This window comes from Pyrgilauda ruficollis, unplaced genomic scaffold (genome assembly GCF_017590135.1).
Source record: "Pyrgilauda ruficollis isolate IOZ18807 unplaced genomic scaffold, ASM1759013v1 scaffold10, whole genome shotgun sequence".
Classification (NCBI taxonomy): domain Eukaryota; kingdom Metazoa; phylum Chordata; class Aves; order Passeriformes; family Passeridae; genus Pyrgilauda; species Pyrgilauda ruficollis.
In genome coordinates, this window is record NW_024508101.1 from 1,774,071 (window position 1) to 1,918,249 (window position 144,179).

A 144,179-nucleotide genomic window follows, 5' to 3' on the forward strand; every position below is an offset into this window, starting at 1 on the left:
TATAATTAATGTAGCTCATTAATATAACGCTGGCGCCTCCAATGTCTCTCCTGCATGTGCTTTTAATGGATTTGAGAGACCCAACTTTAACACTCTGAAATCAGAAATTCATTAGTAAAATCCTAAAAATGAGACTAAAGAGAATTTACTTATTGGAATGTATTTTATATCATGCCTTTAAATTGGTTAATAAATAAGGTTTCTGCATATAACTCCATTCCCATTAATGGCAAGCTATTGCAGAGGTGAATGCAATGTATTTAAATACATTTTGCATGTCAGGTCCTTGGTATTTCCAGGATGAGTCCTCTTGGGGACATGAGCTGGATGGCTTGGAGAGCCAGCAGCCACACTTCTACTCACACTGGTAAATAAATCCAACCTGGTGTAAGGCAGGAGTAGCAGCACTTCCCCAGCCAGGCTGCAGGTCCAGCCCACTCACCTTTAGTGATGTCACATCCTGGAGAACCAAGGATACAGGATGAGGACAATTCCTGGCCGAGCTCCTCCTCATGATCATGATACCTGGAGAGAAATCTTCATTCCAGGCAACATGGGTGGGAAAATGGAATTTGTCCAGGATCCCAGGCCACACCCAGGGCTGTGTCAGGTTTTGGCACCACCATCTCAGATCTCCAGCCCCCAACCCCCACTGCACAGAAGTATTAATTTATCTTTTTTTTCCCCTTCAAACCCAGCTCCCAACCCCCTCACTGCTCCTGCTGCCTCCAGGACAGCACCCCTAGGAGCTGCTCTTTGCCTTCCTCTGAAAACCACAATTTTACTTTTAAAACCAGAAATTGTGCTACAGGGCCGGTTTATTGTTCTGCTTCATTGTGAGGTGTGTTGCAGCGTGGGCAGGTGGCAGGGAGCTGCAGCCTTCCTGAAACACCCCCATGAGGAGAGAGCCCCACCAAGCTGACAGCAAACACCACACCCAGCAGCAGCTGCTCTCTGAGACAGCTGGTTATTTAAATCTAAATCTGTACGGATTTCCAGGGGAAGTTTATACCACGAACACACTTGAAGAGTCCAGGGACAAAAATAGAGAAAAGTCCAGGGCCCAGGATTATATACTGCTACAAAGGGGTGGAGCTAACAGCAACAACCAATCACCTGAAGCTGTGGGCGGGAAAATTATTAAATTGACCAATAGGAAAACAGAAAGGCAAACAGACAGGGGTACAGACCAATGACAGTACAAACAACAGAGAAACTGCTAGAACCATGACCATATATGGTTAACAGGGTTGGCCAGCCAATGGGCCAACAGGGGGCGTGGCTCTGGGGTTGATTGACAGCATGTCACAGGAGTCCATGGCAGAGGCTGCAGGGCCCTGGCAGACCCACAGGCCTCCACAGAAGTGCAGCGGTGCTTCTTTGGAATGCAGAGAGCACCGTTCAACTCCTGCCCTGAAAGGACTGGAAATGTGGCTTGGTGGATTTAGTGGTTTCAAGCCATGCTCCCAAAATCCTCAGGAATCCCCGGGATAGGCAGAGGCAGTGCCTGGAAGGGCTTTGCTCCAGCCACAGGGTCAGAGATGCTCCATCCCCATGAGCTTGGACAGCTCACAGCTCTACAAAACACGCCAAAAATGCACCTGCTCATGTTTTTTGGACAGTTTTGGGAGCAGAATTAGACCAGAGGTGTATAAATAGATTTTTTTTTGTGCCTGGAAGGGCTTTGCTCCAGCCACAGGGTCAGAGATGCTCCATCCCCATGAGCTTGGACAGCTCACAGCTCTACAAAACACGCCAAAAATGCACCTGCTCATGTTTTTTGGACAGTTTTGGGAGCAGAATTAGACCAGAGGTGTATAAATAGATTTTTTTTTCTGCCTTCACAAAGTTTTGATTTAAACCAACTCTTGTATCTTCACATCAGTGACAGTGTCAGCAGGCTCTGAGGGGAAATTTCTCACTAGGCAGAACAAAAAGTGGAGGAAAAAGGCTCCTGGAAGACAAGTATCTTTACAAATGACAGAATATTTATTACCAATACCTTTAAAAAAAGATTACATCTGCTAGATCACTGATAAATATCATTTACACCGGGGAGAAAACTACAGAAGCTTTTTTTTTTTTTTTAATTTCATTTTTTTTTTGTTTTGTGGATTTTTTTTAAAGTTTTACTTATTTTATTTTTTTTTACATAGAAGTAACCATATCAAACTAAGAAAGGAACACAGCTTGAAATACTGACAATATTTCTCTGGTCAACAACCCTGACTTTTACACAAGTGGAATCCTGATTATGAGTTACTGAATAAATATATTTAGAAGGTCTAAAAGTTAACTGTATTATTTTGTAAGCAAAAGAGACAAGTTACAGGCAAATTCAAGCTATCAGGAGAAAAAAAAAAATACCACTGCAGCGCATTGAAAGTTGAAAATTGTATAGAAAATTCCATTGCCTTTTCCAGCGTTATCCCGTCTGAACTTACAAAATTCCCCGTAGTAACAAACAGTCCTTCTCTTGAGAAGAATTATTCCAGTGTGGATATTGTTGTTTTCTGGTGTGACTCTGTTCTGCCTCCAGGCATCTGGGAAGAGTTTGTAAGGAAAGGCAAACTTCCAGCGGGGATCTCGGGGAGATTCCCACTTTTCATGGATAACCCAGAGCTGGGGCAGCGCCGCTCCCGCTCCGGGCCAGGTTCCCAAGCGTTGTCTGGAGAGTGGAGTTACCAAGGATGAGCAGTTGTGTCCCAAAGAACGAGCCCAGAGCAGCTTTCTGTCTCAGAGTGGCCGTGTTCTGATTTCCTTGGAATTAATCCCCAAATGTGAGGAATTTCCTTGGAATTAGATCTCCAAAGGCTGGGTGTGTACCCAACACGAGGCCGGTGGCCGTCCCGTTGTGTCACCGCAGGCAGAGGTCACGGCTCTGCAGGATCTTCATTTCCCCACCCAATCTGATGCTAGTTAAGATCAAGGCAAAGCAATTTCACAGCCCCTCCTCGCTGCACGATGCTGGAATATTGGCTACCTCTCCTGTAGTCCACAACCAACCAAAACCCACGTGGGTTTCCAAAATTCTGCTCTTCTGAGTGTTTCGAGTTTGTCCTGCTCAGAGCTCTGGGGGCCAACAGGGGGCGTGGCTCTGGGGTTGATTGACAGCATGTCACAGGAGTCCATGGCAGAGGCTGCAGGGCCCTGGCAGACCCACAGGCCTCCACAGAAGTGCAGCGGTGCTTCTTTGGAATGCAGAGAGCACCGTTCAACTCCTGCCCTGAAAGGACTGGAAATGTGGCTTGGTGGATTTAGTGGTTTCAAGCCATGCTCCCAAAATCCTCAGGAATCCCCGGGATAGGCAGAGGCAGTGCCTGGAAGGGCTTTGCTCCAGCCACAGGGTCAGAGATGCTCCATCCCCATGAGCTTGGACAGCTCACAGCTCTACAAAACACGCCAAAAATGCACCTGCTCATGTTTTTTGGACAGTTTTGGGAGCAGAATTAGACCAGAGGTGTATAAATAGATTTTTTTTCTGCCTTCACAAAGTTTTGATTTAAACCAACTCTTGTATCTTCACATCAGTGACAGTGTCAGCAGGCTCTGAGGGGAAATTTCTCACTAGGCAGAACAAAAAGTGGAGGAAAAAGGCTCCTGGAAGACAAGTATCTTTACAAATGACAGAATATTTATTACCAATACCTTTAAAAAAAGATTACATCTGCTAGATCACTGATAAATATCATTTACACCGGGGAGAAAACTACAGAAGCTTTTTTTTTTTTTTTTAATTTCATTTTTTTTTTGTTTTGTGGATTTTTTTTAAAGTTTTACTTATTTTATTTTTTTTTACATAGAAGTAACCATATCAAACTAAGAAAGGAACACAGCTTGAAATACTGACAATATTTCTCTGGTCAACAACCCTGACTTTTACACAAGTGGAATCCTGATTATGAGTTACTGAATAAATATATTTAGAAGGTCTAAAAGTTAACTGTATTATTTTGTAAGCAAAAGAGACAAGTTACAGGCAAATTCAAGCTATCAGGAGAAAAAAAAAAATACCACTGCAGCGCATTGAAAGTTGAAAATTGTATAGAAAATTCCATTGCCTTTTCCAGCGTTATCCCGTCTGAACTTACAAAATTCCCCGTAGTAACAAACAGTCCTTCTCTTGAGAAGAATTATTCCAGTGTGGATATTGTTGTTTTCTGGTGTGACTCTGTTCTGCCTCCAGGCATCTGGGAAGAGTTTGTAAGGAAAGGCAAACTTCCAGTGGGGATCTCGGGGAGATTCCCACTTTTCATGGATAACCCAGAGCTGGGGCAGCGCCGCTCCCGCTCCGGGCCAGGTTCCCAAGCGTTGTCTGGAGAGTGGAGTTACCAAGGATGAGCAGTTGTGTCCCAAAGAACGAGCCCAGAGCAGCTTTCTGTCTCAGAGTGGCCGTGTTCTGATTTCCTTGGAATTAATCCCCAAATGTGAGGAATTTCCTTGGAATTAGATCTCCAAAGGCTGGGTGTGTACCCAACACGAGGCCGGTGGCCGTCCCGTTGTGTCACCGCAGGCAGAGGTCACGGCTCTGCAGGATCTTCATTTCCCCACCCAATCTGATGCTAGTTAAGATCAAGGCAAAGCAATTTCACAGCCCCTCCTCACTGCACGATGCTGGAATATTGGCTACCTCTCCTGTAGTCCACAACCAACCAAAACCCACATGGGTTTCCAAAATTCTGCTCTTCTGAGTGTTTCGAGTTTGTCCTGCTCAGAGCTCTGGATGAAAGGTGTGTTAGAAGCCCTGGGTTCAACACAGGAGTCGCTGGAACTGCCAGTGAAACTCAGCCTGTTACAATCCGGGTCTGGATCAGTCCTGCCCTGTAAAACTGTACAGTCAACTCCAGCCAGTTTGCCGAGAACAACTTAGAGCTCTCCGTCGTAAAGGAAAAAATCCCAAACAATATTTTCGTGATAATGTCGTCCGTAGCGTTTTATAGCAGAGGAAAAAAATTAATATCTACATCATATGTTAACTTTAAAAAATTCTATAAAACACTAAATATATAATAAAAAATATGCATATAAGGACATATGTAAACTGCTTTGGTAACATCGTATTACAGATGTTTTCAGTGCATTGCAGAGTTTCCAAGGAAACTTCAGACAAAGCTATATTTGCTTTGAGGAAGTACTGTATAATGCCATTCCTAAAGAAGCATAAACATTTTTTTTTTCCAGTAGTAAGATGTACTCAAACCACAATATTACTTAGTACTGGGTGTCTCCAAAACAACTAGCTAAATGTTGCTTATATTATAAAGAAGAAGTCCTCGATGTCATTGTTGTCATAAACTGGAGCGGGCTGTGAGGGAGATCATGATTGTGCTGAGGGCTGACAGCGTGCAGGCGCTGGAGGTCGACGAGCCCGAGCCTCTGGCGTAGGCATCTGAGAGGTGAGAGGGGAAGAAGGAGCCAGAGGTGAGCAGGGAACAATCCCAGAACTCTTCCTTAACCCACCTCCCCCAAGGTTTAAATTCCCTTTGCTGGGATAAAGCACAGCCCCCTCCTCCTCTTCGCGGTCACCTTTCCAACTGAATTTTGGTTTCTTTTCAATTCCTGCCCCCGTTGTGTTGAGGCTTCTCTCACAGTTCTAATATTTCACACTCTGCCTGCTTATCATTATTTGGTATTTTTTCACAATTGCACCATATTCCAACTGTTCCTTGTGCCTCCCATCCCGGAGGAGCCGTGTACCTGCTCCGTGACCCCTGGCCTGGAGCAAATGGGAGCTGGCGTGTTCCAGCTCCCCTTCCCTCTGCTGTGCTGCTGATTAAATTCCTCTGCATGGTTTACACAGCCACGCTGGGGAGAACTCTGCTCTCACCCAGGGTTTTTTTACATCACTGTGATTTTAATGCCATATTCCTGCATTGCAGAGGCTCCTGATTTAATGCAGCTTATAAACTGGGACATTATTAATGGAAGAAGGGACACGGAGATTTTGCAAAAGCCATGTTGTGTAATAAAATACTCTTTGTGTTTGTTCTTCTACACCATCTCATTTCTCTAAATAAATATTTATGCATCCAGCACACAATGGGATATGGTTGCACAGTAGCCTTATAGATTTAGAAGCCTCTGCACGCTGCATTTGGTTATAGTGAATTGCAGTGAAACAATACATTTAACACATGGGACTGAGAGGGGAAAGTGTCTGGAAACCTTAAACACAAATAGAACTACTTAAGATGGCATTTCTTACGGCTGAATCTTGCTTTTGGGATGAAATCAGAATTAGGGACTGGAATATCTGCTGGTGGGGCCCTGTGGCACAGAGCCCAATCCCCCCATCCTTACTGGATATCTTTGGGATTCGGATTTGCTCGCTGCTGCTGCCGTCGCCGCCGTCGCTGAAGGGTTTGATCTCGATGATGTAATCCTCATCAAAGGGCAGGGACAGCTCCACTGAGGTTTTATTTGTTTCTATGACAGACGTGCTGCTCTCCCTGTTCCACCTGTACAAAACCTGCGGCCAAGGGAGAGAGAACAGGAGGCAGAAAGGGCAGAGCTGCCCGCTGTGCTCAGGGCTGCCCACCTCAGGGTGCCCAGAGGTGATACTGCTCTTTTCCTGCCCCTCATGCTCAGGAGTGGTCTGGTGACACAGGGGACGTGGGATTTGCTGGGGACACCAGCACAGAGGTGGCAGTGCCTGGGCAGGGGGTGACACTGGCAGGAGGATGATGCTGATCAGCAGCACTAACACAGCACTGGCACCTGGTGGAGCTCCTCAGAGAAACCCTTGCCTAGGTCAAACTAAAATAAACCCCTATAAAAGTAAAAACTTCTTTATAGAGGTCAGAAACTCCTTATTATGCTGCTTCTGGAAACCGAGTTGGGATATTTGATACGGTGCCACCAATGGTTTCCCAGAATAAATGACTTTTGTGAACGACCTTCTGAGCTGTGGGAGTTGTACTAATTTATATCATAAATTGTGTCATAAAATACAACATTTCTAGGCAAAAAGAAGAAAAATAGGCAATGTTTTGCTGTGATTCAGGAAATAAATCCATGTGGTTGTGCTATCCTTACAGTAAGTTAAAGGAGAATGTTTTAGAAGCTCTCTAGCTGCTTTTCCAGGGTGATGAGTCTCTCTCTCCCTCTTCCAACTGACTCCTTAATTTGCATTTCAAACCTAAAATATGTAGTGAAAAGCTGGTCCAGATTGCTGAGGTTCATCTGAGGTTTGGACTAAAACCCCTGAGGAATTACTTATTTTTGATGAGCCCATACAGAGCACCAAAGACACTTAAAAGTTGGTGCAGGAATTGAGGGGAGCTGGCACAGGCTCGCCAAGCTGCTGGCATCCAGACTGGGAATAAAACATGGAGCATGGCCAGGTCCTTCACTGGCTCAGGCTCTGGTGGGAAATGTTTGCACAACTCCAACCCCAGGACAGCGTCTTTTTGGGCTAAATGAAACCCTTGTGGAAGGTGGTGGAGCTGAATTCTTCCCAAGGCTTCTCTCTAGTTAAATTATGTCCTATTAAAACTGCTTCTAATGAGGATTCTCTGTCTTTTCCTCTTGGCTTGGCTTTCTGAAGGAAATGGGAGCTATTAAAAAAGCATTTTATTTATCTGCAATTAAGGAGCCAACTACAGCCTTTGGGAAGTTTCCACAGAAGGCAGGAGAGAAGTTCTGCAGGTGGGAGCTGCAGGAAAAATATGCTTACATACACAGGCACGGCTCTGGTTTTGGAGGAATGCCCCAGATGTGACCTGGGAAATCATGAATGTACCATGGAGATACTCACTTTGTAGCCTCTCACTTCTGACTCGTTGTCCAAGGCTTTCACCTGGTCCCAGTTCAGGATGATCTTGGAGTCGGATGAATTCCACACGATGTTCCCGGGGGGCTGACTTGGTGCTACACCAAAAAATAGACAGCACCACGTTATTGAGGAGAATCAATTCCCAGCTGGATCCCTTCCAGTGCCAGTGGGGCTCCCAGCAGCACAGCTGAGCCTGCCCAGAGCCCTGTCCCTCTGGAAAGCTAACGAGCTGCTCCACTGATCTGTGTCCTCAAGGTCACGGGAGGTGTGACACGACACGGGGCTTTAAACGAAAAAGGGATTCAGTCAGTTGCTCAACATGCTTTAGACCAGAGGAAAAAAGCCCTCTTGAACACGGAGATAAATATTTAATTTGCCTGCACAGCTGTGATTTCAGTTTTGCATGCTCTGCTTACTTAACACTGGGAAGAACCTCATGAAAAATAGGAAATAAAAAAGCTGAGCCTGGTAAATCTGCACAAAAACCTGGCAAGGAGAAGTCTGACAGCTCCTTCAGACTCAAGAGAGCTGGGAAATGAGAGAGGGGAGCAGTGGCTGGACCCTGCCAGGGCATCCCTGCCAACACTCACGTGGCTTTTTGGTGGTGACGTTGACAGCAGCGCTGGAGGGGCCGGTGCCAGCCGTGTTGTAGGCCCTGACTGCCAGGTGGTAGAGGGCATTGCCCCTCAGGTTGCTGACTTTTGTGGATGTTTGGTTCCCGACCGTCCGGATCCTTTTGGCGTTTTCCTCCTTCTCGTCGTGCCGCCAGCAGCGCACCTGGGAGGCAGAGCAGGGCTGTGGCAGTGCCCGGCCCCGGAGGGGCTGGCAGCACCCCCTTGTTCCTGTCACCACCCCAGATCTGCTCCCAGGGACAGCTCCTGCTCCCTGCCACCATCCCTGGCCCTGCTGGGGACCAGCCCGGCTCCAGAGCTCCCTCCCCAAGCCTGGCACCCCAAGGTGGCAGCACCTTCAGGGAGGGCTGCATTTCCAGCCAGATCCCACGCAGAAAGGTGGAATTTTTAACCTTGTGAGAGAACGGTGGAGTTTTTAACCATGTCAGAGAACGGTGAAGTTTTTAACCTTGTGAGAGAACAGTGAAACTTTTAACCTTGTGAGAGAAATCTCTGTGCACCAGAGGCAAAGAGAAGCAAATCCACTTTAGGAACACACCCATGGCAGGAGGAGCAGGACGAGGACATTGCTGCGTCCTCTCAAAGCTGGCTGCTGAAAGGATCCTGCATTGTTTCCCATACCTCATATCCCTGTATTCTTCCTTTGTGCTGGTTCTCCCACGGGGGAGCCCAGGAAACTTCGACGTCTGAGGCAGAAATGCTTCTGGCCAAAACAGTGGTTGGGGCTCTCGTTGGCTCTGGGCAGTTAAAAATAGAAGTACGACTTTTCAATTCGATGTTCAATTAGTCCCAAACATCAGGGGATTTATTTTCCTCATTGCACAAGGAAGGAAGCAAACAAATGTCCATGTTTCAAACCGATGGCCTGTCAGGCTGTGCTCCCTCAGAAATAATAAGATGTCATTACTAAACTCAACCCAGGATACCATGTACTGTAATTAGGACAAGTGGGAACATTTTCTAATCAGTGGACATTAATTCATACTAAATCTCCACAGAATTCTTCCCAGATTACATATTACTTTTCCATTAATATCAAAAGATTTCATTATGATTAATGTTATTTTAATGACTATTGAAAAGAATCACAGTTCGCCATTTATTATAAATCAGAGCAAGGCTGAGGTATCAAAGGATGTGTCAAGGTGGAAACCAAACCCTTTCAGACCCTGTTACATACAGGTAAAGATGTTATTAAAGAAAGGCCTTATAAAATTGTGATTTAGGCCTGCTGCTTCAGCTAGGTGCAGTTATCCTGCTAGTTCCCAGAAGAAAGAATTAAAGGAATGAGAAGCAGTTAATAGAAAAACCTATTTTAGTAAGAGAACTGTTTTCAACTGCATAAACAATAAACCTGTCCCATAAGAATCAGTGAAAAAATACATAAACTAACCAAAAATAAAGAAGTTTGATAGATATGCAAAATACCATTTACTGACCAATGACCTGAGTGTCAATGTATTGTCAGCCAATTGTTAGGTCTAACACGGTGCCTTCTGATAATCCCATAAAAATATGAACTATGCAATAAAGATTTGGCTTTCCTGCATGAAGAAACTGAGTCCCATCTGCTTTACTCAAACAAGACCCTGCAGCATGGGTGTGAGAAATGGATTTGTAAAGAATTTTTAAAACTTGATAGAAAGCTTACACAGTCTTGTACATCTGTATGCAAACACTGAGGTAAGGTGTGCTGAGTTAGGAAGACCACAGAATAGAGATAACATTGTTGAGAGAGAGATTAAATTAAAAACAAGTTTCGACAAGTTTCAAAATATGGCCTTGCAAAGAGATCAAATATTTTAGAGAATTAGAACTGTGAAAGATGCATTATAGCAAGACCACGTGGAGTAGAAATATAGGTGATTCGTATTAGAAGTAATAGCAGCATTGTGTGGCAAAAGTCAACGGGCTGAAAAGCATTTATAAAGTATTGTAACCCAGAGATAGGTTAGCTTCTAACAGAACAGCGTAAAGTTTTCCATCTCTTATGTCTCACCCTTATCAAGACTGGTAATAAAACAAAATCTTTTAAAACGCCTCTCAATTCCGCATCTCTGTAAAAACTGAGAAAACCAACACATGGAGGGGAGGGAGAAGATTTAGGGAGGGCTCATCTCTACCTTCCTCTGCCGAGTAGACGACGGTGACGGGGCTGAAGGAGCCTTCCCCCTTGTTGTTGTAGACGCCCACCTTGACCTCGTAGGGCGAGAAGGGCGGCAGGCTCTCGTTGCGGAACACGTAGCGGGCGGCGTCCGGCGAGGCCACCACCGTCTGCATCCAGCTGACCGTGCCCAGGGGCCGGAAGGCCACCACGTAGCCAAAGCCACCCCCGTTCTGCAGCTCCTCGGGCACCGTCTGTGGGCAGGGACAAACGGCGGCTTCAGCGCACACTGACCTTCCTGGCGGAACCCCGCGGATTCCTCTTGGTCCTCTTCAGTCCTAGGTTGCACTTGGTGATCTCAGAGGTGTTTTCCAAACTAGTTAATTCTGGGATTGTGTGATTCTGGGAATCTGGGATTGTGTTATTCTGGGATTCTGGGATTTGTGGATTCTGTAATTCTGGGATTCAGTAATTCTGGGATTCTGTAATTCTGTGATTCTTGGATTCTGTAATTCTGGGATTCTGTAATTCTGGGATTCTGGCATTCTGTACACAGCACTGGAGATGGAGGTGCAGGAGGTCCTACATCACATCCAACCTGAATTCACCCCATCCTGCCTGTACCTGAGCCTTTCTGCTCCATGAAACAGGAAGCAGCACCCCCAGAAGACCCTTCTCCTAAAGCTAATTTCCCTTCTCTCTCTGCCTAGATGGGGCCTCCATTGCTGATGTAATTTTAGGCTTTGTGAAGAGCCTGAGGTTTGCTGGGGTGAAGCAAGGACACAGTTCCTGCTTTCCCAACACACGTGCAGCTGCTCTCACGCCTTTGGGATCACACACGAAGCCCCAAAGAACACACCCTGGACACATTGACACTTCCTACTCTGAGGCTGGCAGCTCCCTAAAAAGCTGCACTAAACCCAAAGGTTCCAGTATTAAAACAATCCATAATTATGGGCCACCCTCCCTGAGATGTCCATGGAGCTTGAGCACGGGTTACTGGTGACTGCACCCTGCTCTGTATTGGAAGGCTCACATAAAGAAAAGGCTTCTGGACATTTAAAAGAGTAAAACCACTCTTCTATCAAAACACAAATGATATTTTGTGCAAATTACATCTCAAACCAATGGCTGATGTTCTGGCCATGTGTGTTTTTGAAACATATTGCAGTATCTTTAGGAGACACGGCGTAACTAATTAGTCCAACAGAGGAGGAAATTTAGCACATTGAGCTGTGTGGTGAGGACAAAAACCCATTTATAGGTTTTTAATAACCTCAGAAATATCTCTGACGATTCATCCTGCCAGCTTGGTCAGAAATAGTGCTAAATGGAAGCGTTAACATGTCTAGTGGAGTTCATTATTAGGAGAAATATGCCAGCTGCATCGCATCACAACACGAAAATATGAGCAGACAAATGACTAAAGTTCTAACCCTGTCTGCCTTAAGGAATATTAAACATTTCTCTTCTCTGCATCTCCTCTTGCTGGCTGCCATCAGCAGCAATGAAAGCCAGCATGCCTTGTGCTGGCTCTGAGCTGTTTGCTGCCTTATATCCCAGGGAGGAGGAGGGAGGAAGCTGGGAGCCAGCACAGCAATTCCCCACCAGGTCAGGATGTTCCAAGCCTGTTATCTCTTGGGTGGCTCCTGGCCATCCACATTTTGCCATGTGGATGTGCTGGGGGTCATGGGGAGCTGAGCTGGTGGCAAATCCTGCTCCCCATGGTGCCTGCTCCCCACTTCCCTGGGGCTGGGGTTGGCCCATCCTTTAGCTCCACCTGACCAGCTGGGCTGATTTTATCACACAATCTGGGCTTTTTTACTGACAAACCTTTGAAATCCCCAGAAGGCTCAGGGCGGGCTGGAGTGAGACTCACCTCCCAGGTAATGACCAGCTCAGACTTGCTGCCTCCACCTCCACTGACATTAGCTGGGGTCACCTCAGGGACTGCAAAAAGATAAATGCAGAAGATGGATGTGACAGCTTTGGAACCCAGAACCCACATGGAGATGGAGCAGAGCTGTGCAGCAACAGGACACTGCTGGCCTTCCCCTGCTGGGGCCAGGAGCTGTTAACATGACTAATTTGCCATGGCAAACAGCACATTAAAAGTATGTCAATAATAGTATATTAAAAGTACGTCAATTAACTTGTGTATTCAGTCTCTAATTGTTCAGTTTAAACATTTGTCCTCCATTGAAAAAGGTCTTTTATTTATTTTCTCAAGCTACTTCAGGGAAGGTATAGGTTGGATATTAGGAAAGAATGGATAAAGTATTGGAATACTCCTCCCAGGGAGGTGGTAGAATCACCATCTCTGGATGTGTTTAAAAACAGACTGGACATGGCACTTGGTGCTATAGTCTGGTTGAGGTGTTAGGGCACAGGTTGGATTTGACAATCTTAGAGGTCTCTTCCAACCTCGTTATTCTGTGATTCTGTGATTTTCCTGTTTCACATTTGGTTCTTCTGTGGAACAGCGGAGCCACCTGCCAGGGCTTCCCCACAGCTGGGGCATCTCTTGGCATTTATTCCACCAAGATTTCACCCTCAGCCCCCCTGCCCAGCAGCACTTACGAGCCTCCTCAGTTCTTCTCTTCTCGGAGGGCCTGCTGGGCTCCCCGATGCCGATGAGGTTGGCAGCCACCACTCTGAACTCGTACTCCACCCAGGGGTTCAGCCCCACCACCGTGGCCGTGAACGTCCTGCCGTCGATGACCTCTGGGACTGGGGTGCAAGGAAATTAAATGTAGATATTAAAATACTGCTGGGCAAAAGGCACGGGGAAATCTCTTTTCCTTAGAGGTGAGGGCTTAACGTAAGTACCAAGAAGGATTGATAAATTTTCTCGCATCTTTCTAGCATTTTGCCAACTGCAAAGAAGTGAAAGAGGCAGCATTAAACCCCAGTGCTTTTAGCCCAGAAATTCCTGCCATTAAAGAGTTTCTCCAAAATTGCCACAGTGTGGAAACAAAGTGTCAAGGCAACAGGTTTTGAGGGTCTTTATTTTTCTCTTTTTGAAACACACTGTTGTCTCTGTTTAACCGTTACTGGAACAAAATTAACCTCTGACGGAATGAGCAATTACATCATGGGATTTTTCCCTCTATCAGGAAAATAATTCTCCTTAAAGACAGACTGGATGACACGGTCTGTCCCTGAGGGATGTCTTTATAGACCACAATTACTGTTGTATATCTCCAGCATGGCAACAAGAGATAGGAATTCATTCTGTTTTCCCTTAAACATTCATGAGAAAAATGGGTGAGTAATGGCACTGACTGCACCCTAAATCTTTGGGTTGCCAAACCTGAAACTACTTAATAAAAGCAGTGCTCTGCAGCCAGGGAAATTGCTTTTCACATCAGGGGCCAGAGCTGGCCAAAGGAGCCCTGGGTGGGTGCTGAGGTGTTACACATAGGTAAAAATCTTATAAAAGAAAGGCCTTGTAAAATCAGGCCTTGTTACTTTGGCTGAGCTAATAGCTAGCCTGATAAGTTCCTGTGAGAAACCTATCAGCTTTCATAAGAATAGAATCCTGTAACAGTGAAAATCTACTTATTCCCTTAAGAAAAAAATTATAAAAATGAAAATCAGTTTACATAACAATCTATTCTTATGAAAGAATAGAAAGAAATAGAAATAGAAAGAAACAAAAAAAGAGAAAAAATAGAAATAGAAAGAAAAAGTCTATTCTTATGAAATTTATACCTATAAAAGTCTATCCTGTGAAAATCTGTGGAAAAAAAAAATATAAACTGTCTAAAAGGGAAAAGTTTGATAAGCTTGCACCCTAACCATTACCAACCAATAAACTGAGTCTCGAGAGACCATTAGCCAATCAGAGTCAAACACAACACCTACAATGAACTGAATAAATAAAAACCCAGCTGTCCTGCACCAAGCAGCAGTGTGCTGTCCGTCTCTGCAGTCCCTGAGGGTGGGTTTGCCCCCCTGGAGCTGCCTTACTCTCAGGTTTTCTGCTGTCAGGATGACCCGAGAGTCCCTTTTTCCCAGCCCGATGGCCGAAGAAAGAGTTGGGATTCTTCAGCTCGTGTTCACAAGGTCGTTTATTATCTATTATCTAAAATATCTTCTCTCAGACCCACAGAGGTCTGCTCTGCAGGTCTGTCAAGGGCACACTGCCCTGCCCTGAGGTGGTGCTATCTTTTTATACTAAAAACTACATGTGCTTTATTTACAGTTATTTTCCAGTACCTATCGTCTGTGTTAGACTGTCTACTTCTACTTTAGGCCAATCTAAATGTGCCAGCACCACCAAGAAGATGGAGGCTAGGAAGAAGAAGGAGGAAAGACAGGACAATGCCCAAGTCCCTCCATCTTGCCTCCCAGACCCCTATGGTAAAAATCCCAAAATTCCACTTTTCACCCTGTGACAACTACTGTTACGCTACTTAAACTTGTAATTCTTCATACAAGGTTGGTAATTTGCTCCATGGGTTAAGATCGAAATCCCAAGTGTCTTTGCCTTCCTGCCAGGATCTCCGAGCCCCTGGCAGGGGTCACAAGCCAGCCAGGGCACCCAGAGGGATGTTCTGGGTTCTGACACCTTACCTGTGCTCACTGCCTGCCAGCCCACCGAGAAGGGCGTGCGCGCCTGCACCGCGTACATGGTGATGGGGCTGTGGTTGTCTGCCCCCGGCCTCCAGGACAGCTGGGCCGTGCTGTCTGTCACCTCCTCGATGGTCACGGCCTCGGGGGGGCCCGGGGGACCTGGGGGGTTGCAGGAGAATCGGGTGACTGGAGGAGGAAGCGCTGGGGTCACCTTCCCTTCCTAGGGATGGGGGGGGAACAGAGCAGCTGGGGCAGCTCCAGCTCTGCTCACCTGGCTGGGCTGGGAGGGATGAACCATGGGGGACACACCAGGGTGCTGTGTCCACTGCTGGGCTGGGAGGGATGAGCCATGGGGGCCACACCAGGGTGTTGTGCCTCACTGCTGGGCTGGGAGGGATGAGCCATGGGGGCCACACCAGGGTGTTGTGCCTCACTGCTGGGCTGGGAGGGATGAGCCATGGGGGACACACCAGGGTGTTGTGTCCACTGCTGGGCTGGGAGGGATGAGCCATGGGGGACACACCAGGGTGTTGTGTCCACTGCTGGGCTGGGAGGGATGAGCCATGGGGGACACACCAGGGTGCTGTGTCCACTGCTGGGCTGGGAGGGATGAGCCATGGGGGACACACCAGGGTGCTGTGTCCGATGACCCGAGAGTCCCTTTTTCCCAGCCCGATGGCCGAAGAAAGAGTTGGGATTCTTCAGCTCGTGTTCACAAGGTCGTTTATTATCTATTATCTAAAATATCTTCTCTCAGACCCACAGAGGTCTGCTCTGCAGGTCTGTCAAGGGCACACTGCCCTGCCCTGAGGCGGTGCTATCTTTTTATACTAAAAACTACATGTGCTTTATTTACAGTTATTTTCCAGTACCTATCGTCTGTGTTAGACTATCTACTTCTACTGTAGGCCAATCTAAATGTGCCAGCACCACCAAGAAGATGGAGGCTAGGAAGAAGAAGGAGGAAAGACAGGACAATGCCCAAGTCCCTCCATCTTGCCTCCCAGACCCCTATGGTAAAAATCCCAAAATTCCACTTTTCACCCTGTGACAACTACTGTTACGCTACTTAAACTTGTAATTCTTCATACAAGGTTGGTAATTTGCTCCAGGGGTTAAGACCGAAATCCCAAGTGTCTTTGCCTTCCTGCCAGGATCTCCGAGCCCCTGGCAGGGGTCACAAGCCAGCCAGGGCACCCAGAGGGATGTCCTGGGTTCTGACACCTTACCTGTGCTCACTGCCTGCCAGCCCACCGAGAAGGGCGTGCGCGCCTGCACCGCGTACATGGTGATGGGGCTGTGGTTGTCTGCCCCCGGCCTCCAGGACAGCTGGGCCGTGCTGTCTGTCACCTCCTCGATGGTCACGGCCTCGGGGGGGCCCGGGGGACCTGGGGGGTTGCAGGAGAATCGGGTGACTGGAGGAGGAAGCGCTGGGTTCACCTTCCCTTCCTAGGGATGGGGGGACAGAGCAGCTGGGGCAGCTCCAGCTCTGCTCACCTGGCTGGGCTGGGAGGGATGAACCATGGGGGACACACCAGGGTGCTGTGTCCACTGCTGGGCTGGGAGGGATGAGCCATGGGGGACACACCAGGGTGTTGTGTCCACTGCTGGGGTGGGAGGGATGAGCCATGGGGGACACACCAGGGTGTTGTGTCCACTGCTGGGGTGGTTTTAAGCTGTGAAGCTCTCCTGGGAACAGCAGGTGGGGAGAGACCCCTCTGCTCCATCCCATGGCCATTGCTGCCCGGGTGGTGCATGAGGCTCAGTCTGTGCCCATCTCAGAGAGTCACAGAATGGACCTTAAATCCCATCCTGTCCCACCCCTGCCATGGCAGGGACACCTTCCACTGGCCCAGGCTGCTCCAAGCCCCATCCAGCCTGGCCCTGGGCACTGCCAGGGATCCAGAGGCAGGCACAGCTGCTCTGGGCACCCTGTGCTGATCTTGTCACTCCCTAAAAACACCAGGAGTTTTTAGGGAGTGACAAGATCCCTGGTGTTTTTAGGGAGTGACAAGATCAGTACTTTTATCACCATCAAGGGTCATTTCCCTGTGAGAACTTAATATTCCTCCTGTTTATGAGAACCAAGGGTAGCAGGGACAGAGCAGCACCCAAGTTTGCCTTCCCCAAAGTTAACAAGCAGGAAAATATAAATCATATTTCCATAAGGGCACAGACTCAGGGTAATTAATTACAGCTCTGTTAAAGTCAAACTTACGCATCACCTGTGCACGGTAATGAAGAGATCTCAATATATCAGTGAAGTCACTAAATCATGTTTATTCTATCAAAGAATAACGTAGCTTGGCAGAAATGCTGCCAGTAGCTGGATGCTGCTCCTGCTGCACAGGTCATGGCACAAAGGAGCTCAGGGGGAGCAGGGCTGGCATTCAGGACACAGACAGGTACCTGGCTCTGTTCTGGGAGCATCTGAAACACTTCCCATGCTCTGGTTGATGCTGTGAACCCCAGAGCTTTTTTTTTCTCAGATTAATTACAAGATGCTGGGCTGTCTCTGAGCCCAGGGATTGCAGAAGGCAGGGAAAAAAAAATTCTACAACACCACCAACAACAGTAGCAAAATGCAAATACCTCTTACAATCAGGTCTGCAGCAGCTGAGAGCTTGTCCACACTTGTTTGCACCATGCAGACGTATTTCCCTGCGTGCTTCAGCTGGATGCTCCTGATCATCAAATCACCCGCTGAATCCTGCTGATAAAGTAGGGAAAAGTGGTTACAATTACTTTTTAATGAACCCTAAACATCATTATCACATGAAGGACACTGTGACTAATGGATTAACTTTATGCTGGCTGATGAAAACATCAGCAAAGGAGCCACGGCCTGTTGAAATGGTGGGAGTCTGTCTGGAAGGTAGGAGAGGGAGCATCCCTAAAATTCTGGCTCCTCCAACGAGCAGGGCTGGGGGCTGTTGAGCACTTTCCCCATTAAAACAACGTGACAATGCAGGACAGGTTCACTCTGATTGCTCCTTTTTCTCTCTGGATATCCAGTTTTTACCCTCTCTGCCATCCAGAGGCCCAGGTTGTGTCTCCATCTCTCCCGCAAGGGAAGCCCAGCCCAAATTTGGAGATATCAGCAGTAGTTCCACGGCTTTGTGTCCCAGCCAGCATTTTGATTGCCCAGCACTTTTGTGCTGAAGATCACGAGAACTGCACTCTCTGAGGAAATCTTGCATCACACACCAGCAGTAATTTGTTTTCCAAACGCCAAGTGCATGTCTGATTAACAGTTGAATAGAACTAATTAGGTTTCTGGATGTAGTGGTTGCTGAGAACCTCTCTCAGTTTCTCTGCAGACACAAAGCATTTGATACATTGGAAATCTCAGGGAAGCCTCATGGTTGTGGCTTTTGGACTGAAGAATATTAATAAGGTTTGTAATTTTAGCTCTGTGGGCCACAACAGCAGCAGTCACCCCAAAAAGCCATGGCTGCTGCTGTGAGCCCTGTGCATTAATCTGTGAGTTCACCTTTTCATGATTTTTTTTTAAGGGATAAGAGCAAGGCTTGGAAATTGCATCTCCTTTTCCTTTCAGCATTAAATTTCACTCCTGACAAATGCAAACATGAGCTGTCACCATGCCTGAGACCTGTTGCTCTCTAAAACCTCCCTCAGAGCAACATGCAAAACCCTTCCCAGTTTTCTACCTCTGCTGAAAATTTTCCATTTCTTTCCTCCTTTTCCTTGCTGCCTTCATCCAATTCCTTCTGTTAGCAACCTTTTCTGCATGACCCACCTTGCCAGATTTAATACTTACCCCTCCAACCCTTTCAAAGTGGTCCCCATCTTTCTCAAAGTCTATCAGGTGCCCGTTGAATGACCAGGTGAACACGATGTCCAGGGAGTGGTCGTGGGACACCTGGCAAGGCAGGACAATGCTTTCTCCAACTGTGACATCCATGCTGAAAGGGGACACCATGACCCGGGTTGGATCTACAAACAACAAAGAAAGGGGGAAAAAAAAAAAAAGGATTTTTCTTGTTCTCCTGAGGAGCAGAGACATTGTAGGGCTGAGAGAGATCCTAAGCAGTGATCCCTTAGGAAGGTCCTTAAATCAACAAGTGAATTATTCCATCTTTGGGTTTATCCTTTCTCTAGAACACTTAATAAACACTTAATAAACCCTCCAGAATCCCCTTCCAGCCACCATCCTGATAAAGAAGGAGGAAAGAAAAGTCTGGAAAAGAGTGCAGCAGATCTGAAAGGCTTGATTAAAACTTTTTATCCGAGATTCTCTTATTTGAATCTTCTCACTTCAAGGAGCGTTTCACACATACATTGCTTACCATGGTTATTAAAAAGCTTTTCTGTTGTTCCTAAATTAAATGTAAAATCACCAAAACTGGAATAAAAAGTTTGTATTAAAACCAGAAGTTTTTAATCTGGCCATACCTGGGAAGGCAAAGATCAGGCTGAGATTATTGTTATATTTAATGAGAACTGGCCACGCTCGGATGGATGCCTTCACATCTCACATCCTTTCCTCGGGCAAGGAGAGCCCCACAAAGAATGAAGATAAATGCTGAGTGATACCAGCAGGACCTCCCACAGCACACAACCCAAACCCTTGATGTGCTGAGCATTCCAGGGAGCCGAAGCAGAAGGGAGGCTCCAAACCAGGACGCTTCCAAAGGGAAGCCCAGACCTGGATGTGTGACGTGGCAGGGTCCGTGTCAAACACAGGCAGCAGCTCCTCCCTCGCTCAGGACTAATCCCCTTCTCTCAGCTGGAGCTCCACAGCTCCTCCACCACTGCTTTAATTGTCTATTTTTCACCTCAGTGTGGGCAGAGTGGTGGCACAGAAAGATGAGCCACGACACATTATGCAGACTCCAGCTCCTCGTCTGTGCCCGTGAATTCCCTCTGCCTCTAAAGTTAACATTTCTCTTCCATTCCTGTTGACAAAAGTGCAGCAATTTTTTTTCTACAGGGCCTCAGAGGGAATGAAAAAGAGAAAAAAATATTGCTTAACAATGAGACCAAAAGTCTGGAAATCATACAGAGATAGATATTTTTGCTTATTCCAAAAATCTACTCTGCACAGCTGTCATGCTAAAATAATACCAGTATTAGTCAATCTCTGGTACATGACACCAAAATCTTAACAACTTTTCCTGAGCCTGTTGTCCAACTGCTTAATTCTCTGCTGAAATAATAAAGATACAGCAGCACAGATATGGACTGGGCAGAACTGCTCACAGAAATCAGGGGATGCAAAGCTGTTCCTGGATTTTCAGCCTTATCAAAAGTCTGCAGGAGGTGGTGAGAAAGATTTTGTTGCTGTCTATAGAGATTTCAGATCAAGTCCTCAGGGACCTGGCTGTATTATCTTGGACCAGTTTAATTCCTCTGTATTTTGTGTTCACTTCTGACCAAGCAGAGGAACTCTTAGAACAACTGTTATGACACTTAATTAATCAATGAATTAATACATGAAATATTTCTCAGGTGTTTATAAACATGAAAGGAGTGAAAAATATAAAGGCTATAAATATATAGTTATATAATGTATACAATATATAATTTATATATAATTTTTATATTTATATATAATATATAAATATAGATAGAAGATATAATTGTATAGAATTTTAGACTATAGAACAGATTATAGAATACAGAATTCTGGTATGTAATTTGTGTTCCAGAATTCTATACAATTACATTTGTAGAATATATTAGATCTATAATATAAAATATTCTTTATGGACTACTTATATTCTAGAACATAGTTAGAATATTATAGGTTTATATAGTTAGAACATTATAGGTTTATATAAACCTGTATAGAGAGTATTAAATAAAAACCTTTTCAATAAAAACCTATTAAATAAAAAACATTATAGGTTTATATAAACCTGTATAGAGAGTATTAAATATAGAATTCTAATTTCCCCTTAAAAATATAGGTCAGAGCAGCTTTGGAATGAGGTGGGGAGAGCCGGACACGACATCACCGATTCTGTGCCAGAACTGCCACAGCAGAATTCCCACTGACCAGGGCGGGTTTCCCAGAGCAGGTGGACTCAGAATCCCATTCCCAGTTCAGCTCAACCCCGGGGCTGTGTGAACCTCTCCAGGGGATGGATCCAGCAGGGCCCTGCAGGTGAGGATATCTGATTACAGGTGAGGATATCCGAGTGCAGGTGAGGATATCCAGGTGCAGGTGAGGATATCTGATTACAGGTGAGGATATCTGAGTGCAGGTGAGGATATCTGATTACAGGTGAGGATATCCGAGTGCAGGTGAAGATATCTGATTACAGGTGAGGATATCTGATTACAGGTGAGGATATCCGAGTGCAGGTGAGGATATCTGATTACAGGTGAGGATATCTGATTACAGGTGAGGATATCTGAGTGCAGGTGAGGATATCTGATTACAGGTGAGGATATCCGAGTGCAGGTGAGGATATCTGATTACAGGTGAGGATATCTGATTACAGGTGAGGATATCAAGTGCAGGTGAGGATACCTGATTACAGGTGAGGATATCTGAGTGCAGGTGAGGATATCTGATTACAGGTGAGGATATCCAGGTGCAGGTGAGGATATCTGATTACAGGTGAAGATATCTGATTACAGGTGAGGATATCCGAGTGCAGGTAAGGATATCCAGGTGCAGGTGAGAATATCCAATAACAGATAAGGATATTCAAAGTCAGGTGAGGCTATCCAATGGCAGGTGAGGATATCCTCTGTCAGATAAGGATATCCAGCTGCAGGTGAGGATATTTGAGTGCAGGTAAGCATATCCAATAGTAGGTAAAGATATCCAGTTGCAGTTGAGGATATCCAATAACAGGTGGGGATATCCAAGTGCTCAGCAGACAGTGGGACCTGTGGTGCCAGCCCTGGCTGCTGGAGAAGCACAGAGTGTCAGACTCCAATAAAAGCTGAGCTGGAACATGCTCAGGAGATGCAGCTCCTGTTGTTAAATTGGTGCAATTGAGCATTCAGAGGCAGATTAAACAGAGAAGGGATAATGTCAGCATTTCCAAGGCTGGCTGCAGCTAATACCTAAATGCTTATTTAGACATCTATCCCAGCACACAGGAGGAGGTTGAAGGAGAAGGAACAGAAGAGAATACTTGGGTTTTGACATATTTATCCAGAATAAAAACTGTGAAGAAATCAAAACTCCCCTCCACAGCCCCCAAATTAGCAGTTCTCTCAGACTGTGATACTTCTAAGGGAAATTTTCCAAAGATTTACTCCTTCCTTGCTTCTTCCAGCCTTGCCTTCATTCCAGTTTGCAATTCCATGCTGCTGGGAAGTGAATGGGAATGTTGTACAAGATCCCACAGAATCGTGGAATAATTAAGGTTGTAAAAGACTCCAAGATCATGAAAGTGATCATAATCCAAACTTCAGCCTATCTGAGGTCTGCAGTACCTGCCCCTCTCCCATTCCCTCTTTTGCCTGAGTAGGGAAGGTCTGTTGGAAATACTCCTCACTGCTGATATTCCTTATGAGGACCTGGGCAGATGAGCAACAAATTTCAGTTTGATTAACCAGCTAATTACCTAATTCTCTCAGATTAGTGTTACAGTGTTAAAGATCCAGATATATTTCTCCTTGTCTGCATAAACCATTTCCTGTACAAGATTTTAATATGTGTTTTTCTTGTAGATGAACTCTAACTTGAGCATTTGGGACTCATTTTCCTTTTTTTTTTTTTTTTTTTTTGAATACCAGCATGTTCACCAATTCCATTTTGGCTTTTATCAGTGGGAGTTAATAAATGCATCTCAGATCAATGTCCTCTATTTGCAATGACATTTTACATTATTGTATTGATCCCAAGGCAAATAATGTCTGGAGATAATAAAAATCAATCCTGGAGGATGTGGTTTCTATGAGCAACCAAAGAATCAAAGTCCAATACATGAAAATACTCAAATGTGCTCTTTTTTTTCCTTTCTGTTTATGAATGAAATAGTTATCCAGGACCATAAGCCAAAAGCCTCTGAGACTTGACTGGTGAAACTTCTGGGAGCTTTGAGTGCTCTGTCATCAGAGAGAGGAAAGAGGAAAAGAGCGCAGGAGAGAGGAACATACAACTCTGAATTAAAGAGATTAAAACCCAATGAAGGACTGAACACATAGAGGAATTAGCAGAGCAAATTACAGCTGAATGGACTGAGTACTTCATGGGGCATGGCCAAAATTGAGATGAAAAAGAAATGGGGAAAAGGTTAAGTATTTACAGTATTTGGCCTGTAAAATATCCCACCTGTGAGCTGTGATGAGTCACACAGATGCTTTCAGGAACAGGCACTTGGCTTTTATGCCAATTTATCCCTTTTTTTCCCTGCAATCAGCTATTACACACATTCCTGACAGAAGATTCTGCAGCATTTCCACCCTCTGGTGTGTACTACAGCAGCTCAGCCTAATAAAATATAATCCTATTAAAAGGAGACACTATCAGTTTTGAAAAGGGACTTTAGGCCTGGGACTAAAGTCACTTAGCTCTGATTTTAGAAATATTTGTGATTAGTGATTAGAGCTTTCCTTGCCATCAGGCAGCACTGATCTCTGCAGTGAGCCATGGCCCTGCATTCAGCAGGGATTAGGGAAGGGAGGGATGGAACATCTGACCTTTCCTGGCAGAGCACAGACTCAATTCAGCAGCACACTGGGCTGAGCTGGGCCTTGAGGACGTGCTAAAATTGCTGTGCTGAAGGAGGATCCTTATCTTGTTTGGCTGAAATCTCCCCCCAGCAGTGTGGGCACATGGGATTACTTTTAGCTGGGAGCCTGAGCCCCTTTGTCAGGAATTTTCTGTGAGGATGGGAAAGTTGTTGTAAGAGGAGACTTTGGCTGCTGCTCCGTGTGATCCGTCCCTTCCAAGAGCAGCAGTTTCCTCCTCAGCTCCACTGAAGAGCTTCCCACAGATGGAAAACTCTCCAAGGCTGGTGGCAGAGTCTCCCTGGCAGGACTGAATGCCCCCAGTGCCCAGAAGGGATTGGGCAGCCAGTCAGGGATTGCATTCTGCACACCCCATCTGCATTTTTGGGTGGCTGAATGATGAATGAAGGTTATTTAAATCTGAAAACACATTAAGAATGGAACTGCACGGGGGGGATGCTGGGGAGGGGTGTGCCATTAGAGCAAATTCAAAGACAAAACATCTGAAAATGCATCCACTCCAGTGGGAGTGCAGGGAGAGAGGAAAGGACCCAGTACTCCACTTTAACCTCCATTTTACCCAGTGCAATGCAATCTGATCAAATCAAGCTCTCTCCATACAATTGTCACAAAGCAAATCACATGTAATGGGCTCTGGAGATGACAATCAAATCTGTCACTCAGGGAAATTTGTTCTTGCTCTTTGCAGCAGGATGCAACAGAGCCTGATTACACCAGGAACCTCAAACACCCTCCTCCAGCTCTGCAGACTAAAATAAAACCCACTTCGCTCCAGAGCTGCCTCAAGTGAGATCTGTGTGTTTGACAAACGATCCAGGAGTTGGTGACAACCTTTGTGGATAACCTGGGGAATTCAAGGTGTCACCTTTTGTGGGCTATCGCTTGTGACGAGCTGCTATCTGTCTTTTCAAGCATGGAATCATCTACTGTCATTGCAGAAATGATGGCCAGCTCGCAGAGAAGGTTAATCAGACACAGCAGAAATCATCTCTAATCTGAGATAAACTGCAAGTCACTCAGGGATCAGTCACTGCTCTCCTTGTGCCACCAGCCAGGGGAATTGGCAGATGTAATTCCACGGAGCCCAGGGACACGGTGCCCAACAACGTTTTGCCCCTTGGACCAGCTCACCCTCTGGAGTTGGTTCTTTTGTGGTGTTTTTACAGGTTTTTGATGGTGATGATCATAAATCAAACATTTCAGGAGGCAGCAGAGCAGCAAAAATACAACATCCAGGCACTCAAACTGCAAAATCAAGGAGTGACTGCCACAGCCTTAGAGTTCTTAAGGCACAAGTGTGTGTTTTAGGCCTTTTCCACATGAATTCTGTGCCTGTTATCCACCCTCCTCATCAGCACCAAGATGTTTGGAATTAGCTGCCTTGCCAGAATAAATCCCAAATTAAGAGTCATTAGGAGCAGATGCCTCTTGAGCTGTCAAACTTAGGGAGCAGCCAGAAAATCCTTGGCTGGACTTTCCAGCTTCTCAGTGAATGATCCCCAGCTTAACCATCCTTAATGTCACACAGATCAAGGCTTGGCTGTGTCATCCCTGCCTTGGGATAAGCCAGGCTTGGTGGCCAGGACATTTATCAAGCCCAAGACATTCATCTTCCCACCTGCCATTGTGTAAATGGAGCTGGAGGGGAGCACCTAAAAACAGGACAAGTTTTACTATTTTTCTACTTTTTTTTTGATATTGCTTTTTAACTCGTGGCAAATACACATTATCAAAAAGTACCTACAAGTTAAAGTCAAACAAAGCACAACAGCTGCAATCCTCAGGATGTTCCGAGGAGCTGAGCCAGGCCCAGGGAGGCACAGAAAGCAAAAGGGTGATTTTAGGGGTGATTTTAGCTCTGTCCCACAGGGAGTGTGTCCCAGCTGGGACCCAGCCCCTCCAACACCAGTCTGAACACTGGGACTCGGAGCCACTGCCAGATGGGAACAATAAAGCTCAACAATTCCATCAAAAAGAGGAGTAGATAAGCAAAAGAGGAGGAGGAGTGCCAAATGAAGAGGAAGGTTGCTGCAGTGAGGGCACAGGCTTGGAGTAATTGGGAATAAAATGAGCTTTCCTCCTCACTTTCTGTCTGACCTTGAGCAAGTCATTAAAAGTCTCTGCTGCCTCACTTGCCCAGCCTATAAAATGGACCAGGCCTTCATTACAAACTGTTTTGTCTCCCTGCACCACAGAGCACGGCAGATATTTTTATTTAAGATGAACTTTTACTTGCTCCCAGCAGCGCGAGCAAGCCTGACGCCCAAACGCCGATTACAGAACAAAGCCCGCGACAGGGGGAGCAGAACCAACCAAACAAACACTGCAACAAAACTCCCTGGGCCAAACAGGTCTCATTTGTTCCCTGGTGAAGATGAGATTGGCTCGCCATGCCCTGTGCTTCCTCCTAAGGAAGGGACTCACTCTAATTAGTGGCACAGAGAGAAGACAAACCTCCCTTTCTGGGGGCTGCGCTCCTGCTTTGCTGCCTGCTGCTGATGGCAGGGGCAGGGTGGAGGCAGGATCGCAGGTGAAATGAAAATAACAACCCCCAAGACCAGTCCTCATTAGAACTGGCTCAAAAATCCTCAGCACCTCCTCTGCTGAATAAATCTTCCCCGCAGAGCATCATTAAAAAATGTCCCTGACATTTCTGCTGTTCTGTGGCATTTTGCCTCAAATTAGCCAGGAGTTTTTCTTATGTAAATAATTCCAAAGCCAGGATTAAGATCCAGCCTGCAAAGACACACACGGGGAAGTGGAGGAGCAGCAGCTCCACCTCTCCTCTCAGCCTGGGTTCAGTGCTGGGCTCAGCCGTGGTCTGGAGTTTTCTCCCAGACATTTCCACTCGTGGCTCTCTCCTGCAGGGAATGGTTTCATTGTCAACTGCTCAGTTTAGCTCCCAGGACTAATGGATTTTTACAGAGATTTTACTTTGCCCCTAGCACGGGAACTGAAATTTTCACTGCTGAAATACTGCTGATTTCCTAAATAAACTCTGTATTCACATGTATTCACAACAAACCTGGAAGAAAACACAGTGCTAAACCCTACAAACTGGATTGGTTCTTCATGGCCCACTTAAAACCTTCAAATTAAAGCAAAATTCATATTCCAAGTGTGTGTGTGACTGACAGAGACAGAGACAACCAACCCAAGCCATGGCAAGTCAGTTCAGTGATGAAATTCCATGCATTTCAGAGTGCACCTGCTTCTGAGTCAGGAACATTTGTATTTTGGGATAAAGAAAAGAGACTCCTGTCTCCATGTGATCTCTGATGGGATTGCTCATAAATCTTGCACTAAAAAAAAAGGAAAATCAGGTGGCAGGAGTCCCTAATGTTGAAGCACCTCCTCCTCCTCCTTCCCTGATCTGTCCCAGGCTTTGTCTGGCTTTTATTATCTGATAATAACTCTGGGGAGCCTGTTGGCAGTCCAGGCTCAGGGAGAACAACTCCCATCAGCTCAAGTCCTCGGTGTTTGGCTCTGCTAAGCTGCTTCCAAGAGTGCTCCTGAGAAAATGCCCAGCAGGACTGGGATTTCCCCAAACACTGTCCCAGATTCTTGCCTGCAACACTCTCACACCTCCTCCTTCCACAGCAAATGTGCTCTCTAAACACTTCCTCTTTGATGTTGAAAACATCACCCAGGGGCCAGTCTGCTGTGAGTCACTGATTTCAAGGATATGAAGTTCATTTTCTTTATTCTCCCACACTGCTTCCTCCATCCCCACCTGAAGCAGAGATCTCCAGTGATGTTTAGATCACCATCTCCCCCATCCCATCCCACTGAACTCCTGACAGCTCTGGGGACACCCTCCCCAGTGCCACTGCAGCTACAACAGCCTCAGCTTTCTGTTTTACTGCTTCTCCTTTTGGTATCACCCTGGTTCACCCAGGACTTGTGGAATCCCCATGGAAATCCTGCCTGGAAATTCATCCCACTGCATGCTTGGAGAGAAGGACAAGCTCTCTGTGCCCTCCTCCGGGATAAAGACCAAATTCATGCCTTGGTGCAGGCTCAGAAGCCAGGATCTCCTCCAGCAAGGAGGAGAACACGAAGCACAGATTAAAATATTCAGTGCAACTGTCGTGTTCCATTCTCTGCCAGCCAGAGGAGCTCCACGGAAATAAAAGCTCGAGGAGACAGACCTGGAATTCCTGGTGACTGCCCTGCAGAGGCACACAGAGCTGCAGGAACTGAGATATGGCCCCTGATCTCTCAAATACCAGGTTGGGCATAAGAGAGAATGTCCTGAGTTGGAAGGGATCACCTTCCACTGTCCCACTTTGTTCCCAGCCCTGTCCAACCTGGCCTTGATCTTGTCCAGCACAGTGATTCAAATTATTTCTTATAAAATAATAAGATAATTAATAATTATTAATAGCAATTATTATAAATAATAATAATATAAAATAATAATATATTTCTTATACAATAATAACATTTTTCATTCCCAGCCTATTCCTCTGTGTGAACACTGAAGTGCTGCATTGCAGTTAAAATTGATTAAATACTGTAAATTCTGGCCAAAAAAAAAAAAAAAAAAAAAATTAAAAAAATTGTAAAATGTAAATTCTGGCAAAATCAATCCATTTCCAGGGATGGAGCATCCACAGCTTCTCTGGGCACCCTGTGCCAGGGCCTCAGTGCAGAATAATTTGTTAATTATGATTTATGTCCAATCACACACATAAACTCACTCACACACACTGCATTTACTCAGATTTAAATGTGATCTGTGGCTTTGTTTCAGCCACGCTGGGCTTTCATTTGTATTCAAAAACTGACAAATATTTTAACCTTTCTGAAATGCAGTGTGTTAAAATAAATTGAAGTGAGTTGATGAAAACTGTTAATTAACCTGCTTTTGTCTCATTAAGGGTCTGTGTTTAACCCATAGGTCGTCTCCTCTCCCAGCTGATGTATGGATCTGATCTTCAGTGATGAGCCAAACAACCCAGTCTTGTATTGACCAAGGAGAGCTCCTGAACCTCCTGCTTTTTTTGGGAGAGGTCACAAAATTTCCTGAAACAAAAGTGCTGAGCTTTTAAAGGCATTACTCTTACTTTTCCTTTTTTTTTTTTTTCCTGTTGTGGGAGAGGTTGCAATAATGCTGACCCTGCAATACATTGTGGGTTTAAGGTAAAAACACAGAACAAAATTACTGGGTTTTTTTTTCCCTCTACAGGTTACTCAGACATAATAGTTGAACTTTTCTAAAAATATAAATTTTTCCCCCTTTATGTGCTGAATCAGGTGTATCTATAAGCACCAGCACTTGCTGTAGTGTTGATTCCATTATTTACCTGAGCAATTTTCAGTTTTAGGAGCCTTGATGTGCCTGAAGGTTGGCTGGGGCTTGGAGGGAGAAAGGAGAAGGTGCTGAGAGGGAAGAATCTGTGGCATTTCCCAAATCCAGAGGCAACATTTCAACCAGCTGCATCCCCTCCACCCCAGGCACCCAGTACCTGGAGAAGCTGCTCCGTGGGACTCGATCCGTTTGAATTTCTGCTTTGAAAAATATCACTCCAATAAGGCTGGAGATTAGTCCAAAACTGGCACCAGAGCAAGGCAGGAGATCTATGCTTTTTAATATCAAGCTCTTCACCAAGATGACTTTTATCATGTTAATGGCTGAATCACACTGATTGTGAAGGAGCCAAAATGAGGCAATTAGTAAGAGCTGTGACAGCCCCAGCAAACGGCACACGAGGTTTGCAGTGGGAGCCAGATGGATATCTTCAATATATTTCTTATTGTCTGCTTGTGGTAATATGTTCAATTAAACTAAATCAGTACTACAGAAGAACCTCTGAATTGCCTGAAAAAAAAAATTAATTGTCTGCTGCAAATTTAATGAAGCTTAACACTTGTGTTATGTTTACAAGTTTTATTTGTTCTGAGCAGTAAGTGCTTACAAGAGAAAAAGAAACTCTGAACTGACTTCATTCAGGCAGCCCTAAGAGCAACCCACTGGTGTTTGATTTTATTCCTGGATTTGATTTCATTTACATCTCTCTCTCTGCCATTCACTGGTTTTGTCCTTGGCAGCTGACTGGGTTTTTCATTTCCCAGGAAGAATCTGAGAGCTCTCACTGTGCTGTTCATTCACAGTTCAGTGTTTGGCCACAAACCTGTGATAGGACATGTCCCCTAAGGGGTCGTGGCTGCTCACTCTGACCCTCAGCATCATCATCATCCTCAGGGTGTCACCTACCCTTTCTGCTCACAGATCTCAGCAGGTGTGCAGTCACAGAACCCTGGAACACCCTGAGCTGAAGGGAGCACCATCATCCTCAGGGTGTCAGTGCCCCTGCCCTGCTCACAGATCTCATCAGGTGTGCAGTCACAGAACCCTGGAACACCCTGAGCTGAAGGGAGCACCCAGCCCAGCCCCTGACCTGCACAGACACCCCAAATCCCACTCTGGGCATCCCTGGGAGGGTTTTCCAAACCCACCTGGAACTCTGGGGCTGTGCCCATTCCCTGGGGAGCCTGGGCAGTGCCAGCACCCTCTGGAGGAAGAACCTCTCCCAAAAATCCAACCTAACCCCCCCCGACACAGCTCCAGGGTCCCCTCCCTGGGTCCTGTCCCTGTCCCAGCTGTGTTTGACAAGTTCACATTCAGAAAATCAGAAGCCAGACTTGCCTCTGAGCAGCCCAGGGAGGGGAGGCTTTGGGGAAAGCTCAGCAGCACACGAAGCATCTGCTTCTCATTTTGCCACTTCTGTCACCTCAGAATAATCACAACCTTTTTGCCTCAATTAACTATCAGAAAAACAGGGATGCTGACAGGATTCGCAACAATTTCATCTTCCTTGGGGTGCTCTGGGGCTGCCCTGATTGTTCTGATGGCCTCAGCTCCTCACCTGAACAGGGCTGGGAGGAAAACCAGACTTCACCTGTCCCAGGTGTAACAATCTGGGGGGGGGGGGATGCACCTGCCAGTGCTGAAACTCAACCTGAGCCCCTCAGACCTGCCCAGGGAGATGTGGGTCAGCACCACACAGCAACCTTGGCTGCCTGGCAGCTGGGATGAGCAGGGAAGTTGCCTGAAAAGTCCAAAATCCTTGACAAAACCTTGTGTTCCAAGTGCCATATGGAGAAGAGCTCTTGCAGGCTGCAAGGACCCTGAGGTAGCTGCTGGATTCCAGCCCCAGCCTCAGCTCCTGCTGCAGGATTTCCCACCCAGGGAAGAAGAAATTAAGAAGAAGAAGTTAAGGAGAGGCAGCAAAGTGCAGCTCAAGCACTGGGGCTGCCAGGGTTGAGGGAGGGAGGGGCAGGCGTGCTGGAGGCACAGCTCCCTCATTTATAATCCTGCCTTTCACGCAGTGCTCTGGGTCATAATTTTACTTAAACCCAGCAAAAGTGCCTTAATTGTGTCCTAGAAATAATTGGTGTCAGTGGAAATAGCCCAATTAGAGAGGAATATTTTCCTTTGCAATTTCACGGCCAAAGATTACGGCTTTCCTTGTCAGTTGAGGAAATCAAGCCTTCGCTGCTGGTTGTGACTCAGGAGTCAAGAAAGGTTCCTCCTAACTCAGAAATAAGTTTTATTTCTTAAAATGAGAATACATAACATGTTCTCATGAATAAATCAGAGCCTGCATAACTCCATGGCACTGCCTGAGCTTTTTTTTGCCTGCAAATCCCTGATTTAGAGATTCTGGAGTACAAGTTCACACTCTAAATTGACTTTTCCTCCATGAAATTTAAAAAAAAATATTAGACCTGATAAGAAATATTCATTCATGGCTGAACTACATATAAAAATTGTGTTCAGCAAATGCTAAAATAAAATTTAAGAATAAGGAAACTCCTTTTGATGGTTTCAGAGTTGAGTCTTTATCTTGGTTGTGACACCAGCTGAACACAAACCTGGTGTGCTATCCAGGAAAATTACAAAAAGCCCAGAAAATATGGACAACCCTCCGGTGCTGCTCCTGGATTATTCCTTCAAACTCTGCCTCTCTTTTAAAATTATATTTTGTGCTTTCAACAGCAGGTGTCATTTAACCAGGTCCCTTTTTTAAGGTCTGAGGCATAACCAACATGAATTTAAGATGATGTTGAACGATGAGGAGAGAAAAATAAAGAATTTGCATGACCTTAAACACTGCAGGAAGAAGCAGAGGGGCCACTTGTGCTGCAAAATGAGCACACAGCAAACCCAGAACATGGATGGGTGGGATGGAAAATGCCTGCAGCAGCTTCCTGGGACAACTTTTCCATGGGAGCAAAGCAGCAGCAAAGGGGGAAGATCAGGGAGGTCTGGAGAGGGCTCCTGGGAATGTGGACAGGGCTGAAACAGGTCAGTAGATTTCAGTAGCTGCTGTAAATGTCCCTTGGTTCATGTTACAAAAACCCCTCAACATCTTCATGTGTGGTTTATTCTTCCTCTTGGGGAAAAAGTTAAAGCCCCGCTCCAAGGAATTGATATCCCAGTTACTCCAAAGTCCCTTCAAACTCAACAGAGCTGAGAACAGCTGGTAAAATTCACAGTTACTGAAATTCACTGATTAAAAACCCCCAAAACCTAAAAAACCCCATGGACATGAGGCAAGCACAACACAAATTCCAAACAATGGAGTCTCAATTCTGATCAAGTGATGTTGAAACAGGGACAGCCATGGGTGGCAAGAGGGGACCACCACATCCCACTGCCACTTTCTGCAGAAGGCAGATGCTGTGTCCTAAAGGACTGCAAGAAACACAGCAAGAATCCCAGGTTTAAAGGCAGCAACATCTGAAGTCTCTGAAAAGTTACTCGATAATGGGCCAGAATTTACAGAATTTAATCAATTTTAACTGCAATGCAGCACTTCAGTGTTCACACAGAGGAATAGGCTGGGAATGAAAAATGTGCTATTTTATAAGAAATAATTTGAATCACTGTGCTGGACAAAATCAAGACTATCAGTCTATTCAAGCGTGAGGAAAAAATAACCTCCTGACATTATCTTTGTGTTCTTTTCCTGCTGAAGTGATACAGATTCTAGCCAGCAAAAGTTCTCCTGCTTTTACTGCCTTGAGCCCTCCCGTGACAGCCCAAATGAGAGGAGCTCAGAGCAGCAGGAAAATGTTAAAGGTGCATCATAATTAAACAGGCAAATAAAGCCATTGGAAGCTGCCCTTGTCAGGGATGCACCAACGTGACTGGAATTGCTGCACTCCCCAGGGGGAGCAGGCAGGCACCAACTCTACCTGGCATTCAGAGATCAATTTCAGTTGAAATGTATTTAAATCTATGTCTTTCGATACAGAGATGGATTTCCAGCTGAGCCCACAAAAAGCAGATGTTTGGGAATGGGTGCCAGCACTGGGACCACGATCCACTCACCTCCAGTGTCCCCAGAGCAAGGCTGATCCCAGCTGGAATAAAAGCCATTTAAAGTGTCTGCTGGGAGCACATCCTGCACGCCAAGGACCCTCTCACCCCATGAGAGGAGCAGTGTCATCCTGTTCTTTTGAGTTCTTCTAAGCTTTCTGATGTTTACATCCTTGTAATGAACTTTCTCACGCGCTTTTCTGTAAATACTTATTATTTCAAATTATTTTCTGGAGGAGGAGAAATTTGATAGACTGTTGGTTTGTCCAGTGTCATTGGAGAGGTGGCACTGTCACCCTCCAATCCACTGTCACTTTTGGGAATCTATAAATGTTAGAGTCAGAAATGAAACACTCACTTTTTTGCCTTGGAAAATCTAATATCCGCTTCTTTCTGTTCCGTGTCCTAGGGTGGCAGAGCAGTGCTGGCACACAAGGCTCAGCTGATCCCTCACCAGCTGCTTTGGGATGGGGCTCCCACCCCCCCTCAGGTGGGATATCAGCACAGGAGCCTCTCCTGCTGCTCCCACATCCACAGCTTTTATTGCCCCAGCTCCTGGACCAGCCTGTTGATCTCGCTGCATTAAACACAAATGAACTCATTTTGTGCAGGCTGTGCCTGTTTGCTCTGTTTGTCATTTAATCCCCTGGTACTCAGACAGCCTCTAATCTTTCTGTGTGTTGCAAGAATTGAACGTTTAGCCTCAAGTACAGGAAAAATTGAGGGAACAAGATGGAAAATTAATATTTCTATAATACATGGAAACGCACACCATGTTTTACAGAGCTCTGAACGCTGCCTTAGAAGGAGCTGCTTCTCCAGCCTTACAAACTCAATCCTGCTTTTTAATTTAAAGGTCAAACTGTACAAGCAAGTTTCTAAGATTTCAGGTCTTGGAGGCCAAGAGGTTCTCATTTAGCACCAGCCAACAGAACAAACCCAAAGCACAACTGGTTCAGAAAACCACTGGGGCTCACCCAGCCTGACAACAGAATGTTAATACCCAGCCCTATGGGCACCTGTCAGGATTTGATATTTTTTAAACTGTCTACTCAAGCATAAAATGAATATTTATTCATCCCTCTCTGGTTGTTTGCCAGGGAGTTATTTTAAGCTCCTTGCTTCTGGTGTAACATATTCCCCTCCCACTCCCATCCTTGCCTACACTGTCTCTGACACTGTAGACATCTCTCCCTGAGAAAGGAAATTAAAATAAAAATAAGGATAGCCTGCAATATTAATGGAAGAACACAGGAAGGTTAGAAAAAATGTCTTTACCTTCACAGTTTTTTACTCAATGACATAAGAGTAGTTAGAAAAGAATGCAAGCATATCTTAAGGTCAAAAACCACATCAGCTGTTAAATTAGTCTTTTTGTACACCACAAACCTGAGTTAAAATAAGGCATTCACTCATATGTCTGTCCAAACTCACACGTGTTTTACTTAGGGCAGAGAGACTCAAGCATTTCACTCCATAATACAACATTTTACACAGTTCATTTGGAGTTCAGGATAGTTTCTGCTCTTTTATACTTTTTATGGGCCAGACTTCGAAATTGCATTTCTCAGTTTGCTGTTAATATCCACATCTCGGGCTTAAGAGTTTATTCTGTGCTTCGTGCACATGTGTCACTGCCATTAATGCAAATGGAATGGAGTCAAAACAGAGCACTGAGGGGGGGAAAGCCCTCACTAATCCTTTATAACCTCAGTGTGAAGAAAAGTGATTTGTGGAGCACAGGAAGGCAGAGATCAGGTCCAATAATGCTGAGATTTTCCTGGGAACATCCTGCAGGATATTCCTTGTGCACTGGGAGGGAGGGAGGATAAGCCAGGAGCTGCAAAACCATGATTCTGGAATCACAGAACCCAGTCATTTCTGCCTCCAGCAACTGGCTTTTCTATGGTGGGAGAAGCAGTCCCTGAACTGCAGCTCCTGATTCTCCCCCTGGGCTCTTGCAGCAGGTGGAAAACCAGGACAGCCCCAGATGTGGGAAAGCTGGAGCTGACAGCTGGAACTCCACCCTGATGTTGTCCCTGGCAAAGGGATTGGGGCTGGAACCCCACCCTGCTGCTGTCCCCAGGGAAGGGGCTGGGGCTGGATTTGCCATCTTGCTCCCCAGTTTGCTCTGGGATGACAGAGGTTGATCACAGGCTGCCCAGGGAATGCCCCATGATCCCTGGAAGTGTTCAAGGACAGGTTGGATGGGGCTTGGAGGAGCCTGGGATATTGGAAGGTGTCTCTGCCATGGCAGGGGGTGGAACTGGATGGGTTTTAAGGTCCCTTCCATAAATTTAATAATGGATAAAGTCTTTTATGTTCGTGTTCCCTGAGTAGCCCTTTCCTGGCTGTTTGCTGCAGGTGCCTCTTAGGACAACCCAGATTAGGAAAAAAGAGAATCAGCTCCTACAGAGACCTAACTCTGGTCCTCACTTGTCTCTGTTCTTGTTTTCAGGGACCAACGTGGGCAAATGCCACACAAAGGACTCAAAACAACCCCAAACTTGAAGAATTGTTGTGGTCCACATGCTTCACTACACGGTTCAGAAAATCCCAGACTGATTGGGACGTCTGGATATGTTCCAGCTATAAAAAAACATGGACTAAAACCCACATTGAAACATTGAAAGTATTTTCTGTATCCCACAGACACAGCTGACAAGGAGAGCCTCTGAGTACGATCCATCACTGCAAATGTGTGGGAGAATTAAAACTGACAGCATTAGAGCTTTTTGATTGATTTATCACTTTGTAATCAATGTTTCTTGATTTGCTATCCAATATAGATTTTTCCCCAAGTAAGAAGGAGATAGAGGGTGAGTGTAAGGGTAATAATCTGTATGTTCATGGCCTATAATAATTAATCAGACACTGCACTATTCATCAGCAGGGCAAAAATTATTTCAACACATTTGTCAGTTCCTCTCATTGTTTATCAAATTATTCCTTTAAATAACTTTGTCAGATTATTCCTTTAAATATCTTGGTCAAATCACAGCTTTTACTTTTGAAAACAACATTTGACAGAAGACGAATAAACACTCGGAGTTCCTGAAATGCTGAAATTCGGCCCTGGATGAGGAATAAAGAAAATAAACAGGAGTTTGTGCCCCAGCCAGCCACAATAAGAATGGTTTTAGTCACCTTTCACCACCAGGCTGCCCGTGCTGCTCGCTGTCCCAAAGTGGTTGGTGGCCACACAGGTGTAACTCCCCGCGTCCGATTTGGTGACGTTGACGATCCGCAGGCTCCCGTCATCCAAAACAGTGATTCTGCAAAGACAGCAGGCACAGGAGCTATATTTCCCTTTTTTTTTTTTAAGCCTCCACAGAACCCTTTTGAGTGTGCACCGATTGTGGAGGTGCAGCAGCAGCCAGCCCTGCCCTGCCCGGGGAGCCGAGCCGCCGCGAGTCTCTGCGGACGCGCTCCATAAATGCAGAACGCATCATTTACACGAGCTCCCCGTGCCTTCACTCGAGGGCAGCTTTCATTTACACACCAGCAGCTCGTGTAGGTGTTCCAGTCGGTGCTTTGATGCTCAGCCCTCTCTCCATGACAGCCCCTGCAGCTCAGTGGAGCGCTGGCTCCGCGCGCTCGCTGCCTCGCCGTGCAGGGCAGGCGTGCTGGAGCAGCTGCTCCCTTCCCCAGCTTTTCCAGCAGGATGGTGGCTTTTCACTGAGGGCACCAGCTCATTCCCCACCTCTGTACCTGTATCAGGTATCCTCAGGGGTTTGTCTGCAGGTTACAATGTCCTGTTGCACCCCCATGCTCTGCTCACCTGCACGTCCTCACCTGAACAGGGGGGTTTTCTGCAGTCTCTCCAGGGCAGCAGGCAGGTGAGGATGGAATGTTAATTCCTGGGTGATCCCCACCCCCTCCTACAGCACAGGAGCACTTCAGGCTCCCCCTGTTCTCTCAATGAGCTTTACTCCCTGTTATGGTTTTTATTTTTTTCTGAATACAGAAAACCTGATTTTGCCCAGTAAATCCCACTGGAACGTGAATGACTTGTGCCCTATGGAGGCATCACCTAAGGAGACTCCAGAAAAACCTTTATCCCACCCTAAGATCACCTCTTTTCACAACATTTTTGCCTCCTCAGAATCACATCCTGCAGCACAATCTGCTTTCTCACCTTCATCCACTTGCAGAGCTGCATGGAAAATCCTGTATTAATTCCTGCCTTGTCCTGCTCAATTATTTCCCCATTTCACTAAAACGAAGAAGCCTTCCTGCATCCTTAATGCCAACAGAGCTCTGCACAAGTGGACTGAGAAATCAGGAGGAAGGAACCTCAGCAGCAGCAGTGGCACTGCTGCAGGAGGGCTCAGGGGGCACGTCCCTCCTGAGGAGGCTTTAGGGAATCACCTGGAGCTCTGGGACAGCCCTGGGACAGCAGAACAAAGGCACAAACTCAAGCACCAAAGGCACCTTGGGGCTCCCTGGCTCCTGCCAGCTGCAGCCACGGGGCTGGGCAAGGTCTCCAGTGACACTCAGGAGCCCTCAGCTCACCCAGGGAGCTGCTGGGGGTGCCCTTGGCCATTCCCCAGGCTCTTGGTGGGCACACACGAGCTACAGAGCCCCCATCCACAGCCCTGCTCCCACAAATGGCCCAGTCTGGGCGGCTGTGCCAAGTGAGGAGGAGGAGGAAGGTGGCACAGGATGCTCTGGGAGCAGTCACCCATCTCTGCCCTGGCTCACCTCTGCCTGACCTGCCCCTGCAGCAGCCCAAAAGCCACAGGCCAGCTGGCAGAGAGCAGGGACAGAGGTGATTTTTCACCCATCAGCAGCAGTGATATTAATAGGAGCTTCTCAGCTGGCTCATGGTCCCCAAATTGTTGCAGTCAGTAACGCTCACTGCTGTCATTTATTTCTGAGGGACTCCAGTGCCACGGATTTGCTGCTGTGGCAGTGGCTGCAGCTCAGTAATTGGAAGGGAGCAGTGGAGAGAGGCTTCTGTCACCTCCAGCCCTCCGTGGGCACAGATCAGTGCTGCTGCTGCATCAAACCCAGGCTGGAATGGCCATGCTGGCCTCCAGCAGGAGCTGGGCAGCACCAGCAGCTCCCCAGGAATTATATTTGCTGCTCTCATCAATTCCAGGTCTTCAGGAACAACAGGGCCTTTCTGAAAGCTGAAGGTGCCCTTGGCAAGCATTAAAATTCCAATCAATGTAAAGCAGGACAAGCTCAGCATTGTGCTCAGCTCAAGGAGAACCACGGTGCTCCAGCACTGCCCCACCAGGCTCTGCTCTCCTTCCCTCCCTCCACACTTCTGCCACCCCAGGAAACCCAGAAAAAGTGGGGTTTTAGATTATTTCTGTACAGTTGAGGTTTTATTTTTAGTTATTTATGCTTTATTTTCAGCCATATGGCTGAAAGCTATTTACTGGCTAATCTCTTCCATGGATCATTTTAATTGTGTGTGTTGATGAGGTCGGATTTAATTTCAAATTCTAATGCCTTTTCTGTCTGTCTTTCTCCTGCTATCAGTTTCCTTCTCAGCTGTCTTTATTCCCAGTGTCAGACTGGTTTTTAGGTGATGAGGACTGGAGAGCCCTGGGGACACCTTTGGATCAGGACAGACAATCCAGCTTTGGCACATCTCAGCGTGTGCTGTCTTCATTTCCTTCCCTTCCTAAGCTGAGACTGTGCTCCCAGGCTTTACAGCCTGAGCCCACGGACAGCCTTTAACCCCAGGAAGGTTTGCAAAGAGCTCAGGGGGGACCTGCCCTGAGTTCTGCAAACCCTTCCCCAGAGAGCCCCCAGGAATGTTTAATTCTCATCTGGTCTCTCAGAAACTCCCTCCACACTCCTGGAAACGAGCAGCATTAAAAGTGACAGATAACTGTACAAGTTAACTGATTTTTTCCAAATAAATCAGACCATTAAAACCTCTCTGTGACTCATTGATTAGGAGGCCTTATGGTTATGTGGCTCTTTTTGCTGAAGCTGCTTTTCTACAATGAATGTTTTGTCCTCTAATCTGAATCCAACGTGCTAAAAGTTAACAAATAATTATTTGAACACTTGGAAATTTGTTACAGTTAGTTGACAAGAGAGGAAGGCCTCTCACTGATATTGCTAATTCCCAAATTTTCTTTGCAGACCTATCTGCATTAAACGAGATGAGAGGCTCATTTCAGGCCACTGAGGTTCTCAAACTGCTAATTGCCTCGAAAGGAAACAGCCCTTCAGCCACAACTTTCAGCAGTTTGGGTGAAAAAGTTCTTCCAAGACACAAAGTTCAAAGTGACTGAAGCACTGCTCAGTGTGCTCTCTCCTCTGAAATGCACCCTCAAAATGTTTTCTAACCAGATGCCTGGGAAGACATAAAACCAAACCACATTTCCCATAAACACACACATCAAACAAAGTGCTGGCTGCTGAGTGTGCACCTCTTTAAACCACGACAAACTCAGCAAAGGAGCTACTGACTTGCTATTAAATGTTCTGGGTTCCCTGACTCTACTAACAGCAGTGGTAACTATAAATAAAAATATAAATCTCTTCTTGCACAGGTTAATGAACTGTTCTGCTGCTAACATCACTGCTAATCAGAGAAAAATCAAAGAAGATAAAAATATCCATTTGGGAAAAAAAAAAGACAATTCAAGGTAGTTTAGCATCCTTATAGGAAGAAAGGTCATCTATTTTAAACACAGCATTTGTAAGAGAATCTGGGGGTCTGTGTTGTCAGCTGGAGATTTCAGGTCTGAAATGAGGAGATGAAAGCATTGCTTGTTTCCTAAACTGAAACATTGGGTTCTACTGCACCAAGAGCTGACCGTGTCAGTGTTTGGATCCAAACTCTTCTGGGGACAAAGGACCTTTGGAAACGCAGCAAACAAAATCCCTCCCCAGCCTTCCTCAGCCACTTCCATTCTGCCCCTGCAGCAGCAAATGGGAGAAATCTCTGAACACTTTGCAGCATCCTAAAGGAGCTCCCAGAGCAGCTCCTGTGGCAAGGGCAGGCACAGGGGGACAGGGGGAAGGCTCCCAGTGCCAGAGGGCAGGGCTGGCTGGGATATCCATCCCAGGGGGATCACAGCCCCCTGGCTCTGTACAGCCCTGAGCCTCCAGGAGCAGCTGGAGATGGATGGGAGAGCTCAGGCAGAGCTGGAGCAGTGTCAGGAGGAAGAGCAGGGCAGAATCCCTGGGCTCTGAGCTGTGGTGCTTGTTCCCAGCCCATGATCCCCTGCCAGGTCTGTGAACCCCCAGCAGCAGGTGTGTGAGCTCCTGGATAGAGCAGGGCAGGTGATTCCTGGAGCCCACTGCAGCACTCCCAGGAGCAGGTAAATATTCCTCAGGCAGGAACATTTGCATTTAGAGACAGAAATTGTCCTGTCGAGCTCAGGAAGAGTTTTATCACCGACTTTGTGAAAATGAGATCAAGCCCTTGGAATAGAAAGGAGAGAGGAAATCTGCCCAAATCCCAGAGCACATCACAAACCTGAGTGTCAGTAAGCACCTCCATGGAAATCTCACCTCTGGGTGCTTGGCTGCATCACCTGCATCTCCCAAAACGTGCCTGCTGCTCAGCTTGGCCTCCTGCTTTGATAGAATATTCCCTTAAAATCCCAGGCTTAGAGCATCCACGGGATGCTCTGGAGTTTAACAGAGAAATCCTCAGTGGCTCCAGGAGGAAGCAGCCTGCAGAGCCAGGGGTGTTGGAGCTCGCTGACCTTGCAGGTGGAAGCCTGAGCAGGGTGAGGAGCAGGGCCAGGCCCTGACCTTCCCAGCAGGAATGATTCCTGATCCCACAGCGCTGCTCAGCCAGATGGCACAGCAGGCATCCCTCAATGTATTCCTCACAGCTTGCCCTCTATTTTTCTGTGCAGCAGGTGGAAACATGCAGGATATGAATGGAATATGAATGGGGTACAAATGCAGTGCATATGGCAGCCTGGGTGTGCCTCCCCTTCCCGAGGGACCCAGCACAGCCCCGGCACTGCAGATCACAGCTCCGGGCTCCTTCAGAGCAAAAGTGCTCAGAATTACAAAGTGACTTTTTTCTTTTTTTTTCCCCCCCTCTCAATGGTTTCATTAGCACTGCTGCAATGGAGTAAGGTATTTTGTTTTCTTATCTAATCATTTTAGCATTTTAATTTATGAAATACAAGCATAACTACCCTTGCTTTCACTCTTGATTAAACACACGCAGCTGAAATATTTCATGCTTAGCCAAGTGAATATTTTAAATATTTTTCCCCCAACGAAACAATGCTTAGGATGTCCGATCCTTTTTCTATTACAGGGAGAAAAGATGTCTTAGAGCAAGCATTTAAATGAATGTCAGCTGGAAGAAACACACACTGAGTGCAATTTGAGATAAAACTACCATTGATCCCTTCATGTACAGCCTTTGTGGCAGTGGTGACGTGGCTATTGAAAAGAGACACTGGTGCCAGAGTTCTTCTAAGAGATAATCCGTCTTCTGAGAGAGGATTTAGGTTAAATGTACCTGTGAAAAACAGTGTATTTCAGCTGACATGATGAATGGCCTATTGTTACCCTCGCTGCTGTGCCTGGGCTGGGGGCTGGAAGCAGAGAAGAAAGCAGAAGCACCAGGCAGCCCTGACTGCAGTCTCAGCAGTGTATTTGTTCCCTCTTCTCCCAGAGCTCCTTGGCAGGAATATCTGGAGCAATTTTTAGCCTAAGAGCAACTTTGCCTCATGCCACAACTCCGGGCAGTTGCATTATTTATCAAATTATTTCTATTTCCATCAGACGTCTTTGTATCTGCTTATCACCTTTTAAATAATGCTTGCCATGCAGTGGGGGTTATGAAAATGATCTCATGGATGTGGTACTGGCCATTAGGCTATTTTGGGTAAGCAGTGAAGTTTATAAATCCTCACAGGTTTTAATGCTCAGAGCACAGCCCCCCAAAATCAGGGACACAGCTCACGAGTACCTGCTCATCACTTGAAGAATGGGCTGGCTCAGGGTATAGCCCACAGGGAATAACTCCTGTGGCCCTGGGATGTTTTCCCCAGGTGTGACCCCAACCTTTGTGTTGCATAAATAACTCACAGCCAGGTCAGAGCTTTCTGCTTTCTGTTTCATCTCCATTGAAACACCTGAGGTCAGAGCCAGGCTCGTGGGGCTCACAGCTCTGATGGTGCAGGGCGAGAGAGCCCTGACCCTAAACCACACCCAGCACCCTGTCATGCCACTGGAACTTCCCACCCTTCACCAACACCAGCCCCAACCCTCAGCACCCCCCTCAGCAGGCAGGGCTCTCCAGGCTGGGGCTTCATCCTGAAACATCACTCCAGGTGTTTCTGAACAGAGGGAGAAAGGGACACCACCACCAGGGTGGGACATCAACACAGCCTGAGGGCTCACACCACCAACCTGAGCAAGGACAAGCTGGCTCTGCTCTACAGCTGCCAGGGTGAACCCAAGGGGAAGGCAGGATGATCCCCTGTGCTGCAGCACCACGAGTTTTCCACTTGATTTCCATCCAAACTCCCAGCTGGGTGGACTCTCCTACACACCTGCACCTTCCTGCCCTGCTCACTGTGCCTCACCCAAGCCCCCAGAGCTGCTGCAGTGTTTATTTGTCTGTGAGGACCTGTCTTTTCATGGTTCACAGAAGAGCCTGAGATAATTTAGAGCCTCCGTCAAAGCCCATTTAATTTAGTGCACGTCTCTCTCTCAGTGAAGGCAGCAGTAGATAACTCCTGCCTTATCCGTGACAACTGACAGGCCTCTGAACAGCAACACCCCTATAATTAATTTTCAGGTAGGAACTGTATTTGTTCTAAATAAACTGAGGTAAAATCCTGTTGCATCGAGTTCAGTAGAACATCTCCCACTTCCCAATGTGGGAAGCCATTCCCCCTTGTCCTGGCACTGTCTGTCCATGGAAAAAGTCACTCTTCCTCTTTTAGTACTGACTTATCATAAACACCTGTCAATAATATTCTGAAGAGAAAGAAAAAACAGAGTATCTTTTGCTCAGATAACTAGTTTTGATATTATAGTAGTGGCCCCTTTGGACACCACCACTGAATCCAGCATCAGCTTAAACCAGCCATGGAGCTGGCATCCTACATTTGCCCACTTTTTCCCTTTCCCACCAATTTTTTATCTACAGTGACGGAGCAGTCCAAAGCAATAATGCTGCATCCAGCCATTATTAATATCTGTAAACACAAAAGCTGTGGTTTGTCATCATTTCCCTTTGGTCTGTACATTTTAAAGACGAGTCTGAAGTGACAGAACCTCATCCTGATGCAGCAGGGAGGCAGGAGGAAAGGAAGGGAGCATTTACAGCTATTAGAGACTTCATGTAGATTGTTCAGAGATGCCTGGAGTTATAATTCAAATACAAAAATATCCCTAGGTTATCTAAGAAGAACAGTTCTCTGGAAAATATCTTTCTTAAAGGATACTGATAACAGAAGGAAACAAATGAAAACCAAACACAAGAAATGTGAGGGACCCTGAAGGGAGTGAGGGGGCTGTGGAGAATTTCAAATAATAGAAACCTTTTTGCCTTCTCTCTTCAAGCACTCTTTTTTTTTTTACTACACACAAAATTAAAATAAATACAGTCAGAAAGCCCATGCCATCAAAATAAATATTTGAGCAAGCAGATTTGGGTAAAGCAAAGGAAAGCTTTGTTTTTACAACACTTTCATTCCTGAGACGTGAGGCAGTGACAATTTGATACGGGAAGATTCTGCAAGTCCAGAAGGGTCTGATGGTGCAATGAGCCAATTTTCCATTGATTTTGGTGGGAAATGAAGACCATCTCCAGGGAAATGGCCCCTTGGACACAGCCCCTCCAGCTGGCAGTTTATTTTGCAGACAAAGCTGACTGATAAACCACGAACGCTGTGATGGCACCATGAGGGACAGGCGTGCTCCACTCTCCAAAAAAAAGGCTCAGGACCTGGACCAGCTCTTCTGGTGGCAGTGGAGGGGCAAAGCACTGAAAAGCCCTTCATGAAAAGCTGAGCCCTCTCTTTCTGCACAATTAGCCAGCACAGACACAGCTCTCCACTCGCCTCCTCCTGCGCTCGCAAGCGAGGAAAATCCTGTCTGGGCAGCAGCAGGTGCTGCAAAGCCACTCCTGCTTTCACTCCATCTAATGTTCAGTGAAATATTTGCTGTGCTCATTCTTCCAGGGCACTGGCTATAGCCCAAGGCATGGGAATTAAAACTTCTAGTCCACGGAGAGGGACAGTGGAAATCCAAGGAATCGTGTTTGGAGTGCAGCATCCGGCCACCTACGCCAACAACGCCTTCCTGAAAAGGACAAGCCACCACCCTCTACCTACAGCAAACACTGTGGAGGTTTGTGGAGCATAACAATCAAAGAGGACTCCACTGGAGCTCCTAAAAATTATTCTCTTATGAGAAAAAAAAATCCATGCAAGATTTTCAGTGCATCAGCTGCTGACACAAAGCGTTTCTGGGAGTGTTCGTGAGATCGCAGCAGAGGCAGCAAATGCATTCTCAGCTTATTTGTTCCAGCTGATACCACCCGAATTCAAGCCCAAAGGCACAGTCTTTCAAAGATAACACATCTTTCCCTCTGGTTCCAACAAAAAATGCCCAAAGTACAAAGAGAAATTACGCACTCAGCTTGTAATGGACATTAACAGGTTTGTGAGATCCAACAAGACATTTACATCACTTCAAAATGATGTTTGAATAGCCATCAGAAATATCACCAAGTCTGAAATGTTCATTAGGAATCCTTCTTCCCCTTTAGACATGTAATGATTTCCTTGGATTCTAAAAGTACATCTCAAAGTATGGCCCTAACTGTAAAATCATTGCCTGCTTGCTCTTCAGCATAAAAACACCCAAGAGAAGAAACATCTGATAATAACTTTTTCCTTCAAAATGCTACAGACTTACTAAAATCATTATCAGCTGGAGGACCAGGAGAAAGCTACACACCAACCCCAAACTGCACTCAGGGGGCTGATGACAGGCATTTCTTTGGGAAGCAGAGGCTCTGGGGTGTGCTCACCATGGAGCAAACCCCATCCTGCTCCCTCCTCCTGTGGGGAGGGACCGGCTCCTTCCTGGAGCAGCTTTACACAGAGGGAGGAACAACTTGTAGCTGTGTGTTCAGCACCCAGAGATGGATTTAATAATCATAAAACCTTGAGAGACCTCAAGCAGGAGCAGCAGCAAGTGACACATTTCTTTTAAGGATGTCAGCACGGGACATGTCTGGCTGCAATCCAGAGCTTGGATGCCTCAGGGACACAGCTCTGGATCCTTCATCCCCTCCACCTCTGCAGGCAGAATTCTGCTTTTAAAATTCATCCACAAGCACCAAGGTAAAAGCCTGATGAGTTCTCTTGACCCCTTGTGACAGGTTTCTCTTAAGGATATCTTCATCCTGTTTTTAAGGATGTCAGCACAGGACACGTCTGGCTGCGCTCCACAGGTCAGATGCCTCTGGGACAGAGCTCTGGATCCTTCACCCTCTCCACCTCTGTAGGCAGAGCTCTGCTTTTAAAATTAACACAAAAGCACTGAGGTGAAAGCCTGCTGATTTCTCTTGGCCCCCTGTGACACATTTCTCCTAAGGATATCTTCATCCTGCTTTTAACAGGACACATCTTGCTGTGCTCTGGAGGTCGGATGCCTCTGGGACAGAGCTCTGGATCCTTCACCCTCTCCACCTCTGCAAGCAGAGCTCTTAAAATTTTAAGGAGCTTTTAAAATTAACACACAAGCACCAGGTGAAAGCCCTTTGCCTTCTCTTGAGCCCTTGGGGCACAGCAGCCCTGCAGGTTTGGCCACAGCTGCGTTCTGAGCCAGCAGCACAGGCAGCAGTGATGTCCTACACGTGTTTCACGGAGCGCTGCAACAACACCACGCTGCAAATAATCTGCTGGGGAAACAGGAACAGATTGCTGATGTTACAGGAGGCTGGGGCACGGCATGAGGGACAGGCTCATTCCAGGACTGCCAGCTGAAACTTGGCAGAGGCTGGGGCTGCACTCGTCAGAGCATTCGGCAACGGTTTGTGGCTGCAAACAGGAAACCATTCCTGCTTCTACAGGAGCAGATGGGAGAAATGGAAATTTTAGGGATCAGCCTAATTATTGATGCATACAAACTAAACCAGCACCAAACCTGGATTCTACACAAGTCTCTAATCCTTCTCTGGTAATCGTTAGCTGGAAACATTTATAGAATGATAAAATCATTTTTAGGTAATGCCCTCTAAGAACATTGAGTCCAACTGTTAACCCAGCACTGCCAAGGCCACCAGTGACCCCTGTCCCCAAGTGCCACATCCTTTTAATCCTCCAGGGATGGGGACTCCACCAGTGCCCTGGGCTGGACAGCTAAAACATGGTGTGACAGAGAATCAGCATGGTTTGGGTTGGGAGAGACCCTAAAGCTCATCCCATGCCACCCCCTACCATGGGCAGGGACACCTTCCATAGACCAGGCTGCTCCAAATCCCAATCCAGCCTGGCCTTGGACACTTCCAGATCAACACAGTGCTAAACCAGCTCCTGCTGGCAAACAGCTTATGAACAGGAGGCCATCAAGAACAACGGCTTTCCAAGACTTCTGACCACCAAATCCAGCGGCTTCCTGGTTCATTTTCTTCTCTTTCTGCAGCAAATTGGTTAAAATAAGTGGACAAGTCAGTTATTTCAGATGTTGCAATGAAGTAGAGCCATCTCTGCCATGGTCTTTGCAAAGTGAGATGAATGATCGACAAACTTCAGAAAGCCATTTGCAGGGTGTCATTTTTCATTTTGCCTGGGCAGGATGTAATGAAAACCCGACAAGTTATTGATGGTTTGGTTACCTGTCTGCCTTCAAGAAATTGCACAGGTGCTTTATGTTACAAAAAAAAAAAAGAATACAAAGAGTAAACACAATTAATGGGAAGCAATGATGGGAAGCATCCTTTGAGGTTTTCTTTTCTGCTGAAGTGTCACCAGGCTGTGTGTCCAAAAGACACTGCTGGCAATTCATCTCTCAAGTAATCAGGATAAAAATATCACCATGGTTTGTACCCTGGCACCAGCCTGGGAAAGATGTGCTGTCTGTCCTCTTGCCATTTTCTTTCTGGCTGTTTAAAGTAATTAAGCACTAATTAGGAAGTTTGAGGCAACAAACATAAAACTGGAATTTATACAACTTTTTGTACTCAAGACGTGCTGGAAGAATGGGAGAGATGATTTTCTTGTTCAATTTTACCATTTTTCCTCCTCAAAGTGATGCAGCATCAACATGGATATATTAAAATTCCTGTTACAAAATAATATCTGTAGGAGGGGGCCCATAACTGGACAACCTTTGTGAGGAGGATGTGAACTCTGGAGAAAACCATGGCTGAACTCTTTCAGGGAGACAAGACTTACTGGACAGCTTTGAAGTGCAGAGGACAGCAAAAAAAATCAGGTGAGAGTTTTCTGCTTTTCTTTGGCCAGAATCTCTCCAGCTCCTGGAGAAGGAATTCACTGCTTCAGCTTTACCTGGTGGCTCCCAATGGCTCCATGCCAGCCAGGGGACCAAGGACAGGAAGGAGCAGCTCAGTGTCCCCTCAGCTCCTCTCCAAAGCAGCTGCATTGGATGATGTTCTTCTTTACAAACAAATTAACATTTCCTGCCAAATTAATAAGCCTGGAGGCACAGCTGTGAATTAACATATCCAAGAGGCTTTCCAGCTCAGCTGCCTGGTGTCCTTCCTTCAGAGGAGGCTGGGATTTTGGGGAGCTCAGGCTGGGTTCTCACTGAGGGCAGGGTGAACACTCCTGCTGCTCCCTGTCCCATTCCTGCTGCGCCCTCCCAGTCTCCAGCCCTCACCTTCTGCTCAGGACACCAGTAGTGGCTGCCACATCCCTGGAAATGTCCAAGGCCAGGTTGGATGGGGTTGGAGCACCCAGGTGTCCTTGCCCATGGCATCCACACCAGGGTGAGTTTTAAGGTCTCTTCCAAACCAAACCGTTCTGGGATTCACGACTTTGCAAACCGAATTATCCTCCTAGACTGTCGTGACTCCTGGCTGTGGTGGAGAGAACAGTGCAATACCTGGGAAAATCTGGACCCAAATTACTGAAATCTTGGAGCAGACCAGCCAGCTTGGGTAACAAATCACAGCAGCTGTCTGGGGGTGCAGTTTTCTCTCCCCAGTGTGAGTCAGCCAGGCACTCCTCACGCGTCCAAACGCTTCCGTGGCTGAGCTCGCTGGGAAAATGGCACCAAGTGCTGCTTTCCTGTGCTTTTGTTGGCTTTCAGCTACAAAAAGGAACAACGTTCCTGCTGTAAGCACTGTGGCTGTGCGTGTGCAAGCTCACACATCACAGAGCTTGTCAGCACTGCGAGACAATGGGAGCAGCTGGGAGGATTTCCAGGAGGATCGTGAGCGTGCCTGGAGGATCTCGGTCAGATCCTGCTCTAACAAAGTGCACCAAAAAGGTCCCTTTATACAGAAACTTGTTTCATTAAGATAACAGATGTTGCTACTGCACAAGTCGTAGGGAATGGTTGTTTAATTGGACACTTTCATATTCTTTGCTACCAGCACAGAACATCATTTGTTTTTTTATGCATTTCTTTCCTTACAATTAAACTGTATAAACAATGCAGGCACTGTACATTCATGGAAAAGAAGCAGCTCTAATGATGTAGGGGCTTTACATGAAGAAGAATAAGAGAAAAGCAATTTGGTTTTGGGTTTAAAAGTACAATTACTTTTCTGTCCCAGCCTGAGCACGTGTCTGGTGGCAGGGTAAATACGACTTCCAATAGCTCTAGGAGAACATTAGGAATTAAGACTGTTGTGTACATATTTAAAATAAAAGTTTTTTGCCTTTCCTGCACTCTTTTTGCTCTTGGGGAGCCAAGGAGAAGGGGAAAAGTGGGAAGCTGTGGAGGAACAAGAGAAATGTGAATCTGCTCTTGAAAAAAAGAAGGCTACAGCCTCACCTCTGGGAAATGTCTCACTGTGAGGAATAATAAATGGAATTATTGCCACCATGGCATGAAAAATGAAAACCCCTTTGCCTAGGCCCAAAACAAGACCTAAGAAAAGAGAGAAGACTTGCAGGGGGAGCGATGCAGACCCTATGCATCTATATCTGTTCTAGAGCTGTTCCTATGTAAAATTTACCTTCTGGACTCAGCCCCCCAACAGCATTTTGACTCAGTTAGGCCTCCAAGGCAGGATTTCCATTATTATGGAGATGAAGTGCTTTTAAGGACTACAATAATATAATTGTACCCCAGGGCAGGATTCCTAATAACACAATTGCACAGTTCTCAACCACCAGTAAGAGATGCCCTGAGGCCATGGGATTCATTAGAGGTAGCACACTACCTCACCCTCCAGAGAAGAAAGTGAAACCTAAACCGATAAAACTCTTTTTTTTTTTTTTTTTATTTTTTTTTTTTCCCCACCGTGGTAGTCTCTGCTCTCTGGGCAAACATTGAACACACTTTGTTTTGCCTCCTGGACAGCAGGAGCCTCCAGAGCCAGAATCTCAGCAGCAAAAACCACTCACAGTGTCTCCAGCAAGGAATTTAACATCACACACCAGCTGAAAAGCCACAGAAGCCCCAGGAGAAACTCTGAAGTGATTGCCATGGCAGCCATCAGGCTGAGCATCAGCATTCCAAGCAAGCACTGACACAGTGCTGCTTTTAACTCCACCTGGAATTGGAAGGATCATCTATATTGATTAACCTCCACGTGATCAACCTGCAGGCTGCAGAAGGATCCAGATGTTCAGGTGCCTCTCTGGCACTCACAGGACCCTTTAACGTCACTTTAAGCAGAGATTTCATTGAAGTTTCTTCTCCCACGCCTGTCTAAAAGTTCTGTGCCCTGTCCTAGATGAAGAGATTGCAGCAGCAGCTTTTCCTGGCATCTTCCTCCCTGGATTTCAACAGATTGTTTTCCAACAGCCAAGAAAGTTCTTGTTTGAAGTCCACGCACGACTGGGGGTGTAGGGAGATCCTGGAGCTGGACTCCAGGCACTGCTGCTGTCCCCTGGGACAGCGGGGAGGAGATGACATTTCAGCAAGCACAGAAAGCAGAAATGCAGCAGCATGAAGCAGAGCTCAGGCACTTGGCCCCTCCTGAAGATGACACTGACAACGAATGACAATGTCATTCCCTAACTGTGCATTTCACACTGTCTCCAGGTGAATAAAGGCAGTGGTGAGGACTCAGCAGCCTCATCCCCACAGGAGACACAGCCCAGTGTGTGTCAGAGCAGAGCAGGTCCCCGTGCCAAGGCAGCACTCTCATTCCCACACTCTGCCAGGTAAACCCTGCCGGATGATCCCTGGCTGGGAAAGCCCTGAGCTGAAGGAGCTCAGGATTTCACACCTGCTTGGGCACATTTCAAGTCTGGTTTGCCATCCAGGGCTGGGTGCCCAGGTGGGAGGCTCCTGGTGTGGCTTAGCAGGAGCAGGAGGAGCCCAGCACTGCCAGGAGAGCCCACAGCACACCTGGCTGGGTTTGCCCCTGAGCCCAAGGTGTGCCCACCACCCTGCTTCCCCCCCTGCCCCAACCCTGCTGGGCAGCCCCACTCCTGAACTCACATGAGGAGCAGGAACTGTGCTGTGCCAAGGGGAGCAGTCAGGGCAAGCAGCACATCCAGCCACAGACTGTGCCAGCAAGCACAGGGACATGGATGGGACCTCGTGGGGCTGACACTGCAGAGATTCCAGCCTCAAACTCCCCAAATCCAGCCCCAAACACTCCAAAGCTCCCAGCCCCAAACACCCCAAAGCTTCCAGCCCCAAACACCCCAAATCCAGCCCCAAACACCCCAAATCCAGCCCCAAACACCCCAAATCCAGCCCCAAACACCCCAAATCCAGCCCCAAACACCCCAAATCCAGCCCCAAACATTCCAAAGCTTCCAGCCCCAAACATCCCAAATCTCCCAGCCCCAAACACCCCAAAGCTTCCAGCCCCAAACACCCCAAATCCAGCCCCAAACACCCCAAAGCTCCCAGCCCCAAACACCCCAAATCTAGCCCCAAACACTCCAAAGCCCCCAGCCCCAAACACTCCACCCTTGGCACCACCCTCACCAGGAGAGCAGGTTAATTCAGTTTTAAAAATCAATACACCTTGATCCGTGACAGCTTTGACCTCAGCAGCTCTGTGCCCTGCCTGCTAAAGGAAGCTTTGTGTCATCGATCACCAACTCCTTTCGTGCCAAGGGGTGAAGCAAACAGCCCACAGAAAACTGCTTGGTAAGGGTCAGGGAAAGCAGCTAAAGCAGGCAGAAACTGGGTGTTCAATATTTGAATCATCTGGCTCTAAATGGACTTTTCTGCCTACTCAGACACACCACAGTCTCTATTTCAATGGACATTGCAGGCTGGGTGGAGCAAGATTAGACTTTCCATGGTAAAAGAACAGCTCTAAGAGATTAAAGCTTTTAAAGATAACAATTTCCTACAATTTCTGGCTTTTTGACCTTTACTAATAGGACAGGGCTCTCCTCATCAATCCTAGTGCCAGATCATGTTTTGGGAGAGTGTCAAGGACAGTTTTCTCAGGTGCTGTGCAGGTGAAACAACCACACCTCTACACAGCCAACAACAAATCAACACCACAGAGGAGGATTTGAAAAGCTGGCTTTTGAATAAAAAAAAAGTAAAATATCAATTTGGCCAGTCTGAGAAAGCCACCTTCAAGTCAGGCATTAGAACTGTCAACTTAATTATTGCCCCCAAATAATTCCTGTTTGCAGGACACTGAGTAATGTACCAGAGCTGTGCAATTTGCAGTGGAGGCTTTTATCTCCTGGGAATCTATTTGTTTTTAAACAATGGGTATTTAGAGCACTGCAGAGGAAAAATATTTGGTTTTTTTGGAGTGCATCTTTATCAGCTTCTTGGTAGGGATGATTTAATAGCAGACAGAGACAGGATGGGCACCATGGGAATAGGAATCTCACCCCCAGCTCCTTGGGATTGAACACAGGCTGTTTCCTCATGTATTTGCAAGTCAATTTTGCAAAGCTATTAATGACAAATTTAGCTTTGATTGCTGAAAGTCCCTGGGTTAGTTAATGAAAGAAATGGTTACTTTACGACATTACCTCTCATTTTCTCTTAGGATGTCTTTTCCTTTCTTCCAAGAATAAGTAGGTCTGGGGGAGGCTTTGGGCTTGCACTCGATGATGACTTCACCACCCACTTTAACAAGAGTTAACTTCTTCAGCAGGGTTTTGGAAAAGTCTGGCCCGATGGCTGAAAGCAAAACCAACACAAACCAGATCAGAATTCCCTCAGGAAAAAACAAAACCAGACTCATTTGAGCTTTACAAAATTCCAGGGTTGTTTCTCACTTACAATTCCTAAATGATTGGACTTTATGAGCTAGTGAAGTCTGGATGGGGTAAAGAGACACCTGAGTGCTTCTTTCACTGCAAAAAATACTTGATTTGTTTAAAAATATGTGCTCAGCTAAAAATCTGAGAAATCAGTAACCCCACCATGCACATCCTACTGGGACAGCACCCCTAGGAACCTCGTGCATGAGGAGTATCAAGTATTTCCTTTTTCTGTGTCAGGATCATCCTTCTGTCAGGCAGGGAAGTTCTCACAAACACAGAAGCATTATAATTAATAAGAACGTTAATATTTCCAGAAAGGTTGACATTTTTATGCTTCCTATTCATAATTATTTCATAAACTGCGTTATTTATTTAAATTCTATAAAGGTGGGGAACACTGACACAACCAGGTCCTGAACCAAGCAAGACAAGGCAAGACTTGTTGGCTCCAGGGCACAAAGAATCATCTTTTCCTGCCCCAGGGCACACTCCTGTGTTTTGTGACAAACACTCAGATATCCACTCAGGTGACCCCCAAAGCCCTGCAGCCTCTCTGCAGCCTGGGGAACAAGGAGATGCCTTGGCTTCTGATTCCTGCCTCAGGAATTCCTGATTCCCTTTGCTGGGCTCTGAGGCAGCTCTGGCAGTGAAATCCCCCAAGACAACCAGGAGTTTCATTGATATCAAACAGGACCATTCATTTTTTTTTTTAACACAGAAAGCTCAGAGCAGAAGGTGAGGCAGCTGAAGGGCTTTAGGAACAACTCCTGCTGACAGGAGCTTGGCTTTCTGTTGGAGAAGTGGCAGCAGTCTCTGCTCTCTCCCTCCCTCCTGCTCCATCTCTGGATCCCCCTACTGCAGCCCTGGATGTCCCCTGCTCCAGCCCTGGATCCTCCTGCTCCATCCCTGAATCCCCCTGCTGCTCCATCCCTCCATCCTCCTGCTGCATCACTGGATCCTCCTGCTCCATTCCTGGATCCCCAGCTGCTCCATGCCTGGATCCCCCTGCTGCTTCATGCCTGGATCCTCCTGCTCCATCCCTGGATCCCCAGCTGCTCCAGCCCTGGATCTCCCCTGCTCCAGCCCTGGACCCCCCCTGCTCCATTCCCTGGATTTCCCTTGCTCCATCTCTGGATTCCCCCTGCTGCTCCAGCCCTGGATCCTCCCTCCTGCTCCATCCCTGGATCCCTCAGCTCTCTGCACTGTCCCTGGCTCCCTTTTTGCTGCCCCAGGGGGATCAGAGCTGAGATCTCCCTGCCCTGCATCACCTCGATGCCCCCTGACAGGATCCACAGCTCACCTGCAGCAGCTGGGAGACAAAACCCAGCAAATTCCCTTTTCTCAGGGCACCTCATCTGCCTCACTTCTTGTGGATGTCATTCCTGCTGCCAAAGAGGTGAAAATGGGATGGGCTTTATGATCCAATAGTGCCCCAGGTTCCTGCACCAGAGTTCAGTGATCTCTGAGCTGTTTTGTTTTCCACATTTAATCACAGGCAGGGACTTAATTCTGGCACTCAGAAACACAGGTATGATAATAAATGCTATAAAAGAGCCCTGAAACCAGCAAAACTTTGTAAAACACTCCAGAATTAAAGGAGACATCCTGAGGACACTTCCCATCAATGCACTCAGAACCAAATGCATTATTATTTATACAATTGTTAATATATTATCATTTCTGAAATTAATTTCTCAGATGATTGTCCCAAATTGATAAACAAAAGAGATTTTTTGAGTAATCCTGTTACTCCTATCTCTGTAATAAAGAGTTTAGACTGGTTTTTTGTGAGTCATTTGCTGCATTTTCTTGTTCCTGTGTGAGACACAGGAGTTTCTCACTGTGGTTTTATTCTGTAATGTTCAACATGTCATCATTTGACATTTAGAAACTTTGGGCTCTTTTCTCAGCACTGCCACAACTTCCCTGTGCCACTTCAGGAGTAATGGATTTAATTTATTCACACCTTTTGTTTGTCAAGTGGGGATTTTAATGACCTTTTTTTCCCCACTCTAGGCCCATATTTCATTTTTCCAATTTGTTTTTTAAACATTTAACCTGAAAATTCTGTAAGACAAGACTGCATCTCAGTCTTCTACAATGTCCAGCACCACTGGATTCTGCTTTTATTTAAAGACTCCAGGCAAGATAATTGGCAACAATAATTGAGAAAAATCACTCTGAGGAAAGCTCAGTCTGTAATTTTCCATTTCTCTCTTTCACTTAATTTTGGTGTAAGTCTCACTTGAGATGATTAAATACCACCAGCAGCAAGTGCTTAACTTCAGGACCTTTTAAAACAACCATTTTAACACTCAGATCCGGTTAAAAGCTAAAATTCCCCAGGGAGGGCTCAGAATGTTGCCCTGCTTTGAAGCTCTAGTGAAAAGGCAAACCTGCTGCTTTCCTTTCAAAACGTGCCAAGTTAAATCACAGATGCACAGGAATTTATCTGCAGGACACCATTTGGGTGCTTTTCCTGTGACAGACAGAAACTGAGCTGCAGAACCCAAGTGAGATGTTGGCCAAATAAATATTCCTTGCCAGGTTTCTCAGACCAGACCATCCAAAATCTGTTTTTTTGTGTGTGGACACGAGGAGCTGCTGGGCACAGGGACACCCTGGGAGTCCCCACCAACAAGGATTAAGCCTTTCTCCTCTGAAAACATCTTCCTCCTTCCCAAAGGTCCTTTTTTACCGGGTTTTAAATAGACAAGAAAAGCATCAGTGGGTTTATTTCGATTTCTTTCATGTCCAATAAATCTCAGCATTGTGAAGTCTAATTTATTGAGCATTATCGTACCTTTCTCCAACAGCAACACAGACAATCCTTCAAATGAATTTTTTTTCTATGCAGGCATCTATCACTGATGATAAAAAATGACCAATAATTGAAAATCCCATAGCTGGAAAAAACCTCATGCTTTGTTCTTCAGGATAAATCAGAGAATGCTGCTATTGAACATTTGGTTTGAGAGCAAAGAAACTGTTATTTTGCAATCAGGAACTGTGTTTAACTCTTTGAAACTACATCCCTACGCTGAGCAGGGCTGCCTCTCGTTCAAGAAGATGGTTTGGGATTGAGCTGCAGCCTGGCAGGGACCCCTGGGATGGTCCCACCCCACCCCTGCTCACCCAGGAGCAGCCACAGGAGGTTGCCCAGGGCCATGGCCAGTTGGATGTCGAGCATCTCCAAGGACAGGGATGTTACAATATCTCTGGACAATTTGTTCTAGTGTCCAACCAACCTCAAAGAAAGCTTTTTCTTATTTTAAGTGGCATTTCCAGGGTTTCAGTTTGTGGCCATTGCCTCCTGTCCTGGCATGGACACCTCTGAGAAGACCCTGGCTCTGTAACCTCTGTTCCCTCCATTCAGGTATTTCCCCACTTGGATTCTCACAAGCTTCTCCTGGTTTTATCTGGGAGGAGCAGAGAGCAGCTGTGCACAGAACTGTGGGGTGGAAGATGCTTTTCTTTGTGATGGAGGAATTTTGTTTGCTGTTAAATTGCTGAACGGTCTCTTCAGACAGGAGTTTTGTCACCGTGTCCTGGGCAGAGTCACCTCGGCAGCCAGGACTGAGCACCCGGATGTTCTGAATGGCAATGCTCAGGTTTCTCCAGAAATAGCTTTAACCAGCAGGAGAGGGAATGCACCTGCCAGCTCCTGGAGGAATGTGGGATGAAGTAAAAAACATCTGTTCTCTGCTCTCCACTGCCTCAAGTTTGCATTTCACGCCTCCCTTAGAAACAAACCGCCAAAGATCCGCTTATGCTTCAGAAACAAATCATCAAAGATCCCCTTCTGCTTCAGCTGCTGCAGCCTGGCAGAAGCACCTGGGCAGGGCTTGCTGTGGCTTTGGGAGGTTGGCAGGGCTCAGGGATGCGCACTCACCTATGACACTGAGCTCTGCGCTGGCAAAGATGACGCCGTGCCGGTTCTCCGCCACGCACTGGTACATCCCCGCGTCCGAGAGACTCACGTTGGGAATGGTGAGAGAGCCCTGCTCCAGCTGCACCCTGCCCTGGGGACAGCAAAACAAACTCCAAAATCAACGAGAACATGAGCAAGCCTCCTCAGAACGTGCACCCAGAGGTTGTCCTGCTGTGTTTTACAGCAAGGTGGACGAAACGAAGTAGCGGTAACAGGAGGAATTTGCATGCTGCAATTTATTTGTCTGCCAGCCAAGTTTATGTCAGGCTGGAGACTAAATGGTGAAACCAATATAGGAGCTGGTAAATGCAATTTAAATTGGAGGACCCTCCCTTGACCCCTCATTGATTTAATACCCAAAGCATTTAGATTAATATCCCTTTCAAGGAGGTAAGCTTGAAGCAAGAAATGCACTTCTGTTCCACAGTGGCACATCACAGCCAAGCCCATCCTCAGAAACATTGAAAATAATGGTATTTCCATGGAATCACAGACTCATTGAGGTTGGAAAAGACCTCCAGGATCACTGTGTCCAACCTTTGACCAAAAACCACTATAGTAAGTGAACTATAACACATACAGGTGTTTCTTGGACACCTCCTTTGGCAGTTTCAATGGAGAAATTCCTTCTGATTTCCAGCCTGACCTTCCCCTGGCACAGCTTGAGGCCATGTTGAGTGTATATGGCAATGCAGGCTGCTAAGACTGGTTGCCATCTCAGCCAGCATAGACAGAAACATTTAAAATCTTCCACAGTTTACTAAAAACAATGTAAATGCTAATAATTTAATGATCCTTTACTTCATATCAGCCACTAACGTGATTTAAGAACAAGACCATCTGCCAGTGACCAGCGTGAAGCAACCAGAATTAGTGTGTGGAGTGAAAGACCAGGCTATCATTTGTCAGCCTGAGGATATGGAGCTCGAGTTATCAATTCTAATAAGTACAGCAAAGTGTTCCCTCCCTCCCCAGGAGTTTGACATTAAAAAAAAAAAATCTAAAATAAAGAGCTATTGGTTTTCTACTTGGCCTTAGGACAGAAATTTAATGTTTGTGCAATTTTTATCAGGGTTTGATCAAATCGGGGCTGCCATGTTCTTTCTCAGTAAGTGAAGGCGAAAAGTGCTGGCTGCTGTGAAATCAAGGCTTTGGTGACTTGGCTGAGTTTGTGGTGACAAGGTGGGATTGTGGACAGGGTGAGGACCCTCCAGGCTGGGCAGATGTGCTGGTGGGAGGGGTGTAATTCCACAGCTCCTGCACAGGAACACAGCTCAGCAGGAGGAGTGGGAACACCGTTAAACACCAGCAGGAACCCTGAGGTTTCATTATCACTTGAAGTTCACCTAAACATCATAAATTAAAGTAACTGTTTTGGAGTGATCATTCTCTGGTGACACATTCCAAAATCTCATTCAGCCACTCCTTCTTCCTTGCAGCCTTAGGTTTGCATCATGGATTCTTCATTTTGGGGAGGAGAGCCCTGAATGCAGAGCTGTTGTGCGTCCTGCTTGTCCATGGCAGCAGCCCCTGGAGCTGGAGGGGGGAGCCACCAGGCATGGGAAGGAATGGGGGATTTTCTGTGAGGGTGGGGAGGCCCTGGGTGCCCAGGGCAGCTGTGGCTACCCCTGGATCCCTGTAAGCATCCAAGGCCAGGCTTGGAGCAAGGGGTGGAACGAGATGACCTTGAAGATCCCTTCCAACCCAAACCATTCCGCGATTCCAGAGCACCCCCGTCCTCCCCACCCCAAATCAACCACCCAGAGACCAGAGGGCTGGCAGAGCACCACAGCACCCCCAGCTCCCATCCCCAGGGGGTTCCAGCTGTGCCTACCTGTGGCAGCAGGGGCTCCCCGTCCTTGAGCCAGCGGTAGGAGGGCTTGGGGCGGCCGCTGGCGCGGCACTCCCAGGACACGCGCTCCTCGATGGCCGCGTGCACGTCGCGGATCTGCTGCGTCCAGCTGGGCTGGGCTGCAAGGCAAGCAGGGAGGGAAGCCTGGAGCCTGGGAGCAGCAGCTCCGTGCTGCCAAACGGCCGTTCCTTCCCTCGTCAGAGCGTTGGACTTGATAACGTTGGGATTTCAGCTTTGATATTTTTCATCTGTTTGTAACCCTGCAGTTCTTTAGTGTGTAACTCTAAACTCCACACACAGTGGGAGCTGCTGCTTTCCCAGTTTGGGCAGACACAACAATTCCTCTCCAGGCCTGGCAATCAAGGACACCTCACTGCCTCAGGCCCCAGAGATGGGAACAAAAGTGAGTTGGGGGAGCAAACTTGGGGTCAATGACTTCATTAGCTGAAGCTGGAATTGGCAGATGAACCCCAATATGCAAATGAACCAAACTTATCAAAGTATGAAAACCCTGACCCGTGGTCCATTTTTGGGTATAGCCCCTGGGGGGCTTTGCCCTAAATGTACCTGAAGACCCTTCAATAAATAGAACAGCTTTTTATTCCTTAATTCTGTCTGGCCTCTGTTTTTAGGTAGCCCCAAAAAGGCATCCTAAGAACTGCTAAAGATTACTGTTCTTCCTTGAGTCCAGTGCTGCTTTCTGAAGGTGGCACTGGCCAAGATCAGAAACTATTTTTATTTTATTTGTAGTGAAAACCCATAAAAAAAAAAGAGTAGCTTCAGAAACCCTACTCATCCTGCAAAAACAAAGCAGCAGTTACACAAACAGAGACATTTCCCTCCTCAGGGTCTCTATAACTTGGGCTTCAAAGCTCTAAAATTTAGCTTCAGACTTCAAAACATACAATTTAGAACTAGTTCTGCATTGAAATTGAGGTTATTCCAATAACTCTGCATGGTTACAGGCACTACTTCAGGTCCAGGCTCTCAGTCTTGTCTTGATTATGGACAGATCTCCATATCTTGCCACAGGAAGGAAAAATGTTTGGACCCAATTATTGTATTAATGACTCTGAATAAACCTAGAAAGGCCACAAGCAGATATTGGAGACACATTTTGGCAGAATTTGGTGAAAACTAGCACTGGCACTTTTCAGCCACTTGTGAGATTGTAATTTTGATTGTGTTTTACATAATTTTATCAGTTTGGTTTTTTTTTTTAATAGAGTTTTAGCCAGATTCCACTAAATTCCCTTAAAATTGCCACGGGGTTTTGAAGACCACCCAAAACCCAACTTCCTTAAGAGTTACCTTTTGTCCAGATATATGTACAACGTACAATACAATCTATTTAAGATCTCATTAGTAATAGTATATCAATATATCTATAATACTATTCAGAAAGTCCCAAGAGAGTTCTGATTTTTTTAATGGGTGTTTGCCCTATTTTGACAAAAAAAGAGCATCTGACTTAGCAGGATGGTATTACCAGCAGAGGTCTCCAAGAACCTGATTAATACTTTTGCCTGTGTAATCAGATAAAAGAAAAAAACAAAATTTCTCAAAGCCAGGTAACAACTTTACACATCTCCTTTGGATAGGGACAGGGGCCCAGACATGGGCTTGAAAGGGTAAATTTTAAAAAATCACATCAAAATGGCAAGTGGGCATGATTATACCCAAAAGAGGGTACGTCTGTGATGATGGGATGCTGAAAATCCAAATTCAGAGAGCTCAGGTTGTGTTTAACCCCACCCCTGGCACCCTGAACGTGCCTACAAAGCAGAGATGAGGTGGAGAGTTTCCCACAGCTCCTCAGCTCCAAGGGAATTAAAAAAAAAAAAAAAAAAGTGAACTGAGCATCCTGGCAATGCAGAAGGGAAAGGAGAAGTGAGTGGTGTTTATTTCTCTGGCTGCCCCTCCTGCCCCTGTAATAGTTTAAGCTTGTTTATTGTCTGTATCCAAAGAGATAGGAAAGGGAAAGCCTTTAAATGTAGGGAGATGAAAGTCAGTTCTGTCATCTGGAGTAAGAACTTGAACAATTCCGTCGAGCTGAGCAATTGCAACGGGTTCAGTGGCTCAAGGACATTTGCAAATTACTCATGAATTTACATATTTACTATTCTAACAGCATCTAACTCATCATTTTGAAGGGAATTTTATGATCCCATGAAAGGAGCTCTATAAAACCCACACACATCCATTTGCCTTTTTTATTTTTGCTGTGCTGTTTTACAGATTTCCCACATGAAAACAAAACTAAAAAAAAAACAAACCCAAAAAACCACCCAGACAAAACAACTGGAATTAATCTGCAAATCAAGAAAAGCCATGAGTGGTAAGCTGTGCTCTATAACCCAAGTGTGTGCTCTGGAAAAACAAAGATAACTCCCGTGGAGAGGAGGGCAGAAAATTCAGAATTCATCCTCATTTTATACAGACTCCCCAGATAAGGGAAATAATAATTTTGCCCAAATAAGGGAAATCCTAATTTTCCCCAAATAAGGGAAATTCTCTCCAAAAGGCATTTTTTGGGGTGGTTTGTGGGTTGTTCATCCCAACTCCTGCCCTGAGTGCTGAGACTGAAATGTGCAGTGCTGGAAGCTGCCACCCCAAATCAAATTCACATCACCCTTTGGTACAGCACCCAGGAGCCACAGCCACATCCACACCACCCTAACCCCCTCCAGTGGTCTGAACTGGTTAAAGTTCCAAATCCCAAAGCCATTTGTGGGGAAGACAACTCTAAAATGAGCAGCACAGGTCAAAAAAAAACCATCTCAGTGAAAAGCTCCGAGCCGTTTGTTCGGCAGGAGTTCGTTCTCTGCTGCTCTTTGGGAGTTTTTTCTAATTAGGTCAAGCTCTCCTCTCAACAGTTCAGTGCAGAGAGAAGCTCTTGGCTTCATCTTGGGGAATACCCAGGGGTTGGCTCATGCTGCAAATATGTGTGAGCCACCAAAGGAGAGTGGCCACAACCTAATGGAATTTGACAGGCGCCCACCGGGGATCAGAGCAAGGTAGCACAACACGAGATCTTAGGCATGATAATTAAAATAATTCAGATAAGGGGATGAAACCAGCTCCTCTCCACAACATTTTCTGGTATAGCAACGTTCTCAGAGATGATGACAAGGTTTAATTTGTGACTGGTCTAGAAAAGAGTCCTTTGGATCGTTTCGGCAGCGCTGACCAAAGAGAAATTATTTTACAGGAGATATTTTGGTCCTGCTTGGAGTACTTAAGATAGTACTGGCCTTGGAAACATCCTGGAGGAAAAATCTGGAAGCTGATTAAGAATTCATCTGAGTTGCAAGCAAAATTCATATGCTAAATCTATAAAGTGAAAGAAAAAGCTTAGAGATATAAGCATAATTCTTACATAAGGATTGCTTTAAAGAAAAATCCCCCCCTCCTAGGAGATTTCTGGAGTTTGTACTCGGGGGACTGAAGAAAAGTGATGGAAATAGTAAGAAGAAAACATGTTTACCTTTGATCACCTTTCAGTCTTCACCAACACAAAGTGGGGCAGTTAAAACCAGGTGACTAGGAAAATATGCCCAAATATATTCTTACTTCTCTAAGACAAAAAAGTCCAGGGACAGTCTGTCCTTCACTGTAATAAATTAAAAGGCAAAATAGGAACTGGAAATCATGTCCTAAAAGATACTTGAAAATGAAATGATGTGGCAGGTGATGATGCATCACCTCAGAAATGAGTAACAAACCCGCAGAAGTAAAGGAGAAATACGAGAAATAAACCAGAAATAAACCTGTAGGACTCTGCAATCGTCTGTAAGTTCAAAACAACCAAAAAGACTCAAGCAAATGAGGTGCTAATACATATCCAGAATCCAATTCTCAGCTGGTGTGTATTGATTTCAGTGTTCCTAAGCCAATTTCTAGCAGCTGATGACCTGGTGCAGGCTGTGCAATTCATCATTAATGGCAGATGAAAGGCTGAATGACTCGTCCATTACCATCTCTATTCTAAGGAGATTGAGACTGAGCCCAGGATCAGAGCAGTCTAAAGACCAGAAAGCCAAGTGTAAGAAGTAAAATAAAAAAACAACCAGAAGGGAAAAGCAGATGAGCAACTGGAAATAAAGAGTGCAGCCAGTGTGTAAGGCTTGTGCAGAGAAGTGCTCATCCTGCCACTGATGGGGACACAGGGGCACAAACCCCTCAGATCCTGATTTGTTTCCTTCCCAGAGGTCACAGGGGTGCGAAACCAGACCTCAAGTTGCCACTTTTCCTCTCTCTTGGCCTTCCTCTTGGCCTCAAAGACTGTTTGAAATCTGTATAACTCCAAGGTGTGCAAATCCTGCACCAAACCAATCTGCTGGAATGCTGTGCCTTAAAAAAAACCATAAATCTCTATTTGGCTGAGTCTTTGGAAACTCTACAAGACTGACCCTGCCAACCCAGCCTGGAGTTCTGCTTGGCACTAAAATATTAAACACCAGAGGAAAATCTGAAGGAGTTAACCCAGCTGATAAAAGCCCTTCAGTTGTCCCTTCCTCCCATTTACCTCCTGTTCTGCACCATTAGAGGATTTTTTTCCCCAGTTTTTGTGGGCTGTGGGTGTTACAGGCACACCCATAGGGACCCTCCTCATGGGTTTAGGTATTTTCCATCCTGACACTAAACTGCAGCTGCTCAGGGGTGCAAGGGAGGTGTGGGGTGTTCCATGGGTAGCCTTCACATTTCATTTCTATTTGTGTTTCACCCTATTTGTATTTTTACTTCTCCTGCTGGAGAAATGTTTCTCCAAGTAACAATGATAATAACACGAGACTTTTTCTGAATCGCCAAAAATTGGATTTCTCTGGGAGCAGGGTTCCAGCAATCCCTTGGAAAAGGACAAGCTGATAGGAAACAATTCTGTGTTCTGGATGCAAGACCTCCCTTGGGCAGCAAAGAATTCAAAACTCAGAGTTACTCCTCCCTGTACTAACTCTTACCTGTGTAAAAGGTGACAAAAGGGTTTTCTAGTGAGTGATGTGAAAGAAAGTTAATAATAATATATTAATAATACAATAATAATGCACTTGCACTATGTACAGGAATTTTCTTGTCTTTTTATCAGTCCAGAAACTCACTTCATTCAAATTTTCAGCAAATTATTTGTGATTTGGGACCTAAACTGAGCAGACATAAAACTGCCTGATGTTCACTTGTGCAAATTTCCTTCATAGACTCTAGCCATAATGTAGAGTATAATCTGATTTACATCTGAGGCTGCTTTACAGAGTGGCATAAAGTGGCTTCTGCCCAAATAAAACACAGGCCCACCGATGAAAGGAGGATTCTTTTCACTGCAAAATTAAGGAGCCTCACAAATTCCTAGTGGGACAGATTTGAGAAGGATTTAATCTGAAAAGGGGCCCAGCCAATTGAATGGGTTTTGCTGAGTATCTCAGAAAATGCTGCACAGAACTGTAATTAGTGACAGAGAAGTCTGTCTGTCTGCTAAGGCAGATGCTGCTGTGCTGACACTTTTGGAAAGCATTTGAGCTGCAATTTTTTTCTCCTTTCCTTTCCTTGCCAGAGCAGGAGAGGATGGGAGATGCTGGGGCAACACAGGTGATGCTGAGGCAGCACCTCCATCTCTGCTGGCTCCAGCTGAGCTGCTTTGGAGCTTGGATATTTCCCAGCGTGGATCTGACTGGAAAGCCAGGGCCAAATCCCATGTTTTGTGGCCAAATCCCAGCAAACAAACATTCTCAGTGGTGGGGCAGCTCCTCAGCCCTCCCCTGTGCTGTCACTCCCAGCCCCATGTTCAACCAGCAGCTGATTTTCATATTTTCTGTCATTCAGGTGAAATATTTTGTTGGGAAGGGGGATCTCAAGATGTTGCATTGACTCATCAGAGTCAACATAGGGAAGCAGAGCCCAAGGAGCTCACACCCAGGGATGAGCAGCCTTGGGGTCACAAATACCAACAAAAGAAGATTGGGCTGAAACAGCATCTAAACTTACCATGAATTAAACATCAATAATAAATAAGCATCTCCTTGATGCTGGCATTATGAACAAAAAAGGCAATTTCTTTTTAAATTAGCTGGTTAAGGTAATCTGTTTACTGTACTTCTGCCAGGAAAAAAATAATTGTTGGCATTGCTGTTTGCTCAGGATATAAATCTTAGCCCTGCGGAGGGTTAGCAAATGCAAAATTTATGAGCAGCCAGATTAAAAATACAATCAGGTCAATGGGAGCACATCCCAAAACACACAGCTGAGGGTGTGGAGAGCCCTGGGAGAATCTGGAGAAACTGGGAGAATCTGAGAGGAGAGAACCCTGGGTCCCACTGGGGACCTCTCCTGCCTCAGCCACGGGATGCAGCTGGCACAGGGAACAAGCTGCCAGGCCAGGAAGGCAGCACCAGCACTGAGAGCTGCTAAAAGGTGGAAAAGAAGAGGGTGAGAAGTCTAATTTGGTAATTCAGGATCAGGGAATATTCTGAGTTGGTAGAAACCCACAAGGATCAAGTGCAGCTGATGGCCCTGCACGGGACAGCCCCAAGAATCCCAGCAGGAGCCTTTGCCAGGAATTAACCTGAGGCTGGGGCAGCAGGGAGAGCAAGAGACCCAGCAGGGAAATGTGTCACTCAGAGTTCCATCGGTCAAGGAAACAGAAGTGAGCTCTGTAATTGCATTAACAGCACCATGTTTCCATGGGAAGGTTGATCCATCACGGGGGACTCAGCCCTGGAAGAAGTGTTTGGGGAGAGCAGTGAAACACAGCCTGCTGCAGGGGCCCAGAGAGCAGAAAATGCAGCAAGAACGGACCTTGCACGTTTAATTAACCTTTTCTGCTGCAACAAGGGTGTCAAACCACTTCAGTGTCACTGATATGCTAAGGGAGGAGAAAATAAACTCTGATACAAGAGTGAAACACAGCAGAAGTCAACCCTCCCTGGCAACTTCCAGCAGCACACAGAGAAGCTGACAACGCTGGGTTTTCTACAGTGAGCAGGCAAATTTGAATTTCCTTTTCTTATTTTATGCCATGCACAGAGGCTGCTAACTGGGTTTAAAGGAGTGGAGCTGTTAGGGCCCCAGTGTGACCTGCAGAGCACATCAGTGCACGTGGGCAGCACCTCTGATAACCCAGAGCACGCTGAGCCCCCCGTGCTTTGGGCTGCAGGAACCCTAAATCCCACCCAGTGGCCCAGTGCTCCAGCCCCAGTGTCCAACCTGGCCTTGGGCACTGCCAGGGATCCAGGGGCAGCCCCAGCTGCTCTGGGCACCTGTGCCAGGGTCTACCCACCCTGATGATAAAAAATTTCGTCCTCAAATCCATTCAAACCTGCACCTTTCAGCACCTCCAGAGCATTTCCCTCTCCAGGCAGCAGCCCTGACCTTGCAAAAGCAGCTTGAAAGCTCTGCCAGCATTACAGGTGTATTTCAATAATGAAATATCATTTCTCAGCTGTTAAAAAACCCCAATTATTAAGGAAAATTAATAAATAATAAGGAAAATAATAATAATAATTAATAATACATAGTAAATAATAAAGAAATTCTTTCCCCCAACTCTTTGTATAAAAGTTTACAATAAGTTACTTTTCCTTAAAAAATTCTGCTGCAAAACTCCAGAGCCCAGAGTACAGAATGCAAGTTGGGTTGTTTGGTTTTTTGGTTGTTTTTTTTTTTTTTTAGGAGATCTATTTTCAGTACTGGCTGCAAAACACAAGTTACCCTAAAAAACCCAACCAGTTCCCTGGAAAATCACCATCCTCAAGACAAGAAGGATGACGTTTTAGTGAATTATCTTTAAAACCTGCAGCAGGGGAGGCGCCTGTCTGCCACCTCTCCCTGGGGATTTCCTCCTCTCCCAGGGAAGAGATGGAAAGAGTTCCCAGCATGACAGACTGAGAGCAGGACACTCCTCTTCCCAAAAACCCTCGAGATTCCCTGCTGAAATGCCACAATGGGTGTGAAAAGCAGCAGGAGCCACAGTGGCAGCTTTTGTGTAGGATCCAGAGTGGTAAATTCATTACAATAATGAGATTATAACTCGATATATGCTATGGTGGGAGTGTTCCAAAGGCTCCATTTGCTGCTTTCCAAGGAAGGCAGCTCTGGCTGTGGGTACAGCAAATCTGTACAACTGATGAGTCTTTTAATTTACTCTCCACATGGGGAAAATCAGGAGAAAAACACAGCACAGAAAAAGGAATCTTTAAATCATCTAATTAAAAAAATTAAAACCCATTCAAATCAACCCCAGATTCTTTCCTTAACACGAAAAATTTCACTTTGTTCTTGTTCTTTCACTCCTTTTTAATGTTTTCTCATTTTATATTTCCCTCAGTTTTAAAAGGAGAAATGTTTATTTGAAATGGAAGCCCCCAAAGTTCTGATTTCTAAATGAAATTTCTCTCAGAGATATTTCCAATTTGAAAACATCCCTACTTAAAAAAAGCCCTAAACTTACATTGCCCACCAAATTCAATTCAGTTTGGCCAGAAGGGTTGGCTCCCAAACTCTTTTTCTGTGGCAAAGTCATTATAAATCAAAACCCATTCTCCTCATCTCTGGAGTTCAACCCAATCATCCCTGCTGACAGGAGCTCAGGAGCATTTGGGGGAGAAAACTCGGAATTTTTGTCCATATTTTCTCTGAACAACATGGGATGGAACCAGGGGAGCAACACAAGCAGGATTTTTTGGATGCTCTGGAGGTTTCTGCACATCTGTTGGGTGTGGAACCTGCAGCTTCTCCTCTCCAAAACATCTCCAACAGGACTTTGGTACCAAACCCAGCCCCTTGTGCCCCTAAATCCCCTCCCTGCAGCTCCCACTCACCTCTACACAGGCAAAGCCACAATTCCAGTTTGCTTTGTGGGCTGTTCTCAGCAAAAATTTGGGGATGGGCAGCAGGATCAGAGGGATGAATGCCTCTTCTATTTAACAGAACAGGCCTAGGAGGCTGAAATTTGGCATTTCACAGTGCCTAGCTCAAGGGCTGTGATTGCAGCCAGGGAAGAGCAGGTGCAGAAAGCCTTGGAGGGGAGAGGGCTCTGCCCTGACACTGTTAAATCCCAACTCCCCCTGTTCTTCAATCACTGATCCTCTTGAAAGCTGTTCTTAATTGGTTATCAGCAATTAACACTTATCCACAAAAGCTGGGGCAACCCATACATCACAAATCCCAAGCTATAACACGAGGATGCTCCCCCAGATTTCCTGCCTTACCCTCCCAGCCACGAGAAGGAAAAAGTCCTTTTCTAAGCATTTCCAGCACGTTTCCATGCCAATGTCCTTCTGGGGATGTGTTTTTGTTCTAGCTGCTCTGATTCCTAATTAATATGCACCATTCAGCCAGGTTTTATTTCAAATTACACCCTTCTCGAGATGTGCCATTTGAAAAGAAAGTCATTTCAAAAATATCCTGGCGAAATTACGTCCTCACAAAATATTTACTGCAGATTGCACCGACTGCAATAAAGAAGCCCTGAAAGCGGGCAGCCTGCTTACCATAAAACGTCAGCTGTCCCCGTGCCACGTTTTTGCCTCTGACATTTTCAGCCACGCATTCGTAGAGCCCGGCATCCTCCTGCTGGAAGTTGGGGATCTCCAGGAGCCCGCTGGAGCGGTGCCTCCGCGCCTTCCTGGGCAGCTGCTTCCCATCCGCCCTCCTCCAGCTGATGGTGGGCACCGGGCTGAGGAAGGGAGAGAAAGCACAATAACACAGGCAGAGGGAGCCGTGGTCAGAGTGAGGGGCCTGGCACAGGGTCCAGAGGGGTTTTATTATGGGTGGGTTATGTGGAACATAAAAGGGAATGTGTTTATGGCGGTGTATAAGCAGGAGACATCTTATTATTAAAATGCTGGTTTGAACCAGCTGAATTTGGGGTTCTGCTGTAAAAACACATCCATTTGAAGGTGGGGAGGCCCTGGCAGGGGTTGCCCAGAGAAGCTGTGGCTGCTCTAAAAGTGCCCAAAAGACGGGGCTTGGAGCAGCCTGGGATGGTGGAAGGTGTCCCTGCCCACAGCAGGGGTGGTACTGGATGGGATTCAAGGTCCCTTCCAACCCAAACCATCCATTTTGTGATGATTTTCCTGCCAGTCCCAACATTTTGGAAGTGTTGGCAGTGTTTACTCCAGAAAGAAGAGTCCCCAAGCCCCGTGGCTGCTCTGAAGACTGGCCACAAGTAACTCCTGCTGAGGGAAGTGGGTCGTCAGGAACTGCTGCAAACCCCACAAACCCAGCACCACCAACGTGAGGAGCTGCAGGAATAATAATTAATAATAATAATGGATCCAAACTTACTTGCCCAAGGCAAAGCACTCCAGTTTCACCGTGGTGCCTTTCGCAGATGGAACAGTTTCTGGGAACTGCACTTCTATTTTGGGCTCATACTCTCCCATCACCCCTGGGAACATAAAGGAGATGCTAAGGCTTGGTTGAATTTCAGCAGTAAATTCACAAGTGTTCCCGTGCTAGCACAGAGCTGTTCTATACATCATTACTTGCCCAATTAATCCATTCATTTTAAACATGGCTTGTTCCTAACAGCCGTGGAGTGTGGGCTCTTTTCCCATTTACTGCCAGAGGAGAAGCTGAACCAACTCTCCACACCATCTGCCAAAGATTAAAATCTCTTCATGGCTCTGTTACTTTTTGCTTTTGAATATGCAGGATTTTTGCAGGTAACTTGTGAAATAAAGGGAGCAATAATCAGGGAGGTTCAGCATCTTCTAGAAATGGAACGTGGAACAAACAGCCATTAGGAAAAAAGTTTTAAAATCCCTGGAGTTAACACAGATATTGCTATTAACTTCCAGGATTTCAATGCACGGAGATCTTCTACTCCTCGGGTAATTTCTTTATTTTTTACTGCCCCAGTAAATCACGGAGCGTGGCAGCCTCTTTATGAAATTGTGTTTAAAAATTTGTGCACATAAAAAGGCCATTATACCCCTGACAAATGGCTCCATTTCCAGCCACTGCACTGTCTTAAACCCAGCACATATAATTCCACCAATAGTGATTATCAGCTAATTGATGATTGCAGTTCCAGTCTCAACAGTGCGGCACCTCCTGGACGGTGGCCAAGGCAGGAGAGGAGCTGGGTCAGCCCTGGAGAATCCCAAAAATCCAGAAATGAGCCAGCAGAAGCCTGCAGTGACACTGGGGCACGTCAGAGCTGCTGAGGTTGGCCTGTGATTGCTGACTGCTCTTGCTTTTCACATTGGATGCAAGAAAATCCTGGTTTTTTCCTTTAATTTTCCAGAGATGAAGCTGGAAATGCTGGGTGTGAGGCTTACACCAAGCCCACCTCTGCTCGCTGACCTGAATGTTCCCTGTTCTGATGCAAGAGCAGGTTATGTCATCTTTCTTCCAACACATTAATTGCAAATAAATGTTCAACAAAGTAGCTGCTGCACAGCCTCTGTTGTCAAATGTAAATACATTTATTAAAAATATGGATACTCTCCCCATATTCGTGTCCTGCCCAGCACACGAAACAGGAAATCTGGGATTCTCTGGTGACATTCCAGCATTTACAAACCATACAAACAGGAATTACGTAGCATGTCACACATTGGCCCTCTGCATGTTAACACTGCACCCTCCAAAAGCTCAAAATGCTGTTTTCCCAACTGGGACCTGCTAAATTTTTGCAATCTTGCCTAAATTTCTCCAAAATCTGTGCTGAATATTTGATGGGTGAGCTTCAATCAAGCCAAGAACTGCCCTGTGGTCTCCAAAGCAGCAGCTGATAGAACTTGTGGAGATCGTTTCCCCCTTCTCTTCACTCAGTTTTTATTTATTCCCATTTCTTTGCCTTGGGCTGGGCCTGGAGAGCTGAGAAATTCCAGGGGGATAAAACCCCCCAGTGGGGTGGGAATGTTTCCCTGGGGCTCTGGGACACCAACTACAGCCACCACTCCCCTCAGCCCTACAGCTCTGGCCTCTCCCAGCCTCACTGTGAACTCCATCCACTGAAAAATCAGGATTTGCACCTGGAAAAATCGGGATTTGTACCGGCAAAACCACAAGGCTCCTGCTGCAATGACACCCTGCCTATCTCCATAAATATGTACAGGGTATGAAGTGAGTCCTGCTGTCTCCTCTTTATAGCAGCAACATCAGAGCAGTTGAGACATCTCCATCCTGAATCCAAGATCATTTCCATGCAGGAAATCCTCATTTTTCCTGCTGTTCCTGGGTGATTGAACATCTGACTTAGCTGTGCAGGTGGCAGGGATGGAGGAGGAAATAAAGGGCTAAAGCAGAGCCTGGGTTTGTGGCTTGGAGAGCACTCCCGGTGTCAGGGCACATCAGCTGCTTCATGTGCTGGCATTTCAGAGGCTTCTGTGTCTTTCTTCCAATTTCAAAGCTTAAAAACGCTTTTTTTTTTTTTTGGGCTGAAAGTCCCAGGGATTCAGGAGGAGGCTAATTTTTCTGCGGATTTGATATGCATTTCCTGACAACACCTGTGAAACGTTGCAGTTTAATTGGCCCATACAGCTGCTGCTGATGGCAATTTTATTCCAGGACTATTTTGGTCCTTTCCCACTGTTACTGTTTCAGTCCTGGCATGGCAAATCCCACATTTGAAAGAGAAATAGGGAAGCAGCAGCTCTCAACATCTGGATGGTCCCAACAGGTTTTGGAGTGGCATGGGGCTGCCAGAGCTGTGCCAGGGCCTCCCCACCCTCACAGGGAACAATTCCTTCCCCATCTATCCCTGCCCCATCAGTTTAAAGCCATTTCCCTTTGTTCTATCACTGCACCTCTGTACCAAGTTCCTCTCCACCTCTTCCAGTAGGACTTGAAAAAAAAAAATCCTATTATTGGTATATTAAAAAAGATTATTTCATAACTGCAATTGTTAGCACAAGGCAAATTTAAACACTGCTCTCTGCCATCCATGTCATGGCTCACTGTGGACTCAGAGGGACAGATTTGCTGCTGCTGTGTTTGTGGGATCACAGAATTCCCTGAAAGGGAGGGCAGATATGGAGCAGAGCTGGAAAAGCAGCACCTCCACCCCTTCCAGTCCAGCTGTGACAATTCTCATCACCAGCAGCATTTCCCACTCCATCCACAGGGATTGTGTCAACCTGATGGGCAGGAGGCTGCAGTACAGAGCCTGCATTTTCCAAGCAAGGAATTTTTGTCAAATCCCACGAGGTGACAGTGGATCTTCTTCCAGGAGAAGTTGCTAACATTGCATTTCTATTCCTGGAACAAATGTCCCAACTGTTAGCCTTTAAACAGAGACATTTTAATTAATTTTAATGGGAAATTAACATGCAAATATATTTTTCTTATCTGCTCCAAAATGATGATACAGATCAATTGTCTGTATAAATTTAGAAATCCTCTTTTGCTTTCTTCTCTCCTTTTTTGTATTATTCCACAGACCACTAATAATAGCTCTAATTCTGCTGGGAAACACAGGCTGAGCTAACAGTTACCGAAACGACAAAGTGCCTTTGTTCACTTTTGGGCTGCATAAAATGAGAAAAACTGCTATGTCCAGACTCTAAAATCTATTTTGTTTCCTGTCTTTGGCCAACTCCCACTGGGTTTTTCTTTTGTAATTACTGCCTGACTCTCAGAGTCGCTCCAGCTGTGGGGAGAGCAGCTTTGGCTGTCCATGAGTCTGAGCCCCAGCTCCAGCATCACTGAAAAACTGTGAGAGGGGGAAAACTCTTCATGTCCTGGATTGCCAAGCAAATTGGATTCTATTTGCCATCTGGATGGCAGTTGTCTCCTGTTAAGGGGGCAGTTTTCTTTATCCCTTCCATAGCCACTCCTCCCTCTGGGGGACATCTGCTGATAACAGGCTGTTGAATGTCACTGCATGGCTGATAAGAACTACAGAATCCTATTGGGAGATGCTCTGCCCAGAGGGATGAGCCAAACATTCCTACCTGGATATAATCTGAGATTCTGGAACACCAGCACGGCTTCTCCACTGCATTTCCCAGAGGAACAGCAGCTGCTTCTTCCATTGGATCTTCAGAGGAAGACTAGACCCTTGTCCAGGATCCCTGCTCCAGCAGAACCACCCCTGGCACTGCAGGAGGGCTGAGCCACATTTCCAATTGGATTGCTCCCAACACCCTGACCCACAGGGTGTCAGGCTGTGTTCTGACTCTGTCAGTGTTGTTTTGGTTTACTGCATTGCTTATTTTATCTTTTTATTTTCTTCCCTACTAAAGAACTGTTATTCCTGCTCCCATATTTTTTGCCTGAGAGCCCCTTAATCTAAAATTTATAACAATTGACAGGGAGGGGATTTACATTTTCCATTTCAGGGGAGGCTCCTGCCTTCCTTAGCAGACACCTGTCTTTCCAAACCAAGACACTCCAACAGAAACATTTCACCCAATTTTTACTTTCTGGGCGACATCCAGCCACGAAAACACAGCAAAGCCATCAGGGGCAGCTGGGGAGGGTCCTACCGTCGTTCCTGAGGACGAGGGGCGTGGGTGGCCCCAGCACCTTGCTGTTGGTCACGGTGTTGGTCACCACGCAGGTGTAGTTGCCCACGTCCGAGGTCTCCACCTTGGCGATGTACAGGTTCCCGGTCTCCTGGGACACGAAGCGCCGGTTGTCCTGGTGCACAAAGGTGGGGTACTCGTTGAAGATCCAGGCGTAGGTCAGCTCTGCAAGAACAAGGGACCCGCTGTGAGCAGGGAAAAACGGAGACAGCACAGCCCATGGAATGAGCCCCATGGCTGCTGATGGCCTGGTGGATTGCACCTTTTTGTCTTCTCTATATTCCCTGATGCCCTTTTTAACTTTTTATCTTCTCTATATTCCCTGATGCCATTTTGTTTTTTCACCTTTTTTTCTTCTTTGTATTCCCTGATGCCGTTTTGGTTTTTACCTTTTTTATCTTCTCTATATTCCCTGATGCCATTTTGTTATTTCACCTTTTTTCTTTTATATATTCTCTGATATATATGTTTGGTTTTTGGTTTGTTTTTTTTTTACATGCTCTGTTTTGGTTTCTACTTTTTCTTCTTTCATAGATTCTCTGATAACGTTTTTGTTTTTACCTTTTTATCTTCTCTATATTCCCTGATGCCATTTTGGTTTTTACCTTTTTTTCTTCTTTATATTCTCTGATATATATGTTTGGTTTTTGGTTTGGTTTTTTTATATGCTCTGTTTTGGTTTTTACCTTTTTTACTTCATATATTCACTAATGCCCTTTTGGTTTTTTACCTTTTTATCTTCTCTATATTCTCTGATCCTCTATTGGTTTTTACCACTTTTTACTTCTTATATTCTCTGATGCCATTTTGGTTTTTACCCTTTTTTCTTTCATACATTCTCTGTATTCTCTAAACATATATTTTATACCATAGCTTATGTTCAGTGCTTTCCTAGGTAGAGAGACAAAACAAATTCCAGGATCCCTGTGCTGTCCTGGCTCTCCTTAGAAACCAAGGCTGAAAACGGCTTTTTGAGACAAATTTTTGTGCCTGGATCTCATCCGAAGGGGGAGAATTTAGAACTGGGGGCATTAATTCACTGGGCAGGTTCCTAATTGGGGTGTTCTTGTCAGATAAGCTAATTTGCAGAATCTATAAAAATTGTACAGAAATCATGAGCAGGGTGCATCCTCAGCCTTTTCCACCTGCTGAATTTGTGCACTTAAGGCTCCTTACATCAAGGTGCCCCTTTTATCACCCTAACTGTGTCTGGTTCATATTTTTAGGACCAGAGGAAAAGGGATCACTCCAAATGCAAATTTCCAGCTGTGATGCTTCCAATCCCACACACAGACCTGATATTCCTGCTACTCCTTCAAATTCATCCAGAATAAAATGCATTTCACAGGAATCTCACCTTTTTGTTGTGAACACTCCAGCCTGCCCATGGCTTTGCTTTCATCCTCCCTAATTAATTTTTTTTCCCCCCTTAAAGCCAGTTGTGAGGAGGATGTGCCGAGTTGTGTTATCACCCACTGGATGCTTTATTCCTCAGGAATTTCTGAATCAGCAGAAAACTGAACACTAAATTAAGCAGCTGTAATCTTCTCTGTGACTAATTAGACAGGGCTCTGTGTTTTATAAGGCGTCTTTGGAAGTTATTTGAGCCATAAAGAAGAAGTGAGAGACGTTGCAGAGGCTGTGAGTGAGGTTAATGCAGTCTAACCCTGTTTTATCTGCCTGAGCCAAATGCCCAAACACACTCAAAGAGCCTGGAGTGGATACAAGACTGCTGCAGTTTTCTAAGGGAACACTAATTATACTAAAAAATCACATTCTTGTTTTAATACTCTAATGAGTTGTGGCTGTAATTGACCTCAACTACCATTAGGTACTTTGGAAAATATATTCTGCCCTCACGTCCCACTGCTCCCAGCCAGAAGAGGCTGAATGCAGCCTTTTGGCCTTTATTTATTTATTTGAAACAACAGGACTCAAAAATGCCTGCCTAGACTTTTAGAAATGCACGATAATTCTGTTTATGAGGGAATATCTAATCATCATATTTACACATGTGCATCTCATTAGAAGGAACCTCATGCTGATGTCAAGAGGATACTCAGAGCAAACAAGGTACCATTCCCAGCCAGCTTATTATTTTTTCTGCAAGTAGTTAAGTTTGCTGGTTTTTTTTTTGTTAAATTTACTCTCGGTGAACAATTATCTTGCTCCTCCAGAAGCAGCCAGCACCAGGCAAATAAACATCCATGCCCTGGGATGCACAGAGGCACAGAGGTGTTGAAATTGGAGTGACTCCTCACACCAAGGTTTCCACCAGAGCCCCCTGAGCTCTGCAATTCACAGAAAGTGGAAATGGTGACCTGACCACAGGAAAACAGTGGGGAGGGAATTTCTGGATCAATCCCTGTGCCTCCCATCCTCCTCCAGGAGGTCTTGTAGGTATAATTGCACCCCAGAAAGAGCTCCTGCTTTTCTCTGTGAGCCAGTATCACTATAATTGCTAAAAGCCTTCTAATTTCCAGGTTAAATATTTTCATTGTAGTCTGTGGTTCTGTGCTTGTGGGCTAATGATGCCTTTGGCTTAAGGAGTTCTCATCTCTTTGCTGGTGAGAGCCACTGAGAGCCCTTGTGCTGGCATTTTCAGGACTTTCCAGCCCTATAATCATTGTAGGAGCTTTTCCCAGGCTCTGCCTCAGTTAAAAAGTCTGGGATAATTCTGTCACTGGAGCTGAGGGCCAGCTTGGGAGCCCTGGGCAAGAGGAGCGGGTCTGACCAAAGAGAGAAACAAATGGATGAGCTGGGATCCCTCCAAACTGGTTGAAGGAAGTGAATGAGACCCATTTCTAGAGGGCAAAACACTGAAATCCCCCCAAAGCCACCTCCAAACTCTGCTAATTTGGCTGTATAAAACTGAAGAACACAGTAAAGGTCTGAAGGTGCAGCTCTGCCTTCCTATCAATGCCAGAGAGATCCAACTGCCCAAATGACACAGAACTGGACATTAGGAGCAGTGCACTATTGCTATATAAAATTTAAAGATATCTAAAATATACTGCAATATAATATTTAAGGGTTGTAAGGGCTGGGTAAGCAGGGCACAGGAGGCTGGGCAAGAGGAGGAGATCTGATTAAAGACAGGAACAAATGGGATTCCTCTAAAACAAAGAACCCAGTGCAAAAGGGACTAAAGGAGACCCATTTCTAGAGGGCAAAAAATTGACATCACCCCCAAAGCCACCTTCAAACTCTGTTAATTTGGCTGCATAAAACTGAAGAACACAGTAAAGGTCTGAAGGTGCAGCTTTGCCTTCCTATTAATGTTAGCGAGATCCAATTGCCCAAATGACACAATTACATATTAGGAGCAGTCCATTATTGCTATATAAAATTTAAAGATCTTTAAAATAGATTGCTGTACAAGATTTAAGGGTTGGAAGCCCTGGGTAAGCGGGACACAGGAGGCTGGGCAAGAGGAGCAGGTCTGATCACAGACAGGAACAAATGATGAGCTGGGGTTCCTCCAAAATGAAGAACCCAGTGCAGAAGGGTCTAAAGGAGACACATTTCTAGAGGGCAAAACACTGAAATCCTCCCAAAGCCACCTTCAAACTCTGTTAATTTGGAACACAGTAAAAGTCTGAATGTGCAGCTCTGCCTTCCTATCAATGCCAGAGAGATCCAACTGCCCAAATGACACAGAACTGGACATTAGGAGCAGTCCATTATTGCTCTGTAACATTTAAAACTGGCTAATTCTCTCTCTCTCCCTCTCTCAAACCCCTTGGGACTAATGGAACATGGAGCCCAGGGACTGGAGCATCTCTAAGTGCTTCTGCTTGTGTAGCAACATGTAAATAAACACTCCCTCCCACTGCCTTTGATTTCCTGAGAGATCCTGGTGCAATATTTATGGCTCCTCCAAGCTGACAGGTTCCTTTTGATAAGGTCTGCCTCTCTAATTGCTCTGGAAGTGACAGGCAGCTCGCATCCCACAGGCAATTTGTAACTCCTGAGCAAACAGACACTTCAAACACAGCCTGGGGTGGCTCCTGGTGAGGGAAAGGTTTCCCAAAGTCACCAGCACGGAGCCTTGGAGCACAAGGAGCCAGCAGCAACGGGCAGTCCGTGGCTCTAATCACACATGAGCCTCTAATTCCTTGAGGAATGCATGACAAACTTCTCCTGTCTAATCTGGAGCCCTTTCCATGTGATTTTTGCCTCATTTCCCACGCTTTTCATTTCCCCTTTAAAGCAGATCTCTCCGACATAGACTATTACTCAATTTCTGACCTGTATTTGCTGTTTTTAAAGGAGAGGAGAAACCCCACGAGCTGCAATCCCTGTGCCTGGTCATCCCCTGCACAGACCCAGGACATCTTGTAACCTTATTTTTCTTCATTTCCATTATTTACTCTACAGTGAAAGCTGCACAGAAATTCTGAGTAATTATTAACTTAGGCCTGTGCTTTGCCAAAATAACATTTCTCTGCTTGCCCCTCTTGGGACATGCACATATTTTGCCTCTGCCTTCAAGAGAAGAAACTCTTCTTGATATTTTTTTTTTTTTTTTAAGTCTCTTCCATAAAGTCAGGGCTGCCACTTAAAAAGGTCTCTGTGGCTATTATGGGAAAAGCTATTAAAATATCAAGATTATGGCAGCCATAAAGCTGAGGAGAATGATGAAATTTTGGGATCAGCATTAGCCAAAAAATGGGGGTCATTTATCATTTTTAATAAGAACAGTGTGGGTACAATACACTATTATTTTTATAGGCTTTGCTGAAAGTTACAGAGATTAATCCAATCTTCAATGATTGCTATAATTCCTACCTTATCACCCACTCTGTCATTCTCAAGCTGGACAGGTGGGAACTGATTTTCAGTGGAAAACAGAAGGTTTTCTGTAAATCATGATGCACAAAAATGATGTTTCATGACACATGGCAACAGAAAAACATGAAATTAAGGAAATTATGAAATCCTCCCTTTAAACTGACCCAAACAACCCAAACTATGACTGAAACATTAATTAATTGAGACATTTTGAATGGAGAGGTGAGGCTCATCCCGTGCTATAAACAATTTAAATCCAGGTGGAGTGAACACAGCTCAGAGTGTTTGGTTGGCACTTCATTTGATCATGAACTTCTGTAAATTTATGGCTGTTTTTAAATTTTTTTCAAAATTCAATAAATTTTTTTTTTCAGAATGCACTTCTGCAAATTTATGGCTGTTTTAATTTCTTTTTCAAAATTCAATTATTTTTTGCAGAAAGTACTTCTGTAAAATTATGGCTGTTTTAATTTTTTTTTTTTAAATCCATTTATTTTTTTGCAGGATGGGAAGTGCTGAAGTTTTCCTGTCTATTTTGCTCCCTGCCATTCCCAGAGAAGTTTTTTCCTGGAGAGAAGCTGTTCCCTCAACCATTGCAGTGCAGGTGATGGTCAGGAGGATTCTGCACTTTGCTTTTAGGTGATTTAGCCAAATTTCTTGGCTCTGGGTGTATTCCTGTGCCAAAAATTCCCACCTGCTCTTTTTTTTAATATATCCAAATGCTATAATATCATTTTGTTGTACAGCCCCCAGCCATACCCACTGTTGTTGTATAGAAAACTGATTTTTGGTGGATAATTTGCAGACTGCTGGGCTTTTTTGCTCTGATTGCTTCCATTTCTTGGTGTTCAAACTGCTCATAAGTGAAGGTTACAGCAAATTTGGGCAAAGCTAAAGCTGAACTGATTATCTGATGAGTGTCCTGTGAACCTGAGCTGTGTTCTCAATTTGCTTATTAAAATCTGCCAACTGCTTGTAGGGGATACTCATAATTCAGATTCCATAATTGCAAATTTCACTGTGATTTGATTGAGCAATCAACACCCACAGCCCCGTGAATCACAAAATGTGAGCAGCAGAGAAGGCTCCAAGTGCCACCAGCCCCAGGCAGAGCACCCTGGGGAAGGGAAAAGGGGAATTATCCAGGAAAGGGAAAAAGGGAATTATCCAGGAAAGGGAAAAAGGAATTATCCAGGAAAGGGAAAAGGGGAATTATCCAGGAAAGGGAAAAAGGGAATTATCCAGGAAAGGGAAAAGGGAATTATCCAGGGAAGGGAAAAGGGAATTATCCAGGGAAGGGAAAAGGGGAATTATCCAGGAAAGGGAAAAAGGGAATTATCCAGGGAAGGGAAAAGGGAATTATCCAGGGAAGGGAAAAAGGGAATTATCCAGGGAAGACAAACCCCTGGCACAACTCTCCATGGTCATGGCCCTGCCCAGCCCTGCCAGGCTCCTCTCCACACACTCCACTCCTCTGCAATTCCTGCAGTTTGGACCATTTTTCTCTTTCCAGTTTTATTTTAAAACTACATGAATTATGTACTGCCCCTTTTTTTTTGTGGGGCTACAGACAGTTCCATTGCCCTGCCAGCACCACTGGATCAATTTTTTATCTTCCAGGCTTAAATAATTGCAGAACAATTTAAGGAAATCGGCCTGGACAAAAGTATCACCTGGTAATTCTCCCTTTGAGTCTGAGCTCTGCTACATCACACCACAGCTCTGGGCCTCGAATGCAGGTTTTAATAAAAAGAATGATAAATAATGAACAAGATTAATCTAAAGTTAATAAAACACGTTTAGATGAACCCTCAGCTATGCCAAATCTGAGGACACAGTTACTCAGCAGCCAGGCAAGAGAGAAATGTGCTGTCAGAAGTTTATAAGAACAAGAAAAATGCACAAAATTACCCAATTTCTGTGTTAGATCCATTCTCACAGCAATTTTCAGTGCTGTGTTTGCCTCCCAGCCCCTCGACTGCCCAGCTCTGGGTAATTAAAAGGGCAAGAGGTCTTCATTACCTGAAGCCTAATCAATATCCCCTGTGTCTGGGGCATCTCCAGCCCCTGGATGTCTAAAGCAGTTCAATATTTGGCTGCACACAGCTGGCCTGGCTTATCTCTGCCAGGCAGCTGTGGGTGGCTGTGAGCACTAACCATGATTGCACTGAGCCATCAGCAACCTGAACCCAAAGGGAGGAAAATCAACACCAATCTTTATCTGTGCTGAGTAGAAGACATCAGGAGATGAGGTCCTGCACTGGGGCATTTGCTCCAGTGAAATACCAAAACTATTTCTACAGCATCAGCTGGGCACAGCCACCCTCCCATCGAGACAGCCTGGCTGCTTTGGGGAGAAACCTGAGGGGCTTTGTCTGCAAAGCTTTTCAAACTTGTCTTACAGACATTTACAGCCAGTCTTGCCTGGAAGGAAAAGGCACCCCCCAAGCCAAGCTGTGTTTATCACTCTGATACCTCCTGGGGCAGCTTTGGTGCTCACTGGAAATGGTGAACCAGGATTTGATGCCACTCCCAAGCCCTTCTGATTTAAACTGAAGGTTCTGGAGGCAGGCTCACCCCAGAAGGGATCAGCTGGGTCAATCTCTCTCTCTGTAAGTTCATTTCAATGAGGAAATTCTGGTAATAAAAAGGAATTTATGGCTTGATAAGGTCCAGAGAGTGGCATCAACATTTTTGCAAAGAAACACTCCTCTTCACCTGACAGGCAGAGAAGAAAGCACCCCTGACACACAGAAACAGGAGAGATCAGCCAGAGAAAAGCATAAAAAGGAGCCTGGGCTGAAGCTGCTAATTTCTTATAAGCAACCACCAAAAGATAATAAAAACATGGGAAGCTGGGCATGTGCACAAGTGATGGCTACACCGAATTACCTTCTGCTCTGGATCTGTGCTCTGAGATTCAGTCACTGCTGATGTTCTCCAGGCTTGTGTTACATAAAGTGCTCCCCACATCACCTGAAGGAATGACTCACAGATTTAATCCATCGCTTGGTTTTCTGTTTAAAGTCACACAACGTTAGCCTAAAAATCCTTTCTGTGTGTGCACTAGCTTCAGAAAAGCTAAAGGTCCCTGGGCTTGTTTTAAAACATATTTCAATGTGACCTAGCTAATCCTTTAATACCAGCTTTCACTACCTTTGATCTGTAGTTGTAAGAGATTAGATCAAACATCTAAAAAACAAAGTTGGTTGCAGAGGAATTTTCTTATTGCAATGAATTAAAATCATGATCCACTCCAAGGCTGAAATATCTGCCCAAACAGCCTGAGGGGGGGATGGCCTGTAGGGCACTTGCCTGTAGCACACAGGAAAAAAAACATTCACTTCATTTATTTGATAGATAATCAGTGTTTAGTGTCACAATAAAGTGCTTTGATATCTACCATCGTGGTTGCACATTTGTTATATTTAAACACATCATGGTTGCATTTTTAGGCACTTCACGTGCACGAGGTAACAGAAAATGCCCAAACCAATGCCCCCATTGATTTTTCAACAACAAAACATCAGCCCCGTAGGAATGGGGGCTCCCACAGCCAGGATGGTTGACTTGAACAAAGCAGAATGTGCACCCAGGGGTGTGGAACCCCAAATTTGACACACCAGTGCTGTGTTTGTGTCACTGGGCACGTTCTGCATCCCTGGCTGCCTCCGAGGGCTTTGCAGAGGCCAGCAGAGCTGGGTGTGCAGGGAAAGGGTCAGCAGAGCCTGGGAGCAGGACTCTGATCTCTAATTTAGTTCATAAAGACATCACAAGATGTTACAGCTCCCGATAAATGCTATTGACTGGGTTCTCTCAGACAGATTTCACTCATCTTTAGCCAAACCCTGCCGTCCATACGCCCTCTCAATTTCAATCTTCATTTAGTGCTGACTGCAACCAAACAGGGAATAAACCACACCACTGGCTCGCAGATGATTTCTTTTTAAAGATGTCACGAGCTGTCACTGATAAATAAAAAATCCATTAACACCGTGTTCCTCATTATTTCCCTGTTTCCAAGGTCTTTAGTGGAGGGCTGAGCCTCTTCCCTTCCAGCTACAGACCCCAGACCCCCTCCTGTGTCCTTGCCACCCACCCGGGGCACAAAAAAGGGAATGCTGGGGGTGCTGACTCTGCAGGTGACAAGGGACACATGCCAGCTGAAAATCTGGGTCTGTTCTTGACCCAGCCCCTATTTTTTGCACCTCAAAATTCATCCCAGCTGAAATGAGGCAGATCCCACTCACCACCTCAGGTGCTTAAATGAGTGTAAATCTGTGATGAGCTTGGCATTTGTGCTGTAAGAAATATTTGTAATTTCATAAATCTCTCAATTAAGAGAGCTCTGTGTGTTCCCTGTGCTGTCAGAAGTATCAAGCCAAAGCATTCCCAAATTAGAGGAGAATTTATCCTTATCCTTCATCCTCAAATATGTTGATAAACTTGTGCACAAACTGAATCAGCAGTTTTAGAGAAAGGATTATGTCAGATTAATTTTAATCTAATCCATTTCTATCTCCTGAGAAGCTTTTTACTTCTTGCTTTTAATAATTTAAATGGTGACTGTGGCAGAGCATAAAAAATAAATGATGGGAGATGCACTTTAAATGGAAGTTACCATTCTCAATCACTTTTTATTTAAATGAGAGTTTCATATGCCTGATTTTAAGTTTAATGAACCCCATTTTTGCTGAACTGTAATAATCTCCATCACATGGAGCCAGACACAGATGAATTACAGAAACCCTGGGTGTGACTCACCTACTCCCTGTGATGGAAGGAGACACCTGCAGGGAAATTTGGGCTGAATTTTGAGGGAATTATTTTGGCAGAAATGCTGCCAGGCTGCCCAGATGCAGCTTTCAGGAGCAGGAGACAAAGTGCAGCAGTTGGAAGCTTTGGGAAGTTGTTTTCTGGATCTTGGCCCGAGATCAATCACTCACAGGCTTTTTGAGCTCAGCTGTTCATGCTCTGGAAAACACTTTTAGGGTGCTGACACTTTGGACTTGGGAATTTTCCTGCTTTTGGAGACATGGGAGTGGCAGTCACTGTTATGGAGAAAAACTGGTGACAGGTTCAGGTATTTTTCTGCGTCCTTTGCTCTCCTCATGGCCTCCTCCACCTTCCACACATCTCCAGCACTCATCCTGCATCCCCCTCCTGGGAATTCCTGCTGGAATTCCACATGTTCCCATTCCAGGAAAGTCAGCTGTGAGCTGTGGAGCCCCAGCTCAGGGGAACACCACCCTGCTGGGGCATTTTCCTGTTTGTTTGGGAACTGAGCCTCCCCTCTGTCCTTCCCTGCATCCTCCAAGCAGAATTATCCATGGAAAACAAGATTTAACCCACAGCCCAGGCAGGTTTGCAACCCCAGGTCTGCCAACATCAACCCAACACCACAGTCAAATCCATCAAAATCCATCACTGACTGTCCCTCATGGGAAAATATTTCCCTGCCTCCTTTTTCTTTGTTTTTCCAGCCCCAAGGGAGAGTTTACCTGCTCAGATTTTCCCTCCAGCCTTGGGAGTGATCCATGACAGGCTGCTCAGTAACCCTGCAGCCTTCTGACAAATAGCTGAACCAACTTCCAGCCAGCTTAGCAGATTTTTTGCTTGGTTTCCTGGAGAAATGGAACTTTTACAGCCATGGTGCCCACCCATGTGTGCGAGGCTCCTCTCTAAATTAGCTTCTCACTAATTGGAACCAAATCTGACCAAGCAGCAAAGGCTTCCAAAGACATTAAGACAGCAGAGAAAGGGGAGAAACTATCAATCCTTTAATAAGGAGTAACAGGGGTAGCTCAGCCCTTTGACAACCTGCCTGGCAAGGGGGAACTGGGAATACAGCTTCTGTAAAATTCACATTTCTCAAAACCTCTGGCCATCCCACACTGAAAGAAACAGGAAAATACAGGCTGAATGTTAAGGTTGCTGTAGTGGAGTGAGGACATTAAATGCTCCAGGATTCCTGCTATGCTCCATTTGCTGATCATGGTATAAAAATGCCTGATAATTGCCTTTTTCCTCCTCCAGTCTTCTGATTTTTCCCAAGTTTGCTGCCCTTCCTCATTCCACTGCGTGGTGGGGGCTGTACAAACATGAGACACGATTTGTGGGATGGATTATTTACAGGACAAACCCCCCAAACCATTCATCCCACTAGAGGCATCAGCCACCCCGACAGCCCAAAGATCCTCACTGTTCCCAGCCCATGAAGTGTCCATCACCCCTTTAAAAAAACAATAATAAAAGGAGAGAAAAAGCGAGCAGCCAAGTGAGCAGCCACTAATGATTTCTGTGCCCAGGAGTGGTTTTAGGAATCTGTGAAGTGCTTTCTGCAAACACGTTTGGTGTCCACACTTCACTCCTGCCCGTGCAGCATGAAAGGCTGGGATTAAGATGGGATCAGAATTGCCATCTCCTCTGTCAAATGCTAAAATTTAGTTAGTTCTACTTGATTAAGCTGTGCAACAGAACTAAAAGTTTTCCTGGATACCGGCAGGGAAAGAAAGGCAGGAGAGAATGAGAAAACCTGAATGCATCCAATCTGTGAAAAGATGTGGGAATAATTCTCTGTCAGCAGCTCAGCTCAGACACGGATGTGCTCCCATCCATGGCTGTGTTTCCATCAGGAGTGATGCCATCAGATAGGAAAGAATCATGGGAACAACTGAGCTTTAATGAATCTCCTCCTCTTCAGGAAAATGGAATTTTCCAAGTGCATTGAGAACATGAGCATTGCAGAGACAGAAAACCGATTTTCCTTGAAATCCTGCCTTTGTTCGCTCAAGGGGACACAGCTCCCAGATGCCCAGGAAGGTCAGAAAAGAGCAGAGGGATAAAGTGTCTGAGGAACCGAGGTTCAGAGAGTGGAATTATTGGGGAGACTCAGTTCCAGGGCCAGCAGGAACTTTTGAGGATGTGTCTACAGGAGAAGACACATCCCACAGAACACCAGCGGGTTCCCAGCTGAGCCCTCTGTTATCTAAAAAAGCCATCAGCTGGTTGATCTCTTGCCCAGATTACTGAGCTGGACTGGGAGTGAGAACAGATGTGCTCCAGCTGTGGTGAGTGGGGGAATGAGAGAGGCACAGAGCGCTCTCAGAGCAGGACACACCGCCAGGGAATGCCACGAGAACACGGAATTCAAATCATCGAGTAATTGAGAGATCATTTTCAGCAGCCCTCTGTGTACACTCAGCATTTCTCACAGCACTTGGAGAGCTCCATCTCCACAGGCTTTTCCCACGAGGGCTGCAAGGCAAATGTCATGAGAACATGGTTATAGATCTTGCTAAAGATGAACCAGAGAAACTCACAAGAAGGGGGGGGTGAGAGAAATCCTAAAGACAAGTTCATTTATCTTCCCCGAGAAGGGAGGGGAAGGGTTTCCAGACCTGTTTGTTCTGCATGAGGAAGGGTGTGCTACCAGCCTGTCAAGTAGAAAATCCTTTCCAAGACTGTATTTTTTTAGCCTCTGGACTCACAACGAAATGCCAGGGATGCTAGAAGGAATTTGAAAACTGTAGTTGTTAAAATATTAACTAACCCGGCCCTGACTATCAAATAAATCTAATAAAAGTGGCAGCTAAGTGACTCAGCTCCCACGAAGTTAAATGAAAAGAACTATTTGGCACAAAAGAATATTTTATCTTAAAATTTGGAGATAAAGTTAAAAGGACAGTGACCTCCAAATACTTCCCAGGCATATCCCCTTTGGAACACAACTTGGATTCCGAGCCCTGAGAAACACAAGTGAGTGTTTGCTTTGGATTTTGGAGCTTTTTGTTTGTTTGTTTCAATTACATTTATCTCAACAAGAAATGTATCTTGCCAAATTTGATTAACACCGGAAAAAGCAAACAAGGAAAGGTGTTCCCCCCTGAAGAGCTCCTCAGGGGGAAAACATTTTCACAAAGAGCTTAGCTTGAACACTATTGTACACTTGGAAATGGCTTATGGCTTCTAAATGACTTAAAATGCAACAGAATGAAAAAAAACAAAGCCAATTTTGGTGATATTTTCCCTGTTTTAGCTTGAAATGCTCCAGATGGTCAAGGAAGGGGATTCTTCCCCTCTGCTCTGCTCTTGTGGCAGCTCAAGGGCAGGGTTAGGTGGGGTATTGGGCAGGAATTGTTCCCTGGGAGGGTGCCCAGAGCAGCTGTGGCTGCCCCTGGATCCCTGGCAGTGCCCAAGGCCAGGTTGGACACTGGGGCTGGAGCACCTGGGACAGTGGGAGGTGTCCCTGCCATGGCAGGGTGGGACTGGATGGGCCATTCCCACCCAAATGTTCTGTGAGTCAATGGCTGCTCTCACAGGGCTCTGAAAATATAAAGCCAGGAGAGCTTTGTCTTCTGGTATCCAAATTCTAGAGTGCATCCTAAGACAGGCTGAGGTACCTAAATGAGACTCAACAAAGAAGTCACAGGAACTCTTTGATGCCCCTCCAAGTCCAAACCCATTTCTGTGACTCCATCACTGGGCACTGTCCAGTTCATGCTGTGGCCAAGATGAGGCTTCTGGTGTTCTGCACCAAAACAAAGCCAAATGTGAGCTCCACACAGACTTTTAGGATTTTTGACTGTTTCGTCTTGTCCACTTAAACACCACCAGCAGCTTGTCGTGCTGTTACCCAGGCCCCAGTGCCACATTCCCAGAGCAATATTTACTCTTCTTTGATTTCTTCTGTGGAGTTTCAGGGCAGAATGGCTGACACAAGACCATTGTTGGGCTTTTGATTAAACAAGCTGCAGAAATAACGAGAGAACACCCTTCACACGCAGGGTAATTATCTCAGAAATATCCTAACAATGAAGGGAGGCTTCTACCAGTCTGTCAGGAACAAATGGAGAAGGCAAAAATAAAATAGGAGAGGGAAAGAACTGGAACTTCTAGCAGACAAAGGGGTCATCAATACAGCAGGACTGGCCTCGGGGGGGTGGGAATCCACTGCTGCAAGCGCGGAAAACGCGGCAGAAGCAAATGTTTGATTTGCATTTATTCCGCTTTCCAGCCCAGCCACTTCCCGAGCTGCAGATGAACATTTATTTTCCAAATCTCCAGCACTCAGCATGCACTTCATCAGAGGAGGCCATCACATCATTATGCTGTTTAACAGAATGTACCAGCACAAGGCAGTGACCTGACAAACAGCGGCTCCCCGCCGCACGGAGCGCGCATTCCATCTCCATTCGGGGTCTGGGGGGGGAGCTCAGATCCACGGGCTTGAATTTCCAGCTCATTTCAAACCAAAAATTGGGACAATGCACGGCAATGCCCAAATTGTTCTGTGCGAGCTGTACACAGCCCATTTGTTGGTGCTGAAAGGACTTGTTCATCATTTGGACTCATTTTCGGGATGAATTTCCTGTAACGTTGGAACAGTAGGAAGCTCTTTATTGGGCATCATTAGCAAGAAAAAAAATAAAAAGAAAACCTCAACAACTAATGTATGTAGGCCAACAGAACTTCACTTTTAGCTGACAGCTCCTCAAAAATGGATATTTCCAAGTGGTAAAGTATTAGAGTGAACCACAGCTGAAACGTTAATGGCCTGGATGCTGATCAGTGTTTTTTTTTTTTAATAAAGTCACAATTTTTAAGCCCAAGACAACCAGTGACACAATGGCTGATAGGAAATAATTCCCTTCTCATTTACTATTTTTCTTTTCCCAAATCTGAGCACCTGGCCAGGATGGTTTTTTTCAGGCTTCTACTACTCCAGTGAATACCCTCATCAGCAAAGCAATGGCAGTTCTCAGATTGAATAGTTTTGCTTTTTAAATTTTTTTTTTTCAGATTTCATTTTCAATGCACATATGAAACTTAAGTAAAAAAAAAAAGGAAAGTATGTTTTTCCCCACAATTATTCCTATGTTTCAGCAGTGGTCATTAATGCCATCAGGCAATTTTGCAAGGATGATGAAGTTAGGTTCACTGCCCTAATCAGATTCTAAAATAAGTAATTGTATTTTCTCCTCCTATTACCACTCCCGCTTCCAATGAGCTGGATTATTTTTCACCTCGAAGCTGAGGAGGTTTTTCCTGTTGCACCACAGTGTTAAGCACTGGCAGTGTTACCCTGGGGGTGGAAGGAGCTGAACCCTCCAGCTCTGCTTTGCCAACACCGGGGCCCTGGGGATGGGGCTGCCCACGAAACGCGGTGCTTCCCGATGAGCAGCATCTTCCTCGACACCTGAAATTCCTCCTGAACCTCCCCCTGCCCACAGCTGAGCAGGAGAATGCTCTGGGCTGGTGCTTTAAGTTTTAGCTCTCATATTTTCCAGATTCTGTACTGGACTGGTAGGTAACTCTGAACTTCATACAAAGTGTCAGCAGTTCTCCTCACAGCTCAGGCACACAGAACAATCCTTTTCCAGCCCCAGAACCAAGGACTCAGTTTTACAAGTTCTGCTCCATTTGCAGATTGCAGTTCATTGTCCAGTTCCAGATTTAGGTTATGAAGTCCCATCCTGCTTGTTTTTCTCTCTTCATTCCGTGTTGTTTATGCTCTTGGGCCTGAGATTTGGATCATTTGTCCTTGGTGCCCAGCTGGAGCAGGAATTGTTTTGTCTCCCTGCTCTGTGCAGAGAGCTCACCATTCCCTAATGTGAAACCCAGACCCACACACTAAAGCAGCACAGAACCTGAAAAACAGAAAAGCCAAACCTGAGGCATCAATCCCAGGAGTGGGCAGTGCTGTGGGGGTCAGTGCTGCTGGCTGGGGAGGGTCCCAGTGGGACAAAGCCCCCGGGCAGCTCTGGCAGCTGGTCAGCCACGAGCCCAGCCGCTCCTCAAGCCTCTGCTCCTGTCTCAGCAATAAGCTCAGCCCAACAGCACATGGTCCACGGGGCAATTTCCATCCAGCTGATGAGGCCAGACAGACCTCAAAGCAGGATTGCAAATTTCTTTAAAAGGGGCACAGATCTGTGGAAGATGTTGTGTTGTTTTGACGGAGCGAGCAGCCCCTGATGAAGGAGCCAGCTGCAGTGGCTGGTGTGGGTCTGGTGGGGAGGGACACACACATGGGGCTTGCCAGGCACACCAAGAATTCCAGCAGGAATTCTCACAGAACCTCCAACACATTTTAAACAGAGCAGTGCAACACACACGCTCAGGAAGCCACAAACTGGCACAATTAAAGTAAGTTTGTGCTAAACTGAAAGAATTGTTTGGTATTTTCTAAACATTCATACTGCCCTCTTTGAAGGAAACAGCACCCTGTGAGATCTGGACACATCCTGAGTACCCAGGACACAAAAAATAGTGCCAGTAGTGTTTAAAAAAGAGAAAATAATGAAAAGATGATGCACAAAAGTGGCTCTGCCAGCAAGTTCAACTTTTTAGCAGGAGGCACAGCCAGGCCACAAACCAGAAAAGCTGCACAGGAAGGTCTTGGTCACGTCTTCAGGATACAAAGACATTGGTTTTTTTTCCATCAGTTCATCTCTGAACTTCATACTGAGATCAATTAAATGCTCTTTCTCTGCATTTGTCCCCCACTGGAGCTTCCCCAGGCACCAGGACCCCCTCAGCCAGGCTGGCCCTGCCACAGCCCTGTCCTCGCAGGTGACTGCTTCAAACTTCCTGAAAACCCTGAGAATTCCCTTCCCTGAGAAGAAAAACCCCACAGTTGGTTGCCAGGCACTGAAATCAAGAGAAGGAAAGCTCTGTACCTCCAGAGTGGGGCGGGGGCCCACAGAGCAGCACCATGCCCTGGCCCTGGCGGACGGACACCGTGCTCCTCGTCCTGGTCTTGAAGTTCTCCAGGTCTGCCAGGAGAGAAAGAACTCGGTTAAAGGCTGATCACAAAAGGAAAATGATGAAATAAAGCAAATATCAGCATGGAGGCTGGGCTGGCGGGAATGTGAGGCAGCAGGAGGCTGAGGAACATCAAGAAGAGGATCAGGACATGCCTTCCCCAGGCTGGAAGGGGAGGAGGTGCTGGTTCACCCACAGAAACAGACACAGCTGGAGGAAACCCCAGCACCTGTAACGCTGGGGGAGGCTTGTTTTGTGAATTTAGGAAGAATTACTGCCTTAAACAAGCAATTCCATCCCAAAGCAGGCTGCTTCCCTCGCTGCTGCTGCCCTCCCATCCCACGTGTGCAGACCCTTCCTCCCCACAAGGGAGCCTCCTGCACCAGCTGCATGTTAGGCCACAGAGTGCTTTAATTAAATCAAATTAAATTCCTCCTTCCACCTCTCTCTTTTTCCTCTCCTCAGGGCCCGTGCTCTGCAAAACTACAACTCCCCCTGCTCTCCTTGCACTCCAGATTTAAGAGACCTGCAGTGAAGAGAGGAGGAGACTCTGAGCTCAGCAGTGCCACCAGGATTGTCACCAGCAGCTGTTCCGTGGGAGCACCAAGACATGGAATCACTTTGGCAGCCTCTGATCTTTTACAATTTCCTGCATTTCAATTTTCATTTTTTTTTCCCCTTGTTTCCAGTGTAGCTGAGCCTTGGTTTGGCAATTACAAACCTGTTGTCAGTGCAGTTGGGAACCAGAGAAAACACAGAGGTGATAAATATTTATCAGCAGGAGCTGGTAGGAACATCATTATGAGATTACAAGGATGGAAAACTGAGCCTTGATTTCTGTCCTCTCTTAAAAATGTTTTCTGCATACATACTTAAAAAAATTTAAATAAATAAAATCCAAAGTTGTCACTGCTTCTTTTCCCTTTTTAGGAAAGAAACCTTTATGGGCCTTCCTTTCTTTCTTTTCTGGCTTAGGACAAAATGAGAACAGGAAAGAAAAATTACCAATTAGAGAGATATAATATTTCATTCCTAAATTCTATAAAATTTACAAGTTTGGGTTTTTTAAAAATTTTTAAAAAATTGTACAGGAACCACTGTAACATTCCTCTGGCCACCTGCCAGTGCACAGATTTTTATATATTTTGACTGCACACAGGCACAAGGCTGGATCCCATCCTCTCTGAGGACAGCTGCAGGAGGAGTAACAGCCTAAAGCCCAAATAATGCCTGCAGGAATAAATGTGCTATTTTTTACATCAATATTGACAAGGAAAGGATTGCTACCAGGAAAAGCAGACTCTGCTTGGATGAGCATGCAGGAAATGCTGCAAGGATGGTCAAAAATCAGCAAATAAAGCAGAGCATTCATCACTCTTGCTTGTACTGCAAACCATCAGGCTTTGGGAGCCAGCCCTGCAAAGCCTCATGGCAGCACTTCAAACCTGGCTCTGAGTAAAATAACAAGATTAAGATAATTATAAGAAAGGCTAATGATTCATCAAGGCCATCAGGCTGATTGTGCTTTCTGAGGGCCACAGATTTATTTTTACAACACCTAAATTGGAATGAACAATGATATAATGAAGATTTTATTAGTGAGGAGCTTCATTTAGGATCCATCTTGCAATATTTGAGTTGCAGAGAGGAGGACTCAGCTTCATGGTGACAACACCATCGAGTTCCACCTCACTTTGTCCTCAAACCTGAAAACCCTGAGTAGCAGAGGAGGAGTTTTGTTCTTATTTGCCCATAAAAATCCCAAACCCAACAAACAAACCCACCAGATTAAATGGAAAAACTGAGATATTAACACTTGCCATTCAGGAGATCAATGTGCTGCCAACAATTGTCACAATACCAACCAAGGGCTCCAGTGAGCACAGAAAAATATTGTGTGAGCTCCAGTAACCCCAACATTAGAGAAGGGTTAGTAATCAGCAATTAGTAATGATTTCAAGAGGAGAATAAAACAGGGGTGTGTAAGAGGAATGCAGACAGGTTATTGTGAGTAACAGCTACTCACACCTCATTTAATGAATGACTTAAGGTGCCTTTTAAACAATTTCTGGACAGTATCAATTCTAAATCAAGCTGAACAGACCCACAGAAGCAGAAAGTTGCATGTATTATTTCATTTCAGCTGGATGTATTTAAAAGCAGCTGTGTGACTTTGGGAAAGTCACTTTGGCTCTCGGTGACAAAGTTTGCACATCTCTGAGGACAAGTCCTTCAGTCTCTCAGAAGAGGTTTAATTAGCTAATATTTGCACAGAGCCTTGACATCTGCTTCTGCAATGCACTGGAGTGCAATGCACACACCAACACCCAGCCCTTAATGGGGCCTTGAATGGCTTTGCTGGCATAATGAGGTTTTTTTTCTGTGAAACTCTGCCCTAATGTTCAGGGCAGGTACAGGGAAGTGATGCCACAGGTCCCAGATCCCCCAAAAATGCTCCAAAGCCCAGCAGGTGCCAGCAGCAGCTGTCAGCCCAGCAGCTTCTCACTTTGGGCAGGGCATTATTGTGTGGAATGACCTGTTGTGGGGTTTAATAAAAGCTTAAGCAGTCTGAAATGATCCACAGCCCCTCAAGGCTGGGTAGTTTGTCTCAGTAAATGGCATTTGGAAGCTTTAATCAAACCCATATGGCTTTGCAGAGTAACAATTACCCAAGTTGTCCAGAGTAATGAAAGATTTCCCCAAATTTTGCCTACAAAAATCAGTCTTTATAGCAAAGAAGATTCAATTATAAGCAAAACAAAAGGAACTGCAGCCTTTTCTCCCTCCTTAGGACCCACTTGGGTTTGAGCTTCACGAAATGTGGTCATTCTTTTTCTAAGTGACTCCTAGACAAGCAAAGTTTTAAAGAAATATTCCCCAGATGGCACAGAAGGATGGGCAAACAAACAAGGTCACATCACTCCTGCTGTGCAAAATTTGGTCTCAGATTTCTGAATTTACAGCCCTCATCATTTCCAGCCCCACTGATTGTCCCAGAGGTGAGATTTCCACCCCAGCAGAGCAGCTCCACAGCCCCACTCTGTTCCCATGACTGGCTGCAACAACATCAGAAAAAATGGGAATAACAGAAATAACGGGAATAACAGAAATGATGGGAATAATAGAAATTATGGGAATAACAGAAATAATGGGAATAACAGAAATTATTGGAATAACAGAAATAATGGGAATAACAGAAATGATGGGAATAACAGAAATGATTGGAATAACAGAACTAATGGGAATAACAGAAAAGATGGGAATAACAGAAATAACTGGAATAATAGAAATGATGGGAATAACAGAAATGATGGAATAACATAAATGATGGAATAACAGAAATGATGGGGATAACAGAATTCCTGAACTCAGCATGCCCCAGGGCCCCGACTGGAGCACCACCACTTCCCTCAGGAGCCTGCCAGTCTCAGGGCACTGGGGATGTGGCAGAGATCCTTATTTTTTGTGAAAGCTGAGCTCTGTTTTGCTGGCTTTGTTTGCCCCAGGAGCCTTTCCATGCTTTGCTTTGATTTTTTTTTTCCACACATGCCTATTTTTAGAACACAAAATGCTTCGTAATTACGCCGGTGCTGCAATTAGGAGAGACCCCTCTGTGCAAGAGCTATTAAAAACCACCCAAAAATATTATAGAAAACGAGATGAAGAGCCAATGATGCAAATTGGTGGTGGCAGGTGTCTGCATGGCCTTTGGAAAGCCAATTTCTGTGACTGTATCATGTGGGAGGCAGCTCTGCTGTGCAGTGCCTTGAATGACACGCTGTCAAAAACTCACCATTAGTGAGCCCTTTGTCATTACAGTTCAGGGTTTTTTTTCCTAATGATTAGAACAGCAGTGTCAGTGCTATTTTCACCTATTATTCCTGTTTAACTGGTATGAAATGATTTCTGCTTTTACTATACTCCAACAAAAATGTACACACATCAATCACTGCTTTATACATCAGTGGGTTTTAATTGCCAAAGAAAAGCACGGCTAATAGGCTCACAAAAATAAAAATGTTAGTGGGTTTTACTTTAAAGTCTTGGTCTAGAGAGTTTTGTAAAGCAAATTTGATAACACATCATTGAAATCACTCAGCTGAGTTGATGAGAACAGCGAAGAGCCCCAAAAGCACAGGAGCTGCATCCCTGGGGATCATTATTCCTACAAAATGAGATATCCAATGGACCTGGACAGGGGGAGCACAGAGTTTGTGCCCAGCAGCAGCACAGGGAGGGAGGAGGGTGGGTGATACCTGTTGTATTTGCTGGGAATGTTCCAACAAAGGCAGAATGATGAATTTGACTCTATGTTTTTAGAAGGATATTCTATTCTCAATGTTAAAAAGCTAATAATAAAAATTCATTACTCTTTCTAGAGTCCCAACACAGCTTGGCCCTGATTGGCCAAAGAGTTAAAACAACTCACACTAGAATTTAATGAAACAATCATCTGTGGGTAAACAATTTCTAAACATATTCCACATGTGAGCACAACACAGGAGAAGCAAATGAGGTAAGAATTGTTTTTGGGTTTTTTTTTTTTTTTTTTCTCTGAGGCTTCTCTCTCTGAGGCTTCTCTCTCTCAGGCTTTTCTTAGGAGAAAAATCCTGGGCAAAGGGATTTTTTCAAAGAATGTAAGTACTACAGACACCCACCCACATCTCTGCATCCAACTGGGAATTACTTGGAAGTAGCACTGCCTTAGTGCCATTCCCACTGTACCGAAAAGAAATCTTGGGTTAGGGCACTCCTACTTCATTTAGATGAGCAACAAATCCTTGGATCAGCTCTTCAGGAGTTCTTTTTGCCTGCCTGTATTTTATGGAGGGTTGTGGTTGGTATTTAACCCTAAGACTTGGTTGTACTTTGAGCACAGAGAATGGTTAAAAATGAATTATAATTTAGCAACTGATAAATTAGAAAGCTAACACACATTCATTGGCAATTTTGAGTATTCTGGAGTGGACAAAACACCACTTTTAATAATATTAAATGAACTTTAAAGCACCCACACAGTAGGAAATAATGATGTAGGTAAGGAGTAATTACATTTCTTATATGTGAAATGCCCAGTCCCCTTGGGTACCCAGCCACAGCCAAGACACCCAAAGCCAATTTTTAAGCATGACTTAGAGATTTACAGATCACAATGGGCTTTGCCTTCTCAAACCCCTTCTATAATTTTAAGATAATCCCAACAATCTAAAATTTATGGTGATGTTTAAGGTCATACCCAGGAATAATTAAAGATTATTCCTTTTATTAAAGGGCACAGGACTCATCCCAAGGGAATCTGATTAGGCTGGCAATGACATCTCCAGCAAAAAAACTGATGGAAGGATTGGTCAAATCCTCCTGGTTCAGACTGAGCAAAGAACCTCCATCCACATATCCTTGGGGATATTTGGGTGCCTTTCCCAAATTATTCTCATCCTATTAGCACAAATCTCCACGTACAAGAGATCCCAGGTTCATGTCCTGGACAAAACTCAGCCAGGTGGGCAGGGGAGGACTGGCAAGATAACCCCACTCCACTGGCTACAAAGTGAGGGAATTTAAACATATTTAAGAAAAAATTAAAAATATAAACCCAGTCTTGGAGAGGGGATCCCAATCCATGTTGAATGGGAAGGGAGGGAGGGAGGGAGGGAGGAGGAAGGAAGGAAGGAAGGAAGGAAGGAAGGAAGGAAGGAAGGAAGGAAGGAAGGAAGGAAGGAAGGAAGGAAGGAAGGAAGGAAGCTCCTAACTGGCACCCACACCAAGCAGGATTTGCCTGCTGATATTTATGCCCCCCCATCCCCAAACACTGTCTCTATAAAACTGCACCTGGTTTTCAGAGCTGGGTTTTCTGCCATCCACCAACTCACAGAGATGAAGTTCTTCAGGCTGTGTCCTTGCTGGTGTGTCAGGACTACCCAGAGAGCTGTGTGGGTTGGAATAAAACCCCTTTGATACAGAGCTTAATAGAATTTTAGTTTAAGAGCTGGTGTTCTAATGAATAATTTTGAGAGTCACTGATTTGAGAAATAGTTTACAAGTCTGGGGATGAAAGCTTTCTAATTTGACCTTTAGAGCAGAAATTTCACTGGGATTTCTACTTTGCAGAGGAGAAAAGAAAGGAAAGAAAAGTTTTAGAGGTAAATATCTTGGCATTCACCCCACCCCTATCCCTGCTGGAAAATATTTTTCCTTGGACTTTATTGCTGTGGCTGTTAACAAGGCATTGACTTTACCACCCCCATCTCTGATCTCTCATCCTGGGCTGGGACACCTCTGTCTGGGTTCTTGTTGAGGCTGTTTGGATTTTCCCAATAATGTCTTTCTGACCCCATCTGTTAAAGCCAGGCTGATTTCTGCACCCACATGGCTGAAATTCCACCTCACTGGGGTTTGCTCCTTGCTTCCAAACTGCAAGGCAGCCCCAGGGCTGCTCTGCCTTCCTTCACACCACTGCTCTTCCAGGGAAGCAGGAGCTCTGAGAAATTCCTGCAAGGCACCCATTTTTCTTTTCCAAAATCAAACCACTCTCCTCTATGACACTATGAAAAAAAAAAAAAATCCTCCTTGTCTTCATGTTCCACTTCATAAAAACTGCCTGTTTGCCTTCTTTCGACAGGAAATATTTCAAACATTTATTTTGAAGCAGCTCCTCTGCTTGAGACAAAATGCTGAGGACTCTGAAAATTTTATTACTTTAATCTAGAAAATCTGGGCAGACATTTCCCCTTGGGTTGGCTCGAATGGGGTTATTTCACTCTCAGAAGTTTTTTATCTTTTCCTAGATGAAAAAAAAAGAGAAAGAAAAAAAAAGCTCTGTTTGCACTTTCTTGCAGCAGAGATGATTGCAGTGGGCAGAGAGCAGAACTTACAGGGGCACAGGGGGTGTTGTGCCCCTCTTTCAGGGGATGTCTGGGCATTGCAGGTGCCTCACGTGTTCCCCACGGGCTCTTCTGCCCCTTCCCACTCTGGGCAGTGGCAGGAATGCAAATTCAGACCCAAAATAATGTAAAATACAATCACTGAGCCACAGAATTCGTTAGAACCCATCCCCTGCCATGGCAGGGACACCTTCCCCTGTCCCAGGCTGCTCCAGCCCCAGTGTCCAGCCTGGCCTTGGGCACTGCCAGGGATCCAGGGCAGCCCCAGATTTTCTGGATAAAGCCCACATGACTCAATCTCAATTTCAATTTCAAAGGGAAATTTCCCTTTACTTGCTAAAACCCCACCCAAACCCCAGCCCCCAGAGATCCTGATCCTCAGAGCTGCCTGCTGGCTCAGCCTCCCTGTGGAAATGCACAAATTCACATTTTGGTGCTCAGCAGCCTCTCAGGTGCTGATATTTTTCCATTCTGTTCCCCTCTCAGGCCTAATGAATAATGGCATGCCAGTCATGTTTGCTGCAGACAGGGAACCCAACGTGGCACAGCTTTGCACAAACATTTAAAGCTCCTCCATCCTCCACCTGCCAATGCTGACTCCTGGCTTTGCTTTCCAGAGGGAAACCAGGAAAGAAAAACCAAAATAAAGATAAAGCAGCCACTGGGATAAAGTTGTTCTGCACTGCCCTTGCATCCCGTTGACAGAAAAAGAAATTTTCCTGCAGAATCCACCTCCAGCCTTTGCCAGGTCTGTGCCGGGGTCCTGGAACTGCCATTTCACACATTTAGAGGAAATTTTTTGATTTGCATTGATACAGAACCCCTAAGGATCATCTAAGGAGCATAATTATTTCTTCAGCTAGGTGAAGAGCATTATTTCATTCACACACCAGGAGGTTCAGAGGCAAAAAGGGAGGAGTCACAAGAAGTTTCTAATGACAGAGGAAATAACACAACCAACCTCCTGATTTCTTGTCCTGTTCTCCAGCCACACAAGCCATGAAAACTGATCAGAATATGCCATGAAAACATAACCCAACAGCTCTGCAGATGTTTAGTACTCTAAAATCAGTTTTTACAAAAAGTTTGGGGATTCATTAAAAAAAACAAACACCTACATCATCATATAGTTTTTAAGAATAAAGCTCCTAGTTATAAAAAAATAATCTGCATTTTAAATATTTTTTCATACTAAAGGTAAAATGAATAAATATGAAGAGAGATGAGGAAAAACATCAAGCCTGTGGCCTGCTGTTCCCTGAATTCCTAAAGCAGAAGAGGAACTGGGGTGTTGTGAGTGACCTGTGATGCTCAGCTGGCTCCAACACCTCCCATGCAACTCCCTGCCCTCTCCAGAGCTCCTTCCAGCCAGAAACCAAAATAATTTCCCAAAAACCACGTCAGGTTAGGAGATTCCCAGCTTTAGGACAACGTGCATTGATAATTTCCAAGTGCCACTGCTTTGAGTAATAATGAATTCAGCTTATTTATAACACTGAGTGGGGGAAACAAAGCAGGTAAAAATGCTCCATTTCTGCTCTGACTTAAGGGTCCTTCTATCCCAGATGAAAGTAAAGTAGGTTATAGATCCATCCTCTGCTGCAAACTCCCTGTTGGTCCTATTCATCAAAAATAAAATAAAAAGAAAAAAAAAAAGGCAAAGAAAGGGAAAAAAGAGGAGCTTACGTGAGGCTTAGCCTAGTTTTCCACCCAGCAGAGACTGTGGGGAAGGAGCAGAGGTTGGGAGCTCATCTCTAACACTGATGGCCAGGATTTCAGCACAGAGAAACCCTGACATGTGGGGATATATGGAAAAATGCAAATAAATGTGCTCCTTCCTGAGTTAAGGTCACACCAGCCCCAGCCCTGGGGGCACAGGCAGGTGAGAGGCTGATTTTGGGCTGTGGTTGATATAAATGGCTTTTTTTCCTTGAAAAGGCGCTGGAGGAGAATCAGGGGTTTGACACTTGGCAGGAAACCACACAATTTAAGAGCTGGGGACACCCCAACCAGGCTGCTCCCACAAGCTGACAGCTGCAGGAAAACAGGGATGGCACATCCCAGTGGGGCCGGGGAAACCTGGGGGCAGAACTGGACATTCCAGCTCCAAAATGATGATTACTCACAGAGTTTCAGGTCACAACAAAACCCTTCAAATGCACAGAGGCTTTGGTGAGAGAAAGAGTGAGATGGGGGATGCAGGGGAAATTAATTGGGTCATGTTAAGAAAATCAATTTCTGAAGAAGAAAGAAAAACAAAGAAAATGTAATGATTTAAAGCAGATTTGTGGGCCCTTGGTGTCAGCAAGCTGCAGTTCCTGGCTGGGAGTTTTACCTCTGAATTGTGGCCCTGTGTGGGAGGCAATGCACTGATGAAAATGCCAGGGAAAAGGGGAAAGAAAGGGAAAAAGGGAAAGAAACTGTGGGAAAAACTGGGGATTTGATGTCCAGGTGCTGAATAAACAGAAGGGGCATCAGGGTGAGAAACAGCTGAGTGGGATATTTCAGTACTGGGGTGCAAAGCAGTGTTGGAGCACAGGGATGCAGGGAATGAGGGCAGGCACAGGCACTCCCTTAGCTGAGTTCAGGTGAGCAGATCCCACCCAGAACCCTGAGAATGCCCAGCCCTGAACTCCACAGGGATCTTTCCCTGCCCAGGAAAACTCCAGAGTGAGGAAGGAGCCAGGGAATTATGCAGGGCTGGGTTGCTGCTCCTCACAATAAAACCTTGGAGAAATAAATCTCCTGAGAATGAGCAGAGCCAGGCACACCAACCATCCCAGCTGCCTCCCAAAAAACCTGCCCAAACCCTCTGCATCCTGCATTTCCAGCCCAAACCCTCTGCATCCTGCATTTCCAGCCCAAAACTTCTGACTTCTGCATTTCCAGCCCAAACCCTCTGGGTCCTGCATTTCCTGCCTAAACCCTCTGGGTCCTGCATTTCCACCCAAACCCTCTGGCTCCTGCACTTCCAGAAGGTTTAAACCACATCATCTCTTATCAACTCCCAGATTTCAGTGATCCCTGTGGAAATTCCTCCATTTGCTTGCTGAACACACGGATCAGTCCCTGGGATTGTGGGTTTGGTTGTTTGGAATTCAGTAGACCCCCTCGCCCAAAAAAAATGTTTTCATTATTAATTGTTCTTGAAAGAGTGACTTCCTTGACAATTTAGTCTCCAAAAGATAAAATGAAAGCACTGGAGGGCAATGAGGGCTCACCAGTAAAGACTTTGAGCAGCCATTACAATGTGTTCCTTAGCAACTAACAGTGAAAATTATGGGATTTACTCGTGTAAAAGATATAATAGCAAACATTCCAGCAATGGGAATATTGAAAAAAACCCTTTTCAGTAGGATGTTGGGAGTAATTTTCTCTTTCTACCACCGCAGTGAAATTATTTTGGGATGGTAGGTCAAAGCCCCAAAGTATTCTCATTGCAACCACATTATTACAGGATTTTCTGCCACTCTTTGCCCTGTGCAGTGCTGGGTCCTGGCAGCTAATTCATGTTTAACAATTATTTCTGAAGGAAAAAACCTTTCTATAAAATGAATTCTTTTAATAAAGTGTGTGTGGGGCAGAGTTTTTAGAAACAACAGCATGATTCCCTTCACTTCAGAGGAGGTTCATGGTAACAAGGAAGGAAGTAAAGAGTTCCTGGAATGGAATCAGAATATCCCGAGCAGGAAGGGACCCCCAGGATCACCCCTCATGAGTAATCCAATGGAAAAGGTACCACAGGCAAGGTGAGGGCTGCTCCCTGCCCAGGGGTGGAAAGCAGCCAACCTCCAACCCTGCTCTTCAGGCACTGAGGACACAGTGAAACAGTTCAGCTCAATTCCACCCAGAAAATCAGACATTTCACCTGTCTGGGGGACACCTGCAGGACGAGGAGGAGGAGGAGGAGGAGGAGGACAAGGAGACCTTTCCCCTTCCTTTTAACCTCCTGGGGCAGGATGATGCTTCTCCTGTGCTGCAGCATCCTCAGAGGACACCTCCCTTCAGACTCATCATCCTCCCCTGGGGCTCATTGCTGGTCTGAAATTGGTCCCTCAGCCCCTGGACATCTCAATGTCATTTTGGCCAACTGCAGAAAACATCCACAGCACTAGCATGGATCTGCTAAATTAGAGATTCAAGGGAAACTCCTTCCTGGAAAATGGGTTGGAAAGGGGATTTCAGAGAGGCCTCTGAGCACAGAGCAGGGGGAAGGACATCAGGCATCCTCCCCTCACGGGGTCCCACAAATAAAACCCCCCTGAAAAGTGGATCCCATTTGTCTAACAGCTCCTGCTTCACAGACATCACTTTCAGGCAGTTTTTGTAACAACAGGGGGCAAAACAATGATATGGCTGAAAACCAGCTCTGATTCAAACTTGATTTTCCTCTTTGGATAGCCATTTCCAAATGAACAGCATGTGACAGCCACCAGTGCTGATGAGAGAGGCAGCAGCTCCTGCACAGCTCCCACAGGGTTCATTTCCAAACCAGCATCCTGCAGCTGGCAGCAGCTTTGTGAATTTTCAGGTTAAACTGCAAATCCTGCTGAGGAGTTTAGGGCCAAATTGAGTCAAGTTATCACAGCAGGGAGGGAATATTTAATCTGTGAGCACTGGGGATGGCTCCATGGGAGAAGAGAGGGGTCATCTCTTGGTCCTGTGCGTGGGGTGATTCAGCTGCTGCTGCTGGAGGTGGAGATGGAGCAAACACAGCTTGGAGACCCCTGGGGTGGGGGGCACTGGAGATGTGCAAAACTGTCTGGTTCCAAAGCTTGGGCAGTAAAACACAAACTGCAGCCTCAGCAAGGTAAAATAATTTCGAAGTTGTCTGTAATTAGAGATGCTGCCCTATAGGAGCTCATGAATCAGCAGGAATTGTCTTACCTCTCTCATCCCACTGTGATCATGAACAACCTGGACATCCCTTAGCAGGAATTAAAACAGAAGGGAAGCCCTGAGCTGTCCCATCTCCTCTGCACCCCCTTCCAGCAGTGCTGCCTGTTTGGGGCAGGCTGGAAGATCAGAACCACCAGAGGCCACCAAAGAAACCAAATCTGAACACACAGATCTCCAAAGGCACAGCCCTGAGGAGGGTCTGCAAGGAACAGGAGCTTCTCCAGGGGATTTTGAGAGCTTCCCATGGTGATCTGATGACAATGAGGTGTGGGTATAAATCTGACATTCAGGTTGGAAACCCCCCCAAGATCAAGTCCAGCCTTTGAGTTGGGCCACTAAACCACGTCACAAAGTGCACATCTGCTCACTGTCTGAGCAATTCCAGGGGTGGGGACTCCCCCACTGCCCTGGGCAGGCTTTTCCAATGCTTAGCCACACTTTAGGAAGGAAGCTTTTCCAGATATTCTCCCCTGGCACAACTTGAGGTAATTTCCTCTTGTCCTGTCACTTGTTCCCTCAGAGAAGAGACCAGCCCTCACCTTGCCACCACCTCCTTCCAGGGAATTTTTTCTTTCTCTGTCTTTTCCCTTTTCTCTTCCCCCCCTTTTTTTTCCACGCTAGTTGTCTCTGAAATTGAACATATTTTCACCGAGTGAGGAATCTGCTGTGCCACAGCAACAGAATATGGATTAATGATACCCTCAGCCCTGTGCTTATAGCAACACAGGCTTTCAGAAAATAAAAAAGCTTTAAACTCTTGAGTATGGATCTAATAAGAGATCTCTAATTTAGAGAGCGACAGGACAACTTTCAGCCCCTGTGAGATGTTCCGTTCTGTACATTATTCCATGGGCAGCTGGAGTGTGTCCAGAGAAGGCAACGAGGCTGGAGAGGGGCTGGGAACACAAACCCTGAGAGGAAGCCCTGAGGGAGCTGGGGGTGCTCACCTGGAGAAAAGGAGACTCAGGGGTGCCCTCATCACTCTGCACAGCTCTGAAAGGTGCCTGTGCTCAGCTGGGCTGGGCTCTGTCTGCAGGAACTGACACAACCAGAGCACACAGCCTCCAGCTGCACCGAGGGCAATACAGGTTGGATATCAGGAAAAAGTTTTTTATAAAAAGGGTGATAAAGCTCTGGAATGTTCTGCCCTGGGAGGTGGTGCAGTCACCATCCCTGGGTGTGTTTAACAAAGCCTAGATGGGCACTGGGGGCCAGGGTTTGGCTGAGGTGCTGGGGCTGGGGTGGACTCGATGATCTCAAAGATCTCTTCCAACCTGGTCGTTCTGTGGCTCTGTGATTCAGAAGTTTGGCAAGGACACTCTGGGAGCTCATCCTCCCTGCCCTGCCAAAGGGAGGGGAGCTGAGCAGGAGGAACAAGCTGCAAATTCATCACTTTGGGAGGGCTGTGGGCCAGCTCTGGTGCCACTAGAAATCAATGGGAGCTTTATCTCCATCCTCAATGGAAGCAGGATCCGGGCCACAAAAAGCAACTTTGATCACATGTCTGGAGGGGTGGGCTCAGCCCCAAAATGCTGCCCCCCAGCCACTGCTCCTGCTTGATTCCAGGGTTATTTCCCAACAGAAACCATAGCACAGTGAATAAAATCATCAAGCTAAGCCCCAGCCCCCAAAATAAAAAGTGCATCATTTAATCTAGTTCAGCTGTGTTTCCGTAGATCTTTGTGGAAAAGCCATTATTAGATCCATACTCAAGAGTTTAAAGCTTTTTTTATTTTCTGAAAGCCTGTGTTGCTATAAGCACAGGGCTGAGGGTATCATTAATCCATATTCTGTTGCTGTGGCACAGCAGATTCCTCACTCGGTGAAAATATGTTCAATTTCAGAGACAACTAGCGTGGAAAAAAAAAGAAATAAAAGTGGGAAGAGAAAGGGGAAAAGAGCGAGGAAGAAAAAATCAAAAAGGACAAACCTGAAATGAAAATGCCATATCAAAAAGCAAGTATTCAGGGGAAATATTAGCACTTTTATCATAATGACTTTGTAACCTAAATACATATTTCAAGGATGAAATTGCTGACCCTGTCTGCCCTCCACAGGAGGCTGAATGGCTCAATCACAGCTTAATCTTCCCTGAAAAGGCTGCAGAAGAATATCACAGCCCTTGAACAACAACACACATTACTGATGCCCCAAGATTCACAATTTAACTCTTAAAAGGAGGTGGGACAAGCCCCTCAAATCTCACCCATCATTCTCAAAAAAACCCCAACAGTCATTTCCTCAGAAATAAAAATTAGATAAAACAAAAACCACACAACACAAGATGAGGATGGAAAATAAGGGGTTGCTCAGATGAAGGGTGAAGCTTCACATGCCCATTTTTATTGTTCCTCAGAGGCAGAGCCTTTGTAATAAACTCAAATCACTCCATGTTTCCTAATTCAGCTAATTCTGTTTGCCATCCCTTTGATTAGAGAAGACAAAAAATTGTTTTTTCAAAGCCCACCTTGAGAAACCCTGATGTTTTTTTCTTTAATCCAAATGTTTCTAAATTAATTGTGCTGTTTTAGCAAACTAAAATATAATCTAGGAGTCAAAAATTAATCCATTTATCCGAGTTCCCCACCATTACTGGAAAAGAGCCAGAATCCTGGCTTTTACTGGGGTTATTGATCAGCATGGGGCACCAATTTGTCAGATAATATCCTTTTCTGACCCAGAGATGGGGCGTTACAAAAACTTTTATTCCATTTTCAGTCTCATGTGAAGGGTGAGACAATACAGATATTGTAATTCACGCCATCACAATCAAAAACTATTTCCTAATTTCAATACGCTACAAGTGTTTCTTGGCCTGTCAGCTTTAGCCACACCACGCTGCAAATGCCTTAAAGCCAGTCATCTAAAATTACTCTTCATGGGTCCTACTACAATGTATCTTTCATAATTCTATTTCTCCACAGTTTCCAGTCATATGTGCAAGGCCATCCTTTAAAACGTATTTCTAGTTCTATTTCTTTCTCAATAACGTCCATCCTATGCCATGGCATTTCTAAGTCAGCATTTCTTGTCTCAAGGTTTGCACACGGATGCACGCTGTGTGGGCCTTGAGAACTTTCTCCAAACCCATTTCCCACAGAGGACACCCCATAACCCGCCAGGAAAAGCTGGGAGAAGACACCCAGCTCCAATTATTCCAGCACACCGTGGGCACAGAGGCTGCCTTGTGACTTACAGGCAAACTGCAGCTTGGCCTCTCTGCTGACAATGGTTCCGAAGGGGTTTGTTGCCACACACTGGTACGTGCCAGCATCCAGGCTTTTATTGGGGTTATTGATCAGCAGGTCTCCTTCCAGCAGGCTGTAGCGGTAATCCATGCCCACGTCAATACTGCTTCCATTTAACTTCCACCTGCAGCACAGAACGCCAAAGTTAAACTCTGCTGATGCTCCTGGGTGTTTGGAAACACAGTGTGAAGTAAGTAAAGGAAGGTTTAGGATGGCTCTGACTACTTATAAAAAATAAAATAAAATAAAGACGGTGCAAAAATGGAAATTTCCTGAGTGGTATTGAAATATTCCAGTATTTAACTGAAAGAGCAATATCCTTGACATATATTTCAGTCTCTGAAATGATTAATGCTTCTGTAGTCGCTGGTGCTGCTGCTCTTTGGAATTAATCACTTGGCAAGAGGAAGTCCCTGAGACAGGATCTCTAACCCATTCAATAACTGAGGATATTTTTTCCCCCCTCTCCCCACTTGCTGGTTGTTTGTTTATAAATTTCAGAAAATTCCCTCCTGGCAGATGTTGTCACAAAGCGGGGCACTGAGGAATTCCAGCCCCTCCCAGCTCCCGAGTGCACGGAGCTCTGGAGCTGTGTTTGCACCATGGATCCGTGGGTTTTATGGCACTGAGAGCTGCCCGTGTCAGGAGGCAGCACAGAGGCAGAGGCCTGGTGGCTCTGACTGGTTTCAGAGTGGCATTTACTGGTGGGCAGAGTGAGAGGCACCAAAGGGGAGAGAAGAGCAGCACCAGGGATTTACAGCAGCACTGCAGGAGGACAGCACCTTCCTCCAAGGATCCCAAAGCAGCTACTAAAGCCAAAAAGAATGAGGAGTTTTGTCCGTGTTTATGAGAAAGGATGGTTATTATGAGAGCCAGGACTATTTATTATCCTTTTGTAGTATTTTAGAACTCCTGTCCAAGTTTTGCAATTGAGTTGCAATACCTGGAGATTTCCTGGTGTCCCATTCCCTCTGTTCCTAAAGCTCCAGTTCCAGAACATCCTGAGCTGGAAGGGACCCACAAGGACCATCAAAATCCAATCCTGGCCAGGACACCCCAAATCCCACCCTGGGCATCCCTGGGAGGGTTTTCCAAACCCTCCTGGAGCTCTGGCAGCCTCGGGGCTGTGCCCATTCCCTGGAGAGCCTGGGCAGTGCCAGCACCCTCTGCGGGAAGAACCTTTCCCTAAAATCCATCCTAAACCCCCCTGGCCCAGCTCCAGCCCCTCCCTGGGTCCTGTCCCTGGTCACAGAGCAGATCAGAGCTACCCCTGGGGATTTTTTTGGGATCAGCACTGTGGCAGCCTCCAGGGACATCACTGACACACACAGCAGAAAGGCTCTAAGCACAGTCAAACACTGAACAAACCCAATGGTTGGTCTGGGATTTCCTTTCACTTCACAGCTCAGCTTCACTTTCTTCTCCTCCGAGTCCAAGGGGAAGATGAGGCTGTCGGGCTCCTGGAGGAAAACTGGCCCGTGCAGGGTGTTGTCATCTGCAGGGACAGGGAAATGGGACAGGTCACTCATGGAATCTCCATGCTCCAGGCTTAAAATATAAACCAGAGTCTTAGCAGCAAGAGGTCATGTGCCCTCCACCTTGGAAAAGATATGATGTCACTTTATTTAGTTGATAACAGCAGTTTTGTCGGTTTTTTTTTCCCCAAAAGCCACTGAACCTCACAGAGAGTCATGAAAATGTCCTACACTAAAGAGAACACAGAACAGAACCTCACCCAAAGTTCAAACAGTGGGAGCAGGCACTGCTGGCACAGCAAAGCTCAGCTCAAATCACAGTGCCCCTGGCAGCAGCCCCACAGCTCCCCAGGAATGAGGCTCCCAGCCCTGACAAGGACATCCCACACTCCTGCCCTTCAGAGCATTAAAAACTCACACTAGATATAGGTGGAAGAGGGAAAATATTTTGGCAAAACCATCTGACATGACCTTCAAGGAGCTCAGGAGTCATTTCCCAGCAGTCCAGCACTCTGAGGTTGGTGATTACTGACGGGAGCCTCCCTCGTGCTGACTTTCCTCCTGCATTTTAAAAATACACTCTGATTTTTTGAGCTGTTAAGTCCTCCCTTTCTCCTCTCCTCTCTCCTCAACCACTTTCTGCTTTCACCTTATCAATTTATCCTCTGTCAGACCTGGGAGCTGCCCACAGGTCCATCCCTGAGGCGCAGCTCTTCCCTGCCCACCGCCCTGCAGAGTTTCAGGAAATTCTCTGACACTGCTCAAGACACCCACAGAAAGCTCTCACTAAACTCCCTGCTCTCCATCCTGCTTGCATCAGTTTTATCTCCACAGTGGCTGTTCAGAACACAAAAGAAACCAACTTTTCCTGCCTGAAAAGATCAGCTATCTTGATTTCACCGAGACTTTTCCTCTCATCAGTGTCAATGTCTGGCTGCTCCTCTAGTTCAGAGCAAGTGAGGACACGCTGGAAGTGCTCACAGTCAGAAAGTCTTTCAGCTGACTGGAAGGAGCCTTGATTTAACATTTTTAAATCATTTTCCAATCTTTTGCTGCCCTGCAGACTCTGTTCTTTCAGTGTGCAGGGACTTGCAGGGATGTGAACACAGAATTCACTTCAGTCAGGCTGCTGGAAGCCCACCCAGATGGGGATACGGGAGATCTGTGGGTATAGGAGGTCAGGGGAAAATTAATAAATAAAATTTAGAGGTGATGGGATGTACAAAAAATATAGAGAAAAAAAAAAGAGTGAACGGGAGATGATGGATCTTCCAGATGGAAGGAAGGTGAGAATGAATGGGAATAACCCTGGGAAAGCAGCTGGATTGCCAAGGACAGAACAACAGCCCTTCACTCACGGAGAGCAGATTCTGTCATCTCCACAAAAGTATTTCACAGAAACTCTGTCAGGAAGATTAGAAGGGAACCACCTCTGTGTCCCCTCCCTCAGGCCCCACCACAAGCACAGTCACAGGCCTTGTATTTATCTTTATTTTTAATTATATGTTAACAATACCGGACTGAAACTCATCTATTATTCAAAACACATTTCACTCGTCTCTAGCTTTAAATTACACCTGTGTGCAACTCATGTTGCTGGTGGGAAAAGATAATAATAGCCATAAAGCATAAGGGACTGGATTATGGCATCCAAACTTGTTCCTGAGACCCTGCGCTCCCTGAGCAGCCTCATCCACCTAAGAAGGAATATTATAGCCTGGTCCATCAGGATTACAGCTCTGAGAACTGTACGAGTGGCTTTGAAAGCAAGAGATTTAAAATATACTGGAATGTATCCAGTTTTCTCCCTGGAAAATACACGAGTGCTCGGGTCCTGTGTGAGAGATGCCTCAAATCCCAGGAGCACAGAGTCTGATGGTGGCACAAGCCAGAGCATCCCAGATAATCCAGTTAGGGACTGCTGACTCAGGGATGTGTTGGATTGCCTCTGTCACCTGCCTCACACCCCTCTCTAGGCTGTCATCTGCTGTTATTTCAATTAGAGAATGTCAATTTATATCACATCACACCAAAGGTCTGGCTTTGTTCCTCCTCCCATCCCAGGAAAACACAGTTTGCATTAAAAATGAACGGTTCAGCTACTTGAGGTGGGAAACAGGAACAATTCTGAGGGTCCAAAAGTGTCCCCACACCTCCAGGACATCACCTTGCTGCAGGAGCAGAGGTGGTCTTCAAGGTTAATGAAACTGGTCCACCCCATCCTGTCTGTGTCATCAATCAGTGAGCAATTAACAACTTAAAAAGCACAGACTCAAGACAGAGAACTAAAGGTAGAAATAGTCACAAATAGGTGAAAACTCTGATTTGTCTACTGAATAACTCAGTTTACCCAAGCTCAAGTGGAAGCTCATGAAAGATCAAATGAAAACATTTCCAAATATTCCACCTGCTCTGACACCGTTCAACATTCAGCTGTTATATGGCCAAAAAAAAAAAAAAAAAGCCTGCCCTTCCTGTTGGGCAGCAAGAGGAAAAGCCCTGGTGTGATTTTCAAGCAGGGGGAGAAGCTGTGAGAGCAGCTGCAGCCTGTCAGGGAGCAGAGGAGCAGCAAAAACCTCGCAACACTGGCTAGATAAAATTATTCTGAGTGCCTTTCTTCTTCCTCTTATTGCTGCCTGTGTATAACCAAGATAAGCAAGTCCAAACTGTTTAATCTTCAGCCTGTGGAGCTGCTTTGCTGCAGCCTTGATGTGTGATGGAAATCACTGCAGCCCACGTCCCACCACTGGGTGATAAGGGCTGAGCCACAGAACCTGACACAGGAGGAGGATTTGCTTCACAGAGCACTAAAGAGTCACTAATAAATAAAACAAGCTGCCATCTAGATTCTTGCAGACAGGAAGCTACAAGTGCCTGCACCAGAAAAAGCCCATTTTTGACTAAGTTGTGTTACTCAGATGTTTATTGTCAGCACAGCCAAAGGCGTTTGCTCCACTGAAGTGGCTGCTTTTGTGGGAGCAAAGTTTTGCTGTTTGGATAACTCTGAAATGCAAATTCTACACTTTTAAAAATAAATTCAAAGTGGTAACTTTCTTTCTGTCGCAGTAATGTCCAGGGACTTTCACTCCACCAGTGATAACACATTTTTGGCTTATCAGTGTTGAACACTATGAGCAGCTCAATCCACAGAAACCACTGAGGCCAGGAGGAGGCTCTTTGCTGTGCTTAGAGGCTTTTTCCCTCACCCTTCTCATCAGATTGTGTCTAATAGACTCTTTTTTGGTCATTTCATCAAAAAAGAACAAGAAGCAGTGCATATCTGAAAGTGCCCAGGTATTGTAGCCCACTTCCCCTTTACACCATTCAACACCTGCTGCCACTCCTCACACATTTCCCACCCCCCCAGGACAATAAAATAAATAACTTTCCCAGCCAAACTAACTTGTGAGACACTCTCAGGGGCAGATTTTATTTTTCTGAGTAACATTTCTTTTGAAGAGCCCAAAATGAGTTACCCAGAGCGAACACGAGCCGCCCTCGACTTAAGACAACCTGCAAACAAGATTGGCTTCCAAAAAAGCATTTTTCCCCCTCCTTGTCAGATGAAACAAATGTACTCCTGCTCTGGGTCTGCCTCCTCTGACAGAAGTGTGTTTCTTTCAGTCAGAGGCAGGATCTAGGAAATTTCAGTGGATTTGACAATAAAAGAAGCGTTTTAACCACAGAAGGAGGTGTGTGTCCATATGGTGTTGGATGGAAAGTGATAGATCATTTCAAAGAACATTCTGCTCGATATATATTTTTCCCCCTAGTGCATTACAAAACCTATTAAAAAAAAAAGCCAGATTAATTGGAATACATTCCAAATGAAGAGTGTATTTGCTGTGTCCCTCCAGTACCCCAAAGCTGAGAGCCAGCCTGTGCAGTTGGATGCTGAATGCTGTCATCTTCCCCTGCTTTTGAGGAATTGAAGCATGGGGAATGTCAGCCGAGGTTAATTCACACCAAACAGGTGGAACCATTCCTATTCTCTCTGAACATTAAGCCTGGTGACAGCTACTGGTACCTAAATAGAACTGCTTTAATTTCCATTGAAAGTTATGGCCAATTTGAGAGAAAGTTTAATTGAATATTCCACACCGTAGGGAAAGATAATAACTAAACTGAACAGAGAATTCTTGGAGTACATCCAGGGTAAATGAGAGAAATGCTTTCCTTGTTTGCTGCTGAGGGAATTGATCCCTGCTCTGTGTGCTGGGCTGTTTTCATACACTGCTACAAGCTGGTATTTCTTCGAGACAAAACTGCACCTTGGGAAGAGCAGCTCTTCAGAAGAGAGGGAAGTGGAATGGATGGGACAGCTCAAGGGCAAGGCTGATTGCCACAGCAGCCTGCTCTTCAAGGTGAGCAGCTGCACTCCATCCTCCTGAGCAGAAAAGGGCTCCACTGGATGGCTCTCTCCTTCCTTTTTGCCTGTCACTCCTGTTAACAGCAACTGCACTTGGCTTTGAAATTCAAACAAAGAATATTTCACACCACATAGTCCTGCTGTGACTGATTCTGTAGACTTCTCAATGAACAAGACCCACTAAAGGTGCATCCCGTTCGAATAAAAAAAAAAAAAAGGATAAAACCCAAATATTTTAAAAGTGTATGAAGTGGTGTTTTCCACTTGTAGCTCTGCATCTTTGGGGACAGCCCCTTGATACAAGACTGGGCTTCTTTTGTGGCACCTACAGGTGTCCAACAGGTACTTGTGAGCCTCCTGCTGTCCCCTCTCCTCCTGCTGTCCTCTTTTCTGTCCCCTCTCTTGTCCTGCTGTCCCCAGCCCAGGGCACAGCCCTGCCTGAGAGGTGACAGCTGCCACACAAGTGCTGACACCCGAGCTCCAAAGCAGGGTCAGATATTCCCCAGCGAGCACAGGAGCCCAGGAGACAGGAGGGAATAAATCTCCTCTCTGGTAAAGGCAGGCCTGGAGGAGCTGCAGCACTGGAGATGGATCCAGCACTGCTCTGACAGCTCCACTGAGGAGTGGCCCAGGGATCTGGGGCAGCCTGGATGGAAGGCAGGGTTAACTCAGCAGGGTGTCCTGAGCTCTGATCATACACACAAATGTGGATATTCATACCTGGATATCATACACACAAATGTGGATATTTGTATGTGGATGTCATATACACAGATGTTGATATAATACACACAAATGTGGATATTCACATGTGGATATCATACACACAAATGTGGATATTCTTGTGTGGATACCATACACACAAATGTAGATATTCATACCTGGATATCATAGACACAAATGTGGATGTCCTACACACAAATGTGGATATTTGTATGGGGATATCATATATACAAATGTGGATATTCACATCTGGATATTATACACACAGATGTAAGGATTTGTATGTGAATATCCTACACACAAATGTGAATATTTGTATGTGGATATCCTGCACACAAATGTGGATATTCACATGTGGATATCATAGACACAAATGTGGATATTCACATGTGGATATCATAGACACAAATGTGGATATTCACATGTGGATAGCCTGCACATAAATGTGGATATTCACATGTGGGTATCACACACACAAATGTGGATATTCACATGTGGATATCATAGACACAAATGTGGATATTCACATGTGGATATCATAGACATAAATGTGGATATTCACATGTGGATAGCCTGCACATAAATGTGGATATTCACATGTGGATATCACACACACAAACGTGGATATTCGTATGTGGATATCCTGCACACAAATGTGGATATTCACATGTGGATATCACACACACAAATGTAAGGATTTGTATGTGAATATCCTACACACAAATGTGAATATTTGTATGTGGATATCCTGCACACAAATGTGGATATTCACATGTGGATATCATAGACACAAATGTGGATATTCACATGTGGATATCATAGACACAAATGTGGATATTCACATGTGGATAGCCTGCACATAAATGTGGATATTCACATGTGGATATCACACACACAAACGTGGATATTCGTATGTGGATATCCTGCACACAAATGTGGATATTCACATGTGGATATCACACACACAAATGTGGATATTCACATGTGGATAGCCTGCACATAAATGTGGATATTCCCTGGGCCTCCTCTCCTGGCTCCAGACTGCTGGGAGAGGCCATTCCCACCACAGCACAAGGGTGACCTGTCCCCCAACAAAACCCTCATTTACCAGGATGCAATTTGTGTTCTCTTAGCAAGTCAACAACAACCTGATTATAATCCCCATGTCCCACAAAAGCACATTGCTCCCATACTGCAGAAAATCACAAATTTCCTCACCACGCAGCCTCTTCCCTGAGTCACCACAGCCAAGAGCAGGAAAACAAACAGAGGAACTCACAGTGCCCTGTTGAGGACAATACCAGCCCACGACAGAGCTGTGAGTATAAAACAATAGCAAAAATCAGATTAATCCAGTATTAATACAGTGCTAATGGTGCTACCACCAGTGCTGGGCGTTCTTGCACAGAGCTGCTTGGGAATAGAAATGTTTCCAAAGCCAGTGCTAATTATCTATTGATTTATTAGTAAAATGTAAGGTGCTGATATAATTGCTGTCTGCCAAGAACACACATCATTATTGTAAAACTTTCAGCTGTCTTGAGTATGACAGGGACTGTGAAGTGGATCTATTAAAAAAGCAGAAGTAGTTGGCTACATGTGCATATTTTAAAGCCACATATTTCCTTTCCACAATGCCTCCCTGGACTTCAATTGATTTGAATCTCTGATGTAATCAGGAAGGTGTGTAAAAGCCAGGTTAACAAATGCCATGCTCCCCACCCAGCAGCAGACAGGCAGAGTTATGTAGTGAAAAAACCTCTTTCCTTTAAAATCCCCAAACCTTAGAAAGGACAAGTCCCTGGGGCAATAACCTATAATCTCTGTCTCATCTATTGCTGCAAAAACAAAGACAACTCTGGCAATGAGTCCGGGCTCTCACTTGATTGAGGAGCCAAACCCTGCAGAAAGCTTCAAGGTGAAAGGAGCTCTCTGGTGCTTGGCTTCAAGGTGAAGCCTCTTTTCTCCCTCCAGGTTTAAGTACATCAGCCAAAGGAGAGCTGATCCCTGCCAGCTCTTTATCCAGCTATTTACAGAGCAGTTTAGGCCATGGATTTCCCTCTCAAATATTTGTGAATAAGCAGATGGAATTAGCAGGCCCTCAGGAGCTCGCTGGGAAGGGGAAGGATGATCAGCCTGGCACAACCAGAGCCAACACCTGTAACTTAATTTGCACCATGGCACTGGTCAGAAAGGCACTGGGGTGACATCCAAGAGCCTCAGTTGGCCCAGCCTGCCAAGGGACACTGCAAATCTGCCTGCTCTGAGCACAAAATCTGCAATTAGGGCATGGGAACACAAACTGGGTACAGGGGAATCCACAGGGCTTCCAACCAACAGGCACAGAGCTTTCAAACCACACACAGGTTATTCTGTGCACAAACAAATAACTGGTTGTTATTTGCACAGTTTATTCTCTGCACAAAGCAGAGAATACAACACCTATTTGTTAACTCAGTCCACAGCAGGGAATTTCTCCTTGGAGAAATACTTGGCCTCCTGTTTGGTTTTGGCAATTCTGGAACATTTCCGTGTCCCTGAGACAACGCTGCAACTGGACATGTGTGGAAAAATTTCATCATCTCCACCTGATGGAGGTTTGTTTTCTCCCTATTTTGGAAAAAAAACCCCAAAAAACAAACAACAAGTAGAATTAAACTGTAAACACATTCCTTTCTATCACAGAGCACTGGCACAGTTGTAAGCATCTGCCCCATTACAAATATTACCCTCTGCAATTTTCTTCCTATTTCTAAATTGATCAGCCCTTGCCTTGAGAAGAAAAGACAATATTTCAATATAAGGAATTAAAAGGTAACTGAAAGAATGATGAGAGAGGGAAACCTCATGTTTATCATGTTATAAATTTACATTTTTGGGGCAGAATTTTCAGCGTCAGCTTCCAATGGCCTGATGCAAGACTGATGGCATCCTGATTTAATTAATTTCATTTCACCAATTTTATTATTGAATTAATTTTATTATTAAACAATAATTCCTATTAAAAATAATCAAGATATTTAGGAAAAGAGAAGGACCTCTGCTTTGGAGTCACGCAGAGAGGTAAATCCAAACCCTTCCTTGGCAGGCACTGCACACCCTGATGCTGAGCAGGCTCCTGACCCTGGACAGGAAAACCTCCCTCACTTTTCACTGCTGCTAAAGCAAGAAAATGTTTAAAAATCCTGTAAACAGGATCCCAGGCTGTAATCTCCAGGTGGTTCTGTTCCATAAATGGGTTTAAGGCATTTGAAGTGTGCTGTGGGGCAGCTCAGCTGCTCTCACTCTGTAACTTCGTTGGAGTGGCTGCAATTGCTCCAATTCAGGGCATATTTGAGGAGTTGCCCTTCAGTTTTTTTCATTGCTGTTTTTCAAAACGTTTCTGCAACCCTCAGCAGAGCAGGAACAAAAGCCAGTCCCAGTGCCCAGTGGGAAATTAGAGAACAGAGAGTTCCTTCCTGGAAGCTGGCACACACCAGCACTGGCCACCCCACCATGGGCACTCCCTAAAAATCACTATTTATCCTCATTTTTCTGCTGGGTCATCCCTGCAGAGCGACCAGACCCTCCATGCAAGCACAGACACACCAACACACAAACCCAGCCTTAAAATTAACATCAAAATGCCAAACTGAGGGAGGTTTAAATAAAGTTCTGAGAGTTCAATCAGCAAAGCACCAGAGGAGCAGCCAGGAGTGCAGGTTGCACAATCTGCCCACGGGTAACACGTATTCCCTTAATTTCTTTAAATGTTATGAACTTTCAAGCAACACAGCAGGGAAAAGATATCAGTAATAGCCGTCAAAACCCTGATTTCTGACTCCTGACACTGCAATTTAGCACTCTCCAAGCCTGCTCAGAGGGATGGCGTTTGTCAGGAGAGCCTTTCTTGTCCCTGGTGTCACACGAGCAGGTGAAGCCTTCACACTCCTGGCTCACCCCTAAGGAGCAGCACCATGGGGATGCCCCAGAGACAGAATTCACCTCCAGGGAATAGTTTGGTCCATTTCAAACTGCCCTGCCCAGCTCAGCTTTGGGAAGAGAAGCTCCTTTTGTGGTCTTTCAATACCAGGAGAAAGCAGCTCCTGGAAACAGAGTCTTGAATGCGATACAAAGAAACGGCCTTAAGTTGTGCCAGGGCAGGTTTGGACGGGATATTTGGGAGAATATCTTCACTGAAAGGGTGGTCAGGCATTGGAACAGGCTCTGCAGGGGAGGCACCATCCCTGGAGTGTTCAGGAGGGTGTGAATGTGACATTTGGGGACATGGGGTGCAGGTGGGTTTGGCAGTGCTGGGGAACGACTGGACTCAATGCTCTCTGGGGGCTTTTCCAACCTCAACAATTCCATGATTCTGTGACATCCAAGAGCCTCAGTTTCCCAACAGGGCCTTTCCCAAGGGTAAAATTTAATTTTTCTTTACTTACGAAGGCTTGGGTTCCTCACCTAGAGAGCACTGAGATGCAACATTATGCAAAATGCAAATTCAATATTGATGAGGAGAGAAAGGCAAGAACTAAATTGAGGGGATCACATGAATTTCCTTCATCTGATCAAGGTCTATTACTTTATAATTAAAACCAACTTTTATTTTATTGTTCACCAAGAATTTATAGTTTACTCTGTTGGTATGATCAACATGAAATGAAATAAAGTGAAATAAATCACTCACTATGCAAGGCCCATTTATGCCAAGCCAATATAATGCTGAAGCCTTATGGAAGTCACAGATCAGAACTATGGTGCAAACCAAATGTTATTCTTGTCTGTTTTTTAGTGTGAAAAGCCCAAAATATCAGAAAGATGCCAAAATAGGAGCTGACTTGCATGACTTGTTTTGGGAGTAATGGGAGACCAGCAGAGTTGTAGTGGTTTGTTTTTCTCTTTTGGTAAATTACAAGTCAGAAGTTAAAAGCAAGAAAATTAACTAAAATCATGTAATTTCATTGTAGAGCAGAGAAGGCTTAATGGGTAATCGAAATAATGTGCACTGCTTCAGCAATTTTTTCATTACAATTGCAAAAAAGAAAAAGGCTTTCTGTGTTTTGAAAATTAAGGATTATACTGGATTGAGAAAGCACTATGAAAAACCTATTTTTTTTTCCAGAAGCCTCAAAGACAAATAAGAATTTCTGTAAGCAGCCTTTTATCTGGGACAGAGAGCTTGGGCTTTAACTTTTCTCCAGTAAGCACAGCAGCGCAGTCCATAAGGAGAAAAGTGCAGGCACAGTAATTAAACAGGGAATTACTCTTTATGGATCACTGCTGCCTGGGCAGGGCCGTGTTCTGTGAGCAGCAAGAATTCAAAGCCACAAAGTTCCTCTGGAGCCATTTGCTGCTCAAGGCATCAATTCTGAGAGAGGTTCAGCACCCTCAGCACTGTGGCTGCAGGGAGGTTTGTGAGAGCACTGAGGACGTGGCCAAAAGCAGCTCTGAGACATGAAAACAAACAGAAAGACATGAAAACAAGCAGAAAGATGAGAAAACAAATATAAAGGCATGAAAACAAACAGAAAGACATGAAAACAAACATGAAAACATGAAAAGATACATAAAGACATGGAAACAACAGTAAAGAGCTGAAAACAAACATAAAATCATGAAAGCAAACATAAAGGCATGAAAACAAAAAGTCATGCAAACAAACATACATAAAGATATGAAAAACATGAAGACATGAAAAGAAACATACATAAAGACATGAAAACAACCATGCAGACATGAAAACTAACTTACAAACATGAAAACAAACTTACAGACATGAAAACAAACACAAAAAGACATGGAAAAAAAACATACCTAAAGATATGAAAAAAACCACCAAGACATGAAAACAAACACACAAGGATGTGGAAACAAACATAAAGACATGGAAACACACATGAAGACATAAAAATAACCATAAATACATGAAAATAAACACACATAAAGACAAGAAAAGAAACATAAAGCCATGAAAACATACATAAAGACATGACAACAAACATCTTTCTTAAAAACTTGTCTTTTTAAAGATGCAAGACATGGAGATGATAACATGTAATTAACACATGGGAGAAGGGACATCAAAATTAGTGCTGAGCTTTCTGCTGATGCATTTTAGGATCTGCCCTAGCCCAGAAGGAGGTGCCCAGCCAGAGGAAGGGTGGTTTCTTTCAGGGGGGTTTGACACAGATGTGGTTTCGTGGCTCAAGCACATTTGTTACTCTGAGGCCTTAATTAAACACACACATCCTTCATTTTTCACTCATAATCTGTTTCATACAGAAAAAAAAACCAAAAAGAACCCCAACCAAACCAAACAAACAAAGTTCACTCATAATCTGTTTCATACAGGAAAAAAAAAAACCACCAAAAAAAGAAAAAAAAAACAACAAAAAACCAACTTTGTCATTGTTGGAAATGCACACATCACTCAAACCTGGTTGTGTTTGTTCTGCAGCAGTGTAACAAACACATCCTTCCTGCTTTGCTGGGGGGTTTGGATGGGAATGGACCTTAAACCCACCCAGAGCCACCCCTGCCATGGCAGGGACACCTCCCACTGTGTGGGAATGGACCTTAAACCCACCCAGAATGGACCTTAAACCCACCCAGTGCCACCCCTGCCATGGCAGGGACACCTCCCACTGTCCCAGGCTGCTCCAGCCCCAGTATCCAGCCTGGCCTTGGGCACTGCCAGCGATGGGGAACCCTAAAAACCTGTTAAAATCCTGAGTTGAAGCTGACTTTGCTGTCACCTCAGCAGGCGTCTGGTCTGTCTGTCCAATTAACATCCTCTAATTAAGGACTGTTTTCCCTATATTAAGACAACCACCAATTAATTATTACATCCTCCAACAAATCTACTTAAAAACTTAAGAGTTTTTAAGGTAAAAACCAAGAGCTGTTCTTGGGTTTTGTTAGCATTGCTACGATTTGAATTCCTTCTTGCACTTCTCTGTAAACTTTTCCTCGACTCTTTACTCAGCACAAACGTCCCCTCGGCTTCTCCCAAGTAAGCAAAAACCTGCTGGGTTCCTGCTGCAGCAGCATTACTTTGTTTACCTCTAGAAGAGAATTAAAAGCATTTTCCCAGTAAAGAACAAATGTTTACAGTGCAGAGAGCACCGTGCCTGTGTTTGCACTGCGCAGTGACGCAGGCAAGATATCCCTTAAATATTTCTCTAATCCCATGGATGATTTTTCATCTTGCTGGGTTTAGTCAATGAACACACAGCAAGCTCCTGCTTAAACAAAGCGAGTTTTCCCTCCTGAAGGAGCTCTGAGCACACGACCCACAGCCCTTAATGGGCACATTCCCTGTATCCCATACAGGGACCAGCAGTTTGCCTGGAAAAACTCATTTTCCCCCCAAAGCCCCCCTGCAGCTCCCACCTCCTCTCCTACAGCTGCTCCAGCTTCCAATTCACAAAAGCAGAACCTCTTTAGAACCAAAATAAATACTAATCTTAAATTCAATGTACCCTGACAGCAAATAAGTTTGCTGTGCTTACTTCAGCATGAATAAAAAGCCCGCAAGGAGACTCCTACATAAGAGTATATTTACAAGTTCCATTACCCACTGGAGAGATTGATGTAATAAACCCATAATAAAAAGCCCCGTGTTATGGATTTCTCTAATGTTTCTTATCAAACAGCCTGTATTATCTGGGCTTGTGTATTCAATTTAAAATAGGTTTGCAATAAGTGCCTGAGAGCTGGAGGTCATTTTCCCCGAGTTTTCTGACACGCTGGGACGTGCAGTGTCTTTTCCTGCCCTGGGAAGCTAAAAGCAGTTTGGAGCTCGGTGCAGAGCAGTTTACAAAGCAGGCAGAGGATGAATCCAAGACAAAAAGAGTGGGAATACATTACCTGAACACCTATTCCCACCTCAGACCACTCAGGGCTCCTCGGGGCGCAGGACCCAGTGCAGTTTATTTTTCTGACTCAACAGAACAGCGCAGTTGCTCCTCAGGAGATAAAACCCGTCCACAGAAATTGTTTTGCCACCAATTGTCACCTCATTTGTGTTTCATCCTGGCTGGCAGCAACGCAGCCTAGGTGTTCTCCGCGACCTGCACGGGATCTGCTGCAGTCACTTCAGCTTTTAGGGAAAAATAGCCCAAAATTGGGACAACAGCTGTGCTGGTTGGAGGTGGAAGCAGTAGCTTCCTATTTATTTCACCTATTTATTTCTTCCCTGGCACTGGATTTAGCTAATAACCATTAGTTTCTAATTAGGATTCAAAGCAATTTTCCTTAGGACCTATTTCAAATCATTGCAACACAATTATGCAACGCATTTGCCTCGTTTATTAAATCTTTTCAAGAAATTGCTGTTTTAATTTTCAGTTCTTAACCTCTCCCTCCGCAGTGTCCTCTGCTCACTTTCAAGCAGCTCCACGGACCCACATGAGAACACACATGAGAACATCCATTTTCAGTCCATCTCCCTTTCCCTGGCACCATTTTTGCTAAAGCCTCCTGAATTAAACATTCAGCCCCTGTAAAATCCATCCCCAGAATCAGGGATGGATGGGAGACTGAGGAGGGGATGGGATGGAATTCCCTGGATCCCTGGCAGTGCCCAAGGCCAGGTTGGACATTGAGGCTGGGAGCAGCCTGGGGCAATGGGAGGTGTCCCTGCCATGGGACTGGATCAACTTTAAGGTCCCTTCCTGATGCCTTGTGCTGCCCTAGAGCAGAGACTGGGCAGAGCTATAGAATAAAGCAGGGATTGATTCACAGGATCTCCTCCATGGATCCTCCAACCCAAACTATTCTGTGATAAAAAGATGCTTGAAAAGTCTAAATTCACACTGCATTCCCCCTGAGCAGCTTAAAGAGACCCTTAATGCTTTTACAGCACAAGTCAGGTGGGTTGGGTTTTTCATGGCCTTTTTCCATGTTATTTAACAGCTTTTAAAAGGAAGACAATGCCCAGAACCAAATTTTAATGGAAGACCTTGAACAGATAACAGCAGAAGAAAATTTGAATGCTTGATAATTTAAGTGTTATTTTTTTACTACCAATGTGAATCCAACCCTAGCAAATTAAAACAGGAAGAATTAATTGGATATGCAAATAAGATTATTCACTATATAAATCTAATTACATACCAATTTGCTTTAACAGCATGAAAAAGACAAAAAAGCCTCTTTGTAAGTTGTTTTCAAAACCACCTGTAGCACAACAAAGGGGCAGGGCTGGATCTGGGAGGTGCACTAATCAAACGAGGTGTTTTGAAGATCTCATCAAGAACCCTTTGCCACGGGCACCCTGCTCTGTTCCCTGATTTCCCAAATTTCATTAGTAGCTTTCAACCACTCCGTCTGTTTTTATGCCAGGAACAAACAAAACAGGCTGGATTTTGGGAATATGAGGTGATTCTGGTCACAAATCCTGACTTTTTTGGGCTGGTGCAGGCTTATTTTCCTGCTGAGCCCAGAGGAGCAGCGCACGTGCTGGGGCACACCAGCGTGGGCACTGGGAGCTGCTGCCTGCACATCCCCAGCCCCTCAGAAAACAAAAAAGGGACAAAGGAATAATTAACACAAGCCAAGAGTGGATGAGGGAGATCTCTCCAGGGGGAAAAAAATCCTGTTAATCTGGGAGCCTTTTGTGTCCAAGAAGCAAATTACACTGATGGCAAATTTATTTCTTTGAGCAGCTCCTTGTCAGGAGGAGTAAAAATTACAAACAAGATCACTGGAATTGATTAAGATACTGAATAGCTGAGACCATAATTAGTGTCCATGTGCCAGCCCTGATAGAGGGTCCCAATCACTCGTTTTCTCTGACTACCTTGAATTTTGTCATCTTAATCTGGTTCCTGGGTTCACATTGGGAATCTAAAACAATCCAGAGCAAAAAGCATGAAAAATATGTTCCAAAGAAAAGGAATGTCATGGTTACACCTGTGCAGCAAGCAGGTATTGAGGTCACCTTATGGAAAGCAAGGTGTTGTTATTATAGAAAATTAAATTCAACTTACATGAAAAAACCCCTGCAAAACATTCAAGAGTTGTTAAAAAATTAAATGTGCACTGGAGGCAGAAATTTGGTGAATACAGAGGAGGATTTTTGTCTCTTAAACTCTGTATATAGAGGGACTTTGCAGCCTTTACTGTCTATTTTAAATTACATTAATAAAGAAAGGGGTGCATTACCCTGCACTTTATACATTGAAATATATACTGAAAAGAAATGCAGAAATTTGCTGCACACAGAGGAGGGGGTTTTGTCACTTAAACTCTGTATATGGGATTTGTTTGCAGACTTTTTTGTATATTTTAGGTTGCATTAATAAAGGAGGATAGCTCAAGATGAGAATTCCACATCTCCAGAGGCACTGGTGACACATTTATAGGGTTTAGCAAAGCTGTTTTTCCTTTAAGGCCAGACTCGCTGCCAATACATTTGTGCACTCACACTGATGCATTTTTCTTTTTATTTTAAATGCTTTGTGGGCACCTGCACAGTAACTCCTGAATTTCCATGAGATCTGAAGTCTTCAGGGACAACTTAAAGAGTTTTTAAACTCCTGCTTGCTCCAAAAACAATGACTGGAAGGGACAAATGCATCAGTAAGGTGGTTTTTTGTGTCCTCCAGAACCACTGAGCAACTGGTGGAAAATTTGGTGTTATTTCCTCTAAATTTCTCAAAATTTTTTCCTCTTTTCCTCTCCCAGGGGAGCTCCCAGGTGCAAACCAGTGCATGGGAAGGGGTTTTTCTAGCTGGAATTTATCCCTGTATCATTTTTGTCCTCTTTTCTTCTGCCAGGGGAGCTCCCAGATGCAAACCAGTGCATGGGAAGGGGTTTTTCTAGCTGGAATTTATCCCTGTATCAACCCTCACCTCACTGACTGCGACTGACACATTTTATCAGCTGGCACACCTTAAAAATGAGCTTTTTTAAAAAAAACCCAAAAGCAGTTTTGACATCTAAACGCCAAAACCCTTGCTAACTGCCACATTTTCATTTATCCCCTAAATACTTCCAAAAGACAGCAACAAGACTGCCTCCACTCAGAAAGAAGAAGGGGCGGCGAAGTTTTAGCGGTGATTGGATGCCACGTTGGAGAAAGCGACAATAAAGAAGAGTTTGAAGGGTTTTGGGAGGACACAGCACCTTGCAGGAGGCGTGGGTGGCAGTGCTGGCAGGGGAGCAGCTCGCACAGATCAGTGTGCACAGCTCTGACGGGCACATTTCGCTGTGCCCCCAGGAAAACCCACGCCACAAACGCGTTTTCTACGCGGCCAGCGCTTTGCGAACGGGCACAGCCACACCTGAGCTCAGAACACTGGGTTTCTGTGTGGGAACGTACTGAAATTGTGTCATGTTTTTGAAAAGTTTGATTCAATATTGCTCAAAAAAACAAAAAAAACCAAAAAAAACCCAAACCAAAAAACAAACCAAACCGAAAAAAACAAAAAAAAAACACCAAAAAACCCCCACCAAAACAAAGGAGGAACACAGCACTCAGACCACTGCTGCAGTGACATGGTTGTTCCAGGAATATTCTTATTCCAGGAGTAACTCCCAGTATCCCAAGGTTAAGGTGGAGATTTCTCCTGCTCAAGTCCCAGGTGGGATTCCCATCTCCTGTGCTTTTATTCAGCTTGGTTGGGCAGTTCCTGACTTTCCCAAAGTAGTGCTGAACAATCCCTGGCTATGGGGAATGTGTCCCTGCCCAGGGGTGGGAATAGGATGGTGAGAAAACTCCAGCAGCAAAATTCAGTCAATTCTCCATGTCAACTCCTGCCCTAAAAGCTTTTGGATTGTACAAAGGAGCTATAAATCCTTCACCAGTATAAAATCTAAGGGTTGCCCTTTCCTGCACTCTGTGGTGTTTGAATTTTAAATTTTAATTTGTAGGTTCTGTGTTGAGCAATACCTGAAATGCTGCTGATTCACCATGGGTGAGAACTGGGTTTGAAAGAACACATTTTCTGTTCTTTCTCCTCATATTTATGTGTGTATATTTAAAAATGGAGACATTAGCCACGCGTTTAAATGTGATCTGCATCCTGAATCAGCAGCTAAATCAGTGCAGAATCAATCCTGAATGGGAAGGCACCCACAGGATCACTGAATTCCAGCTCCTGTTGGATTCTCCCAGTGCTTCTCAGCTTTCAATGGTTCTACACATTCCCACCTGGTTTGTACAACACTCCTGAAAAAGTTCTGGGGTGGCTGCCTGGGGAGGTGGTGTAGTCACCATCCCTGGATGTGTCTAAAAAAGCCTGGATGTGGCACTGGGTGCCAGGGTTTAGCTGAGGTGCTGTTAGGGCTGGGTTGGATGATCTTAAAGGTCTTTTCCAGCCCAGTGATTCTGTGATTGTGTGATTCTGTGTGATTCTGTGACTCTGTGATTCAGTATTTCTGTGATTTTGGGATTCAATGATTATGTGATTCTGTGATTCTCTGATTCAGTGATTTTGTGACTGTGTGATTCTGTGACCCTGCGATTCTCTGATTCTGTGACTCTGTGTTTCTGGGATTATGTGGCTCAGTAACTCTGTGATTCTGAGACTCTGAGATTCTGTGATCCTGTGATTCATTGACCCTGTGATTCTCTGATTCTGGGGTTCAGTAATTCTGGGATTCTGTGTGACTCTGTGATTCCTGGAGTGCTTTAACCTGCACTTTTTACCTGCACTGCCCTTCCCAGCCCCTCCAGTCAGGACTGCAGCATTCCCAGGAGCAGCTCCCTGTCCCCAGGGCCCCTGATGCAAGCCAGGCACACTCTTACAGCTCCTCTCCTGCTGCCTCTTCCCAAAGGGAGCAGCAATTCCCCATCCCCAGCAGCAGCCCCAGGAGAAAGTGTTTGCAAACAAACATCCACCACAGCTGCACCTCCTTGTCCTTGCACCTCCTCCTGCTCCCTGATTTTGGATAAATGCAGCTCTGTGTGTGCCACCATCACCCAGTGCCTCACTGCAATTAGCACCCAGAGGCTGAGAACCAATTATGAGATTATTTAATGAGTCAGAAGCAGCAGTGGTGAAATAGAGAGATCGTGTGAGACAACAGTGAGACAGAGGAAAGCAGAAGCAGGGCAGGAGAAGATGGGAATCCCAGTAATGAAAAACTCATGGATTCAGCTCCTTGGCTTATTTAAATGGAGATTTTTGACAGAAGTCAATAAATGTGCTCTAAAATAGGGTGTCCAGAGCAGCTGTGGCTGCCCCTGGATCCCTGGCAGTGCCCAAGGCCAGGCTGGACACTGGGGCTGGAGCAGCCTGGGACAGTGGGAGGTGTCCCTGCCATGGCAGGGGTGACACTGGGTGATTTTTAAGGTCACTTCCAACCCAACCCATTCAGTGATTTTTGAGCTGCACTGGTGGAGGGCTGGGATGATTTCTCAGGTGTGCTGAAGCTGTCCCAGGCAGCCCAGGGGATGCAGGATCCTGCAGGGAAAGGCTCTGCCAGGCCACAGGGCTGATGAGGGACCATCCATGAGCTGCTCTCCAGACAAAGCAAACCTGCCCAAAGTGTCCAGCTCAACCCCCCAGAGCAGGGCTGACCCCAGAGCAGGGCTGACCCCACTGCGCTGGCAGATCCAACGTTCCTCTGCCTCTTCCCAAAGCTGCTCCTTCCCTCAGGAGGAAAAGCACAAGGCCAAAGCGTGTCTCTCTTTGGGCCTTTTTCCTGCTTTTTAAATTTGGATTGGCAGTAAGTGTCATGCATTGCAATATTTACAGTTTCAGAATTGCCTGCGATGACTTTTTTTTGAGTTTGGTCACAAACCAACCAAAAAAAGCAAAAGCTGGATGCACAAAATTGGCATCAGGTCTGTGTTAGGCATTCAAAGAGATCACAACACCCAGACAGAGAGAAAAGAAAAAGAAAGAAAAAGAAAAAAAATGTTCAACTTACTGCCAAATCACCACAACCTGGACTTCAGCTGCAAAGCTCAAAAATACCCCAAAACTGATTTTTTAACCACATATAATCCCACTTTTCAGGGATGTTATAAAAGACAATTCAAGTTACTCGACAGAGAGAATTTGGGAGCGAGTTCTCCATGGCTGAGGAAGTGCACAATTCTCCTCCTCATCCCACCTGTGCACCCAGCTGCCCCCAGCCCCTTTCCATCTCCGGGTCCCTCCCACTCCCTGTTTCACACCCCAAAAAGCTCAGCCACCACCCTGCCTTCTCTCAAGTCCCCCTCCAGTTGTCTCCTAGCAAGCCCACCCAGTGTGAGGTCAGAGAAAATGCCATTTCCTCTGGTCCAGATAAAAATGGAAGGAGAGGGAATGCCCTGGGAGCAAAGCCTGAGCTCTCAGGGAGCATTCCATGGCATCATCTGGGCTGGAAGGGCACAAATCATTTATTTTCTTCCAAGTCTCACTAATCATCCATTGAATTATCCCTATTTCACAAATAAGAACAATGACCATATTCAGAATTCTGTCAGGGATCTGTTTTGCAGTTTCCAAATACAGGAAATGGAAATTAATCTAAAAACCACCCCATAAATAATCAGAAAAAATCAAAGTATTAAGGGCAAGGCAGGAAGTACAAATTAAGAAGGTACAAATTAAGAAGGTGCGAATTATTGGGATAGGAGGAATTTCAGCCACATCTGAGCTCATGCTCTTCCCAACATGCACTGGACAAACTCAAAACTTTCACACACAAACTGCTAATTTTCTTTTCAGCTGTGCCAGACAGCCACGGGAATCTTTATAAATGACAATATCCCTTAAAACAGATGCAATCTTCAGCCATTTCAACTCAGAAAATTGGAATTAAGACGCATCAACCTGTTAAGATAGTTCTATTTTTCATACTTTCCCCGACACCTGGAAAGTTTAATGAAGTTTAAAGTCACCAGCTTCAGCTGGAGATGCTGGCTGCTGGCTGGCTAATTAGTTACCTGTCTCATTCATTAGCAACTTCTCCAGTAGCTGATTATAAATGGTTGTAATGCTTGCCTTGATTCACAGAGTAATTAATATGATATAGACTATTTAACAATGGTGTCTTAGCTTGATTTATTAAGCAGAACGTGTATTTTACTGCAAAATAAAAAATCCCAACACCTCAGGAAAACAAGGCTGAAGCACTGAAGGGACAACAGGAGAATTTTGCTTTTTCATTGGAATACCCAGGAACTCTTCCCTAAAACTCACAATAATGAGTCAGTGCAGCGTGGCAGCAGCACATTCTTAATTTCAGAGTACAGCATTTGACAAATGCTTCAATAAAGCAGCATCAAACAATGCCCAGCTGAACTGCAGCACGCTGGGCTCTGTTCATTACAGCAACTTACTGGGAGCAGCCACTGATTACCACGGACTGACGTGGAGCATGAAGTGCAAAAATACAGCAGCATCTGCTCTGTTTAATGGCCCCAGCCCTGCAAAAACTGCAGCCCTCGTGGCAAGCAAGGAGGGGACAGGGATTTTTTGGGAGGTGGGGTAAAAGAGAATTAAAAATATAATCATATTATAATAAATAATAGTGTTTATATATAACACTATTATATATATATATAACACTATATATATAATATATAACACTATTATATATATATAAAAATAATGGTGTTTATATAGAATAGAATTTATTTTATATAACATTTATATAAAATTATGTTGATATATAATAGCATTTAGTAAATAACATAGTGTTTATATAATATTTATATATAATATAATATTTATCTATATCATTTCTGCAAAAGTTATGTTTATCTAGAATATTATAGTAAATAATATAGTGTTTAATATGATATAATGTTTATCTATAACATCATATTTCTATATAATGTTTATATATAAATAATGTTGAAGGTACAAATTATATATTATTGTTATATATAAGAATATTATAATAAATAATATAGTGTTTACCAAACCAAGAGTTCCAGGACAAATTAATCTCTTAAAGCTCCTGTGTTTCTTTGGTGCTTGCAGCTGGAAGGGGCTGGTCAGGATTCAGGGCAGGACCTGCCATGGGTCAGTGGGCATTGAACAATTTTATTGTGCATCCCTTGTTTTTTTACTTCATATTATTATTTACTAGTATTACTATAAAGTAAATTATTTACTTTATTATTATTACTTTATATTATACTTTATAGTATTATCTACTATGTTATTTATGATAATATTATTGTATTTTTAATTATATTTTACCCTACAAACGCAGGCTGGGGTGGTGAGGAGCCTCACTTTCTGTATGGCCAGCCCATGTGCCGTGACTCTGTCACTGCCCACATTTCTGGCACTTCATTATCCCAGCTGGGTTGAATTTTATTCCCCTTGGATGATCCCCCTCACTGAGGGACCTTTCCCAAGTTAAATGATCACTCCAAGAGCATTTCCAGCCATTTCAGGCCGCAGCAAACCCCAGGGATTTCACCCCAAAAAGGCTCCCTGGGAACTGCTGGTTCCCCCATGTCCCAAATGCTGGAAATCCCCACCAAAGCAGGAGGAAAGGAGAAGGGGTTTTGTACCCAGGCAGGGAGGAACGCCCCACACAGACAGGTTTTTGACTAGCTAAGCCAGGCTTTGCCCAGCACCCAACACGAGCTCCCAGCAGGATTCCCCCTGCACCACATCCCTCACCTCTTCTTCTTCTCCATGGTCACACAAGCTTTACAAAATTAAGCCCCTTTCCAATAATATTTAGATTTTCTAAGAATCACACGGTATTTTACCTATAAAACACCCCACTAATCACCTCCAATTTTGCCATAAAACCCATTTTTACTGGCAATAAATAATCAGTTTGGGTCCGTATCCTCCCTAATTTGATAGATGCATGGTAAAGTAGGTATTTCTGTAAGTCCCTAAATGAGATTTAATTTCAATACCTACACACTAATTCAAATGCAAAGGAGCTAAATTGAAAAGGGGCATCACATAAAACACACGGGGGATCAATACACAGCCAGAGAGTTGGAACATCTGCTTGGAAAAATGTCTGTCTACTCCCTGGTTTATTTAAAGTGCACCATCTCACCTTCTTAACTTTTGAGAAAGAGGCAGTTAAATTTGCCCAGATGGACTTGAGAGTTAAACAGAGAAAAACATCATATACCTAATCATCTGTAGATAAAAATGAGGAGATGGCTCTCTGATTTCCTAATTTGGGAAATGGTGGCCTAAATCAATCAGGTCACATCCAGCAAGGGCTTTGCTGCTGGAAGATCAGGAAGAGAAATGGGCACAGACTTCTCGTGAGGCTGACTCAAATCCTCTGCAATCACAGACAAACTTGCCACATAATCCCTAAATAAGCATGAATTACATTTTCTCAGCTCTCCTTTCCACCTCTGTACAGCTGAGCGATGCTGTCGAGCCCCACCTGGGCAGCTGAAATCTGGCTTTGATGCCTTGTGCAGGCTGGCCTAGGCTGAAACCTGAGGCATCAGCTTCAGTTTAAAGGAATTTTAGTCCAGCTGAGGTTTAACCATTCTCATCCCAGTCAGGAGAGGTGGATCCAGGACCTGCTCACCCAAAACCTGCCTGCAAGATGATGCTGCTGGGGGACCTCACCTCTTCTGAGGGATTTCCAAATACAGGAGTTGGAGATGAACATGAAAAGCCCCTAAATAATTAAAAAAAAAACTCCACTCAAAGTATTAAGGCAAGGCAGATCTGATTTGCAAACCCTTCTCCAGTGGTGCCCAGGGCTGGGTGGTGTTTGAGGAGTACCAGGAGTCCCTCCCTGCCTCCTCTGCTGTGCAAACATTAATTAAGCAGCCGGCTCCAGAAATGCAAAGTGCTGCAGAACTGACCAAAATATTAATTAATTAATTATGGGGCCGCAGCAGATGAATAATTTCCCAGCTTCCTGCTCACATCAAAGTGCAGAGGGAGCTACACAGCATGAAGAAAAAGAAAAAAAAAACCCACACTGAACAAATTGAACTGTGGCCTCGTTTAGAGGAGACCATAATTTAATATGTACAACAGGGCTCCCAGCTTTAATTATTTATATTCAGACACAAAATTAGCTGAATTTCTCTGGTATGAAACCTGCAGCTGCTTGGAGAGCAGCATGAATTCAAATCCTCGTCTCTCTGGGAATTTTGAGGTTTGATTTTTAACAGAGCTGGGTGCCCGGTTTCACTGGAATGTATTGATATAAATTATGGGGGATTTGCCTCACAGTGGAAAACATTTGACTCTATATTGCATTTTTTTACTCTATATTGCATTTTTTTCCCTCCCCTGAGTTGCACAGCTGAGCTCTAAACACTCTGGTCTGAACCACTGCTGGGGAATTGCTGTGCTGGATCAGCATGAGATCAAAGGAGGGAGAATGTCTGGACAGGCATTTCTGAGAATATTTTCATGTTAAAAAAAAAGTTTGATTCTCCTCATTGCAGTGGGGTGGAAGGAGGTGAGTGGAAGCTGGGTGGGGCTAAACTGGGCTTAACCCACAGCACAGTCAGAAGGTGAATAGTTAAATCCCACTATAAAATATGCATCTGCACACTCAGACATTAATGTGTCTGTGCCACAGCAGCTCATTAACATGCAAATACAACTTCAGCACAGAAACTCTGTGCTGCAGGAGGTTAATGAGGCAGAGGATGGCACAGAAGTCACAGAAACACAGAAAATTCCCTTTCAGACTCGTCCAGAGCATTGCAGGCACGCGGTGTCACATCTCCCTTTGCTCACCCCTGCAATGCCTTTTGTTTCCACTGATGCCTCAAGTTTCAGCTTTCGTATTTCCCAGACTCTGCACTGCACTGGTGTGTGACTCTGAACTCCACACAAAGTGTCAGCAGCTCTGCTCACAGCCCAGGCACACAGAACAATCCTTTTCAGAACCAAGGACAGCAATCTGGGAGGATGGGACTGCATCACCTGGAGCTGGAATTGGACAATTTCCAATATGGAAATTGTTAATTGTGTGCTTTTGGCAGATAGCCAAGCACCTCAGCACTGGATTTTATCCCTTTTATCCCTTAATAAACTTTTAAATATTTTAAAGAGTGAGCTTTGTTTCTCAGCAAGGCCCAAGGAGCTGCTGGCAGTGGCTGCAGCCCCAGAGAAGCTCTGGGGATGCTGCTCTTGGGGATGGTGGCATCACTCAGCTCCAGAGGGCTTTGTTGGGGCAACACCCTCTTATAGGTACATATTATAATATTGGCTTTCTGCAAATATTAAAATGGTTTCTGTACGTGTGGTGGTGAAGTGACTTTGTTATAAAGATACGGTTTTTATTTCTGTTGCTAATCAAGCTCAGTGAAATAGCTGGTATCAGTGTGCTTGTGTTCAAATGCCTGCTGGGATGGGATAACATCCCATGGACACAGGGAGAGCACACCTGTGCAGATGTGCCAACCATCAGCACGCACTGTCTGCAGGCAGTGGGGGCCAAAAACTGCAGGTGGTGATAAAAAAGAACTAAAACCACAACCAAAGAATACTCGTGCTCTAAAAAGGTGGATCCGAGGAGGAGCCAGGCTAAACAGTTCTTAAAATATGTAAACTAGTTTGGGGAAAAGTTTACTATGCATAAGAGTCTATGAATATGCAACAAGCTGATGTAATTAAAAGGTATTTAAGGGGTATCCTGAAGACAACAGGGTGCTCTTGGCTGACCCAATAACCTTTGCTCCATGATCCTTGTCTCCCGTTGTCCTTTACTAAACCTTTTACATTTTCACAGGAGAGTGAATGTGTTTTTCACAGCCCCAAAACCTCATCCTTCACCAGCCCTGCTGCTCTCTGCAGCTGAGACCAATGACCAGGATGACACCTGGGCTGTGCCTGACTCTGAACTAAGCCCAAGTATTCCACTTCCAGGTTTAAGAATTGAGCTTAACTTTCCCAGTCATTTAAATGTCCTCAAGGCACTGTGGAGGGTTGGTAGACAACTTTCTGCAGACTATTTTATAACTCAGTTATTAATATTTTTTTTCCACAAGGGTGGAAAATGGTTGGCTCAACATGAAACCACAAATTTCCCCCTTAACTTCAGAATATTTAACAGCCACCTGTGCCTGTGTTCACAACACCAGAGCACGACACAAACCACTCCCACGGCTCTGGGAAGCAATCCAAGTGCATCCCTTAAAAAGAGCCCAAATGAGGGAGCCCTGCTCATGGCAACACCACAATTCCCACAGCACAAGCACTCCCCTGCCTCCAGCCAGCTCAGACAATGCTGCAGAAAATTCCAGAGTTAAAACCTGCCCGAAGAAGGCGGCCCAGAGCATGTCCTGCAGCAAAAAGAAACCATTTCCTCACTCAGCACCTGCTCTAAAGCTCACACAAAACTTCTGGCACTCCTCTCCCCACACATCTGTTACATCTCCCTCAGCAGGACTAGAATCTGAGGCCTGGGGAAATTCAGTGCACTGCAAAGAGGAGGGGAAATGCTGCTGCAGAATAATGGGGGGAAAGCCAGTGCTGGAGAGATGTATTTTCATTAAACACTGATCTTTTGATAGAGGCAAACCCCCCCTGAAACTTTCTTTTGCTGACCCTAAGCAGTTTGCAGTAGGTATTTCAAGCAGAGAAATTACAGTAAAAATGTTTTCCGTGCTTTTGTTTTCCTACTCTTTTATTTATTTGCTTGAAATAAAGTAAATTTTCATCCTCGCTGTGTTCCCCCAGCCCAGCTTCCCTGGGGTTGCAATTCCCAAAACACGTGGGGGCTCTGCATTGCAGAATCTCTCTGCATTCAATTTTCTGCCAGCTCAGAAACTGTCAAAGCACATTTAGAAAGACTTGGAACCAAATTTCAAAAATAGGTACCCCTAAGTACCGGAAGAAAAGTGCCTTTGTGTTCAGTAGAGCTAAGCAGAAAAAAGTGAACGCTGCTCTGAGTACTTTGTTATTATTTAAAATGCTGGAAAAGTAACCTGACAGTGAGCACAAAGAGAAGGAGAGAAATCAAGCTAATAAAAAATCATTCCCAGCAGTGATTTGTGACCGTTCCAGGTGTCTGGGTGGCAGGTGAGGATTAAGAGTTGTAACCTGGAGCTGTGAAATTTCTGCTGGCTCTTACTTTTGCCCTCAGGAGATTCACTCCCTGCCTCTCTGGGGTGAGCTGGTGTAATTAGTGAATGCTGTAGATGAAAATGAAAATTGGAGTAATTCTCTGCTCTGTGACTTTTCTGTGCAAACATCATCCAGCACACCAAGGACGCCACCTCTGCAAGGCAACGCTTTGCAGGAAAGCTTCCCACACTGCTCAAGGAAAGGGGACATTTTTCCCATTCCACCTCCATCCTCACTGCTCTAAAATTCTGTTTAAAAATCCACCTTAAAACATCTCCAGGTAAAAATTGGTCTTCCCCTCACTCCCTATTACAACCTGTAAATAATTAGAATTTGAGAGCAATTCGACACTTTCTCAGCTGATCACTATAAACTTCCACCATCCCCCTCTGAGCAACCCAAGGGGGAAAAAACGCCTTCATTTATGAAAGGAGCCACTCCAGAGCAGGCATTTAAATATTAAAAATAAATAAATCAGGCCAGACACACATTCTTATAATTTATTCATCTCGGTGAAGACTGGAAGTTCAGGAGCCTTCGTGCTTACAAGACAAACTGCATGAGTAATAACAAGAGAGGTCTCTGGCTGCTTTTGTGAGCTAAAATTGGGAGAATTCTTTTAATAAAGTCAGGTTCAATGCACTGAGGATCTTTAGCCTCTGATCTGAAGATGCAGCTTTGAAGCAGGGAGAGATTAATTGCAGAAATTCATCTTTTCTCACACAGACTGATGGGGCATGCTGGGGGCAGCAGGAATGGCCCATCAATGAATACGAAGAACTGTTTAAGGCAATGATTAGAGTATTAATTTTTAAATTTGGAAGGAAAATGTCTATATTGATTGACATGGTGAAGCAGTTACACTGTTTATAGTGAACTCCAGAAATGTTATTTTTTTACACTAAAGAGTCTTGACCTGTGGAAAAATATTAATTTTCCTCCAAGTACCAAGTTCTCTTGATTACAACAGCAGCTACACAAGAGATTTCTACTAATTTTACACCAATTTAAGTGAAATTTGAGATAAATCCTGGATTTCAGCAGCTGCTGAAATTCTTCCCTGTTCTCGTTTTCCCACGAATCATCCCCATCAATAAACCCCCACAAAGTTTCTCTTCCTTACCCTGCCTGGAGATGCTTTACAATTGTTCTTCTCTCTCTCTGCAATGAGCAGAGCAATCACTCACAGCATCTGATACCTCATCAAAAACACAAGGGGTTGATAAGCACTTATCAGCTTAACCTCCTGCCAGGAGCCCGTGGGAAGCACCCACAGACTGGGAGGGCTCACAAAAAAACAATCCCTTCTTTTCCATAAATTCAAAACCATTTCTGGATAGTCTTGAATTTATTACCCCAGCTCCTGTAACTTCAGCTCTTGCCACAGTTGCCCTGACCCAGCATCCATTTGGGGAAAGTTCTGGCTACTGTGAGGGTTTGCACACTCATTTTATTATTATTATTTTTTCTACTTAGGAAATAATGTTTCTCTAAGCATTTTAAACATGATACAAAGCATTTCAAAGTTACTAAATTAGTTTCTAACTTACTAAGATATTGAAAGTAGGAGGCTCTGTCCTTCCTCCCATCGAGTTTTGACACAATCACTGGATCACAATTTCAGCCAAAAATAAAAGTTATGCTAAAAATATAGAATTGTGGAATGGTTTGGTTTGGAAGGGACCTTAAAGCCCCTCCAGTGCCGTCCTGCCATGGCAGGGACACCTCCCACTGTCCCAGGCTGCTCCCAGCCCTGTCCAGCCTGGCCTTGGGCATTGCCAGGGATCCAGGGGCAGCCACAGCTGCTCTGGGCAATGAAGGCATTTTAAGTCCAATGAAAAAGCTGAAAATTTTCCATTATTATTTTCAGTTATTCAGCAGCTGCTCCAGAGAACAAACAGAGGGTCTGCACGTGCTTCAAAGCAAAGTTTCCACTCCCTGATGTCTGCACAGGGTAATGCAGGACAGAAAGTTCTCCCAAAGAGAAACGATGCCTGTCTTGGCATAAACAGCACTGAAAAGCAAATTAGATGATTACCACTCCAAATATTTTCCTAGGGTTAAATGATGGTGGTTCTCAAGCCAGGGCTGCAATTCCATTTCTCGTGATAGTTCCCTATTTCACATGTGAATGAGTCCAATTCTCAGAATGTTTCCCTGTAAATATTTCTGCTGTTCACATCAGCAGGGTCTTTGTTGAGAGCTCTGCAAGAACTGTTCAAACACATCGACTTTTTATGGCAGCAGCTTTAGGAAAAGCAACATTTGTGCACAAGCAAAAGGTGGATAATTGAAAAGATCCTTCCCATTCCTAAATGTTTCCTGACTATGAAATCCCAGGGGAGTTTGTGCTGCTGCTGAAGGCCTGAAAACTCACAAAGTTTAATATTTCATTTCCAGAAGCAAGCAGAGGCACTTTCAGCAGTACACAAGTTATTTTTTCGAGATGAAAATGAGATTGCTGAGTTTCAGTCTGGAAGTGCAGCCCATTAGAAACCCCAGTGCCACCACACGTGTGCAGATGTCTTTTTAACTTCACTTCTGGCAATGCAGCCATTGCGAATTCTTTTGAAAGGCACCTTTGCTCCTAATTGGATTCTGCCAAAGAAACTTGACTCTAAGAGCTCTGACTGCAGGCAGGCAGGAGGGGAAAAAAACCAAGTGTGGAGTAGAAATATTTGTGGTGAATTTTTCTGCATTTGTGGGCGTGACTGTGTGAGTAATTTTGCTTGGATGTTTCATGATTAGCACTTCTGTAAAAGCAAAATAGAAATTAAAATTCTGAGGCTGATATATCTACGGATGCATTTGGAAAGTGAAAAATACTTTTTAAGATAAATTTGCACTACAGGACCTCTCAGTTTTGTGAATATTCTGAAGGAAAATCTGCAGGACACACCTAAGACTGATGCCTTAGGATTTCATCTTTTCTGTTTTTCATCTATTTGTAACCCTGCAGTTCTTTAGTGTGGAACTCTAAACTTCACACACAGCGGGAGCTGCTGCTTTCCCAGTTTGGGAAGACACAACAATTCCTCTCCAGGCCTGGCAATCAAGGACACCTCACTGCCTCAGGCCCCAGAGATGGGAACAAAAGTGAGTTGGGGGAGCAAACTTGGGGTCAATGACTTCATTAGCTGAAGCTGGAATTGGCAGATGAACCCCAATATGCAAATGGACCAAACTTGTAAAAGTGTAAAAACCTGTGACCCGTGGTCCATTTTTGGGTGCAGCCCCTGGGGGGCTTTGTCTGCCCTAAATGTACCTGAAGGCCCTTCAATAAATAGAACAGTTCTTTATTCCCTTAATTCTTCCTCTGTTTTTAGGTAATCCCAAAAAGGCATCAAGACCCTGAAGAGCAGCAGCAGGAGCAGCCTCAGCTCTCATCTCCCATTTTGCTGTGCCCACTGGTGTGCTGCAGAGTGCCAGCTCTGCTCAGCTCCCAAATAAATCACTGCTAATGAAGCGTGCTGCACAGACAGACAGCAACAGGCAGCTTTTAATCACCTCGGCAGAGGAGGAGCACAAACCACTCAGCACTAATGGGGCACTTGTTAGGCTGGAGGTGCTGCAGCCCTGGGGCTGCCACAGCTGTGACCCCAGGGCAGGAGCAGGGGATTCGCTGCTTCCCTCCGTGCTGACATTAATTCTGCTGCCAAAAGCTCCTCAGAGGCACCCAGCTTCTGAAACAGGAGTGGGGAATCATAAAAATCATCTTCAGGCTTGGCTGCAGAAGGGAGAGCAGAGCTTGGGGTGAGCCCACTGCTCTCTGGTTACACCTGGAGTGGGGCTGGGCAGCTGCTGAGGGCACAAAATCACAGAATTGTTTGGGTTGGGAAAGATCTCCAAGATGATGGAGTCCAACCTGGGAGCAATCCCCACCTCGTCACCCAGAGCAGAGCTCTGAGTGCCACGTCCAGCTGCTCCTTGAGCTGTTCAAGGAAAAGAGCAGACGGAAAGTACAGCCAAACAGCATCTACAGTGGGGGATATTGCAGGCCAAATCTAGAAATAGCACAGCCAGCAAAACAAGGTACAAGAAAAGCTCAAATTCCACTCTTCTGCACCAAGAAAAAAAAAAAAAAAAGAAAAAAAAAGAGTTGGAAATAAGCCACAGAAATGTTTCTGAGGTTCCAAAAATGAACACCTTTTCTAATGAACATCTATAGAAAGGTCTCTACTCCTCACAGGTGGGGTTGGTAGGTGCTTCAGGAGTCAGAGCAGAACTATGGAATAATTAAGGTTGGAAAGACATGTGAGATCATCAAATCCAGTCCTTGACCAAACACCACCATGCCCACCAAAAATATCACAAAGTGCCACATCTACTTGCTCTTGGACACCTCCAGGGATGGTGACTCCACCACCTCCTCACCATGCCCACCAAAATACCACAAAGTGCCACATCTACTTGCTCTGGACACCTCCAGGGATGGTGACTCCACCATGGGCAGCCTTGTTCCCATGTTTCACCACTCTTCTGTGAAGAAATTTTTCTTCATATCCAGCTTGAACCTCCCCAGGTGAAGCTCCAGGCCATTTCCCCTTGCTGCCTGAGGGAAGAGGCTGAGCCCCAGTAAAGTTCCCAAAACCAGCCTGCAAAGCCACCCCAAAGCACTGTTCTCCATTTCCCCTCTCCAAACACCCATTCCTGATGTTCCTTGGTGATTTGCAAGCTAAATTTCAGTCTGGATTTTGAGGACACAAACAGTGTTTGGTTCCAGAAGCACAAATGTTTAGAAGGTGATGGAGAGAATTCCAAACCCTGGGATTCCCCAAGCCTAGTGCTGCCTGTTAAAGGAGAGGTCATTCCCCATCTGACCCTGAAACTGGGATAAGGAAAACTCTGTGGTCACTCAGGCTGATTTGGAGCACAGAACCAATTTCTATAATTGTGGTTAAAGGAGCTGCTCAGCTTTGGTCAGGGAGGTTCCTTTGCATGGAGCAGGCAAACGAGGCTTTTCCCAAAGTGACAGAAAATGGCTTTATCTGTGAAAGGAACTGAACAGATAAAGATGAAGCACCTGGGCACAGGCAGCTGCCACCTCCTGAACAGCAGGCATGGCCCAGATGCAGCAGAAGTCAGCCTTCTAACCCAGATCCAGCTGTAACCCAGAGCCTCTGCTAACCCAGGCCTGTGTCAGGGGACAGGCTGTGTGTCCCAGGCTCTCTCCAGCAGCTGCAGTCAGTGACCTGCAAAGCTGAGCAGCCAAAAATAGAAGGTGCCTGAAAGAAGTGTCCCCAAAAGTGCAAATTTCACAGCAGTAGTTCTCTGACATATACACATTGATTTTTTTTTTCAGCACTCAAAGAAAAAAAGGTTGTATTTTTGTTTTGTTTCTTTTTTTCCTGTGGGAGTTGGGTTGGTTTTTTTTTTTTTTTTTTTTTTTTTTTTTTTTTTTTTTTTTTTTTTTTTTTTTTTTTTTTTTTTTTTTTTTTTTTTTTTTTTTTGGGGGTTTGTTTTTTTTTTTTTTTTTTTTTTTTTTTTTTTTTGTTTTTTTTTTTTTGTGGTTGTAAATTCTTAGATAAACAATAATTTTCCCTTTTGTGTCAGGAAAAAAAACCAAAAGGGATTTTGAAAAGAAGGGTGGGGGAGATGAAGGGCAGTGGGCACATGCCTGTGGCAGCTCCCACTGAGCTCTCCTCACTCTCTGCACATCTGGCAGACCCTGGTCTAGCTCAGATCTGAAATGATCCCTCCTGGAGCTGGACTGACACACAATTCCCACACTGTGGGAGCGGTACAGGCACACTGTGCCTGATAAAACAGTGACACACTCAGAGCATGTACCTGATAAATGGGAATCAGAGAATGTCCCAGCTGGAAGGATCACCAAGGCCCCAACAATTCCATCCTGTCCCTGAGAGTGTTTTCCAAAGGCAAAATCCACTCTGTGCTTTCCCCCCATTCTGCATTCCACGCAAAATCCAGTCTGGGCTGTCCCAAAAATGAATTGTCTGAGAAAACAATGTCAGATTTCACACTGTGCTCCCCTCTGGGCTCTCAGTGCCATTCCCTGGATAGAGATCTCCTTTCCCTGGGCCAGGGAAGTTCCAGCAGCTGCACAGACAGAATTTCCCAGCTCAGCCCAGCCATTTGTACTTGTCAGGCCTTTGTGAGCTGTGCCCCAGCCACGTCCTGGCTGTCACACAGCTGCATCCATCCCATCCAGGGAACAGAATTCCAGCAGCACCAGCGAAGATTCCTGCTGGAATCACTCAGGAGTGCCCACTGCCATGAATTACCACCTCTGCAGTTTAAATACTGTTTGTTCCATGGAGTTTTTTTTGGTGTTAAGTGCTCCCTAATTCATGCTCATCCCATGTATTCCCAAAAACCCAGCTGTGGGACAGCTCTGCCAGCAGTGGGGCAGACAGGGAGAGGCTTATCTGCTGCTGGAATTACAGGTGGAAATCCCTCTCAGCAGCACCATCCCTTTCTGACTGGGTCTGGAAGCAACATTCCCAGTTTATCTTTATGCAGAACCTAAAGCCACAGCTTAAAACCTGATTTAGAGAGACTGGATTATTTATACCTTTAACATTCAGTGTCACCTGCACACCTGGGTCACCACTGAAAGCCCCTTGGAAGCAACAATCCACCATAAACATGGATATTCCCAGCTGAGCCACAAGTTCATTGAATCACAGCACAGCTTTCCACAGGAAAAAAAAAAAAAGTAATTAAATGCTTTTAATCACCAGCCAGCCACTGACTGCACCATCACACCCCTCACTCTGTGTCTCACCCTCAGGAAACTCCGAATTGCTGGAAAACCTGGAAAATGCAAGGATAAATCATTCCTAGGGAAGGAGAGGGGGTGGCTGGAGACAAGGCTGAATTAGGCTGGGGGTGTTAATTAGGGCTCACTGTTTATTGTTCTACCTGTTCCATCAAGGGATGGATTGGGAAATGCTCACCTGAGGCAGCAGCTCTCAGAGAACATCCACAAATTCTGAGGAGCTTAATTCCAACAAGGAGCAACATTATCATAATAAAAAGCTACAAGCAGTGAAACTTCCTAGCCTGGCATTTTCTACAAATTAGAATTTATCCTCTTTTAGAGGGACTTTTACTAAAGATTGTCTGGATCAGTTACCTTAAAACTCACCAATTTAAAGCCAATTTCCACCTTCACCAAGTGACATTTGCAGTGCAGTGTTTTGGGAGATTAAAGCGAGGGGCTATCCCATGTAGCCAAGCAATAAATTACAAACCTCAAAAGATGCCAGCTTTAGGGAGAGTAAAATAACTCAAAGCAGCAAAAAATATTTGGGTTGGTATTCCCTAAGTCCACTTCTTCTCTCCTAACTGCATCAGCAGTCCATCATTAGCAGAAGTGGTCTGTAAGGACCATTACATGTCCAATTTTGCTTTTTTCTGGCAGCAAAGCTCTCAGTGAGAGCCCTGGATTAGAGCTCGGCCAGCCCAGCCCCTCCTGCAAGCCTTTGAGCAAACCCCTTAATGCCAAAATAAGTTGTCAGACTGGAATATCAAACTGCAGCTGACTTTTGAGCAGAAATTTCCCACAGAAAGAAGGGTTAATTGAGTGCTGTCTCAGTTTGAGAGAATGCTGCACTGGGAATAAGGCTCCCAGGACTCTGCTGCCAAGGGAGCTCCTGTTATCCCTAAATCACTGCTTTGAGATAAGGAATCAAGGCAGTTTCACTCTCCAAACAAATTTAGATAAGCAACATTCAAAGCTATCATTCCCTTTGGATAGGTCTGTTCCCAAAATCCACATTATCAGACAGTGACATCTTGTATAGGAGACAAAAAAATTATGTGAAAATATTGAAGATATTTCCATATCATCTTCAAAATCAGCATCTTAATGACATTTTACCTTTTACTTCTGGAACTTACAGAACAATCCCTTTGATTTCCAAGACAAAAGGAGAGTTTTCTCCATGGGAGCTCCTCAGGGAGGCTCCAGTCCAGTGGACACACACACACACACTCCTGCTGAAGAATGCTTTGCCTTCCTTCAGAGGTACAAATTGGAGCTTTCTTAAGAGTATAAAATGGAACTTGGAGAACAACAAGCACGTTTATTAACTTTGAGAAGCTGGTGAGAAGGCAGTTCTCTGTGTATTCCTGGGAACAGAGGCTATCAAAACAACAATTCCCTCATCACCTATTACTGGCAGAAGGCTTCCAACCCAGATAATTGAGATGCTTGGACCTCAAACGTTTTTAACTGTTTTGTTAAATCAAAAAATCATCTAGGGAAGGGGAAAAAAAGTAAGCCTCACCAATCATTTTGATATCCCTGTTACATGATTATTTAGTGGGGGTTTTTTCCCTTCAAAGTTTATTTTAAAGATTTCCTGGAACTGAGGGAGTTGGGGATGCTGAGTGAGGAGAAGAGCAGGGCTGGGGAGACCTGAGAGCAGAAGAAAGAAAAAACACCTCTGCACTTTGCCCATTTCTATGGAATTAAGAGCTCCCAGGCTGTCCTGGAGCTGGAATGTTTTTCCCAGAGGGGCCAAGCTGGAGCTGGGGCTGCTCCAGGCTGGGCAGGAGATGGTGTCCAAGCCCAGCTAGAGGAGGTGTTCCAGAGATTGCTGTGAGAGCACTGGAGCCACACCAGGGCTGCCTCTGCTGCCAAGTGATTTGTGAGACACAGACCATCCCAGGGAGCTCTGGGTGCTGAGCAGCCCTGACAAAATCTGGGTGGAGGTGGCACAAAGCATTCCCTGCTCCATGGGGTGCCCAGGAAAAGCCCAGACCACGCAGGCTCCCTCACAGCCACTCCTCCCACTTGCCTGCCATCCTCTTTACAACTAAATCCCTTTTTTTGGTGTGTGTTGGAAGGTGCCTGCCTCCAGCCCTGCTGCTCTCAGCAGCTCTCCTGCCCACAGCCTGCTCTGGGTGCTCATTTCTCACCAGTTGCTGCTGTGAAACTGCAGAACCCACACAGGGAGACAGCACAGCCAAACACAGAATGTACAGCCTGCTTTTCCTCCCATTATCTCTGGATTATTTCCAGCAGCGAGGCCAGGATCACTCCTGGGATATCAAGTGAAGGCACAGCACCACTCTCGAGCATCCTCTGGGATTTTTTCTGACTGCAGAAATGGTGAGGTCACTGTTTCCTAGCAAATCTAAACTGAAGACACAGCTGAGTCAAGATCCAGTTGGTGATATTTTGCTGTGGAATAGTCTGGGTTTGCACTTAAATGTGTTATTTTGATTAAAAATTGAGCTTATACCCACACAAACTGATGGTGAATCAATGCTGTGGAGGTCTAGCCTTGACCATGGCCCTCCAGAGCAGATTAATTCAGCCCTGACATCAGTTCACTGAACTGCTCAAGTCTTCAGCGTGGCCTGAACACAAAGTTTTCCCTCCCACTGGGAGAGCAAATCCTCCAAAATGAAGCCAAGCAGCCAACAGATGCCAGGGGAGGCATCTGCTCCCTCGAGGCAGCTCAGACAGCAGCAGATTTTTGGGGGTTTGGTGTGGAAAGAGAAGCAGCTCTGCTGCTCAGGCAGCGATGTGGTTTGGGTTACTCTGGCTTGGAATTCAGGGCATAAATAGGCTCCAGCAGAGAAAAAAGTGGTGTCTCAGCACACAGCACCTTTGTTAGCATCTCAAACCCTCAGAACTGCAGCTGGAAACTGCCAGGGCACAGCAGAGCCTGCCTGATGTGGTCACAGATTTTGGCCACCGAGAGCCACCTGCCCATGGCCATGTGGGCTTTGCACCTGAGAGCTCCTTGGAGATGCTGGGCCAGGAAACCTCTGTGAGAAATGATTTAAAAGCTGTGGCTGAAGCCTCAGAGGTGGGAGCAGGGCAGGAGCTGCTGGCTGTCCCAGGGGAGGTGACCCATCCCTGTGCCATGACCTGCGGCTGGCAGCAGAGCAAAGTGACTCTGGTGCCACCTCCCTGCAATCCCTGCTGCTGTTCGGTACCCACAACACAATCCTCCCGCTCTGATTTAATTACTAAACATAAAAGGAAATAAAACTTCAGAATGAAAACAAAGAAATTGCTCTGGGTGTAATTGATGGGAGCTGTTCTCCAGCAGAGCACCATAAAGTGCCTGTTTACAATCCCTATTAGAGGGCTGCAAACACTCTGCCATTTCCCCACACTGACTATGCAGATTACATGAAATTACTGCCTCTTCCTGCCTCTGCCATCTTTTATAGAGCGAGTGTGTTTTTTTTTTTTTTACAGACATCCTTGCACTAAGCGTAGCAAAAATAAATAAATAAGGCTGTGAGCTCCCTCATTGCCAGAGGCTCTGAGGCTGGATGTGCTGAGCAGCTGGCAGAGGTAGCCAAGGAAGGGGTGCTGCACACAGCTTCGTTTTCAATCTGGAATATCAATTATTGAAGGAATCAAGCCCCTGGCCAGACAAAACAAGGATCATTTCCACAGCGGATAATGAGCCCAGCTCCACGGCACCTCAGGAATGGCTGCACCAGGGTTTATTGAGAGATCACATCAAGCCCTTGGTTTGCTTGTCATAGGCAGCAGATGAAAGGAAACAAGGTTTGCAAACACTGATTTGCGTGTAAGGGCTTCCAAAGGTGTGAACAGCAATGTTTGTTGCTGTTACCCCTGGCTGGGGGCTCTGCTGTCCCTCCACCCTGCAGGCAGCAGAGCCTGGCCTGGGTGGGATGAGCAGAACCTGCTCCTGCTGCCTCTGGGAAGGGGCTCTGCCCACCCAGGGCCCTGCAGGAGCTGCCAAGAGCTCCTCAAAGGGCACAGGAGGAGAGAAAAGGAGCCAGAAGGGACCTGAGGGTCTGCATGCACATCAGCACCAAAGCCACCTGTGGATTTTAAAGCCTTTCCCTGCTTCAAGCCCTGCCCTGAGCCTGGGATTCTTCTCCCGCCTTGCGTGGATTGAGCCTGGATGAATAAAGAGGGGAGTTCACTCCAAATTCAGCCTGTTCTCCAAAGCTGAGCAGGAATTCTTTACTCCAGGGGTGCAGAGGCCCTGGCACAGGGTGCCCAGAGAAGCTCTGGATGCTCCATCCCTGGAAAGGTCCAAAGCCAAGTTGAGCTTGGAGCAACCAGGTCAGGGGAAGCTGGAAGAAGCTGACATTTAAGGTTCCTTCCAGCCCAAAACATTCTGGGATTTTGGGAATTCACCCCCATCCAGGCTGCAAGGGGTACAGCTACCAGCTGGACCCCATAAAAGCCACAAGTCCCAGTGCTGTGCCAAACCAACCCATTGAAGCCCATTTTAATACCCCTCAAAATGCTAATTGCCAACATTTCAACCTCCGTCTGCATCTTAACTTTAGGAGCCAACTTACTTCCAGCCATGTTGGTATTCTCCACTTTTCCTTCTGCATAGATGGAGCCGTCAGCTCAAATTTAATAGATCCCATATTTGGCAAAAATTTCTTTGAGATGTCTGGGTGATTGTGGGACGATTTCTTAAAAAAAAAAAATTTGTAACATCCTGAATTGAAGATAAAATAAAAGTTCCAAACCAGGAAACAGAGTATGGAATTAGAACATTAAGACTGAGAAAATGATGAGTAAAAAATGTCCAAATGAAATTTGGGGTGGGAGGGAAGAGCCTGAGCAGGCACTGGAGCAAAGCCACTCTGCAGCTGCCAGGAGACTCCAAAGGCACCAGGGGGTGGATTGAGATTCCAGCAGGGAACGAGGAGAAAGCCCCACACCCTGTCACAGTCCTCCCCTGCCACGGAATTAAAGGGAATTTTTGGTGGCTAGATAAGAATTTACTGCATGCAGTAAAACTCCAATTGTACAACTGAAGTTACAGCAGTAGAGTGTTAATTTATCTGCTGTTCACACAGTTAAAGCAATGACTGGGAGCTACAACCAGGGAGCAGAAATCACCCAGTTTATGGCCCCTATTAGTTCCAAAGGGCTTTGGATAAGACCACACTGGAAATAACAGAAATATCACCAGATGGAAGAAAAAATAAATTATCAATATCTGCATCATCCGATTTATCAGTTAAATCAATTCTAGGTGTAGGATACCCATTGAAAAAGAACTACACACATTATAAACCTTAGCCAACATTTAACTGAAGCTCTTTTTACATTTTATTTTAATTAAAGCACGATCATTACATTCCCCTGTATTTTATGACCGCTACTTAATCAAGGGGAACTCTATAAAATACCCAAAGTAAGCAAGAAGTTATAGATAAAAAAGGGAAAATAAGTATTTCTATTGAGAGAATTATTTCTTCCTCTTAATTTTCTTTTTAAATCACTGCACAAGAGAGAACATCCCAGTAAAGGCACAGCAGGCACTGAAAACTGAACTGTTTTGAGTCGGGAGATATAAAAGTATTTAATTTCAGCCTACAAAGATGCTGGTTTTTAAATGTCCCTCAGTTTATCTGTCTGTTCCTTCTGCCTGCTCCCTTCTGCACAAGTTCTCAAGCCCAGCAGCCCTCAGA

The 144,179-nt window shown here is 45.3% G+C and overlaps 1 protein-coding gene across 1 annotated transcript; it reads right to left on the reverse strand.

Moving 5' to 3' along the window:
* Nucleotides 1–3,666: 3,666 nt before the first annotated feature.
* On the reverse strand, nucleotides 3,667–105,731 carry CNTN4 (contactin 4). Its single transcript, XM_041465675.1, has 21 exons — nucleotides 105,610–105,731; nucleotides 104,190–104,365; nucleotides 89,129–89,224; nucleotides 72,618–72,821; nucleotides 68,467–68,569; nucleotides 67,671–67,855; nucleotides 58,171–58,307; nucleotides 56,298–56,427; nucleotides 52,169–52,319; nucleotides 36,246–36,373; nucleotides 18,870–19,045; nucleotides 17,681–17,801; nucleotides 16,318–16,476; nucleotides 13,091–13,240; nucleotides 12,390–12,460; nucleotides 10,530–10,764; nucleotides 9,028–9,143; nucleotides 8,365–8,551; nucleotides 7,757–7,869; nucleotides 6,301–6,469; nucleotides 3,667–5,389 (listed from the first exon to the last, which is right to left on the reverse strand). Exons 2-21 carry the CDS (start codon nucleotides 104,329–104,331, stop codon nucleotides 5,289–5,291), a joined length of 2,874 nt encoding a protein of 957 aa, XP_041321609.1. The 5' UTR covers nucleotides 104,332–104,365; nucleotides 105,610–105,731; the 3' UTR covers nucleotides 3,667–5,288.
* Nucleotides 105,732–144,179: the final 38,448 nt, after the last annotated feature.

What these genes read in the sequence shown, in the direction of transcription:
- CNTN4 (XM_041465675.1), bottom strand. Translation starts at nt 104,331, where the DNA reads ATGGATTACCGCTACAGCCTGCTGGAAGGAGACCTGCTGATCAATAAC. An exon ending in GAGAAGAACTGAGGAGGCTC is followed by an intron (nt 12,461 to 13,090) that starts GTAAGTGCTGCT and finishes ATCTTTTTGCAG; the next exon opens with TCCCTGAGGTGACCCCAGCT. An exon ending in AGCTGGTCATTACCTGGGAG is followed by an intron (nt 10,765 to 12,389) that starts GTGAGTCTCACT and finishes CCCTGCCCACAG; the next exon opens with ACGGTGCCCGAGGAGCTGCA.